Source organism: Lampetra planeri, chromosome 4 (assembly GCF_965212315.1).
Source record: "Lampetra planeri chromosome 4, kcLamPlan1.2.h2, whole genome shotgun sequence".
In the NCBI taxonomy this organism is placed as follows: domain Eukaryota; kingdom Metazoa; phylum Chordata; class Hyperoartia; order Petromyzontiformes; family Petromyzontidae; genus Lampetra; species Lampetra planeri.
The window spans coordinates 23,966,992-24,086,176 of NC_136110.1; the positions used below are offsets into that span (position 1 = coordinate 23,966,992).

Here is a 119,185-nt window from a genome sequence, read left to right on the forward strand (position 1 = left end):
GGACGGCTGCTTGCGTTGTGGCCGAAACGTCGTGAGAATTGTTTTATTATGTTTTATTTTTATTATTTTATTACTTCCCTTCTACGTGACTTTACCGAAAGAACCAAGAAGATGAATAATACATATTTAGATATGCAGAAACGTCCGTAATTCTGTGAAATAGTGGGGAAATAACAACCAAATATGTACATGAATCAGATTCAATATCTCCATACACCTCTATGCACTAGTTCCGGGATCAGCTCCGGAGCCGCATGCGGCTCTTTAAGGACTGCTTCGTGACGTTATATATGAAAGACCACCACCATCTCATATTGACATGCATTGCGGCCCTTGAAATAGTGCAGGAATTATTTTTACCAAATTCGAAACAAAATGCTCTTGTTACTTTGGCTGCCGACCCCTGCACTAGTTCAATGGGCTGGCACTAGCAGGCTCCCTGCAGCATGTTCCCTGTGGTTGGGAATTAAATAATGAATTAAGCCACTTCGTTGAGCTATCATTTGTGGCCAGGTCGCTTCTGAAAAAGAGCTACATAGCTCAGTGTGCCTTAATGGTTAACAAAAAATATGTAGAAATCAACTTCACCAAGCTGTCGTTACTCATTCAATGGAAATATGTATTTAGGTGTCTACTTATATTCATTGCAATGTATTCCCCACTATATTTAGATTGCCAAACAATTCCAATGGATTTTCTTTACAGTAAAAACGAGGACCTGTAAATGTTGGCATTATTCCAGCAGACTCTGAAAATAATTGTCCCATTGCCATCAATATAGAGCATGACGGCACCAACTCATTTTACATTTACAGTCCCGAATAGGAAATAGTTAACGCAACAATTCATATTATATTACAAATCAAAAGTGCCTACTTAAAGAAAATATGAGACCCGTGCATCATTATTACTTCCCAAACTTTTGTGATGTTTACGTTCTTAGTCTTAGATTTATTTATCAATGCCAGCTGTACTGAATCGTATCACCCCTGAATCGCAGTGCTTTTGTTTGAGAAAAGTAAGAGTACATCAACACATCCGCTGTGCTTTGTTCATTTTCCTTGGTTGCAGTCTCGATGGCTGAACTAGCGTTGCTTTGCTGTCATCCCATCAAGCTGAATTATGCCTCCCCCAGATTTTAACCGAACCAGCCCCAGGAGGGGTGTCTGTGAATCACACAAAGAATCCTAAGCAACAAACCCAACCACTGTCCCCCTCGCACCCCACTGTCTCCCCCCCCCCCCCCCGCAGAAGCTCCAAAGCAACGTGGACATTGATGCGCAGCCCTCGAGAGGAGTATGTGAGAACAATTTAATGAGCGTGCTGGAGGACGCGTGGAATACTGATGCGGCACACATCGGGACAAATTTTCGCAAGTTTTCTCCTATGTTGCCATACTATTCAGCCACGAAACGTTCACACGTTTGCAACTACAGCTGCTGCGTAAATGTGCGCACGCCGTAAAACCTACTTATACATTGGCATGCCTTGCACGCATGCTGTTACCCGTAGATGCAATTCTTGTGAATGGCATTGCACTATCGTGGCTGTGTTTCATTTATCAGTGTGTAAAGTGCCAGTCTTGAAAAAAAAATATTAATTAGGCATCATTCGAAGTGTATTGTGTACACCCACTCGTGTTAGAAAAGAGAACACGGTGTGAGAGATTTCCGTCAAGTGACCTCTTGAAAAAGAATGGCTTAGTCTCCACTCAGGACAACTCGAGTATTAGTTTCTCCCTCTGGTCTAATAAAGCGATGAGGCGCGGCGTGAACTGCCAGCTGTATTTATATCCCACGGGCCTTACATGGCCGTGTGGCTTGGGAGACATGCCTCTAGGGTTCGCACACACAAATGGCAAATTATAGGCAGTGCTGTTTTGGCAGTGAGTTGATGCTGTATGCTAACTTCTTGCGGGTCTCTCAACGCTAAAGGCAGAAAGCTCCCACTTTGCAGCTCGGCTCTCTTCCTTTCTGGGGTTTAGGCAGATCTGGTAAGCATCCATACACAGAAAGCAACAACATGTAATGTGTTTAGGAATTTGCGTATTGTCAGTAATGTGCTTTGTGCAATGTTTGGATCTGCTTAATTCTCACTTATGCGTCGTAACTTTGGTACACTTTGTCATGGTGGCATATATGTTATTATTTTTCCTGCATGGAAGGTTGCCAGGATTATTAACGTGACGTTAAAAAACTGGAATGTACACATACGGTTTAGTGAATGTAGACATACATTTTAGTGTCAAGCCTTACATATGTGATTTTATTGTATGTAATAATAATAATCGTTTACTGAATTCTTGCTTTACTGAGTGTGGCCATCACTGTGCCCGCAGTGTATAATAAAATAAATGTAACTGTAATACATCACCAAGAATCTCCATTACATTATATCCACCACGATATATAACTCAATATATTTAATGTAGATTCATGTTCTTTTCTAGAATATTTATTTATTTTATTTTTAACCTGACTGAATTTTATTTTATGAGGTGGATTTTTTTTGGTTTATCCTGTAATATGGTCCCGTGGTGTTTAATCAGTTGCGTAGTAATTCCCATTCTGAAAAGTAAAATGTATGCTCTAAATTTACGTCATTACTTTAAATGTAGGTGTCTAAAACAAAACTACAATAAGTGAGTAATGCACTGTACACTGAGGATAACTTATGATGGCTATAACATTAAAGGCGAAAAAATATGTAGAGTTTGGTAAAGGTTTGCCCACTAAAGTGTACTTTATTTATGACGGCCAACACCAGTGACGATTATCTGAACCGGTCCTGGGCCTCCCTGAGGTTGACTCAGCCTCAAATGAGTACCTGGTGCGGTGTGTAAACATCGCCACTGGGGAGACAAAGGCGGCCGGGCGTGGTGTTGGCCACCCTACCCCCTCGTGTGCCGTACCGACCTACATAGGTGCTCGCAAACAGCACTTGCCCCAACAGTCTATTCAGGCTATAGGGAGATCTGTCTTTATCTTTGTTTTTTTTTAAGTAATGGCCGGTCTCGATTATGGGCTGCATCAAAATACGACAGAGGATGACCTTCGATTTGTTTTTGTTGTTGCATGAATGCACAGAGAAGCGGACGACCAGCAAGGACAAGTCGGCTGACGCTCACATTGTAAGGCATCGGTTGTGTCCTCGTCATGGCCTCATCAACGTCTTCGGCCTCCTACTTCAAGCAGAAGCACCGGCAGTACGACCACCAGTATCGCTCCAAGCAGGTGCAGTCCGTGCTCCAAGAATATGGATCGGAGAGCGGACAGGCAGAGCGCAGTCGGTAAGCGCACGAAGCTGGGACGTACCGAGTGCTCACGTAGCCATTCAATGAGCTTGCTAATATTGCAAATGTTTTATTATTATGACTTCCTACCCCATGGTCTCTTCACACTCAGGTGTGCGTCAGTGTGGAGACATGCAAAGTGGTATATGAGCCGGCAACCTGAGATTGAGTCCAGGGCTTGACAAACATCACTGCTGAGTGGTTTTGAAAAGTCGGTCATAGGTTCCCTCCACTGCACCAAGCCACACCAACCAATGTGGTGAAGTACGGCTAAACAACCTCAATGACTTACATGGCACGGGGATGCCTACATCTCGGAGTCAATACATGGATGTCATTTTTTATATGTTGTGCGAGTATTTTTCTTCCTATAAAGTGTGCATATTATACTTGATGTATAATCACGTCAGCGTAACGCTTCAGAGTAGCATTTGAATAATACATATATTGTATAGTTGTGAGGAATATACGAAACCAAGTGTCACATTGTGCTTACATAAACATTCGTGATACCTAGGGTTGATTGCAATGGAAACAATGGAATTTTTTTACCCGCACAACGTTAAGTGACTTTCACTCGAGGCACATTCCGTGACATATATAGGCCTCCTCAAGCCGTATCAGTTATGGGCGTCATTTGAACACTGGTAAATGTGGGTTTGTGAAGTGGGGAAGGCTAGGACTGGTTTTAGATGCCACTCATCACTGATATTTACCATGGGCGGGAATTCAATTCATTCTTGATTTGAAGCTTTTTTCTACCTACGTGACTTTACCAAAAGAACCAGAGAGCATAATTCAATGCATGTGGTCAGGTTCAGAGCAGTCATACTTATTTTATGGAACTCACCTTTATTTTTCCTGTGTCATTTTTGATTTTGCAAAATCGTCCGTGCAAAATCACCTCCCCCCCCCCAACTTTCCAGGCGCATTCCAAACTCTTCACTTCCCTCTGCGGCATGCATCTGCAGATAACGTGTGCCATTGGTTGTCTCGGCCTTCTCCAAAAATAACTGAAATTACAGACGGGAGTGCTGCCTGTCCATTGGTCACACCTGCTGTTGAACATTAACAGACGTGAGCGGGGCAGGCAGGCAGCCACTTGTTCTAGTGACTCCGAGTGCTGCTTCTGTCCGCCGGTTGGGACAAAAAAAAGGTCCATTGCTCCTTGTGTTCAAGAGACTCATAGGTTTTTTCGGTAAAGTCACGTAGGTAAAAAAATAAATAAATCAAAAAATAACAATGAAAATGTTTTCTTATTATTTATTTTACCTACGTGACTTTACCGAAAAAACCTAAGAGTATGAATCCTTGCAGTTTACGAACGCTTCAAATCTAGAATATCAAGAGACTTGTCGATCTGTGCATCTCCGTTGCCTCTGGTGGGGGACGAGCGCTGTAAAGAGGGTGGGGTGATTATTGGGAGAAAATGGTGGGACGTGAAGGGGTTGGGTGGGACGAGTGACATGTGGTGTTAGTGTGGAGTAATGGAGATAATGTGAGTGTGGCGAGGCTCTGACAGTAAGCTTTAGCTACCCCAATGCCCGTCACAAATGTGGCACCTCCGATTAGCGCGGTTGGCTACGTACGTTGCGAAATAAGTTCGGGATACATACATACATGTACAAAAATATGCACACATAATCGTATTAACCTGATTCTAGATTTGAAGCTTTCGTGACTGCAATGATTCATATTCTCAGGTTTTTTCGGTAAAGTCACGTAGGTAAAACATTAAAAGTAATGAAAGTAAAATAAAACAAAACAAAAATAAAAATAAAATTCACGACGTTTCGGAGGCAACACAAGTCTCCGTCATCAGGTGGGACCGTCACAGCCAGATTAGCTGCATCACTTAGCTGCATCAAGTGATGCAGCTAATCTGGCTGTGACGGTCCCACCTGATGACGGAGACTTGTGTTGCCTCCGAAACGTCGTGAATTTTATTTTTATTTTTGTTTTGTTTTATTTTACTTTCATTACTTTTAATGTTTTACCTACGTGACTTTACCGAAAAAACCTGAGAATACGTATTAACCTGAGCACGCATTTGTGTATAATCTGACTTTCCTTCATAAGTTATAGTCATGTTTAAAATGGCGTGTTTCCATTTAGAGCACAACCTGCTTGCATGTGTAGTAGAGTTCACGACTCTTGGACGTCGGAGTTGGAGGCACACGGGTTTATTACACACAGCACGGTTGTGGCATACAACTCTAGAGGGGGTGTCGGCCCCCTCACCCGGCTAGCTGGGGATACACGCGCTAGCTACTTTCTAGCCTGCCTCCTAGTCCTCCTCTAACGGGCTAGGGGAGGCTATCTGGCCCGACACTGGTAAGTCGGGCCCGGTACCCTGAGTCCCAGACCAGCGCTGACAGGAGCACCGGCTCTGGATCTCGGGACCACGCCGCTGGCTCGGTCCTGTTCGGCCCTGATAAGGACGGCGAACCAGGGGAGTCCAGGGCTCTAGCTAAGACGTCTTCAGTCTTCACTGGTTAGCTTAACAAGAACCCCGAGCCCTCCGATACATCCCCTTTTATACCCAACCCCCCGCTGAGGGGTGGGCCCCCCCGGGTGCCTGGCGCGGACGTCGTAGAGAGCACCTCCCTGTGCACTCACGTAGCCCCGCCCACTGTGTTTGTTTGCCCTAAGCTGCCATGCATAACGGGCTCTCTCTCTAACACCCCTACACATGTGTGCTATAAAACTATAAATAAATGTACTGTCCATGTATTTTTTTACAAACCAATATTAACATTGCACGGGGGATTCAAATCGCCCATTCAATTACCAACCCATATCTAATCTCTCATCTTAAACATTAGACACATTGGTGCAGAAATAGTTGATCAACTATCTAGAGTGTTATGGCAAGTTAACAGGATATCAGTCTGGCTTAGACCTCAGCATAGCACTACCAATGCTTCACTCACAGTTGCAGATAACATTTCTAGCAGATACCTTGACAAAAGGAACATCTGCTCAGCAGTTTTCACATTTTGGCTAAGTCATTGATACTGTTGATCCCAATATCCTTCAAACTAGGTTACTTTATTCTGGCCTCAGTGAAAACGCAAAAGGTTGATTCATAATGTATGTGGCCTATAAATAAATATGCATAACACCGGGATTTTGTTTCCGATGACTTCACTCAACTCGTTAAAGGTGCCCCACATGATTCTGTGCTCAATCTGTACAGCATCAAATCTATCTCAGTATAGATTTTTACTTCATGCTGGTGACATGGTTTTATATACCCCAGGATCTGAATGCAAACACAAGATAATGTGTAAAAGTAAAACTAAACTATTTTTTATTTTACCAGCTAAATAGCTATTTTTCAGAAGCAACCTGGAAATACATAGCAGCCAAATACTCTAAATGCATGTTTCTAAATCTCGAGGGAAAATCGGAGGACCCGGAGAACAATTAATGCGATCATGGGAAGAACATGCAAATTCCAAATATACAGGCGTCAGGGTCGGGATTGAACCCACAACCTCCTGTATACCAGGCGAGGTAGTTAACATCTCACCACCGGGAATTTGACGAGCCCCAGCTGCAAATCTTACGTGGAAAATGTTAACAAAAACGTTATGAAGTTTCAATAATTCTATTCTACACGTAAACATGTGATGGATGCTACATTTATACCTATCCGAGATTGCTGCCATGTACAAATCAACATCAGGAACGACTTCGGCATCATGTACGTATGTTGAACTTCTTTCACACCATACGTAGCCAACCATGCTAATCAGAGGTATTGGGGGAGGACAACAAACTCAACACAAAAAGTAGTTCTAAAGAAATGAGTTTTCAATCTAGATTTAAAAGTGCATAGCTCCAGTGACTTCCGAATATCGGAGGAAGAACGTTCCAGACAGTCACAGAATCGCATCTAAAAGCAGCGCAATGCAGTGCCCGTCTTTGTTCGATGGTTAGCCAAAAGCTGCTGCGAGGATGACCGGAGTTCACGTGAAGGTTTATGCACCTTGATGTGAGACTAATTACTATAGTTAATTTACTAATTGGTATGGTTTATTTAACATTATGATTGGTTGGTCACAGGGAGATTTATGAAACTCCGAAGCCTGCTCGGCAATGAGCCTTTCCCAGGAACACTAGCTCTTTTTCTTGTTCATCATCATCAGCAGCAGTGACAGCAGCAACAGCAATGTGATTGTCATCATCTTCAACGCAATATTCATTACCATTCATACAATAATCATCATCACAAAATCATTACAATAATCTACATTCTAAGAAATATTATCATTGCCCTTGGTTCCTGTTCACCTTCATCGTCGCTGCCTTACTCTTCATGAGCATGTGTACCTCCATCTCGGTGTTTGCTATTAAGTTTAGAGCAAACTTTGCTCAAAACTTTTTATTTTGGAAAAATGGGCCATTGCGTCATCTCAGTGCTCCCTGCAAATGCCATACTCTCAAAGCGCAATTTACCTAGTTCTGTATGATGGCATTGCTCTGACCCTGCCTTAACCCCGCATATTATTGGCCGATCGGACTGACGTGAATGGCGGTGGAATGGGTGCATTTCGGTGTGAAATTGTCCTGTGCTGAATTGCAAAATGTGGAAAGGGGCTGGTTTTGAAACAAAAATGATCATCATTCTGCCACTTTTTTTGGTAGAATGACAGCCAAGATAGCTCCATGAATCGGGCCCTCAATCATTCAAGCTCGACATATCAAATGAAGTGCTACTAACGTTGTGCTGCTTGATTTGTTTGTTTTTACAGCAAAAAGTTTATTGTTTATATTGATGGAGGCTCTGGCTTAAGCGACCTGGATAGTTTATCGATCGCAACTTCCCGACATCCAACACATTCGAGCATTTTGTCAAAGTCTATGGTTGGAAGTGGATCGATCGGTGTTTCAGAACGGTAAGTCACGTCACAATATGCACACTTTTTACTAAAAGTCTCTCCTGGCCATTGATATCCATTGTGGGCGAGTTGGTGAAATTTGTCATTTTGCTTTTTTTTCACTTTGAGGAATGTGGGCTTGATGCATCAAGAAGGACGCAGCTCTGCGGCAAGTCACAGTCGAGTGAGCAGCAGCAGCAGCAGCATGAGCAGCAGGCAGAGCAGCAGCAGCAGCAGCAAAATGGCAAGCTCTTCCTTTCGATCGGCAGAAGAGATCCTGAGCAGCAAACGGCATGCCACACGGGACTACTCTGAAAGTGCTGCCATTAAAAAGGTTAGAAAACTCTCCACGACATTCTTGGGATGAAGGCTGCTTTAAAGCACTTGCCTACATCATTTCACCGTGAAGTCCTTACGAGGCTTCACTGCCCAGAAATGAGGTGGCTATAAAATCCAAACAAGCGTGTTACGTTTGCTAATGCAAGGTTTCCACGCTACTAGGTACCGGCTGCAATTCATTAAAATAGTTGCAGACTTAATCCCCACTGGCGCCCAGGCCTTCATAATGTGATGGACTTCAGAATACATCATATAGCAAGGATGTTAGACGTTCCAATGTAGTTAATTATATAATCATATACATAATTGTTTCAGCTTGCTTGGTTAATTAGGAAAGAGAATACGAGTCTTTGAGATGTTATGCTTTCCAGCGGCTGCCGCAAAGTTCACGTACGGTTGAAGTTTCACTGGAACAATTAATTATGAAGGATTTGTTTAATTGCTTACAGCATCAGTTGCTTGGTTCAGTCAATGTTATAATTAAAAGTTTTAAAATTCATTGCTTAATTCGTTAAGTGAATGATTTTTTTTTCACTTTCATTGATAGATACAATCTTGATTTGAAGCTTTCGTGACTGCAGAAATTCATACTCTTTGGTTCTTTCGGTAAAGTCACGTAGGTAGAATTGTCTTTATTTTATTGATAGATAAGCTTTATTGTTATCTTCCACTCCAAATTATTGTTATTTTTAAATGAACCCTGCACTATTTTTGGACCCTAAACTTACACGAATCATAATTGAGTACCATCGTCATACAAATAGCGCAAGGCGATAATTAAGGCACGATGTATCGCAGATGTGTATAGTCTGCCAGCAGGGGGTGATGTTAACGTGTTTTTTTTCCAAAATAAGTAATCTGCCAGGTTTTCAAATTTGAACATGTGATGCCGGCATAGGTGGCTGACCCTTCTTAACATAACTTCACCAGATCTTTAACGTCCGTTTGCCATGGCCAACCATGCTACTCGGAGGTGGACGGCATGTAATTGGTTTACCCGTTGAATTAACCAGGGTGGCCACTGCGATTTGACCACGAACCTCTGCAACCAGAAACTAATGGGCTAACGCTTGGTTATGTCACCGCCCATGCACACCAAAGTGCCGTACTGTAGTGTCTCACTCCAATGAGCATCCTTGATTCACACGCTGCCTTTGTTGGTCTGTTGCAGGTGCATGCTGAATCCGAGTCCTATCTCAGCCAGGTCATCGACGGGACGATGCATGGAGTCCCGCAGTTCCTGGTGAAGCCACGCTCCCATTCCGTGTGGGAGAAATCAAGCACCAGGTTCATGTGCACCGTGCAAGGCTTTCCCGAACCTTATGTCAAATGGTGAGCATTTGTATCGTCCGCATGTCATATTCGCAGTGGGATTCCGTCGTGGTATTGTGGCTTGCAGAGTGAGCCTGCAATCCAGTAGACCTGCAATTCGAATTGATCCCTCGGCCTGTCATTAGAAATAATGGCATTGTTACTTATATAACTTCGCCTCTGTCCACCCGAAGGTACAAACGGCGTACATTACACTTATTCGATCAGAAATCGTGCATGCAGTTGGGTAACGTGTGGGTACTCTCACTAAAGACATCTGAAAGAACCAAAACGTAAAGACATCTATCTGGTCAGAATGGAAGAGTAGGATAAATGCCCTCTCCAGAGGTCCATCAAGTGGAGGCCCTTCTGTGACCAGTCGTGCAAGCAACAGTTGCAGGGCTGCACCTTTATCCTTTACACTATTATCAACATGGAGCCTTTTCTCTGTTTAACATTGCACAATTGTAGGCATTGTGAACCCTTTTAATTTAATGGTTATTGAGGATTGCATACGACAATGTGCATGAGTGGTTGAAATAAACAATCCTGCATTTTGATCAGTGAAACAATGCACGACTCAGTCTCCAAGCTGCAGCACATCAACATCAATTGGGCACATGTTGTGAAGATTCAGAATGCCGGCACCAGAGGGTACATTGCACAAGAGATGATGCGTCACTGTTTGCCATCTGTCAGCCGGTTTTTGATTCCCTCCACCGCTATACGTCTTTACTTTGAAAATCCCAGATAAGGCCTATAACTGAGCTTTAATCTCCACTGTGTCAGTCAGTCACATAATCAAGGCCCACCATCTGGGAATTAACAGAACAATAGCTGTGATTGTACTAATTAAGCCAAGGCACATGGGAGATTGCCGATCAATACTCATGCACTTGCCTTGCTCTCAATGCCATAATGAGGAGCTGAGTATGCTCGTAAAATTGTACTTTGGCGGATGCTCGGGTTTTCTTTTATGGCACTCTGCTCTCTCCAGCCAGCACTCTGTTGACTTCATAAAATTATTTACAGCCAGGCTAACATGACAGATCGGTTTTGGATGAAACACTGAATAGCCTTTAAAACAAACAAAGCGAGGTGTTAAAATGATGAAGCAGAATCATTTGTGGTGCTCATAGCGAGAATGGATTACAATAACGGGAGTTATTTTCGTTATTTTGAGAAGTTGATTCCTTAACAATAGCGTCAGCACAATGCGGCCTGGAATCAATTCTCCCCATCATTGCCTCTCAGTGAGAGGACTTCTACTGCAGCTCCACCAACAGGCCGGTCTCCCATGATCCCGCACGTGTGTAAATCTCCATTAAAGTGTCCTAACCAATGTTTATTTTTCGATTCACTTAACCAGCATTTGTAGTCACGGGGTTAAACAAATATGGTAGCTGTCTTCTCCACTTTATTTTTGTGATTTTATTTCTCAAGAAATGTTATCCCTATTGTGCTATCAGCATCGCGCGATGAGGTGAACTATCAATTATGATCTCTCACAGAACAGTGCAACCCATTCATTTTAGAGAACAGCCATTCAAGTGACCTCTTGGTTAAGACAGTAGAAGGGACCCACAATTCTCTGCATATGAGAGTAATGTTCGCTGCTATATTTTTATTCACCACATTTATAGAGTTAGAGCCTTGTAGCGTAACGTAGAACCAACCCGCTATATCGTTACTATTAAATGGAAGGGGTAATATTTAAGTTCATTATGAATTATGCCCGTGTCATCCACCACTGCAAATGTTGTAAACAAAAATTCCAGAAAGGACGTTTCCTAATAGAGACAATTTATTACGAATTTAATTCGTTTTAAAATAAAAAAAAAATATTAGCATGATGAATGTTATAATGTTGTTAGATGCGCTGGTCATATTTAATTCGCGTTTGTTTTGACAACAATACAACTAATTATCAGCTTAGTTTTGGTCGAATCAAAATGTGGAGGCATTTTGATATTATGTCGGCGTCTACATTGCTTTCCCTCAAATGAATAATAATTTAAACCACGCAAATGTCAATTATGGGGATTCTTTGACCACACTTCACGCTGGCCATTGTGGGTTTTTGCTGAAGAGGGGAGGCCCTGGAACTTGTTCAGATATCACTCGACACTAATGAGAGCCAGGGCCAGAAATCAAATTCACATTGGGAGGTTCATAGAGCGCATTGTGGTTATAAACACCGCGTGCCACCGCTGGTTCCCTCCTTTATCTTTGAAGGTACAAAAACCACATCCAGATTGATCCGCGCTGCAGTGCTGGGAAATATGAAGTTTATGGCAACTATGGTGTGTACACGTTGGAAATCAACAGGTGAGTGGCAATTAACTATGAATCTGTACATTTTACCTGAACGTAATTGTTGATTCACTTTATCTATACTGGGCCGTTGTTGTATATCTTAACTATATGCTTAATTATGTACAGTATTAAATGTTACATGGAATTAATGTCTTGCCGTCACCTTACCAGGACCACCGCCCTTGGAAATGAGATGTTTAATCTCATTGGTATATCCTGAAAAGTATACACACTCACCTGAAGTATCTGACTAAAATAGGACTATAACATATTGCTAGTTTTTTTTTAAATAGTCGTCAAAACCGGGTGAGATTTTCACCTTGTATTGGTCAATGCATCTCTGTTTTGGTGAGGGAGAACAAGCCCTGCGTCTGACCTGTATGGATACACGTTGGTATGTGCAACTCGTGGGGACTGTTGCTGGCAAGAAAACAAAAGGCACTCGTAGGCATAGTGTGGAAATATTGTTAATTATAGTTTCACTCCTGTGTATGAGCATGTGTCGTTACGTCAATGTAAGCCGTGGCTTGGCTTTGTTTAAACGCCGAGGCACATTAATTGAAGGCAACTTATTTTATTGTTTTGTTTTGCATGCTTCCTTGGATGGAGCGGCGTTGGAAGGAGAAATAGGGTTTTCGTGAAATAAAATTTTTTTCAAAAAAGGAGGACTTGACCCCATCACCCCATTCATGCCTGCCATTCCCGACAGCTGCCCCCCCTCCAAAAAAAATCACCCGGTGCATGCTGTTTTGGACATCTAGGCAATGTAACATGCACACCTGAGAATATCGGTGGCTGGTAACGGTGACATTTCCATGACATCACACTCATTAACTTGCAAGCCGGACAAGTCAGAACAAATTCGTTCTCATACGCATTAGGCGGCGCACTGCTGCTCGACATGCACGGCACGTAGCCCATGCAAGTAATACTCGGAGACGAAGCATAGGGGCTCTTTGTCAAAGGCTTGTGATCAGATAGCGCAATTTCCACTCTCCGCTAGTTAATCTACGGCACTGAGTTGTAAGTTTGTTTTAAATGAGGCCAAACAGGGACAATCACGAGGCCTGCCGCATTGGTCGTCCATCACATGCTGATATATCTTGAGGAATGTAAAGACCAAGTGTTGAGTGGCCAAAACTATGTTAATGGAATACATTTTGAGTTGACTGCACTGTTTTCTTACCGGCATCCAGCCTGCTGAAGTAATGGTAATGTACTTGCTCTGGCCTTGGCAGTAATGTCAGAATAGCACTGCTAAATATATATATACCACTCAAGCAGGATTGAGATATGATGATGATCATCAGCTGTGATCTACTCACTTCTGGACGAAGGCCTCCACAATCCGTCATTATCTCTCATGGTCTTACGATGCCACGAAACCATATAGCTGATGCACACGAGCTGATTTCATCGCTCCATCTCCACCGTGGATCTCCTTTTGGGGACACTCTCTCTTTGGCATCCACCCCGTTGTTTGCCTTCACCACCGGCCATCAACCCTCTTAGTTATGTGTCCTGCTTGAGCCCACTTGACACTTCTTGATAGTCAATATTACATACAGTACTTCATGTATGTTCCTTGACGATGTGTTCTTCTTTCTGTCTCTCAACATAAAAGTGAAAATACCCCCTCCCCCCTACTCTTCTTTGACACAATTGACACAAAGACGGTCACTGTATCGCATGTTTTCAGATGCGATTCTGTGGCCGTCTGGAACGTTCTTCCTTCCAAAATTGGAAAGCCACTGGAGCTATGCACTTTGAAATCTAGTTTGAAAACTAATTTATTTAGAACTTTTTGCTTTATGTATTTATGTTTGTCCTCCCGCACTTCCGATTAGCACGGTTGACTACATACAACAACATACATACATTTCAACAGTAATTAAATTTTATTGCTCATCGTACGTGTTTCTAACAGTAAACAAACTATATATGATAATACCCCAATTACCGTCTCCCACGTTTACATCGTTTCGCAATGCGTCGTCACTTTACTATTACTATCACTTCCCGATTTGCGTTGCCTCAACCCACACTTGCGTCGCTGACGGCATCATCCGCCCTTTCTCGTATCTGTCGCCTCTCAAACCTTCGCCTCCACCACCTACCAAGTAAATTGCTCTGATTGGTTTCTCTACGATATTCCTCGTCGCGCCGTTCACGAACGCTTCCCCGGCATAAACCGGGGGTCTTACTTTACTATACTCTACAGTGATGTTTATACATCAATAAGATTGTGCATAAAACACTGACATCCACGTGCCAGTAGTTTTCTTGTGGCCCTGTGGCAAAGGGATGGGCTGTCTTGTATTTGATCGCAAGCAAAAGAAAAGGAGACACTTATTACAGCTATTGGCAGCACTACACAATGAACTACTCTTGTGAATCATGTCACAAGGTCATTAACATAATCGTGACCTTTTGACGTAAGCAGCACTGGCATGCAGAGGCTAGACTGAATATACTTTGGCAAATTGCTTCACTGGCAAGCACGCTCGCCATAATAAACTTAAATTAGTATATAAATACATATTGCGGCCATTACAAATCATTCATACAAATAAAAAAGGGCCTTTATTTATATTGGCGGATTTGAATATCAACTCAACATTTAAGCCTTCTAAAACAAATCTACTTTCGTCCAAGAATATCAAACACATCACTGTTAACGTGTTACCCGATGGGTGTTTGTAAAGCGCATCTGCCGATCTATTTGCACGTTCCTTACAGCCAGTCGCCTAGCTGTCACAGCTCTTGGGCTCTATTCCCAACATGGTGTTGACACCCTCGCAACTCCGTGTAATAAGTGCCAGAACTTAACCCAATACCTCATCTGCACTGTTCACTGCATCGTGTTCATCGTTAGCGTGAAGGGACATTTATTTTGAGTTTTCCTTACATGCAATGACTTCAAGTCTGATTCCGACATTAAGCACCGCCACTGATTTACAATTAAACCATTAATTAATGCGTACACACATTTTAGTGATTGTGCTTTTATTACGATGGTATTTTACGTTCGTATTTGTACTGTCACCTGTGTGCCGGTATCTATCATATACAAACAACGAGTTTGAAGTAAAATGGTGTTTGCGGCAAAGCACACTGCACTGGAGAAGCTGGTGTTGTTATGCTGCCATTGGAAGAAAGCCATATTACATACACGTGTTGGCCACTCAGTTCAAATGCTAAAGAGGCTGAAATTAGGGTCTTGCACAACCGTGCTATGGTAGGTAAAGGGGTTAAAAGGGTGAAACGGGCAAAGTGCCACGTCTAATGAGCTGACAGAACTGTTGAAGGCAAGGCACAGGGGAGCCAATGGAAGAGTGGCAGGCCCAAGGAGGGATCAGACATGTGAAACATCTCTACAAGAAATATATCACTCCTGAATTAATTTCTCGCACCTTGCGAAGCCCCGTAAGGGCTGCAAAAGATCCTAAGATGTGATAAATTAATAGGTTGGTATTGCGTGTCATGGGGATGTCTTATAGTCCCCATCTATGCACTTGCAGCTGAAACAATAACAGATATTTACTGCGTGGAAGTCCATTTTATTGCTAGACTTTCTGGCAATTTCTCTAGATATTTTAGACGTGAAATTTATTTTTAAACAAAATGCTAAAGTTAGTGGTGAACGGCATAATTAACATCTTGAAAAGTGCATGTTATGCTAAAATTATTTTCTCAAAATACGTATGGGTCATAATAATCATCAGCCATGGTCAATCCACTGCTGAATGAAGGCCTCTTCAAGCATCTGCCACCTCTCACGATCCTTGAAATAACAAATGTAATCGCTCTATCTGCCCAAATGACTTCTTCTCGGGCATATTTCATTCCCGATGTAAAAAAAAATTAAACGCATGCAATATCTATTTGCTTTTTTTCAAGCATAATACACGACGAACTTAGATTTTTAATACATGTAACTTTCAGTCATCATAAAACGTCATCAATGTATTTATAAAATCATAATCATGGTCATTGTTATCAGTAGATAGGAGGTAAAAAGTGTTTTCTATTTATTCAGCAAAAAAAATGTACCCACATGGTCCTTTCTGTACAATGTTAGTACGCATGGAAATTGCGCGAAAGAAACAGAGGCAGTTTACAAACAAAGGAACATTTGTCAGCAGTTGCCTTAGGTGTGAAGTTGTACGCAGCTACGGAACAAGACTAGGAGCCGTGCACAAACAATTACACTGGCCTGTCGATATCCCATCTCTGCTGAAGGCTCTGTAAAACAAAATCAATTGCCAACAAAAAGTGCTGATTATTTTGCTATGCCATCCTGATAAGTTATGAATTAGTAACTTGAAACTGGTCAGACATCTTGAAACAGGCGGGAGTGCCCACACGCTACCCCACCTCATGCAGCCTGCCGATCACAAGACTTAATTAGTGTGAATGAGTACGTATTTTTTACATCACAGTGTTTGTACTAGAGGCACAGTTGGCACATTTGTTGTTAGATACCAGGCTTAATTTAGTTTCACGAGCAATCTAAGAACTTTAGTCAGTAATTGTGATGTTATTTTTTGCTCACGAGATGTTGGCTTCAATTAAGAAAAAGTATGAGAAAGCTTGATCATAGGGGTCACTGGGAGCATAACTTGGCATATATGGAATGGATATTATTCAAGCGGACATCCCACCGATGAAATTGGAGTGTTGAAATCAACTGGTGTGCAGTGGCTTTACCATGGTCGATGATGGCGATGATAGTGTTACGGAAACAAAAAGAGACGATTTGTTTTTCCAATTTGCAATCAATACAATTTAATACATTTGTCATGATTTACTTAACATATGTATAAACATAACATTAAGCGCATAGTATACATAGGGTAGCCAAGAAGTCAGGACACATGGTTATTTATTTTATTTTAACACTGGCTTCGATTTTGTTTGTTTATTATTTAAATTAATATTTTATCTGTTATCAATAATATGTATTATTATTCTTCCTGTGCGGATCACCTCAAATTTGTCGTTTGCAAAACTTGACCAAGAACCCAGAATGCATCGAGACAAAACATAATCGATGAACGTTCAAAGATAACACCTGCAATGCTACAAAAAAGTCAAAAATTCATTTCAAAAGAGAATTCATGCGTGCATTCATGTTAATAGAAGTCAGTTTGAACATTTTTTTTTAATAAATGAAATAACCCTCTGTGCTTTGTTAAAATAAATATAACTCTATGTGGTCCTGACTTTTGGGCCATCCTGTATAATGCTGCAGCAGCACGTAATTTGACTATGTATAGTATATTTATCGTAGTAAATTAACGCGTAATTGAAATTAAATGAAGTGGCCTCGCTGTTAGGCTTCACGTTGTGCATGCTAAACTGAGAAATGAGATTTGTCATTCATCTGGACAGTTTGTGTGCATTATTCATATGGCTGCTGGCCTTCGTGGTTGAATGCATTAAACAAAGTACATTTTTGAGATGGCTGATGGAAAAAAAGGAAGTATGCATTCAAAAGCCCACATTAACACTTGCACAAAATCCACATATTTTCCGATTGTATGCAACATTTATTATCGTCAAATGCTATTTAACTGTATTAGTCAATACATTTTTCTGCGAAATTAAAGAACGGTTTATGCCATGTGATGGTTTGCAAATGTAAACTTTATACCTGGTACGTGTGTGCATGATCACCAATACCTCATGCTGTGTTGCATTTGCAGATGCGATTTGGATGACACTGCACAGTACAAAGCCTTCGCCATGAATGTTAATGGAGAAGCATCAACAATCGCTACGTTGGTCGTTAAAAGTGTGTATTTAATAGGGATCCACCACATTGATATTTTTTATCGTTATATAAATCATAGCGTGGCTGCTGCCGCATTTAAAGTTTGTACATTTGTGTTTTTCTCCAACCTCTTAGGATATCAAGGAGAAGCTGAACTTGCTCAGCCTGGATCTGTATGGCTCCCCATTCATAGTGAGAATTACACATCCTCATAATCATCGTCATCATCATTAGCAATGATCAGTCTATTTTTGGATTGAAGTCCTCTCCAGTGTGTGTGCATTATTATATGTGTGCATTATTATATGTGTGCATTATTCTCCAAACTGCCACCACCTCTCGGAATCCTGCAATGCAATAAGCCATCCAGCACCAGCAGAACAACTCATGTCAGCACTCCATCTCCTCCGTGGGCGATCTCTCAGACACATTACACTCCTTGGCTGACACTACATTATAATCCTTAACCACTGACCACCATCCCTCATAGCAACAAGTCTTGCTCATGCCTACTTACTTTTATTAATAGTTGTAATGTACCTGCGTATTTGTTCTGTAGTACGTGTTCCTCTTTCTGCCTCTCGATGTAATTCCAAGTATGCATCTCCCCACGCTTTTTAGCATACTTTTTAGTGTTTGCTCCTATATGTTTTATAAGTGACCATTTTTCTGAACCATGTCATAGCAGGTAGTACATGCCAATTTAACATATTTTTGAGGTACTGTAAAGCCACTCGAATCTAACAAGCAGGCCTTCACACAGCAGAGGTGTAATGACCACCATCATTAAATTCAAGCAAGAAAATTACCATTGTTTTGTGTGCATGGGAATGTCCCATTTACCTGCTTAAAATTTGAGTATCTTGTCCTGTTGAGCATTGAGGGAAGAGTAAAATATGATTATTTTGTGGCTCAATATGTACTGATATTTGGTCCATACATTGACACACGATGTTGTCTTCCTGTGAGCAAAGTCATCTAACATCTTTTTTCATTTAATTGGCATAAATGATCAAATTATATGATTGTTTATCATTATCATCCAATCAGCACACGGTCACGGGGGGGCCAGTGAGAATCTAAAAAGTACAGACTGCAAATACACAAATAAACAAACACATTTAGGATGTACTACACTTCATGTAACATGGGCAAATGTACGTATCTATGTTCAACTTACTTGACACTGTACATAGCCAAGCATGGTAAACAGAGCAGCGGGGGAGTTTTCAATCTAGATTATTTAAATTGCATAGCTCCAGTGGCTTCCAAATATCGGAAGGAAGAGCGTTCTAGGTGGCCACAGAAGCGCATGCGAAAGCGCCCAATTCAGTGGCCGTCTTTGTTCGATGGCCAGCCAATTACGTGTGTTTATAACTGAAAATAATGAAAAGCCACACAACTGCCAACATCCAAATGTGTGTTTTTGTATTGCACACTCGAAATAATGGACGTGGGCAGGTGCGCCAAATCGATGGCAAACGTATTTATTGTGGTAAATCTGCAAAATGCAACAGCACGTGTGTCACACACAGCAATCCTCAACCGAGTCGCCATTAACCACGTGACTGGTGTACAAGTCCGGTAAATCAATAACTCTGCCAGCCACCCACAGGCCCAACTCAGTCATCGCATGCTGGTGTACACACGTGCATTGATGTACTGCACAGCACATAAGGACTTTCCCAAAACCACACTTTACTCCCTTGCTGCACGAGGAAATCATTAAAAGAGTGGTCCAATCCTAATGTGCCACATTTGTGCATTTTTTCTTTCTTTCAGTTCCGCCCCTTCCGCCCCTTCCCTACACCAAAGTCGACATCACAATCTTCGACAAGTTTAACGTCTCTTTTGGGCAAGAGGGTGAGGGAGTCACGCTGAGTTGCAAGGTGCTTCTGCATCCAAACCTCAAGCGCTTCCAGCCCGAAATGCAATGGTGGCGTGATGGTGAGCACACCAGGAGGACATTTCTCCTTTCCTCTATCCCCTTCCCCAACTCCCCACCATGAACATAACATCGCACCATACAGGTGGTCGGCCCTGACTTTTGTTATTAGGCTTGTGTAAGGTGTGTGTAAATCTTCACGGCGATTGATGCATGGTAAAGATGTACACTTAACGGGGTTACGAAATTGTATGCCATAGCTAACAGATGGAGACATAGATGGAGAAACACACACAGCTGTGTGAATTGATGCAGCCAGATTAAAGATGAACACCACTTTATATAGTCTTTGCCCTTGTTCATTTCTGAACAACCTGTTACCCTTTAATGTCGGGTCACGAGTCTAAGACAATTGGCAAAAATTGTAGGTCTGAAAAAGCTAGGTTTCAGGTTAGTACCACATTGGTATTCATTCACGCGTCCACACAAAATGGTCACGAAAATTGAGGACAGTAAGGATGATAGAACAAAATACAGTCCTTCTTTATTGCACAAATATGGCGCATGTCATGTTTATAAAGCTCTATGTAAACTAACAGATAAAAGTGTTGTAAGAAATGAAACCTATAAAATATTTGCGTCTCAAATGTTGACTGTTTGATATCGTAGTTTTATATGACTACACATTTTATTTATGAAGCTTAATGTAAACTAATATATATATGAACGTGTTCTGAGAAATTAAACATATATATATAAGTATGTATAGTGTGTTGACTATGTGATGCAACAGTTTCATATGGGAATACATTTCATAATTTGATCCATTTAGATCATTACAAAGCAATCGATCTCAAATGATCCATACAACCTCATACAATGTATTCATTTTGATACAAAGGCAGGTGTGTTAAACTGAGGTGTATCCCCCTCCCCCCTATGAATCTGGCATCCCAACTTAATTTTTTCAGCCATGGCTAACATCACTGGCAAGTGATACTTGAAGTGGTGCTTGGCCTGCACTGACACAGTGTTCGCAGACCTTCATCCAGAAGTGAATTGAGAAATGGCTGAAAATGATTTAAACACTTTTACTTTCAATTGTATACATTTCATTTTTAAGATAATGGGTAATTTTTGATGGAGGGCTTTTCCATGTTGGCTTCTGCATAGATTCTGCATTTTATTCTCATTGGTCAGGGTGCATTGCATCCAGCGATATATTGCGTTTTGTGTCAACTAACCTCTTCATAGGTAAGGCTATACTTATGGCATAGAGGTCCTGATGGTCACGGGAATTGAGAAATGTAATGAAGTCAGTGAAAACTTGGAAATTGCTGGAGATAGAACGATTAGGTGCTTCCATTCAAAAATTATGTAGCTCGTGTGCTGAGAATACAATTCCGTACATTCACAGCCCCACCTTATTCCCTGATATTGCTATGAATGATCGGTCCCCCCCCCCCCCCCCCCCCCAAAAAAATAAAAACTTTCAGCGTAAAAGCTTACAAAACATTACCATGACAAAAGTGTAGCCTTACTCATCAGCAAATGCTAAATCACTGACGATGTGGCCACTGCAGTTTCTGCCACATGGCGGCTAATACTCGACCGCTTGAATCACGCAATCCAGCTTTGGAAGCAACTCGCTTTAGCTAGGAGTCGCGAAATTAAAAAACTACTGCAACTGATCCAATACTGTTTGGCCAAGCATATGACTGCACACGTGCATCAGTAATTGCTTGACATCAAGACACTCAACAGAGAGCTACTAGTTAAAAGAAAAATCCTATATACTCAATCTGTAATGCATCGCTGAACTAACACCCAATTCTGCCTCTCCCAAAAAAAATATCTTGTGCAAAACAGGACTCTTATCAGGCAGACTTCTGTGGACTGATTTAACATTTAATGTAATGAGGGCGAATGCTTGCCTCGGTGAGCACACCACGGGTCCGATACGGGAGTAGTGAAGAGATGCGCGATCGAAAAATGTGGGGTTGCTCAGGACATTCTCAAATCACACTTGGGTGATTAGAACGGCAGAGAGACGCACCGTGAGGGGGTAAATAACCTATAAAGGGTAACACAGTCTCAAATGTGAGTGCACATGGACTTCATGCATTTCTGGGTGAGTTGAAGAACCTTCCGTCACTTCAACTGGCGCATACATCTTTATAACAATCCTAAACGGTCCAGCACACTTAAATGCAATTGTACGTTCATTGAAATAACAACCTAATACCTTGGTATGGGGTATTTTAGCCTAGATTACGCAAAAACTATGTTGTTTTATGGAATGCGGTGCACACGCACGTTATTGAATGTATGTATATTGAACTTCGTTTGCACAATATGTAGCCAACCATGCTAATCGGCTTGCAATAGAGGAAAACCTCACAATGTACAAGACAAATTCCTCACACAGATATCACCTCCAAAAAATACGTATCTCCAAAAGTATTAGGTTAATTTAACATGTAAGTTATCACAGACAACATTCTATTTCTGATATTTATATATATATATATTTGAAACCTATAAAATGTTATTGTATTACATTTTATGTGTAGGCACCGGGTAGGTTTTGCATCGTGGGTGCCGCGTAGAATATGACTTGGTACTTCACTTTGTTTTAGAACACATACAATTATTGTGGTAGAGAACATGTGTAAAATCCCTTTTTCAAACTCATATAGCAAGGGATTTCCACGTCAATTTGTCATGCCCCCACTGCACTGCAATACGCACAATAATTGACAGTTTCTTTCGATCCCACTTAGTATCTTGACATCAATTAGGCAGCCTGCTAGGAGCTGTCCACTGAATCAGATTTCTTTGGATATGCCCTGCATTCACACCCAAGCTCCAATTAGCACGGTTGACTACGCACGGTGCGAAAAAAGTTAAACAGACATGCACGCTTGTTTTAACAGTTTCGGCAAACTACTTTACATAACGCAAACAGTTAAATAAATAGAAAAAATTCCATGGCGTAGTCAGCTAAGCTGTGCTAGCCAAACAGTATGAGAAGAGTGCACACCCTTGTCCACATTGGAGCAACAGTCAAATAATGTATTGATCTGTGAAACGAGCAGCCCTCATTCCTCAGGCAGACACTTAACTGCAGAACATGAATCAATTGGGGTAGTGTTTGCTATCTTCACAGTGGGGCATCTGTTTGTTAGCATGTTAACACAATGTAAGTCAGGGGTCTTTAACCCAGACCAACGGTGCTGTTCGCCTACCTAGGAGAAGTCTAAGTTGTTGCGTCTGTGTGCGTCCTGCAATGCAGCAGCAGCTGTTGCGTTGATTGAACACTACCCCGTCGCCAGTGCTATGCTATTATTGCGAGCTGTTCTGGATGCCGCTGTTGTGTTTTCTACTGAGCGTCTACATCCGAACGGTTGCTCACCACAACGTGAGCAGAATGAGGCCCTGTGAAAAATCCAAGGCATGCGTGGGTACGAGGTGGATTGTTCGCTTCGTACTATTATAAGAGATGACAGCCACTTGGACAGGCCTTCGCGCAGGAGTGGATTGACCATAGCTGATCTCCCTGATTCTCAATATTTATTTCAAATTTCAAACCAAACTGTCCACGTGTACTGTGTTTTACATATAGGTGGCAAAGATATGGTATACGCAGCATATATAACTCATCAAATTAGTTTTTAAAATGTGAGTTTCATGGTGGCAGATGCACATTCTGCTTCTTAACAGCGCAGACATTGCTTGTCTCAATGAGGCGACATTTGGCTTCAGTTTATTTACCCATTCTGTTAATACAACTAGGCCAAGGGCCTGTGCACTGATATTCAATATAACTGTCTGGTCACATTAACATATGTAATCATTTAAAGTTTATTTACACGTATATCCAGTATGCCTTTGCTGCAAATGCCACAATTCAGTGCATTAAAGATTAAAACAAATCTACCCTCAAAACCACCCTGCTTATTTTCGTTTTACCTTTTTCTAAACAAAGCTCTAGACATTTCACTGTGTCATGCCATTTCAAATAATTGTGATCTTCAAGGTCACTTAAATGCTAATGTCCATTAGTTTGGCTCAGAGACAAAATCCATCCATCTTTGACTACTTTTCACGAGAGCTCGATCACACTCTCCCAAGTGGGTATACAGCAATGCAGGTTCGTTCACACAAACTAAAGTTGCCTGAAAATATTGTTAGGCATTTTTATATCCGAGGGTCTTTTGGGGATTCTGGATACACCAGAGTAACCAGCACAACTTCAATCAGTTATTATATTGAGACAACGATCCTATGCGTTATTTACTCTAGTTCTTACCAAGTACGGCTTTATGAGTGGAATTTCTGTATGTGGACATGTTCCCTTGGTATCATACTAAAGCAGACTGGACTTGCCATCCAGAGGTCACTGGCTTGTTTCGATCTCCCTGGCACGGCATGGGTACACCACAGATTCATCGATCGGTCACATACAGTGGGGTAAAATGTAGGTATGCCACCTCTTCCAAGAGGTCTGGCCAGTATGGAAGAGAAGGTCTAAATGTCCTCTAGAAAGGTTTTCTAGAGCTCCCTCTCATGGAGGCTCGTCCGCCTGCAGTGACGTGAGCAATTGCTTACAGAGATGCACCATTTTCTGATATACACAGGGGCGGTTTCTTCATTAGGGCGATTGGGCGACGCACCACCAATGTCATTCAACCACAGAGTCACGCTAGCCGTCACTGTGCCGCTGGATATAGTCCAATCAGCGTCATGCTACGTTCTGTGGAGTACCGCCTCTTTTTGGGCGATTTCCCTCCAGCTGAGAATCGCCCCGAGTGGTCCCATAGACTTACATTCAAAGATGTTTTTTTTCGAACGGGGGCGCTGCAATGCATTCTCTATGGGTTCCGGGAGGGCTCGCCCTAACGTGCTTACGTCATCATACGTGCTTACGTCATCATACGTAAGCACGTTTCATCCAACAATATAATTTGTCGCCACCTAGTGGAATCTTTAATAAAATAAACCTGAGTGGTTTGTTTTAATAGTGAGTATAGAAACAAACAAGATGTATTGTAAGAGCCACTTTATTTTTCATTAATATTAAAGAAGTGAAGTTGCCTTTACATGCTTAAGCTGTTAATTTATCCATTGCATGGGTGGACCTTATCCTTATCAATCATCCAGACATTTGCCCCCCCTGAGAGATTTTGCAGGAGCCGCCACTGGATATACAGTATTCAATTCTACGTTGCTTAACGCGACTCTCAAGTTTGTTATATGCTGAACAAGTCAACGTCATGTGTTTGTGATTTTTGCCTACCAATATCACAGGCTAATATACATGTAGCCAAGCACCATTATTTGATGGATTACAAGAACAAATAGGAGTTCTCAACAAATATTGTTATCCTTCAACTCTTTGAAAATAAATATCTTTATTATAATTGAGATAACGTAACTATTTATATATAATGCAAGAGTAATTTGGATATCACTGCATGAGTAAACATATTTCACATTGCATTTATGTATGTTGAACTTCTTTCGCACCGTACGTAGCCAACCGTAATAATTGGCGGTACGGGGGAAGGACAACAAAATAAACACTAAAAGTAGTTCTAAACACAAAAACTAAGTATGTATGCTCGTTCCTATTTAACGAAAATGTGTTTTGAACAAAGATTATAAATTATTAAAAAGCGACAGACCAATGCACTTTTTTTCTTGAAAAATATACTTTGACAACAACGACATAATAGTAATGTTTGATGAGTATTAATCTAATTTTAGACAATTTTCTATTGATATTTACCTTGGTGTATTTCTGGTACAGATCTGTTTCTATGAGAATAGTATGTGTACGTTTTTCAAGTGACATACTGGTAAATTGTGCATTTCCAATGCATGAATCAATTGAAAGTTGTTTTTTTATGTGATGACTTCAATTGTGATTACTGACACATTACGTTTTGTTGAAGAGAATGCTTGGTACTGGTAATTAATTTGAGGGATCTACATTAGTTGAGCTCATGTATTATTATGCTTGAGGATGAGTCCTAATTATTGTGAGGTACTACTTTCATTTTTCCAGGGTTTGTCTCATGGTGTGATTAGGATGTGGTGCACATAATGACAATGTACCATACCCATATCTACAGGTTAGGTTTTTTTCCTTGGCATTACAGATATATGTGTAAACACACATAATGCAAAAACAAAAAAACATAAACGTCATAGCATACGGATACTTATACATACCCAGATTGCTCCGAGTTAAAAACAATCCACGTGGTCAAAAGGTTGCTTGGCACGAAGGGTGCAATTATTGACAGTGACATCCCTGGGTAGGATTCATTTTTTTAATTGCACCATAACAATTGTGATGCGCAGCAAACGCGGTGAAAATCCATTTTAATAATTGCAGAGGCTATCATTTGTGGAATGTGTAGTGACACTGAGAATGTGAAATAAAAGTTCTGGTATAGAACGATTGTATTACACACATGGCAAACTGCATGATGGATCACGCGTTATTCGCTATCTAATTGCATATTGCATACTGGAGCTTACCTGTCACCACCTCCATACTATCCGTCTCTAATTTTGTAGTGAGCTCATTTAAATAACCGTCCTAATAGTGTAATTGTAATTATGACAGTAGTCATGAGAATGATGAAGTCCTCTGCTCATGAGTCGTAACAATGATGAAACCAGTATACAATTATTATTCTTTGGGTCTTTCAGTAAAGCCACGTAGATAGAAGAAAAAGAATAATAATAAAAAATATCACGACGTTTCGATCGCAACACAAGCAAGCGGGAGAGCTACTGAGGCAGGAAAAAAATAAAAGAGCGTGAAAGCTGCTAAGGCAGGATGTTATAAAGGTTTGAGATGGGTGTAGCCAAAGGGTCATAAGCGAAGTAGGCGGGGCTAGAGATTAAATTTGCATGTAAATGTAAGATCAGAGAGCTGAGCTACCTCCACGACGACGCAGCTGTGAAGGTGGCCATTGTATTGTGATCCATTAGCATGTCAATTTAAGAAAAACGAAAACCACCGCCAAATCGAGGAAAACGAGCAACGGTGGCTGTGTTAGTGAGACATTTAGCCTGTTAATGTAAAGACATTTAACCTGGTAGATTAGCATGTCAATGTAAGAAAAACGAGAGCCATCACCACATCGAGGAAAACGAGCAACGGTGGCTGTGTTAGTGAGACATTTAGCCTGTTAATTTAAAGACATTTAACCTGGTAATGTAACTCAGAGAGTTGAAAATAACTGCTAACATCAGCAGGTAGGATGGAAACATCACAGCCAGTTATGACTTAAACTGGTTAATAACGTCCTTCCAATGATTGCACAGTTTGTACCCATCTTCTCGGTTGAAATTGTGTCTGTGTTTATATATCTGGATAGCTTCATGAACGAATCTTTGCTGATAGCCAGTGGGTTTGCAGAGTACCTTCATCTTGGAAAAATCCATTTCGTGTGTGCCCACAGCGTTAAAACAATTATCAGACACGACTGAGCTATTGGTCCTACCATATTTCAGATCTGCCTTATGTTCACGAACACGGTCCGAGACATGTCACTTAGTTTCCCCAATGTAACTACCAGAGGTGGGACAAAGTCATTGTTATGCAAGTCCAAGTCGAGTCGCAAGTCATCAAATTCATGACTCGAGTCTGACTCGAGTCCAAGTCACATGACTCGAGTCCACATCTTAGAGGTGGGACAAAGTCATTGTTATGCAAGTCCAAGTCGAGTCGCAAGTCATCAAATTCATGACTCGAGTCTGACTCGAGTCCAAGTCACATGACTCGAGTCCACACCTCTGGTAACTACTGCCGCAGACACAGCTTAGTTTGTAGACACCGGGGTATTGCATGTCAGGGATCACATCCTTCACAGATGGGATCATATCACAAATTGTATGTACTGTGTTGAATCGAGCCTGGATCTTGTGTTTGCTCGTGATTTTTGAAATCTTTTTGGTAACCCCTGCTATGTATGGCAAGGTGATGGTTTTGATTGGGTCCTCAGATGGTTCCTTCCCAATGGTTGGAGTGATAGCTTTACGAATTCTGGAGTCTGAATATCCATTCATCTTGAGGGCTTGGTGTATGTGCTCCAGTTCATTGGCTAAATGGTGATGGTCAGAAATACAATGAGCTCTATTGTGTAGAATTTTGATGAGGGGTATCTTCTGGGATGGATGGTGGTGGGAGTCAGGTTTTAGGTAGGCATCCGTATGGGTGGCTTTCCTGTAGACAGAGTGTCCCATTGAGCCATCTGGTCTCTTTTCGATTAAAACATCCAAGAATGGTAACTTGCCATCCTTTTCCACCTCTATGGTGAATTTGATGGCTGGGTGTATGGAATTGATGTGGTTGAAGAATTGGCCCAGAGCTGGTAGGCCATGTGGCCAGATGACGGACGTGTCATCTACATATCTCTTCCACAAGGAAGGACGTAGGGTGGATGCCTAGATGGCATCTGTCTCAAATTTTTCCATGAAAACATTGGCTACAACTGGAGAAAAGGGAGATCCCACTGGGGTACCTTCAACTTGTTTGTCGAATGTTCCATTCCAGGTGAAGTAAGTATTGGTGAGGCATTGTCTAACTAGGGCTGGTACATCAGCATTCAGTCCTTGTTGGACTAAATCTTCAATGATTGCAATGGTGTCAGGCACAGGAGCTTTGGTAAACAAAGATACTACATTGAAACTGACAAGCAAATCACCTGGAGATAGTGAGATGTCCTTAATTAAAGATACCAAGTGAGTTGAGTTAAGTACAGCTGAGGTGGTCTTACCAGTGAATTGTTGTAAGGTCTCAGACAGAAATCGGGCCAGTTTGTAGGTGGGTGAGTCAATGGTGGAGACAATAAGACGAAGGGGTGTACCTTCTTTATGGATTTTTGGTAAGCCATCAAATCTGGGTGGTCTAGCAGCAGAGGGTTTTAAAGAAATCCGCTTGGTTGGTTCGATTAAAGATGTTGAATCAGTGATGAAATTGTTGGTTTTCGTAACCAGGCGGTTGGTAGGATCTCTATTGATTTTGGCATAGCTGCCATCATTAAGTAGGTCCTGAATATTGTTATTGTATGTGGTTTTGTCCATGATGACAGTGGCATTGCCCTTGTCAGCTGAGAAGATGACTATGCCATCTCTCTTTTTAAGTTGAGAAAGCTCAAAGCGCTCATCCTTGCTGATATTGCTAATAGGTGTCTTAGCGTTTTGAGCTTTGCAGCGATTTCTGATCTTTCCACGTCTGCAGGAATGTCTCCCAAACCCTTAAGGGCTACGTCAACCTGGGCAATGATATAATCAACTGGGATGTGTTTAGGGATGACTGCGAAATTCAACCCTTTATCTTAAACCGATTTTAGGCTGTCAGAAATTGGGCTGTTGTCACCGTCTAACTTTTGAATGTGTGGATCTGGCTTCTTCTTGGAAAGGAGGTTGAACTTGGAAATTAGGTTATCTTTGCATTTAGCTGACATTGAGGTGGCTGAAGAGGCTGTCATTTTATCTAAATGGTCCCAATCACATGTAGACATTTTTTCTGTCAATGTTAAGTGTGATTGCAAGAGAGTCTTGTCTAAAATTTCTAGTTCAAATCGGATCAATCTTATTCTCTCTGAGATCAGGGCTAGGCTGGCCCTGAACAAGATCTGTTTAGCATTAGGAGAAGTGACAGCAGCAGATGTCAGTGGAAAGGCGATCGGTATTACCTTAGTGTCGTGGCATCTCTTCAGAAATGTGATCGACTCGATCAGATGAGCCTTCTTGTCTCGAAGTTTGTTAAAATATCTTATAGTTACGTGGAAAACGTCCCCGTAGAGGCGGATAAATCCTGACTTAAAGCCTTCGTGACTGCAGGAATTCAGATTCTTTGGGTCTTTGGTCAAGCCACTTAGATAGATAGAAACATGAAAAAAATATCACGACGTTTCGATCGCAACACAAGCAATCGTCATCAGGTGATAAAATATCGCAGGAGAGCTACTGAGGCAGGAAAAAATATAGCAGGAGAGCTGCTGAGGCAGGATGCTATAAAGGTTTGAGATGGGTGTAGCCCAAGGGTCGTAAGTGAAGTCGGCGGGGCTAGAGATGAAATTTGCATCGTGCGGTTTGCTGCTGAAGGGACATACATGTGTATATATTAACCCTCACAATTATTTATTTATAGAGTAATTTTTTTTCACGGAGTACGTGCAAATGAGAGGCATACTTACTGTGCAGATAAATAAGTGGCCTTGGGCAGAACGCATCGCAAGAAGGGATGGTCCAGGAAGAGAAAGTGGCGACAGAATGGCATCAGATAATATACCACCGTATAGATGGAGTGATAGCATCAATCCGTTCCCAGGAGTGAGATGGATTGTGGCATCGAAGGACCATAAAGGATGGCAACATTATGGGATTCAACAATGGATATGCAATGGCTGATGATGGTGATACATTTTGTTCAATGATGTATTATACAATTCGGATTAAAGTTCTGATTTGTATTATTGCATCATATCATTCAACGTGGCATCTTGATAATTGTAAATTATTGCACGTTGAATGCCAATTATAGCACTGAATGAGAAAAGTTCGCAAAATAATACATCTCTGCAGTGAACAATTAAACAAATAACGTCGGAAGAACAATAACGTGTCATGGAATGCTTTTCAAAAAATACTGTGTTTGCATGTGTGCGTACAAGCGTGTTTATGTGATATTGAGGGTATGCAGGGGATCTTTGTCTTTGTGCGCACACGTGTGTGTGAGCAGTAGTGCAGGCGTGGTTCTGGCTACCCACACCCCGTGGTATACCGTGCCGGCCTTTATAGGTGCCACTCATCAAATCGCTTGTTTTAACAGTCTGTTTACAGGTTACACGGGGGGAGGGGGGGAGGGGGATCTTTGTCCTCCGTTCTCCTGTGTCGCTTCCTGTGCTGAATGTAGAGGCCCGCGTGGTGGACTCTCAGTGGGCGCAGACGTACTGGAGCGGAGAGAAGGCCACCCTGAGTCTGCCACACCTCCACAAGGACGACGAGGGCCTCTACACCTTGCGCGTCGTCTCTCGCGGATGCTCCCAGCAGCACAGCAGCTACCTCTTTGTGCGAGGTGATGACCCCCCCCCCACCGACTGCAGCAATCGGCATTGTCAAGAGCCGGGCTTGAACTGCGGTGTGGTGACTTAAATTATTAGCTCAGTTGGGGACGAGGGACGCGGTTGCGGCAATATGTTGGGTGGGGCCCCCGATATTTGATTTGTCTTACTGCTCTCATGAAATGAAAGTAAAATGTGGAATGTAAATGAAAGCATTTCCATAAAAACTGAAACAAATTTAAACCGTCTTTTAAATACCTGTCTGTAATTTTACACTGTTGTTGAAAACATAGTGGTTGTCAAGGGAGCCCCAACTCGTAGCTTTGGCCACCAGGGGTGGCAGGGCACCTCCTGCCCCCAAGCTCGTTATTCTACTGCCCTTGAATTTTAGACACCTTGTGCACTAACCCCACAACTTCCAGGCCTTGGAGCGTGACCCAAGGGATGCCATTCAAAACCCAGGAAGCAAGGGCAACAGAATGAGTAACACTATTATTTAACGTGGTGGCAAATATTGTCGTCATTATCATCAGACACGATCAATCCACTGATAGATGAAAGCACCCCCCAGGTCACCACCACCTCTCGCAATCCTGCCACTCCAACATTGGCTAAAACTCTCTGGCTGGATAGCCTGGTTAGAGTCCTGTCTGTGATAGAGGATGGAGGTGAGGGAGAGAGATCGAGGAGAGAGGTGAGGGACAGAGGAGGGAGGAAGAGATGGACAAGTGCGGCGAGAGAGTGAAAGAGCATGAAACAGAGAGGAAAGCAAGATAGCAAAACAGAAAGAGGACAGTGATAGATGAGGGAGCGGCAAGAGCGATCGAGAGGGGAAAGTGAAACGTGAGAATAAGGAGAGTGAGGGTGAGAGTAACGGGAGAGAGATAGGAGGTGGGAAGTGGGTGAGATATAGTGGAGGTAGGAGACAGAAAGGGTCGTGGTTCGGGTGTGTCGGTCATGGCCATGAGTTGACCACACTTCACCAAGCTGATCAGTGCGAGTTTTTGAAGGGAACGAAATTCATCTCGGCTATCTCGGAGTACCTGAGGGGTATGGGGTTCCCCTATCCACCACAGTGACTCAGGCCTACAAGGCTCTCAGGCCTCCTTACCCCAACAAGGCATTGCACCGTCAAGAAGGATAAATATCGTAACTTTCTTTTTTTAATTCACTATGAGAATGTATGTGGTACTGATCCTTTGGCAGAGGGTACCGAATCCCTTCCATTTCCACCAATGCTATGAGTCTGCTTCCCATCACCTCACAAAGGTCCACATGCTAGACATGGAATTTTTGTTCTGCTGTCGCGTTTATTGATTCGCCTCATTGTTTTGTCTTGTCAGTTTTGATTTATAATGGCCTCAAGGACTGCGCCATTTGTTTGATTTCTATTAATTCCCCAAAATAAAGCGCCTCTGCATTCAGCACCATCTGTGCTGTCAGTCAAACTTTCACCACGTTTATGATCATTATCGTCATTATTAACACTATGAATTTTTTTACATTTTACAATGAATTAATAATTGACAACTGTAAATTAATCATTGACAACTCACAATCATTGACATCTCACTTAGGACTATTAAGCATGGTAAATGAAAATAAGGACAATTTTCAACTAAAGTTGGCTAGCACATTGGGTCCAGATGACTGCCTTTTCGTGATGGGCCTTGGATTACGACCAGAAACACCAGCTGGCTGATTTGCCACAGGCTGCATCCACTAACAAAGCTCCACTTAAGCAAATGGATGAGACACAACAATGGTGTTAACCCAAGTAAGTCTTGAGCATGTGGCTTTTCAGGCTTGAGTAGCCTGACATGTGCAAGTGGGAGGTGGGGAGTCGGGGGAGGGCATGCATGTCGTACCCTGAGTCAAACCCGCTTCAAATGTAAACTCCAAAAGTAGTTTGCAAACGCGTGTGTGCATCAGTACTTTCGCCCAAGCAAACAGATAGGTGTGCTAAAAAAGCACACAAGGCTACCAGGGTGTTCACCCTACTCGCCCTCTCCAAATAATGCCTCCAATGTATAGTACAATTTAAGGATGAATGATAGCCACTTCAAAGTACAATGTCTCTGACTTGTTTTACGAAAGAAATGCTTGGATTTTGTTGAGTAATCTGTCGGCTAAGAGTGTCACAGTGTGTATAAATACTCTTTGGTTCATCGGTTAAGTGACGTAGGTAGAAAAATAAAATGAAAATAACGTATCACGACGTTTCGATCGCAACACAAGCGGGAAAAAAAATCCGGCAGTGGAACTGCTGAACCTATGTATAAAGATGTATAGTTTGCATTTAAAGGAATACCTTTCAAATGTATAATCATATTCAGACCAAACGTGGAGCAAAGTTCAGACTCAAATTTGTCAAGGAAAGCAATTGAGCCGATGCTGCTGAAAGAATGAAAACGTTGCTTTAATCATCCTCCTCTGTAAACCCAGCAATTTAAATAGGTGCACTGCAATTGGTCATTCGGCAGGTTGCGTGTGTTGTGATAAAATGTGGGCACTCTGATCTCTTCTCAGGAAGAGTAGGCCAAACACCCTCGGAAGATTCTCACTGTAGCTCCCTCTTTGTTGTGATGCTCTTCTGCCAGCAGCGGTGTGAGCAAGCGATTGCAGGGTTTCACCTCACGTGAAATTAAACTTGCTGGGCACACTTCCATCCCCCCCTTTGTGCAGATGGAAAGGCTGAGTTGGCCGGTGCCCCAGCTGCCGCCCTGGATGTCGAGTGTCAAGAATCAAACCGCAACTATGTCCTTCTCTCATGGAAGCCACCCAGTGCAGAGGGTGGCAGTCATGTGATCGGTTACTACATTGAGAGGTAAGAGAAAAGGCAACGCTGTGTCCTCTGTCATGTGTTTGAGAACATTTTACGTGATAAAAATAATAAGAACAGGTTGAACAGGTAGGCTTTCGTGACCAATATTATCCACAATAAAAGTGTTTTTGGGTTAGATCACGTGAATATGAATGTATCGTTAAACCTGCTACCACCCGACACAGTCAATGTATAAGCTTGAAGCTGGTTGTAATTACCAGCGAAACGTCGTAAAGCAACACAGGTGTGGTTTACTCTCCAACACACCTCTGCGCTCAAGTAATAACCAATAGGCAGATTTAGTTTCAGTGACAAAGCTTACTAATTGGCTGTGTTGGGTGGTTGCGGGTTTAACAACACATTTACTAACCCAAAAAACCTTGACTGTGGGAAATAAGAATACACTTTACCGTTTCTCGCAATAAAATAGGTGTTAAGATGTTCAAACACCAAATTTATACCTATTACAAGGCATCAAGTCTGCAGTAGCCACACATACTTGTGGCAAAAAAATGCAAACAAACATGCCCTGATAAAAAAATAATTGTCTTTGAAACTGATTGTCCTACACCAGATGCAGACTTTTTTATGGCCTTGTCTCGCCAGTGTTTGACCAGAGAACGCCCAAAAAGGCGAACGGTGCAAAGACAATGCAAGTATCAAAGTATTCATAGCTCGGGTTGAGCAGTTATATCTATGGGTCCTTTTTGGCAATGTCAACTGGCAAAAACGGTCCCAAAGATATAACATTTGTGTGCTCTTTGATCTGAGATTTCTTCTCAGCCCACACATTTTAAGTTATGGTCCACATCGAGAATGCACCGCGACCAGTTTATATATTTACATATTACGTGTTATTTCAATAATTATTGATGACATATCCCACACAGCTACGTACGGTGCGACATGAGTTCAACACACATACACAATGAGAACTGTTGAGAAAGGTGGGCTTGGGCAAAACACGTTACTCGAAATAACTGTGGCAGATGGGCAGTATAAATGACAAGGTGGCAACCAAAGCACGGAGCACCCTTGAGAGGACGTCAACCGGGGAGATAAAGTGATGATATAAATTTGTATGTGGGTGTGTTAGGGGGATTATCAAATGACAGAATCGTGAGAGATGGCCACGCCTTAGGGAAGCCAGCAGTGGATTGACCAAGGGCTTCCGATGATGAACAATTATGTTTTTAGCAACAAAATGCAATCGCTACTCTTAATCAAAGCTTGCCCCTTTTCACGTATAAATTCCACGTGTGGAATTGTGTTAAGCCAATGTTACAAGTAACACAGGCTCAGATTCTTTCAACTCCAATTTAACTTGTTTGTGTTTTTGTACTTACAATGCAAATTATTTTTGAAACAGAATTCCACTCACAATTTATAAAATGAGTGAAATTAATTTTAACGTATGCTGTTAATCTTTACTAAACGGTAGTCATGTTTTTTTCTCTCCATTTTTTCATCATCCATCCAATGGCATGACAGTCCACAAGCGTCTGGCAGCAGTCCTGCACTTTTGGCGATCACCATCAGATAGCATCTGCGCTGATCTATGCCATTCCTCTCTCTTCTCGTTCCTCTTCAACTGGACGAGTTATATTGTTTCTCTGTCATCCTCTACCTCTGCCCCCCTCATCTGGCATTGCCATTGCATTTGCTGTGTTCCTGTTTACGTGGAATTCTTCTGACATGGCCATGCCATCTCAGTTTGCATTGCTCGATTTGTTTTTTGTACAGTATCGCTATTATTGTTAATCACAATGATTGATGTCTACTATTACACAGAAAAAAAATGTAGATAAAAGCAACTAGTTTAATGGGGGAAAACTATTTTAAACTATGAACAAAACTATTTCTATTTTACAAGATAAGGTCCACTGAGCTATATAGCTCACAAATGATAACTCAATGATGTGGCTTATCACGTGGAAATTTATAGCAGCCAAATCCTGTAAACGCATGTTAATAAATTTGGAGGGAAAAAATCAGAGGACCTGGAGAAAAATCCACGCGACCACGGGGAGAGAGCAGTACCAGATTATCCTAGTAGCAAAAGTAGCATATGCTACGTGCCCCGCACTTTTAAGGGCCCCGCGCTAAATGCTTTCAAGCTATCAATTCCGGTTCAGTGATTCTGCACTTGCTCTATTACTATAATACTCTACTGCCTTCAACTTTCATGAACGACTGGGTGTTTAGGGTTAGCGATTTGGCGTATTATCTGGCTGCATAGCAAATGAAAAAATACAATTACTTTACTATGCAAGTAAAAAAATTCGTGTTTTAATATTTATGGTTTTTAGGGCCCTTTTGTAACATATGCTACAGGCCCTGCACTAGCTTAATCCGGCCCTGGGAGAGAGAGCATGCAAACTGCAACAGGCGTCAGGGTCGGGATCGAACCCACGACCTCCATGTATACCAGACGACGTAGTTGACATCTCGCCCTTCTGTGCTGCCCACAGGTGTGAGGTGGGCACCAAGACCTGGGTGAAATGTAACGACGCGCCCGTCCGCTTCACGCGCCACCCCGTCGTGACGGGCCTCACCGAGGGGAAGTCGTACCAGTACCGTGTGCGTGCCGTCAACAAGGCGGGCATGGGCGCCCCTTCACGTCCCACCGAGCCCATCCCCGCTGTCGACCCCGCCGACCTAGGTCAGACCCAGCGTCGCCCACGTGGCGATGTCAAATCGTGCACGGCGCTCGTAGGCTCCAAAAGGGATCGATGTAAACAGGCATGATCCTCTAACTTGTTTTGTCACTGCCCCCCCCCCCTGCCACCCCACCCCCCCGCCACCCCCCCCCCCCCAAGTTAGAATTCCAATTGTGAGTGAAATGTCTATTCTAGATTACCACTTGACAGATAATTACCCGTGGAAAAGTTGTTTAAATAACGTTGTATCCACGCTCGGTGTTTTTCGACAGACAGATTTGCGGAGAAATCCTCCTGTTTCGTTCGTAAATAGAGGGATAGATGTGATGTCGTCACTTGTGAGAACATCACGTGCGAAGGCCGGGGGGTGGGGGGGGGTGTTAATGAATGCATATAAATTACAATAGGTATTCATTACCGGTTGGGTTATTGATGCTAATTGTAATTATTGGTGGAACGTCGTAGTCAGATTGTAAATATTGTGGATTTACTCTCCAACACACTGGTGTGCTGTGCTAGTAACGAATTAGCATGTTCTGTTTATGTGACAAACCTTGCTTATTGGCTGTGTCGGGTGGTGGCGAGTTTAACGGCACATTCATATTCACGTGAAAGGCTACGTGTTAAATTAACACATTATTTACTAAATAATTTACATAAATTGTAAAAGTAGAGTTCTGGTTCAAAATTTGATACATGTATGGTGAGCCTAATAATCAAGTTTAATCAATGAATTAATGTATCATTAAATACCTACCATCAACCCAACGTCTGCATTTAGAAACAGGCTCTAGTGCACTTATGTTGTGCATCTAATTGCAAAAGCACAGATATATATGACAATCATTAACGGAGTTAAGCAAGAGTAACTGTGCACCCGTTAACTAGACACGAGTGATTCTGTGTCATATTGGCTTGGTTAGGTCCATGAGGTAATGCTCCATGACAGGGCACTGTGCCCATGTGCGAGAGCTGGCGATTGAACTGAGGGAAGGGGAGAGTGAAAAATGAGCAGTCCCTCTCCGGCGCGGAGAGGATCGCTTGTGCAATGTGTTTGATGGCCTCAGCTGTCAGCCCGGTCAACGATGGCTGCAGAAAAGCGGAATTCCCTTGTGATTGTAAAGAACAAAACGGGTAAAATGAGAGCTGGTGCAATGGAATCAGCCATGAAAAAAGCCTGGGCCAAGGTCAGTTGATGATGTGTCCAGAGAAACATGGAAATTTCTTGTTCTTCATAGTTATCTGGCTGACAAATTTTCACATACCTGTGATGGATAGCACCACTTAAAATAAAGTGTCTTGGGGAAGCTTTGTTTAATTAATTACAGTCCACATACGAATTTAGGATGCCACACCTAGTATACAGGAGGTTGTTGGGTTCGATCCCGACCCTGACGCCTGTATATTTGGGGTTTGCATGTTTCTCTATCCGTGGTCAAGTGATCCTTATGGCGGTACCCCAGGGTACCAAATAACACAAAATGGCCGATGCAATTAAATATTTTATTTCTGGGACACTATTTTTTTCCAGGGGTGTACTTAACTCCGTGACTGGGGTACCAATCAATCCGAAATCAGTGCTACTCCGCGATGTTGAAACTCAGCGAGGACGATTGTGCCGAAACCCTCAATGCTCGCACGCACTGTAGTGGTGCATCGTGTACAGCTCGTCGAGATGAGTCGATTGCCGCATCGCCGACCATCAACAGGCTAAAAGTGACTGCATCACGGACATGATGCGAGAGCTGGGGTACTATGGTACCCCGGGATACCGCCATAAGGTTCAAGTGGATTTTTCTTCGGGTCCTCCGGTTTGTCCTTCCACATTGAGAATCAATATGCATTCAGACGATTTGGCTGCAATACATTTCCACGTGATAAGCCACTTTGTTGAGCCATCATTTGTGGCCAGGTTGCTTTTGAAGAAGTGCGATATGGTTCAGTGAGCAATACCTGGTAAAATAAAAAAAATAAGTTTAGTTTTTAGTTTTAGTTCCGAATTGAAAAATTGTCGCAATGAGGCTTACATCTTTAGATGTTGTGCAAGGAGACTGTGTGTAACATTGGGTGAAGGGACAGGGTGGAAGGGTAATGTGTGATAATTATCGACGTGCTTAATTGGAATAATACACGTTCAATCGCGTTGCTTTTCTTCTTCGTCTAGAATTTGTCAGCGCATCTTTAAAAAAAGTACAAGTTACGACCACATTGTGCAATTGATCTATTTGCTTCATTGAAATGTATCGCAATGTGTCCGGGTTATGAATCTGCATCAATTTAATCCGTGTAGGGATTGTTCTCACATTATCGTATGTTCTTTAAGTAAATGCACGTGTTAATTCTCAATTTTCATCCATATTGTGTGAATCCAAACACAAGAGGTGAGCTTGATTTAATAATCGAAAGATGTCTGAGGCTTTGTTTTATTTAAAACATACCAGAATGCGCTCCTTGAGTCGATCAGTCACAGCTAAAACAGGACGGATCACCATCTGGTCAAGTTTTTTACCAGAGAGGAGAATACACTTGTGTGGCTTGACCTATGCTGCTCACCGATTATCATTGCTTAACGTTAAGTCTGACCACTGTTGTCCTTGTTTCACAGGACCTTGTTGAAAAGCGTTTTAAAGCAAAACCACGTCCCACAACGAAACCCAAATGTTTCTTCACGGTCCTAAGCTGTTCCCACTGATAGTGGCGAGATGTTTTCTCCCTCGTCTGGTATGCAGGAGGTCGTGGGTTCGATCCCGACCATGATGCCTGCTGCTGTATATTTGGAGAGTTGCGTGTTCTCACCGTGGTCGTGTAGATTTTTTCTCTGGGTGCTCCAGTTTTCCTCTCCCCGTTGAGAGACATGCGTTTAGAGTATTTGGCTGCTCGAAATTTCCACATGATAAGCCACCTCGTTGAGCCATCATTTTTGGCCAGGTCGCTTCTGAACATAGATGGACCAACTGCCAAATCGCTGTCCGTGGTGCTGATGTTAAGAAAAAAACACCACTTTTTTCAAATTTTCTTGCTGTGGATTTCACACCTGATTATGATTGCTTGTGTTGCAGTCGAAACGTTGTGAGAATTTAATTGTTTTATATTTTTATTATTTTATTATTTCCCTTCTACGTGACTTTACCGAAAGAACCAAGAATATAGTTCAGTTTTAGTTTAAGCTTGTATTTCTTACCAGTAACCCACTTAGATACAGCCCATTGCTACGTATAACATACATCCTGGTTTCCCATAATATATTGTGATTTGCTATACAAAGTTGTGCAACTCTGAATTAAAATACTGATGATTAATTGAAATGTTTGGAAATATTGCACTATATGTTGGATAATGGACCATGACACTTTTCGTACAAATTGAAAGCAATGCTTATTATGTTTCTTTTCTTTTTGAAAATTATAACAAATCCACAATAATACGGGAGAAGAAATACAGCAAAATAATTCCACGAGCTTGTGAAATTAGATTGTATTTTCATATTTAGCACTTAATTAGGTTTGTTATTAACATGTTATTGACTGATGAGCAGATCAAATCATTGGTAATTATGCGCACTGGAATCTTTCTATAATTATCACATAAATGTAGGAGTTTTTTTAATAGCCCATAAACATTTAACCAGCAGTTCCCAGTTTTATTGGGTGAGCTAAGAGCTCCATTAAAAATAAATAAATAACCCGTTCAAAAAAATTTACTTTTTTCCTAACCCGACAATAGCGTTAAGAAAATCATGTCTTTAGTGTAGGCAAATTGCTTGGTATCTTCTTCAAGGTAATTGAGTGTATGAGTCATTTGAATTCCATTGCACAGTTTTAGATGTAGCAAATTTAATATTCTAAATGTTTTAAATGAGCACTGTAATACCTCACAGAAGTTATTCTGTTCTTGCATTAATTCTCGCAACTTTTTTATTTAGTGGTGTAATTTAATTATCTGTGATAAAGGTGTGGGCTATATTAAATTTCTAATTCTTTACCTCGGATTAAACATTTCCATACTGTTGTCACAAAAAGTCCAAATGCTCACAGATATCATGTTTCATTGCTGTGACAGACTATGAGGAGGTAATTTCCACTCGTGCTTTCTTTACAGCTAATGAAAAATGTATATGTAAGTTATATATGTATGTTGAACTTCTTTCACACCGTATGGAATTCATACTCAGCGGTAGAGTGAGGGCCTCTCAGTTGTAAGGTTTCCAGTTAAAACCCTGATTGGAGACTTACCTTATCCATCATCCCAAAGAGTTGCACCTTTTTGGGAATTGAATAGCAATTTTCCTCCAAAAACAAATCACCCCTGCCATAGGAACGTGTAATTTCCACCGCTGCCTCACGGCTGCAAATGAGATGTGAGCACCACCATAATGCTCATTTGAGTATAAAATCACGAACGTAATGTTCTGCATATATTAATAATACATTATTTGTAAACAACAACAAACATTTTCTCTCCTAACATATTTTTTTATTATAGCCTTTCAAAATGCAAGTTTTAGTTTCCATAGTGTTTGCGTGGAGTTGAAAGGTTATTTCATAGTTGCAAGATTTGGAAAAAAGTATGAAGATATTTTTAAAGTTTTACTTAGGTTTTACTTAACCCTTTTATGAAAAGTAAACTTGGCTTGTCCTACAAATGCAGAGGTCTGTTACGTCTCACTGGCATTTCAGTTAAAGTCATGATTGCATTTGTCTTTCAAAGGCCACCGCTTGCAAGGTTAGTACAATGATTGCTACATTTGTGTTGGCAACACACAACACCAATTTATGCAGAGTTAACCCACTCGGGGGACCTTAGCTTAAAAGCAGTATTTTTTTATTCTGTTTTCAATTCTTCCAAGAGGCTGTAAATTGAGCCTGGACTACATTGTTTGTACGAGTGCTGCCACTGGTCACTTCTACAGTTTCATGTGGGCGTTTTGATGTCCTCGTGATGAAGTTATTGTATTTTTTTTTTCGTACCAAAGCAAGTTAGGGGGTGGAGAAGTAGCTCGGTGGTCAGCACGCTGCACCCTGAATCCAGCGATCAAAGTTCAGTTCCCTTGAGTTATTCACAGCATACATCAGTGGCAAGCGATATTAGAACTGGTCTTTTCGTCTCCCCTTTTGCCAAACCTGCACTAGTCAGCATGGTAGAGCGGAGTGCCACAAACCTACATGACCAATTTGGCGTGGGGAGGCCTTCATACATTGTTTGATTGAAAATGACGAGATTGTGTGTTGTCATTATTAAGCAGGAAGAAGCTTAGGAGTAAAGCAACGTTTTAGAGAGAATAAAAATTGTCTAGATTTATGTGTTATATGGTGGAACAACTATTTTAACCATGAAAAATTGAGTAGAATCACAGAGCGTGTCAATATAACAATCTGTAATTCCATGCACATGAGTGCATCTAAACTGAAGTCCTCTGCTGATACAATTAACATCTGCCTTGAATGGTCTCTATATTGCCGGGAGAGAATGTTCTTACGACCAAATCGCCTAGAATGCACCATATTTTGTCAGATCTCGGAAGCTAAGCATGTTTCAGCCAACGACTATGAGAAACTGCCTGAGAATACTAAAGTGTTGTTTGTTCTGCAAGGTGGTCGGGAGAGCGCAGTCGGGCGTTGGATTTTTTAAACAATATGTGTGCAACATTTAGTAGTATTCCCATGTAGTGTGTGTGGGATTTAATGGGGCACTGCTGTATAACCCGTATTGTTAGTATTACTGTATGTAATTAAATATGGGATGCATGCGACCAATTTAACTGGAATGGGTCTGATCTTGGAAGCCAAGGACATCAGATCTTGGAAGCTAAGCAGGTTTGAACCTGGGTTGTGTTTGTATGAGTGGCCACCATGCACAGCAAGCTGCCAGAGCTAGCAGTGTTACGTTGTGGTCACCACAACGCAGTGTTGTGTTGTTCTGTTATGCTCCCACGTTTGTGTTTCCTATCTTTACCAACCCACGCTAACCAGTGTAGTGAAGTATGGTCCAATAACCCCCACGACCAGCTCTCAGTGCAGATGCTCTCATCTAGCAGTGGAGTGACGAAAATGGCTGTACAAGTACAATTATGGGATAATGTACCCTTGTGTCGTCATACGCAGTGCATTTTACAAAATGTCTAATTAACCGAATCTCAGTTTCAAAAGATTATAAGTAGACTTCTCAACATTTATTGTATCTTATTTCAGAGCGAAGTTCGGTGGGTATTTATAAATGTATGCATTAGTTGTTTTGTACCAGTTTAATATATTTTTAGATATATCAAATTTGGTGTAAATGTATATTTGCTGCAGCAGCAGTCATGAGTTTTGCCATTTATTCCGTTTTAATGCGCGTTTGATTTTCCCCAGGTGAGCCGGCCGCTCCAACAGCTGGAGAAATAACGGTACAGCAGGGCGAGCCAAAAGGTAATTGGTTTTTGCTGAATCATAAAGTATAGCGTGTGTGCAATACAGAAACTTTTCAACAAAAAAACATATACAGAAGTAAATAAATAAGCTGCAGTGCATAATCTGCAAATATCAGAGCAAATACTTATAATCAGCCTTTTTTTTACATTCCTTTTAAAATATTTAAAATATATTTTTAAATATGTCATGCGGTCGGCAGACCAGATAGTACATTAGTTGTGCTGCCTGCTTTGAATTCATATTTCTACTGCTGTATATTACAGTAAGTTTAAACATATGCAACTGTGGCTTTAAGAAATTCATCATTATTCGTGCCTCACGTATCGACGTGACATTGGCGAACACAGCTCAGCATTTTTATTTAACCTTGTCCGTCTCATCTTACTGCGAGTGAGATCTGTGGACGTGTGCCTCACATAGAAACGGGACTAACGAGTGGACCTCCCGTTAACAGGCGCGGCTGTTCCAGCACCACCCATGGATGTGGTTGTGGTGGAAGCCAGCAGGAACTATGCCGTCATTGCGTGGAAGCCACCCAGCCAAGGATCAGAGGGCCTGAAATATTTCGTCGAGAGGGTAGTGCTGCTGTTGCTACTACCTTTACCGACACATTACAGTCCACGTGTCTAAAATGCATCATCAGCAAATGTGATCTAATTAGTCATGTAAAGCATTAATTGATACTTCACAGTTTCAATGCATTGTTGATATTGTGGAATAAATGTAAAACGTACGTGGAGACTTTTCATCTCCAAGGTACAAACAACTGTGACGTATCATGGGAAGGTGGGAGAACTACATGTAACTGACTAAAAAAACATGACTTTAAATATTCTTGGTTCTTTCGGTAAAGTCAGGTAGAAGAGAAATAATAAAATAAAATAAATATTATTTCCCTTCTACGTGACTTTACCGAAAGAACAAAGAAGATGAATCCCTGCAGTCACGAAAGCTTTAAATGACTGTAAATGTTTAATGGTCTGGAGAGATTTACCGACTTACATGAAGGCTATCACAATCCGGCAGAAACCAGAACGGGTGACGACCCTTCTCATATAGTAGCAGGACATTTCAAACCATCACGCAGACTCCAGTCATCCTCGCAGCAGATTTTGGCTAACCATCGAACAAAGACGGTCACTGCATCGCGTGCTTTGAGATGCACTTCTGCGGCCTTCTGGAATGCTCTTCCTTCAGACATTACCCACTGGAACTATGCACTTTTAAATCTAGATTGAAAACTAATTTCTTTAGAGCTGCTTTTTGTGTTTAGTACCTCATCATGATGGTGAAGTTAGAGAACAAGTCCACGTTAATAAATTGATTACCTAATTTACAAAACTCACTGCATCATATAAAGCCAAAATCAAATGAATAAATTAAAATTACGAATTTGTTTTACCCAAGTGACACTGAATAATACATCAGTTCAGGTTTTGTGTTTAATATCACCTGTATTGATACCCCTCTTATTTGTGAACCTTTTATCCATAAACCATATGAGAAATGACCCCTCATTGATCCACAAAAATCCTATTAACCATGGGTTGCAAAAAAATTGCAAACACAAGTCACCTAGAAGTGGTCACGGCAGGCACTAAATACACCGTGCTATGCACAGTGTCCTTGTGCCTAAGAGGAGTCATGCAGAACTCATCACTGACAAGTCCTAATTCATTCTAAGATTTTTCCCTTGCTGCCTGGCATAAGTGCCCGTTCCCTTGCTTGTGCATTTACAGCATACATGTGAACTACACCACCATTTTTTTTCGGAATTATGTTATTTATTGATTACTCTATTTTTATAAAATTGGCGAAGATGCCAAACCATTTGAGGTTTTTGGAAGAGCCGGTGGTAAACTTACATTGAGTTTTGAGAAACCAAGAAATCCTAAGTTCAATATTGGATACCAGATGCAGACACATTTGAAACCGAGATAAGGATTAATGAAATGCTACGTGCTCCAGAGTTTTCCGGGAATTATTTTGGATAATGCTACCCAAGTCACATTTAGCATTGTTTTACACGCAGACACACTGGTATTGTCTTAAATTATCACAACGCGCGGTTGCGTGTCACATTCCCATTATCTGGCGTTTAGTTTATGAATAACAATTGCGAAGTGAACGAACAACGGGGCCTTTCCACTTAATAATTTTGACATGCTCCGGCTCTGCGAGCAGAGCCGCCCGCGCGCCTGTCATCACCGCCACTCTCTCTCGGCCCCCCCCCCGCCCATGGCAGTTGGTGGGAGGCACCGACAGCTGGCAGCGCCTCAACGCGGAGGTGCCCGCGCGCTCCCCGCGTTTCGCCGTCTTCGACCTCGCCGACGGCAAATCCTACAGCTTCCGCGTGCTGGCGTCCAACGCGGGCGGAGTGAGCGAGCCGTCGCGGCCCACAGGGCCCATCAATGGAGGCACGACCGTCGGTGAGGAGGCCCCCCCACTCTGTCCCTCTGCCCCGTCCCCGTCCGTGCGCACTGGCCAAAGCAGCGCCGGTCCGGACACCGTCGGTTGTGTCCACTTGGCCAGATGTGTGCTCCACAACAGGTGTTCCAAATGACAAACTAACAAGAGAAAGGGTCGCACTCAACTAATGATGTTATGCGTTTCTATTTTTACATTGTGTTTTTCACTGAAGAGATCCCCATTGTTTAAATTAAGTGCGCTCGCCATTAGCATCCGGCTACCCAGTATCATTGGTTTAACAAGCCTGATCTGCTGCGACCCAAATATGGGAATCGATCCAGAGTTTGCTCGCTTAAGCGAATGCTCCTGGACAAGATTCGTCTCAAATTCAATATTGTATTTTATATATGAAAATATTAGTTTCACCAACTTAATGAGATGATTATGAAATAGCAGTTTATAGAAGGGGTTAATAATGAAAACATTACATAAAAGTTCCAGTCTGCATGTGTTTAACTGCATTCAATCAAAACTTCAGTGTCATCACACTTACAATCATGAATTCACTTAATTCACTGGTATGTATCTGTCTGATCTTGGTTGGAATAGAAAGCGTTAGAGTAACATTTTTGGAAACGGGGTTTTAATGACACATATGTTTCTCTAAGTATACAGAATGTCATTGATAATATTACAATTTATGCCAGTGAAAAAAACTTTCACCAAAAGAATAAAAATGTGCCAATTCAATGTAACTCTGACCTGCAAATGTTAATATCAGGGTAGCGCAGTGGTAACTTTTGCCTCATAGCCAATTGTACCCAACTCAGCACACTGTGTATAGTTTGTATGTTCTCAACCTTTTCTGCATGGTTTCCTCCCATATAAATAATCAAATAATGCTGCTAATATTTGTCAAACATCCCAGTGTTGGAAAATTACCTGCAAATTACTCATTTGGGATTAAAAACAGCAACATCGCCCCCGACTGCGGGAAAACTTGGCAGGACCCTCCTGAAAAGGTATTGACGAGGCTTTCCTGGTTAAACTAGTATAATCATAATAATCGCCATTTCTGACACATTTTTGACATCCAAACAACACATCTGCGATTTCCTCTGCCAAATTGTCCATAATTGGCCTTTATAAAAGCATTTTGATTAATCCTATAAATAGTCCAACAATCTAGATTTATTTATGTTTTTTTATTGCATTGACAGAAGGCAATTTCCTTTGCCTCCGTGCTGCAGATTAAAGAATGTCAAATGGAAATAGCATTCGCTACGGTCGTAAAAGGCACATAATTTGACCGCACGTGAGCAGCTGGACTTAGTGGATCAATTGAGAATGAATATGGTCTGCACTGGCATTGCGGATTCATATCATACTATTATTATTATTATCCACCAGCGGCACGAGGTCAGATGCACACATAGACATTGACCTGAGAAGCTGCAAGTCTATATCACACAGTGAGACCCAATATCCTGGCAGGAGTTAAATAGCATTGCTCTTAACCCTCCTGAGCATAACACGTTTTTGCTAATGATGAATCCCATATGAATTCGATTGTTTTGTCCATTTCACTGGTTATCTCATTCACAGATTCATACTCCTAAACTACACTGACTGATCATTTTTATCAAATAATATTAATCTATAACTCATTTTCAGACCAATTAATTTGAAAATGTGCTACTATTTAGCAAACAATATTAATTTATAATAATCATAATCATTTGGACAATTTGTTTGACAAGTGAATCGCCGTATTAATGCACGTTGCTAATTATACGCGTAATCTTTTTTTTTTTTACAATATTTGACAACTGTATTGTCACCATACTCTGCATGTATTGCTGCCTGTGTTGCATTCTGCAATGTAGGCTTGCGTCTATCTGCAAAATTACTCTATTACTCGTCTACATCGGGTTACACTTATATAGATGGGGCAGTTAAGGATCAGCGGTATTTAAAGTGCCCCTATATGTAAGCCACGTGCATTATAAGTGGCAGAGAATACTGACCATGAGGCAGTGCTCGTTTAGTCAAAATTACACTGGTCAACACATTTTTTTTTTCTGGCCTGGACTTTTGCAGCTGTTTTAGACTAATTTCAGGGTGCTGATTCCAAATCTGATCTCAGATTTGCTCTATCACATCTCATTTTTATGCTATCGGCATACCCCATTTTCATTGATTTTACCCGAAATTAACTCTGTCATTTATGATTGCAAGTTGTTGCGAGTCAGTGACTGCTTTAGTGTTAAAATATGGTGCTGTATTTTTAGGATAGTGTGTTTATAATATAATTTTATGTAGATATCCACATTTATTTAATATTTTTATTCTGTAGGGCGTGATCTAACAATGGCTACAACATCCGAAAGAAGGCAATGCAGTAATGACCCAGATATCTTCTGCTACATTTGTGGCAGCTTCACTTTGCAGGATCAAAGGCGCAACATCAATACCTTTGTCAAGAAGGTTTATCTTGCCTACTTTAAAGTACGACTTGGAGACCAGGACAAAAATTGGGCTCCTCACAAAGTGTATAAAACCTGTGTTGAATCTTTGCGATCATGGTCTAAAGGAAAGAATGCTAAGCTGAAGTTTGGTGTGCCAATGGTTTGGAGAGAACCTACAAACCATATGGATAACTGCTACTTCTGCCTTGTCAATGTAAAAGGTTTCAATAAGAAAAACAAACAACACTTACAATACCCAGATATCCCATCTGCCAGACGACCAGTTGAGCACTGTGAGGAAATACCTGTGCCTGTATTTACTGAGCTACCAGAGATTGATGTTGAATCCCTCAGTTTACCTGCTTCTACAGATGATGATGATGCTCAGATCGAATATACGCCATCTGATGCAGATTGTGATAAAATGTCTCTGTTTAGTCAGCCTGAATTGAATGATCTTGTAAGAGATTTGTATTTGCCAAAGCAGTGTGCTGAATTGTTGGCTTCCAGGCTGCAAGAGAAAGGACTACTCAGACCTGGCACTAGTGTCTCATTTTATCGTAACAGAGAAGCAGCACTGCGAAAGTACTTCCATTCAGATGGTCAACTTGTTTATTGTAATGATGTTGAAGGGCTTTTTCTCAATATAGGACTGCCCGCATATGATTCAAGTGAATGGAGACTTTTATTGACAGTAGTAAAAGGAGTTTGAAATGTGTGTTATTTCACAACAGAAATATATATGGTTCAATCCCAATAGGACACTCTGTAAAAATGAATGAAGAGTATGCCAACATCAAGATTGTTCTGGATAGATTGGAATACCATGTTCATGGATGGCTAATTTGTGTTGATTTGAAAATGGTACATTTTCTGCTGGGTCAGCAAGGAGGTCACACCAAATACCCTTGTTTCCTGTGCTACTGGGACAGTAGGGCTACATTGGAACACTGGGTTAAAAAGAACTGGCCACCAAGAATCAGTTTGACGCCTGGTGACAAGAACATCAAGAATGAGCCTGTGGTTGTTAGGAATAAAATTGTATTTCCCCCACTGCACATAAAACTTGGGTTAATGAAGCAATTCGTCAAAGCTCTTGATCACACTGGAGACTGCTTCAGCTATATATGTTCAACCTTTTCAAGTCTCAGTGCCGAGAAGAAAAAGGCAGGAATATTTGATGGCCCTCATATAAGAACACTCATCAGGGATCCACACTTTGTTACAACAATGACTGCGGCAGAGGCTAGAGCTTGGAATGCATTCTCTGATGTGGAGCGGAATTTCCTTGGGAACAGGAAAGCGGACAACTATCGAGAGATTGTGGAGGAGCTGCTCTTGAGTTTCCAAGCACTTGGATATAGAATGAGCATCAAGGTTCACTACTTACATAGTCACTTGGCCCAGTTTCCAGAGAACATGGGTCACGTGAGTGAAGAGCAAGGTGAACGCTTTCATCAAGACATTAGTTATGGAAGAACGTTACCAAGGCCGTGGGGACTCAAACATGATGGCAGATTACTGCTGGTCCTTGATGAGAGACATTCCACAAGCTGTACATCGGAGATCGTCAAAGAAGAGGTCGTTTATGCAGATGTAACATCACTATTGTGAATGACCTTTTTGTACATATTTTTCTTATCTTCACAATTCAATTCTTACATGATAATATGCATTCACTCACATTGATATGCAGTCACTCTCACAACTTTGTGCTACGGCTCATTAAATGTTTGTTTCATTATTATTGTATGTTGTATTTTATCTTATTCTTGTATGGATGTCTGTTTAGCTATTCGTATATGAGCATAAAGTAGCTGTTTTTATTGAAAATGCAATATTTGATATCTCAAAAAACCTGATGTGATAGACAAAAACTGATGCCAGATTTGGAATCAGCACCCCAAAATTACCTTAAAACCGATGGAATACCTTATGCTAGAAAAAGTGTGTTGACCAGTGTTATTTTCATTTTAGTCTTGGTCGAGTTGCAGACAACCTGTGGAATTTTAATCACGTCCAAGTGTGGATTTCTTTAGTCATTCTCATACTCTAATCGATTAAAACTCTCAAATATTTAGTCCACTCCTACTCTATTACCAGGTCAACTTATCAGTGAATTCAGTTATTTTAAATTTTATTTATGCTAACAGTATTGGCAGCATTGCAGAGCTGCACGTATACTTTGTTTTACATAGCAACTTACCAAAGTGCATCAAAGTCTTTGTATCTTCATACAGACTAGTTAATTTCATTTCGGCAAAGCCATGCTTTGGCCGCTAATCATAGTTATCAAAATACTCGGTGATTTTCGTCCACTTATAATCATCATTCCCTGAAAATGAAGAGAAAGAAAGAAAATAAAGGAAAAACCAAGCAATCAAGCCCACTCAGTTGATCAATATGTTCATCAATGTACTTTTTTCGCGGACGCAACTAACGCTGGCGATGCCGCCGTGCCCGTGGGGGTGACCGTTCCACAGCGCCGCCTTCCTCCCCGGGCCGGATCCTCGCATCCAGGAACTCAAAGACATCAGTGGCCGTCTCGTGGGAAGCGTCCAAGCACTCGCAGGGCCTCATCGGCTACTACATCGAGTCCAGCCTCGTGGGCTCTGACCGCTGGGTGCCCTGCAACAACAAGCCTGTCAAGTACACACGGTGCGAGCCCAATGGCCTGAGCAGCAGCTGGCACAGTCTCTCGCGCCAGGGTTTCGTGGCCACACTTTGGAAGTTGATGATGTCCTGCTATGGAACCAATCCGAGTGCTTATTGTTTAGATTACAGATGCATAGGGAACAGTCTTTTGCTGATGCTATCATGAATTACTGTCGCTACATTGTGCAACAGTATTGACAAATCCCTTATTTAAGGACCCGCATTCCACACAGGGTAGACAGGTGGGCTGAAGTTGGGATAAAACTCATCACGTAGGCCCTCAGCTTGCCAATTTTCCAACAGTAAGGGGTTCCTCTTCATTGTGAGACGAACGAGGCGCTACACACGACGGGAGCATCTACGTTCAGCCCAGGGTGATTTTTATAGTCAAGGTGATCTTTTCCTGTGACTTTTGCCAGGTCACAGCTGAAAGTTTTCTTTTCTAGAAATTACCCAACATTTCTGAACTCAGCAGGTACATAACCCCCAAGTGATTACATTGTTATCAAAATCTGAGATGGCCGTGCAACGGCTCTCGTTGAGTTGGTACGGAAAGACATCGTTTTAATGAGTACTTACGCCAATTGTTATTATGAGGGTTATTATGGATAAAGGGAGTAGTCGGATTGTGGTTCGTGAAAAGGTCATGGTGTGCAAGGGCATCGCAAATGCATTTTCAGCAACTATGACAAATTGGCATGGCATTGTCTAATAGTGTGGAGTTCGGTCTGGAAAATGAAAACATGCTTTGAAAAGTGAAAAATGATCGGTTTAGCTAGCACACAACCTTGGGTTGCCATGTCAATTCTTTGATCTGATTGTAAGCTTCCATACCAGCAACCCACAGGGTAGAGTGAACAGATTTGTGCAACTATATTATTTACAATATAAAATGGTGCAGCAACTATTTCCCCATTGATTATTGACAGAAATTGCTGCTCAAAGATTGCTCTGGTGTATCATGGACTTTAGTGTGAAGATTAGTGGTATACATTTGGACTCAGGTTTAGGGGTTAAGGCAAAAGTATTAGTTCACTATTTATTTTTCAGTTTAGAGGAAAATGCCTGTTCTCTGCTTAACAATATCATGGCCTTTTAAGCGGTGTGCTTTTGACACCTACAATTTTAAATGCCATTTCTAACACTTGTAAGGGCTCAAGGGAACGACCTCAGAAGTCGTCACAATTGACACGGAACTCTATTCTTTACAGTGTGTGTCGACATTTGGCTGGTTCTCAACATCAGCAGCAAGAGACCATTGCTTAAAAGGACAGGTTGAGGTTGGGGTAAAATACTAAGTATTGCTTATTCCTGCAGTCACGAAAGCTTCAAATCAAGATTGATTATTCCATGTCTCTTGTTGCAAGTTCGCTGCTCTAGTGTTATGGTTAGCACGGGAGACGCAGTCTTTGCCGGTATCAATTTCCCAGCATGACAGTTGTACATGTATGTTGAACTTCTTTCGCACCGTACATAGCCAACCGTGCTCATCGGAGGTGCGGGGAAGGACAACAGACTAAACAATAGTGCTAGTTAACTCAGTCCTACCGAGCAATATAAATGGGTTCACCAAAGTTGATCGGCAGGGTCCTACAGTGCGGAGTAAAGTGTATGTACTCCAACCTCTTCATAGGCGCCCGTTCAGCATTAAAATAGCAGGCCAGATTCACCCCGATCGGGGCAATTCTCGAGCTAAATTACACTCTGTGGCACGAGCAAGAAATTGCAAGGGTACAACATTGATCGTAACGTGATTCATTGGCGTTGTGGGTGGTGGTGGCGGCTGCGGGGCTGGCTGTCTGCTGCTGTGCAGGTTTGTGGTGCACGGGCTGGAGACGGGGCAGAAGTACGCTTTCCGCGTGCGTGCCGTGAACACTGCGGGCTTCAGCGACTTCTCGCAAGAGTCCGACGCTGTGACGGTGCTGCCACCTATAGGTGCGTGTCCTCTGCCATGCCTTTGCCCAATGGCTAAATTAAAATGCATTCAGCAACCACACTGGTGATGACAATACAGCAGTTACCCCCCCCCTACCCTACTCCCAATTCATTTCTGTAAAATATTTTTATATGATCACTTTGTCAAAACAAATTGTTAAATACCAACATCTTCTTTATGTTCGCGATTGGATGAGGGGCATGCTAATCAGTTACGTCCATCTCTAGCCCATTCACGTGAATTGTAATTCATAACAAACAACAATAAGCTTCAATTTGGTAAATAATTGGTAATCATCTTCGAATTGTTCATGTCTTAAACACTTGATTTCGCCTCATCCATCGTATTCAACATTCTCGTTGAATGTTTATTATTTAGTAACAGTACACAGGATATGACTCATTTCCATGTTCGACATCTTGGCCTCTATTTTGCGTTGAGTGCCCCCAAGTGGCAAACTGCAGGCATTTAGGGGAAAAACTACGAATTCTGGATTTTGTGAGTGCATTATGTGTGGGAATTGGTGAAGCGGTTCGTATGCATTCAGTGATTAAACATTGACTCTTAATGTTAATGATACAAGCATCACATTGCAAGTGTCAAAAATTGTGTTTTTCAACTCGTGCCAAAAAATATATAATAATGTGCTAATGCTACATTGAGGATAATTAAGCTACCAAAACTGTTCAAACGAAACAGAAAAAAAATCGGACAATAAACAAACTCTGTAATTAAAAGGAAAAATGTGACTAATGGCATTGTGACCCAGAATCACAACAATGTATCATAACACCAAGTGGAGGTGAAGTGTTTCAACGCTAGTGGTTCGAACATTCCATTACAAACCTCGTACCTTTCTTGTGATTTATTTAAATATGCATTGCCTATTGATTCGCGGGAGAGTAATTGAGGTGGTTTCTCCTGAATTGCATTAATTACTTGCCCTGCTCTGCAGTGCGACATTGCCATTCTTAGATGTTCATCTGCCACCTGTTTGTTTGCCTGGTATATCAATTGACTGACCAGCAGAGCGTCCACATGCATCAGACCAGATGCCATCCTTGCCAGATAACAGGGACCACCTGTAACCCTAACTCTTGGGACGCTAGCAGGTTCTACCAACCTCGGTCAGACTGGACCTGGAACTCTGGATGGCAGGGGCATTTGCATATCTGTGGTGTAGTGTGCAAATTACCCTACACAGTACATTGTCTCACTGCCCCTGCATTATTATAGCGGAGAGCACCTATTCAGCTATGTTGAGAACACTGAGAGAGCCACGGTCTCTTGTCCACAACGGACCATAGTGCACACCACCATTGCACACTTACTGCATGACGCTTCCACATGGCATGTAAAACAAAACATCCAATATATTATACTGCTGCTCCACACAAATATCCCCCATTTACATCATTAGACCTTTTTGCCAGTACCAAAATATAATAATAGGGGTTTTCCCCTTTTTTTGGCAACAAAACTGAAACCTTTTTACAAGGATTCATGTCTGCATTAACCACAATACTTGCAGTCAAAATGCAAGCAAAAAACATACTATGATAATATATGCATTGTCCTTGAAACTGATTGGTACACACCAAGGGACGGCTTTCTTTTGAGCCTCGACCCAATTGGTGCTCGATCAGAGGACGCCAAAAGGCGTTAAGCTCAAAGACAATGCACTATCAAAAAAAAGCTGTCCCTTGGTGTGGACCAATCAGTTTCAAGGACAATGCATATATTATCACAGTATGTTTTTTGTTTGCATTTTGACTGCAAACATTGTGGTTAATGCAGACATGAAACCTTGTAAAAAGGTTTCAGTTTTGTTGCTAGAAAAAAGGGGAAAACCCCTATTATTATATTTTGGTACTGGCAAAGGAGGTCTAATTATATGTAGATGCTCACCCCGAGCCCTCATTACTTTGATAGTGCATTTTCTTTGAGCTGTACGCCTTTTGGCGTCCTCTGGTCGAGCACCAATTGGGCCGAGGCTCAAAAGAAAGCCGTCCCTTGGTGTGGACCAATCAGTTTCAAGGACAATGCATATATTATCATAGTATGTTTTTTCTTTGCATTTTGACTGCAAGTATTGTGGTTAATGCAGACATGAATCCTTGTAAAAAGTTTTCAGTTATGTTGCCAGAAAAAAGGGAAAAAACCCTATTATTATATCCCCCATTTAGCCTTCACAGTCTGTTGGGACAAGTGCTGTTAGCGGGCACTTATGAAGGCCAGCACGGCACATGGAGTGGGTGGGTGTCCAACACCCTGCCTGGTCGCTTTTGTCTCCCAAGTGGTGATAGTTACACATTGCACCAGTGACTCATTTATGAAGCTGAGTCGATCCAAAACCCATTTGGATAATCGTTGCTGGTGTTGGTAGCCATGAGCAGAGAATCAAACTCGAATCGCGGGGTGTGTAGCACAGTGCGCTAATGACTGCACTGCGGTTTCCCACAGTGTACCTGTGTGTGGTGTGCTGAGTGCCTTAAGCTCTGCTTCAATGGGACTCGAGTAAAGTTTGGTATAGAGTAAACAAGACCTTGGAACTAATGGACTCCTTTATCTCTATAGTGAAGTGTATGAAGGGTTATAATGTTAAGTAAGATAGTGCTTTTTTAAGAAATGAGCTGCATCAATGTATGATGAAATCTTGATTTATTTTTCTTTGTCAAGCGCTGGCCTTTATCTTTTATTGAAGAGACAAATATTTAAATACTTCAGAGCTCGGGTAAGTTTGCCTTGAAGATGATGGGTGCTGATCGATGACGATGAGTTGCAAGAATACATTTTGCAGACACTCATTTATATTTGCTCCATTTAATTCCAAAGGAGTTTTTTAATTGCAGAGCATTTGCTATCATTTTCTGGTGCTGAGTTCTAATTTACCCAAAAATTACCACTCACCTGTGCGTCTACCAAATTAAATGTTCAAAATTGCGTACCATTCCACGTAAAAATTTAGATGTACGGAATTAGTTTCAAAATGTATTCAATGCAGTTCAGTTTAGTTAAGCACATTTTACATGGTAATCCGAATTTAATTAAATACACACATCATTCATCTGCCATTTTGCAGAAAGTAAATTATATCCATTTAGTTTCATACAGTTCTTGCTTTGACTACACCGTCATGCAAAGGGTTAAAGGAATTGTTTTGGTAAACAGAGGTTAAGGGAACACTGGAAATCACGGTGGACATGGTAAGCAGTCTAAATAATCCAACACCACATCTGGGCAATATGCAGCGTGCAGTGCTATTTCATATTGCTGAGACATAAATCATTATGGATTAGCTATTCTTTTTATGGAATCCTTTGGTGGCCAGGGCTGAATTGTAGCTGCAAAAGTGGATATCATTTTGCGGTAACAGAAAACAAATCAATATACAGGGTGCTTCAAGAAAATGTTAACTTTTCTGAGAATTTGCAACAATACCACAAGAAATGTGCCTCTGGGCTCTGGAGACCACCTGGAGAAGATTCCAGGCATGTGTTGACAATGATGGCGAACAAGTGGAGACTCTTTGACTTTTTGAAGCTATTAACATACATTTGTTATCATGTTACAGTATGTTATTCATTCTTTTTCCAAAAAAACGATAGTCCCATATAAGTGTCAAAAACATTTTGAAGCACCCTGTATATGTGCAAACGCCTTGTAATCGTATGAACTGCCATAATGACCAGTGTAGTGTAAGGTGGCGCCCCACTCGAGTTATGGCTTCAATCAGTATGCCTTGGCACTTTGTCTCGGGTCCACCATGCTCAAAAAATGCATCCCTGCTGCGGGAGAACAATTGTTCATCAGAAATGTAGATCAATTTATATCTGGAAAATAATCAGGTTGGGTTTGATGATGCGACTGCCATTCTTTGTATGCATATAAATAATCGGCTTTTATATAAAAATATAAATTTTGATTTGACTGAAATCTTTTTTTTGCCGCGAAAAAAATGGCTTTGCATGGCAGCCGTGCCAAATTTGATAGAAAGTACTTTAGATACCCAAAGTGTAATCTACTCTCCTGTGCATGCACACTTAAATCAATGTGTAGTGAGCAGCTTCTGAGGCACGCCGTGTATAATGCTTATTATTTATTAAGAGCACACTGGGCGATACATTTATGTAACGCAGCTACACATCGCCGACCCTAACACACAACCCCATCATCGGCATCCAACTACGCAGCTGCCCAACTAGTTCAGTGATGGCGATGGTGAGAGCCTTGCAGGAGATTGGCCACGAGGTCAGACGACGTAAAGAGATGACGGTGAGCAGCGATGCAGCTAGGACCCAGGACGCGCAACAGCACCGAACCTCTAGTTCGGTCCCCCTTATATAAGCTCCAGCGTGGCCAAGCCCTGCCTCTGGATACGCCCCCTTCTAGAACCCTCGAGCAGATTCCCGGAGCTTCTCGACTGACTCCGCCTTTCATCTTTACCCCAGATACGCCCTCATAATTAGGCATTACGTAATATACCTATAACCGCGATTACCCCTTCAGGCCGATAGGTGGCACCCTGTCATTACAAATGTATACATTTGACTTTGGGTTTGATTCATGCAGCTATTTTGGCCATCATTCTGCCACAAAGTGGTTTAAAAAAACATATCAAAAATGCAATGTTTAATGAGTCATGCATGACCAATTATGCTACGAACACAATCCCATTTCACCACTTCTCTTGCCACATTTTCTAAATGGATAAATGTGCTGGGATTACAGTGGAGTGAATGTTGACCCAGAATAATTGCAAAAAAAAAAGTCATGCCATTGGTTGGACTCACATCAATAACACTTTGGAGGATCTGGTTTGTGCCAGGGAGAGTGTTACAGTCCAGTCTGCATATGTGGCACCTCCATCCGTTAGCACCTCCAATTTACCCTTTTATATTTGACCTGTGAACTGCAGAGTATGTTGGAAAGTGGCAGAATGGAGACTCACAGGAAAATAATGACATTGATGATGTAAAAATAAGATAATGAAGTTGATGATAATAATTATGATTTTGATACATTTATTCTGATATTGATACATGAGTGCTGCCACTGCTGCTGATGATGAAGATGTAGCAGAGGTCGAGCTGCTCAGCAAAGCCAAACTGAGTCGTAAGATCATATGGGAGGGAACTGGTATACCTTAGAGTGGATAACACTCAAATGTCCACTCAGATAGATTAAATAATCCATTGATGCACTGTCATCTCGCAGCCTTGTGGCTTTGGGAGTTTCATAAATCCCCATGTGATTCACCAACTCAAATCTCCAAAGTGATGGATCACACACTGCGCCAGGCACCCATTTGAAGTCGAATCAAATTAGAAGAGGCTCAGAATAGGTTTTAAAACAATTCACCACTGATGTGTGCCATGGATGGTGATGAGGCTTAAAAAGTAAGTGGATTACAATTGGATAGAGGATGGTGCGTGTTGATGGCGTTGTATATATTGTCTTGAAAAGTTATTTGAGAAAATTAAATTAAAAGTGTAAATGTATAAATTTATGCTAATTTATGAAATTATGAAAATTAGGCTTGGCTTCGTTGTCTAGGGTTGTATTACCAATCGTGATAATACAATGATTCTCGATTTAACTTTAACTCATTATGTTTTAGTGTAATTATGCCCAGTCTCAGAATTCAGATCTCACCGCAGGATAGAGTTATTATAATCCAGATTATTATGCATGAACTAGGAAGGAACCACTCAGACTCTTCTGTGTTGAGCAATTTTTATATCTAAAAACACTATAATATGCGAAAACGCTTATGATCGGAATTGCCACTACAGTACTCCTGTAGAGGTTCTACTCATCGATCTGTCCAATTAACCCTCAATGGTTACGTTGTTAAAACGAATAAAAGGAATAGAATAGGCTAACTTCTCAGAGTAGCACAACTATACATGGCGATAGGAAAAGTCCTTAAAAAAAAGGACAATATTCATACGGAACCGTGCTAAAGAAACATGTACCCAATGGCAAAAGTATACGTCAACGAATTAATTGGTAAGATTATGCAATTAACGCAATGTCCTGAAACAAGAGTATGCGTGTGAGTGTATATGTTTGGCGAACAGATGCTTATCAATTGGCTAATGGGACATCAATGAATTCCCGGGCAAGATTCTGTGATCAAAAGAAGAATCTCAACACGATAGTATTCCTTTTGAGTGTGTAGAATCGTAACATATATGCTTATAAAAGTTGAATGTGTCATTAATACATTAATTGGTAAGGTTATGCGATAAAATAAATGAATGGCTTATAATTATAAACGACCGTATTCATGCAACTCAAGTGGCAAAACAATGCTTTTCACGATCAGCTAATAGTTAACACACCACCTTGGGATGGCACCCCTTTTTGAAACAGATAACTTATTTCGCACTGATATGCGTGTTGTGTGTGTGTGGGGAGGGAGAGCACGAGGTTCAATGCTTATAGCAGGCAGGTATGGTATAAGTTGTCCACATACTATTTCTGTTACTCTGACGAGTTTAGCAGCTTCCGCGGTGCAGCGTTCCTTGTGTAGTGGGTTCTAATCAGGGGCACACCAAGACTTGGAGGCAACATGTTTATTTACTAACACAATGAGCACCACTCAACGTTCCAAGTTTAACTATGTACATTCCAAGCAACCATGGACATTATGGGTTAACTACGTAAGGTGGTGACCACCATCCCTAACCACCTAACCACTTGAACGGAATCTCTATGTGGTTGAACCAGAACAGCCAACACGTCGTCGGGTCGTCGTGTGCGGCGACCGAAGAGCAAGGATCGAGGATCGAAGAAGGCAACTTCTTCCCCGGGTTGAACAGCCACGCTCCCTCTCCTGAGGTGTCACGCCCCCTTCTCGATCCTTCGTGGAGGCTCTGGGTCCACATCACGTGGCCCGCTCACCCCCTTCTGGGCTCCCCGTGTCCCCTTGTCCGGTCACGTGCTCTTGTGGGTTCACCCAGACTGTCATGTCCTGACCCGACCTCCGTGACATCCGGAATCTGACCTCTAGTGAGCCCTTATGTATAGTACACACAGTATCGCCCTAGAACTGCTCATTTATGTCGTTACACAAGCAGGGAGCTGGGTCGGCGTGTATGTGTGTGTCGAACACACTTATTCTTCCTGCGTCGTCAGTCTCTCTCCACCGCTGGGTGGTTGCCGAGTCGGCACGTTGCTCGCTGTCGGCGGTGCTTGTGCTGGCAGGGTTTATGGGTTCGGCTCCATCTGCGTTGATGTGCACGATGATCCCGTCACCAGAGCGCTCGCAGCTCGTCCGCTGGCTGCAGCACTTCACCGCCCTTGGCACCAGACACTGTTGATCCTTGTAGACTGTAGAACGGCTTGGAGAGACAGCGCCTGTCGTCCCCCCCCCCTTCTTGAAGAGAGTCCTCAGGCAGTTGTCTATACGACTTCTTCTTGCTGCTCAGTGGACACGTTCAGGTCCTTGTCATTAGCTGCCTGCTTCGCGCGAACACCCTTGGTGCCTCCCCCACCCTTCCTCCAGGACAGGGGTCGGCAACCAAAACAACAAGAAGAGCCATTTCTTTCCAATTCGGTACAAAATTCAGTATTTCAAGAGCCGCAATGCATCTATGTACATACGTACATATCGTCAAGAAGCAGCCCGTAAAGAGCCGCATGCGGCTCCGGAGCCGTAGGTTGCCGACCCCTGCTCCAGGAGGGCTCCTGCTGTGAGCTGCTTCAGGGAGTTGGCACTCAATGTAGGATAACATTCAGCGATACACTGTCAGCGCCGAACTCAACGCTCGGCAAACACATCGCCCCTCTCCCCTGCAAGGCTCGACACTGTTGATCCATGTCGCCTCGACCTTTGTTGGTGTGTGCTCGGGGTTCCGAGTCAGCACATCTGCTGGGCTGCAGCGCCGTCCTTCTTCCAGGAGGGCTCCTGCTGTGAGCCTCTTGTCGCCGCGTCTTACTCACTCCCAAAACTCATCAATTGTATTAGCACGCCTCTTAGCTTCTCACAACTCTCATAGCTTAGTACAATACAACTTATCTCAGTCCTCGACTCTGCAAGCGACTCAATACGTAAGGGTAAATATCGAATAAAACATTCAGCGATACTCTGTCAGCGCTCGACACCCTTGGTTGATTTCGAGGGCCTTGCCGTTGCTAGACTGATTTGCGTGGTTTGGATTTTTAGTTATATCCGCAAAATCTCCCACCTCAGACTCCTCTTCTCACAACGGAGCGGAACTCCTCTGATTCCGCTCCTTGGCCTGTGATTGGTCGGTTCTGGTGTACACGTGTGTGTGTGTGTCTGTTTGTTCTAATTAATTTAAGTACAGTAATTTCCTAAGTCACATCAAGGCCTGGCTCCTGTCCCCTTCCTCCAGCCATCTCATGGCCTGTGGAAACAGATGCTTTCAATTGCCCCTAAGGGTAGTTATTCTAGTTTTACAACTTTCCATAGCAATTAACCTGCAGATGTCTTTTGTGTGGACGAGGCAGGGGGGGGGTCTTTTTGGCCTTGTATTGCCTCAAAGTGTGAGTGCGCAGGTAGGAGGCACTGCATTCTTGTTTGGAAGTCGCTGAATCCGTATATAAAATAAAATCGATTACATAAAAAAATAGACAATATCACTCTTAATATAAATTCTTGGAAAAGGCATATTTACAACAATGGACCAGTAGATACGCAGCAAACACTGGTATGCTTATCATCATCATTTACCATTTCCACCATCATTCTCATCTATCTTCACCTTTATGATGACCATCATCATTGCTGTCCATCATCATTATAGTCATTGATATATTTTAGTCATGTTCAAATCGCCTTCATCGTTACTGTCGTACCTCCGATTAGCACGGAGGTACGATAGTATAGTTGGGTATGTATGGTGGGAAAGAAGTTCAACATACATACCTCGTCATCGTAATTGTTTTAGATAGCGCTGTGCCATATTTGGCTTCACGCTACATTCCACATCTCAGCTATCACACACACACATTAGCGTGTGTGTGTCAGATAGATGGAGCCTCACTGGTTGGCTCAATTTGTTGGTGAGACGACATCAACACGTATGGCCCTCATTCCTGTCAGCAATCCCACAGATACCTGATTAGCTTTCAGATTTTGTCGCGTGTAATTTCAGGCATCAGAAAGAATTAAAAAAACGTAAGAATACAAACTCTGTATTATTACAGAAAATCTAACAACCACGTAACGTTGAGCACAAGCATTAGAAACATGAATATTCCCATTATCCACAATGGGGAGGTGTTAACTACCTCGCCTGGCATGCAGGATTGCGTGGGTTCCATCCCTACCCTGACGCCTATATATTTGGAGTTTGCATGTTTATCTCCTTGTGGTGGCGTGGATTTTTATCCGGGTCCTCTGGTTTTTCCCTCCACATTTACAATTATGTGTTTAGATTATTTGGCTGCAATTAATTTCAACACGATAGGCCACTTCGTTGAGCTATAATTTGTAGCCAGGTGGCTTCTGAAAAAGAGCAATATTGCTCAGTGGGCCTTACCTGGTGAAATAAAAAAAAATTGTTCATAGTTTATTTTGCATTTGTTCATGGGAGAAGGACAATGCATCTGTCTCCATCACTCCCCTCCTTCAACACCATGGTCTTCTCTTGCATTGATTAACATTCAAGTAGGAAGGCTTTAATTTCAGTTTAATCAGCACATATAAAAATATTGTAAAGGTTTCTGTTAAACGGTTCTGCAGTACAATGATTAAACATTTTAAATGTTAATATACACTTATAATGTGCTATTCCTAAAAGTATACATTGTAATTGTAGCACATTAGTGCATTATTAGGATGAGTCCAGAGCAACATTTTAATATTTTACATGAAATATATTTTACTTTATTGTAAATGGCCCTTGTATTTCAGCTTCTGCATTTAACCAGGCAAAGATTTTAAATGAACACAAATATAAAAACACATGGGGAAATCAAACACATTGCGTACTTTACGGCAAAACTGATCATGTAACATTTACTTTGACTTGACGGTGCAATTTTACTCAAATTGCAAGTTGGCCATTATGCACTCTTAGAAGGCTGTGGAGCTGATGGGATGTGTAATAAAATATATATATATTTGCAGGTATTCAAATGCATCGTGTGCCTATGTTGTTTAATTCCCCCACAACAACGTTTATTGTTTATTCGTGCAAATGAACTAAGCGGTTGTAAAGATTCCATAAAAAAACACCTCGAAAACAATGAGGGACAAGTGTGGCACATTAGGAATGGATCACTCTTTTAATTATATCCTTGTGCAGCAAGGGAGTAAAGTGTGGTTCTGTGAAGGTCCTGATGTGCTGTGCAGTGCATCAATGCATGTGTGTACAGCAGCATGTGATAACTGAGTCGGGCCTGTAGGTGGCTGGCAGGGTTAATGAAACAGGACCCTGCGGGGTGGGCTGGTAGGAACGAATAACCAAAGAACATAATGTATTATTACACTTGTTTAGCCAGGAAAGCCCCACTGAGTCTAAAGGTTTTTGTAGGGTCCTGCCAAGTGTTTGCAGTAGGGGGCGATGTTGCTACACCGAATCGGACGATACGAAGGGAGAGTGTGAGGCCTAGTTCTAGGCTTTAGGCCTAGCTGTAGGCGTTAGGCCGCTGTGAGTTAATTTTTAATTTAAATGTTTTAATTATTTATGTAAAAGCTTTAAACTTAAATGTTTCCATTTAAAAGCATCAGGGAATGTAACATTGTTAAACATTAACTCCCTTGCACATACGCGGGGGTACGATACGAAGGGAGAGTGTGAGGCCTAGTTCTAGGCTTTAGGCCTAGCTGTAGGCTTTAGGGTGCTGTGAGTTAAATTTTAATTTAAAAGTTTTAATTAAAAGCTATCTCAGGGAATTATAAGGGAATATTACACTTGTTTAGCCAGGAAAGCCTCATGAATTTAAATGTTTTAATTAAAAGCAATCTGAGGGAATTATAAGGGAATGTTACACTTGTTTAGCCAGGAAAGCGTCACTGAGTCTAAAGGTTTTTGTAGGGTCATGCCAAGTGTTTGCAGTAGGGGGCGATGTTGCTACACAGACGGACGGACGGACGATATAATCTGTTGTAGGCTGGTCCACTTCGTTCCTACCAGTATAACCGCACGTGTAAACCAGCCACATGGTTAATGGTGTCTCGGAAGAATTGCTGCGTGTAACATGCGCTGTTGCATTTTACAGGTAAAGGACCCAAAGGTTGTTTTTGATCGTTATATAAATGTTCTAGACTTGTTCTAGACTTGTTCTAGACTTTAAGCTTGGCTTTGAATTGTTCGTTTGTGATATATGCAATTAGAGGCGTTTTAGCACTGTGCATTGTAAAGGGATGACGCACTGTAATTAGTTACTGTCATTGTAATTCTCTAACTCTAATACTATTTAGTCTATAACCATGCCCATGTACCCAGAGTATGACTACTTGCAATGCTATTGAGAATAGAACACGTAAAGTAGTAAGCTGTACAATGGTGAGATACAGTACGTATACTGTACACATACAGACACAGTAATATAATGGGTGTAATATACCGATATAAGTGGATGGTATAGATAGACATACAGCTTAGGATTAAAGTAATAGTCGAATAGTGATGTGCAAATGTGATTGTCAAAGACAAGGATGGTTTATAAGTAGTAGAATTGGGTTTAAGAGAAAGGGTTAATGAATAACCGAATTGCTGCGTGTAACACGCGATGTTGCATTTTACAGAGTGACGGTGCGGTTCTTCACAAGATTAATATTAACTACAATAAATAAATGTGCTTGCCTCGATTTGGAGCACCTGCCCACGTCCTTAATTTCGAGTGTGCAACACAAGGATACGCCTGCTTGAAGCCAGCTATTATCAGCATACATTCGAATGCAAGAATGAACGTTTTTGCTCTAACACACACATAATAAATTACGAGTTTCCCCCCAAGAATGTGAACAATTTGCCTGATTCAGTGTCACCCTTCTTCGTCCTTCCTGCAGTGAGCCCATCGCCTCCCCATGGGATTACGTTGCTCAACTCCCAAAAGGATGGCATGGTGCTGGGTTGGAAGGAGCCAACGTTCCTGGGAGGTGCCAGCGTGACGCACTACTACGTGGATTACTGCGAAGTGGTGGCGGGCGAAGCTGGGGAATGGAACGAGGCCAAAACGCAGTCTATGGGAGAGCGGGTGTGCAAGGTACGTACCATGTTGAACTTCTTTCGCACGGAACGGAGCCAACCGTGCTAATCAGAGGTGCAGGGGAAGGACAACAAGCTAACACACACAAACGCAGTTCTAAAGGAATGAGTTTTCAATATAGATTTTAAAGTTCATAGCTCCAGTGGCTTCCTAATATCGGCAGGGAGAACGTTCAAGTCGGCCGCAGAAGCGCATTGACCGTCTTTGTTCGATGGTTAGCCAAAAGCCACTGCAGCGAGGATGACCGGAGTTCGCGTGATTGTTTATGTTCCTTGACAAGATCAGCAAGTTATTGTGGTTGATTTGTGGCAAACACTTTGCGTGTAATGAGTGCATCCTTATAATGTATTCATTTGGCAACCATAAGCCAATGTAGCTCAGTGAGCACCGGCCGAACATGGTCGGATCTTGCAGTACCCGTCACGACACGTGCCGAAGAATTGTGTATACGCTGCCTCTTGTTAATGTTGTTGCCAGACGTACCGTAGAGGAGTAAGTTGCAATAATCGAGCTTTGTTCATACTATGCCACCGTGTTGGCTATGTCACAATTCAACAGTGGTCGAATGTGCAAACCCTGCAGCTGCTTCCATGATAATTACATTATTCGCGAATATCATTTGCGATTAATTTCATAGCTTACACCTTACTGCTTCGACGTAAAATGTCAATGGAGTAATTTGTTAATTTTCAATATGGCTTGTGGCACTATGTATTGTTGGAGATTAAGTCCACATATTTGTCAATAACAGTGCCAAAAAAATGAAAAATAATGCAATAGGTGACGTTTAGACTTAAAACTTTCGTGACTGCAGGAATTTATATTCTTGGTTCTTTCGGTAAAGTCACGTAGAAAAGAAAACCAAAATAAAAATTAAACGCAACAAACCCACGACGTTTTTATTGCATCCTAAGCGGTCTTCTTCAGGTGGAAGATGACTGCTTGTGTTGCGATTTTTATTTTTGTTTTCTATCTACGTGACTTTACCGAAATAACCAAGAATATGAATAGGTGACGTTTAGAGCAATGGCCCTTTATCATGAATGTGAGTTTTTATCTTATTTGTACTTGCAGACTGTTGCCATCGCAGGATAGGTGTTCAGGAAATAAAATAATAAGTTGGCCTTACAGGTCGTTCCACTGCATTCAAATGCTGTGTAAAGTATTATACTGGGAACACAAATGTAAGTTCTGTGGTACAAAGTAAAAAATCAAATAAAATCTCGAATCGTATTGCCCTATCACCACCATGGGCTACAGTCAATATAAACCTTCTATGCTTTTCAGGATATAATTATGGATGGACATTGAGTCATTGCAATTCCCGTACTTGATTTATAGAGAAATCACTCAATACAGATTGGACTTGACGTTTTCCCCACGTTATATTTTGTACAAGTGTATTCTTCCTAATTTTTTTGTATTCAAGATCGAGATTACATTCAGAAAGAATAAAGGAATCCTTCATGATGATGATGACGCATGTACATTTTCCTGATTCGATTTAGTTTTGAGTCTTTAGACCATTCTTGAAGGAGCAGCAATTGCACCTTACACGGAATGGAACACTCAAATAATATTGCAACAATAGTAATAATTTATACTCTGTTGTCACTTCACCGCTGAATGAAGGCCTCCCCATGTCATGTCACTCATGGGGGTTGTTTGACCATACTTCCCTACACTGGCCAATGTGAGTTGATGAAGGCAGAGGGATAGCCGATTCAGATACCACTCAACACAATTGCTCGGTGTGTTTGGAAATCATACTAAGGCTTTCTCTTATACAGTTCAGTGCATAAATTACTGCACCACTGCTCCCCTAAAATGCTCAAAGTTAGATTGATTTTGAAATACTGTGTTAATCTTTGCGGTGTGACAGAATGGCTAATTGAAAGTTATTCTTGGTTAATCCTTAAAAATATTTTTTATTTTAGAATTAAAAAAACACTCCTTTAATTGTCTTCTCTCTCAAAATGTGTGAATTAGATGAGTATGATGAAAATGTAATTGCTGTAGCAAATCCAACAGTGCTAAACTTTATCTCTCAATCCAGTTATGTCACTGACATACCAAATCTCGTTTTTCTGTTGTTTGTCTTACATCCATCTGTTGACAGATGCTGCTTATTTACACATCATTTTATTGTATGTATTGTGTTTGCCATCAGATCAGTGGGCTGGAGGACAGCAAGGAATACCAGTTCCGCATACGAGCGGAGAACTTGGCGGGTGTGGGCGACGTCTCCAAGCCCAGCTCTGCCTTTCTATTCAAGGAGTGGAACTTCCCAGAACCAGGTATGGTCACCCAATGTAAGACACAATCCTGCACAGTAAACCCTCTCTATCCGCGAGGGTTACGTTCTTGAAAACTCTCGCGAATGCGAAATTCACGAATGCAGGAAGCTTGTGCCAATGGGAAAAAATTTACCCGTAAAAACAAAGTTTTTCACTATAAATCCTTTATATGCGTGGCGGCTAGAGTCCTCTCGTCCTCTGGCTTGAGATGGCTGCCACCTATGGGTCAGATGATTGCCTGCCACCATTAAGCAATTGGTAATTCAATAAATAAATAAATTCCTAAAATGTTGAACATTTTGGAACAAAAAATTTCACGAAAATAAATTGTCACGCACAACAAGTCTGTGTGCAAAATGTCAGCTCGATTGGATCACGGGAAGTGGGTTAAAAAACGACCAAAAGATTTACACGGTCGTAAGCGCGCAAGCAAGCAAGTGAACTTAATATAAAGGATTTAAAAATGGGGTTACGTTCCTGGTACGAGTGAACATGGGGGAGGGGGGAGAATGGTAAATGTTTAATTACATTGACTACAATAATTAAGTAAGTACTGCTTTATAAAGAACATTTTATTTTTGAATCATCTTTGATGATGATTTGACGACTATGGAGGTGGTGGTAAGGGTGACAAATTCTGGATATGCAGGTGTTTGACAACACCTGCAAATCATGGGACCTCCTTTGCCAGTATCAAGATATAACACTAGGTTTTTCCCCTTTTTTATGGCAACAAAACAGGTGTTAAGATGTTAAAACACCAAACTGAAACCTTTTGCAAGGAATCGTGTCTGCATTAACAACATATACTTGTGGTGAAAATACAAACAAAAAACATGCTCTGACAGTATATGCATTGTCTTTTAAACTGATTGGTCCACACCAGAGACAGCTTTCTTTAGAGCCTAGTCTCAAACAGTGTTAGACCAGAGGACGCCAAAAGGCGAACAGCAAAAAGACAAGCTGTCTCTGGTGTGTCAGAGCATGTTTTTTGTTTGTATTTTCACCACAACTATATGTGGTTAATGCAGACATGATTCCTTGCAAAAGGTTTCAGTTTGGTGTTTTGTATTCAGAAAAAAGGGGAAAACCCTATTCTCAAACCCCTGCACAGTTATAATTTTAGCACTCTTGCGGAGCGCTAGCCGCAGCACTTTCCCTAATTGCATTAACTTGTTTTTCATCAGCCTCACAGTCGACTCGTTTATACCGAAATGTGTTAACGAGGCGACTGTAAGTACGTATAAAGTAAAATAGCAAGTTCAGTGCGAGATTGCTGCGAGACTGAGGACTAAGCGGGCAGCCGAGGGAGCATGCCTAACCTTCGCAAAGAGTTTCAAATGTAAAAGTCTGTGCACACCTCCCGAGTGTCGGTGGTCTGGCACTATATACACTCGTGAATACTGGAATATGCAAAACTCACGAATCCAGAACTCGCGCATCGCGAGGGTTTACCGTATAGCTCCTTGATTTGATTCCGGATTTGTACCGACGCGATTAACTCTACGAATTGAGCTCAAGCGAGTTCCTGTAAAAGTTCCCATCACATCCTAACAACATGCGGTGAAACCCGAAAAACATCAGAGAACTACACAGCACAACCGCAGAAACCTACATAGCAGTAATGTTGTGTGTTGAAAACACGGAATAACGAACACAGCTTGTAACAGCACCGCTGGTTACGCGAAAGGCAATCATTTATAAGATGGTGGGGCATGTGTTATCCATAGTGGATTATTTATATGTGGGTTTGTGCTCATTAAAATAGGGATAGGAAGGGCGGCTTGTGAGTGGTGTAAAGTGTTGATATTCTGACCTCTTCCAATATGTCTGGCCAGCATGGAAGAGTAGGCCAAATACCCTCTAGAGGGGCTCTCTCCTGGAGGCACCTTTTACCACAAGTGGTATGCACCTTTGCCTTTTACATTGTTCTCAAGGCAAATCACAATTAATTCACGTAGGCTTCTGGTGGGCAGTCTTCCATCTTGGACACCCACCTGGTTTCTGTCTTGACACAAGGTGCCCTAGATAATTGAACGTCAGCAGCTGTCTGCTTAAGCCAGTGAATACCTCCAGCTGTGTTCAATTGGACCCACTAAGGTTTATCCCCTGACCCTTCCTCTCAAACTGATCTTAAATCCCCACAATTATTCGCCAAATTTTCACGTGCCAGCCAATTTGAGGCTGGTTATGCCTGTAGCACTGCTCCATATTCTGCACTACATATACTCACCGATGGTATAAACTAATTAATAGCGGTGAAAATCTATTCCCATTTGTCAACCGTGCCTCACATTGGCAACCGTGCCTCACATTTGGCAAAGTAAAATGACACCTGGCAATATTGTCCGGTGTCCTTGTGGATTGTGGCTGCACTGTGGCATTCACCAAGGATCCCATTTGAGAGGGCAGCGATGGGGCCAGGCCTAATTTTAGGGAGGGCACAACCTCTCCCTAGAATGGTAAACATTGCACCTAAAATCCTCGGTCTGGGGGCGTCACCAGTCTTGGCAATTTTTTTTTCTGGAGGCAGAAGGCTGACATCACACCCGACTACACCTCCGTCACCTATTTTTTTACTTACCAAGTAAGGCCCACTGAGCTTTTTGGCTTTTTTTTCAAAAGCGACCTTGCCACAAATTATAGCTCAGAAAGTAGCTTATCATGTGGAAATGTAGAGCAGACAAAACTCTGAATGCATGTTGATTATAAGTGTGGAGGGGAAAAAAACAGAGGTCCCGAAGAAAAATCCACGTGACCACGGGGAGAACATGCTAACTCCAAATTTACAGACATCAGGGTCAGGATCGAACTGATGACCTCCTGTATACCAAGTAAGGTAGTTAACATCTCGCCACCACAGCATCCTGCCAGTAATGCCACTATTAGTACTACTGTCCAGTTGGTGCCCGATCAAGATAATACAAAAGTATTATGGAATATTTATCATCTGCTTGTAAGTTTAATTTAAGTTCAGTTTTAACAAAGGAAAGATTATCACTTTTGTATCTGCCCATGAAGCAATTCAGTTACAAACTGATAAACGTTGGACTCAAGAGGTGATTGCACAATCTCTGAGCCTGTGCTCTGTCACTGTTAGTCTACGGTGCCATTACTGACATCTGACAGTGATTTTCATCTATGGGTCATGATTAAATAAAATTGGTCTCATCATTCGGGTTGCTGATTGACCTCCAGATACAAGCTTAAACCCAATGCCTCCAAATCACTTCCAGCCTATTACAACCTTAATAATTATATTTTACTAATCAATACACTGTACCGTGTTCTTAATACCTGCTTATAAATACATTTAGTATACGTATATAGCAGAAACAAAACACATAATTGCAGTGTGGTCATGGTGACATCTTCATCGATGTAGAATTTTAAATACCAGCCACTGTGAATAGCAATGTGACATTGTTTCTTGTCGCAATAATTACAAGTAAAGACTTTGACTTGTCAAGTATATCCTATTAATACTGTTGAAAATAATGCAGCAGATGGTGGCTTTTTTAAAAGTCTAAAACAATCCACAAGAATGATTGAATGCCTTCACTGTACTTATTTGTGGTTGTTGAAAATATTTAATTTGTACTACAATGCTCAAGCAGATGAGCTCAGATTTCTAAGCATAAGCAAACGGTGAACTATAACATTTCTCAGAATTCGACATAACTGTGAGTCTAATGTTTTGTTTGTGACAGCAGGCAGGCAGAGACGATTACTTGCCCAACATCAGTGTGTTCGCTTTGTTCCAATGCGTAGGACTATACAAAGCATATGTCCTGCATGCAAAGTCATCTTTTTTTTACATAATGTTCAACAAGGAATACACAAGGGATGACTAATCGATGCAAATTTCTAAAGTAGCCAAGTAAAAAGCAAAAAAAGACACCATTGCATATGCGAAAATGTAATTAAATAAATATGACATTTCTAACACTGCAGATGTGTATTGGATATTGGAATGCAATGTGCTAATGGTGGTGTTTGATGCCTGTAGAGGTCTCGCTAGAGATCACAATATACATGTTTTATTGACCTGCTGATGACCGTTCATAAAACGTAGTATTGTCCATCATAAATGCCCATTTAAAAACGCTGATGTACATGTATAACATAATTCTGATTCTCATGTGAATACATATGAATATTTTGTGGGCACTTTGAGACAATTCAAAATAAGCAAGCTGTTGCAGCTGCTGGAATCCACTGCTTGTAAATTGCGTGTGCAATCACTGTACAAACTATTCACTAAGGCGTTGTTAAGCTGCATACCCATAACCTTGGGATAGACCAAAAATAAATCTTTGGAATGGAATAATGTAAATAACACTTGTATGGTTGTGGTTAAATTGGCAGATGTATAATTTGAAAGCATATTTAATGTAAATTCACAACCTGAAAGGCAGTCTGGGAGTGTACATATCCTAGGTGTGATTAATCATACAAAGCAATGTAACATTTTTAAATGTTTGTGTTTCAAACATGCATGAGTGTGGACCATGATTCACTTTTATCTGCAAATAACCTCATCAAGTTCCACCTAATTAAATTACAATTTTGAGGTAAATGTAGAAAGCATTGCATTAAAGAGTAAAACTGGACATTAAAATTCCCTCAAAGGCACGAGGAGTTGATATTAATTTAGACTTGCTCCCTTTAAGGCATTAAGGCCCTTACCAGATAACTCTGCATGTTGCTGGTAGTATGGTAAATAAGTTAGTCTTGTTTATCATCTAGCAATGCACTATTTCTTTCAATTATGCAATTTTATGAAAAAGAAAAATATTTATCAAGTACAATCCTGTGAAACCAGGCCATTTAAAGTAGAATAAAACACTATTTGCATTGGAGTGTATTTTAGATTTGGAGAAAATACAAGGAGCACAGTGCACATCTTTAAGTGGCTATTTGGTGCATATTTTTTTAAAGGCATGGGATAAATTGGATGACTTCCACAACGCTTTCTCTGTCCTATTCACAGGATGGATTTAGGGCAGATTTAGCAAACCTGCCAGAGATCTGCCAAAATGTCTCCAACAATAAGGGACCATGGGATCAATAGCATTGATGTCGTGATGTCAGCTCGTCCCTGTGCCAACAACCCATCAGAGTGTGGCATTGTAATTACACTGGGTTGGTGCATGTCCCCCAAAATGGGATTTTAACACCGCAGCACCTCACTTTCAATTGAGCCTGGGAAATGTATTGCTCGTGCTGTGAGTCAAAAGGTGCCAGTCCAAAGAGACCTGGAATCAAAGGTCACAGCATATTATTACTATTGCCATTGCTATGATTACTGTCTCCATGTCAGTGCATTCTCTGCTATTATCCATCTCTCTAAGTCTGCATGCACTGCTGGCACTGTAATCTCCATGAATGAGGTGATCTCTTTTCTTTCTTTGCATCTGTGTTCTATTTTGTGTGCCTTCATCTCTGTCATATAACTAAATAGCAAGTTGCATGTCACGATTTAATTATGAATTGTAATCTGCATCTCATGATTCACCAGCCGAAAGCTGGGAGATCAATCCAGGGCTGGTGGATTTTGCAGGATGTGAAATAAAATTAACTTAAGTTTAATCAAATTGCTTTTCTACTTAATTTACTATCTTTCTTGGCTCCTTGTACCTAAACATTTCCCAGTAAAAACATAATTTTGAGAAACGAACGAACATAGTATTCATTCTTTTGTTTTCTCATATAAATGTCCAATACATCTAACTTGCCTTTTTTCGAATTAATCGTATTTTCTTTGTGTACCTGCTGTTACTCGTCTTGTGTCTTCATGACAGTTTTACCACCTTTAAAATATGAATTTGCTTTTTAGACTGTGTGTAATTGTCCAGCATTCACGTCCATATCGGCGAACAGACCATATGTAACAATGCAGTATTCGAATTATTGTTAGCATTAATAACTACTTATTTTTCAATATAGATCCCAATTTATGAAGCATATATACTGTTGGTGCTTTTCTTCTGTTTAACATGCTTCACCTGTAAAATTTTGGTATAACTGACCTGTACTCGGAAAGTGTATACTTGTGCAAAACATGCGACGCAACTGGACAATCAATGTTATTGCGTGTTAATTTATCGGATATTTTTTTTGTCACCTTGCCCAGGCCCTCCCTTTGATGTGGTGTTCACCGAAGTTCGAGCTCAGTCTATCGTGGTGCTCTGGAAGGCCCCTCTCTACACGGGCAAAAGCCCCGTCACTGGGTTCAATGTGGAAATTACAGAGGACACTCTTGAGGAACACTGGCAGTTGGTCAACACCGACTTGGTGTCTAAAAGATACTACAAGGTATGCTGCCCCTGCAAGCAATCTTGCTTGCAAATCCAATGAGTATTTTCTCAGATCCACTTAAAATTGGAGTGCCCTCCAATGATGTTTGTACTGTATGTGTGTTTGTGAGTTGAGCTACAAATATTTTTATATTATTGTTTTTATTTTTAAATAGGTAATAGCCTCAGGTATTAATTCAGTAATACTCATGTTTGTTATAATTATTCCAATGTATAATTTGTTGGAGTTGCACAGTGGTTAGTAAAGATTATGCTTTTAGTGCAGTTTCAATCAATATTTCGTATCTGATTTTAAATTTGGTTGTGAGAATCGTTCATGAATTAACAAGTGAGCTGATACAATACTTATGTGGGACATGTAATGCCCAACACATGGCACTTTTATTTGTTTGGCTATGTTGGATGGTGGAGGATTCATGACATACTGTACATATGGCCAGCTCATTATGTGGCCTTCCACAAAAATTTATGAAAAAGCACTTTCTATTTTTTTTACTGCATCGTGGTCATCAGCCGTGGTCTATCTATGGAATCTTTCACGTCCGCTGGACAGTGGACAGTGCACATTGTTACAGTTCACACATCCGAAGTTATAACCAAAGTGGCCTGCCGGATTCTTATCTCAAACCTTGACAACAATCAGCAAACACGCTACCGATGGGCCGTATCACCGCCCTTGAAAGTTGAATCCAGAGAACATTGAGCCAACACCTCTTGGATCCTTGAATCAGGTCTGTGTAGTCCCCTGTGATCATGCCATATTTTCACGCATGTTAATGGCCTCAGCCTGGTCACCAATGACTGTCCAAAACAAATAATTGTATTACATTTGTTTGTCCCACTAATTTTGTCAAAAGTCAAGATTTAAGAATTTTAATATCAGTTTTACTGCCATGCTGCAAATATTTATCTATAGCAGAGAATTTAGGAAAGTGGGTAATTTCAAGGTATCTCAGTAGTAGTTCTGTGATATGTCCTTCTTTATGTCATTCTCTAATTATATGTATGTGCTGCTCTGTGAGAATTCCAAATGAACACTGTTTTGTGACATGATGCTGAGAGCACAATTTGAAGGAAAATGATAAAAAGACAAAAAATCATAAAATTGACATGAAGATACCAGCAGGTACATGCAGCATTTCCCCATCTGAACTCTTCTTCCAAAATGCAATTTGTTTTAAGAGACAACCAATTACATAAACGGGTGGTGGATGCATGACCAGTGTAGTTTTATCATTGGTCTTAGTTGCGTTGTTTTTGATACGTGCACAGGTGAAAAACTTGGAGGAGGGCAAGGCCTATCGGTTTAGAGTCAATGCCGTGAACGCGTCCGGAGCTGGCAAGTATTCAGTCCACTCAGACCCTGTGGTGGCAGCCACGCCAGTTGGTAAGTGTTTGCTGAAGCGTGCTTGACCACATAATAATTTATAGCCACAATAATACTCACTAATGACTCCAGCAATATTGATAGTGTGGAATGGCTGTATTAATCACATATGTAATTTGAGATCAAATGGGTGGGGTGAGCGTTTAATCTGCGGCGTACATGTTGAACAGTGTTTGAACAAAGACAGATGGGTAAGCACTGTTTTGTTAAATATTCTGAGCCGCCCAAATATATAGCACATTACTATTCTTTTTATAATGTCATCATTAATGGAATACAAACCCAAGAACTACTTACGTGAGAAAAAAAAGTCACAAACTAATTTAATTGTTGCTATTCCGCTCGGGGAATATCTTGATTGTGCAAGTCAATAATTGTTTGTTAAAACGATTGTTTAATGGCACGCGAAATACTATTTGGGTAGTTCTTAATAAATTAACAATTATTCCCGTTATTATTTTTATAAATAAGAAGTCCTCATCGCTTTCCAAAGCTCATAGATCTCGCCAGCAGAATACAGACTCGGAATCGACGAGCATAATACAGGGACTAATAAACCACAGAAGGACACTCAAAGTTGCTCCAAACATCAGTGATTTAATAAAGTATAAAAAAAATATTAACTGACATTTCAGATTAACCACCCGGCACTCCACTACAACAAATTGACGCACAGTGTGAAGAGAAACCTCACCTGCCCAACCGGCCAACACAAACGCACACGACACACACAATGCACACAAACTCACACAGACTCACAAAAACACACACAACGCACACACGGTAGAGGCAAGATGTCGACGTCGGAGTTCATTCCGAGCCGACGTTGTAAGGCTCTAATATGTACCTTCAGTGAGATGGTTAGCTGATGGATGGAAGCCTGATTGATGGTGCTCAGTTTTCCGTCCTTCCCCGCACCTCTGATTAGCACGGTTGGCTATCTACGGCGCGAAAGAAGTTCCACATAAATATACATATATGGTGTTGTAGGTGTTGCATAGAACTGTCAGCGAGGCCAGATCTTCTCCCTTGCTAAGTACCTTCGGTGCCTTAGTGACCCACCAGTCTCTCTGCCTGCCGGACAAAGGACCACAAGCACCTCAGAAGGCTGCAGTTGGCCGCTTGAGCCCCGACTGGACTGATGGTTGACCGTTGTGCCTTTCTTCGGCTCAGAGCACCTTTCAGCGTTGCTCCCAGAGTCACACATGAAGATTCTGAGATTCTTCGGTTACACTTTGTTACACTTTGTGCGTCTTTCACAGTGGCATGCCAGGGTCACCCTCCACTGCAATAGCTTGACAAAGTTTTAATATATAAGTAATGTATCCTTGATGCAAAGACTAAATTGTGTGCTCTAGACATTAGTTTAAATAAGGTGTGTTGACTTCAACACACCCTGATCATTATTTATGATGCGCCTTAAGTTTGCATGCACCTCCATCAATCTCGTGTTTTGCATCGCATGGAAATGCTGTAGCCTCCACTACATTGAAAAAAAAATGTTGGCAAACGTCTTAGAGATAGATTCGCCCAACATCTTGTCAGCTCGCTGTGCAAACTTGGTCCAAACCAGTGTCACATCAACAGTGGGAGCCACAGGCCCAGTGACATGTAGGGTACATGGCCTTGTCTTGATTTTTGGTGATAATGAGGCCATACATAGGACAGACGACCGCTTCATATTCAAACTGAATATCATTCAGCCAACTGTATGAATGCCTCACATTGACTTAAAAAATGTATTGAGCGCGAGCTAACCCTTATCAATACACGTTTGTGTGCAGGCCACATTTCATTTCTCACTAAAATTGGAAAATAAGAGCTAAAAAGACAAAAAAAGACAAAATCAGTAAATTAAAATATATCCTGTTAATTCTTCTACTCAGCTTGCAAGGATTAGGAATTTCAAACATTTGAAAGCCCATTTGGATCATAACATTTCTTGAGATATTATTTGATCCTGATGACATGATAATTAAGACTGAAGAATGAGTCACTTAGGAGGCAATGTGAATTAATATTCTGCTTTAAGTAGATACCACGCTGAAACATTGTTACCCAAAATTAAATGTGCCAGCAACATTTTATATATATGTAGTCATCCATTTTTGATGATTTAAAGGATTGTCTGTTGCTCAACATCTTCGAAAAGGTAACTATTTTCACATGCCAATTTTTTTCTTTTTTTTTCTTCAGAAAACATGTTTTTAGTTATCATTAGATCCATGGTGTAGAGTGCAGTCTAAAGCTATGAGTAAGTCCACATCTTTAGTGTCTATTTTTATAGGGTGCCACGGTGGCGAGATGTTAACTACCTCTTCTGGTATGCAGGTGTTCATCGGTTCAATCCTAACCCTGATGCGTGTTTATTTATAGTATGCATGTTCTCCCTGAAGTCACCTGAATTTTTATATGGCTCCCCCAGGTTTTCCCTGCACATTTAGAAAAATGGCTGCTTTAAATTTCCACATTATAAGCCACTATGGTGAGCTATCATTTGTGGCCAGGTTATGGTAACATAAAAAATTGTTTAGTTTTTGTTAAATTTACGTGCTATAAAGATGGGCCACTGCCCAAAACATCACCTATTATATATTGTTTCCTTGAAGGCAGTGGTATTGATGAAAGTATTCAGGTTTTGTCATTTTTGCTTGTGCACCGATGCCACTGCAGTGTAACTTAATAAGTAAATATAATTGCGTTTTTCTTTGTATTGTTAAAGCTGTTTATGATACTATCACATATAATCAACTTTGTGGAATTTTCGTGCATACAGATATGTTGCAAGTTGTATATATATAGCTAACCAATAATGTCATCATGCATTAAAAAAATCTAGCCAGCAAGGATGCATTTTTCAGTTTGAAACAGCTTTGAATTGTTAATATCCACAGCACACGTGAATGGCTTTGTGTATTAAATTAAATATTGGCATTCTACGCTTATAATAAATGTATGCCTGACTTTCTTGGTTTACATGCGTGAGTATAAATGTTAATGTAATTCATTACACAGTGCTAGTGATTTTTCTTTAAACTTATTTTCTTCATGAGGAAAAAATGGGCCCTCTTGGTTAATTTGCAAAGGAATCCTTAAATTATATTCTAGTTCTGTAGCACGTGTCGAGAGTATATGCTACATTCGACGTCAATTGTAGCATTTAATGTCTATGACAATCAATATATGTGGCAGTTTGTTATGGTTCAAATTATTTTATAATAAGACATTAAAAGTGCAGGTAATCAGAAACATTGTATGTTTGAAACAATATCAGTGTTTCATTCTAAAACATTATTCTACCATTCACATGCATATTTATTATTTTCATGCAATAATTTGTCTTGCCTCATTTTCTTATTTCAACCGTCAATTGTTAAAACCAGAGAACATCACCTGGTTCTATAAGTGGTTGTATTTATGACAACATTAGAAGGTTATCTGGGAATATGTGAACAGTGCAAAAAGCAGATGGAATATCGCAGAAGGAATATCACTGCTGCCTCCCTGGGTTTGTATGTCAGTACCTTTGGCAGTGCAAATCAGATCAGGAGCTAGCTCGGTATATGTGTCAGGACCCCACAGGGCCCCAGCTCTATTTATTACATTCTATGTAGGTCAGAGCTTAAGTTACCAACACCCACTGTCAAAATTACACGATTGATTATATCGATTACATGAGTATATATGGATGTGTTTGTCAAGAACTGTGAGGGCTGTTTGAAAAGTTCGAAGCATGGACTTGATGTTATGGCAGGGGCTCAAATTGTCACCCGCCACAACCAAATTTGTCACCCAACACAAGCAAATAAATAAAGTTGTCACGTGAACAAACGTGCCAATTTTCTTCTTCTAAAATTGAAACTAAATTATTAGATGATGTGAACACAGCATTGTTTATAACTTAATTTATTTGTCTGTGTCGGTTGGAGGGGGGTAAATGACACACATTGGCATTTTGCTCGTGCGATCCGACTCGAAAAAATATATTGTGAATTTGAAGCGTGAATTTTTCAAATATGTATACTCACTCATGTGTTTCGCGTAAAATCAGCTTTCTACCTTCACCAGATGCTAGCAAGACTTGAGCTTTTATAACAGTCCTTGTAACCCTGAGTTTATTTAAGTATTTAGTCGTTTACATATTGCATATTTCACATCAACTGTAAATGTAAAACGTAATTATGGTGAGGCTACTATACATTATATGAACTATGTTAATGGTCTCATTCTTTCCGCTAAATCCACAAATGTACGATATACACATATATAATTAATAATTACAGGTTTTCCGTGTTTTTAAATCCTTTATATTAAGTTCGCGTGCTTGCTTGCTTGCTTGCATGCTTGCTTGCTTAGGACCGTGCAAATCTTTCGGTCGTTTTTTAACCCACTTCCCGTGATCCAATCGAGCTGACATTTTCCACACAGACTCGTTGTGCCAGACAATTATTGTTCGTGAAAAAAAATTCCCAAAATTTTACACTTTTTAGACAAAAAAAAATGTATTTTACATATATTCAAATATAACTTATTCATGGCTTTGGCTGAACGTCAGAGTGTAAGAGCCCAGAGCGTAACCCCTCCACAGGCCGTGGTGGAGTAGCGCAGTTGGTAGTGCCCTCGCTTCCCATGCCAAAGGTCGCGGGATCGATCCCCGCGTCCTCCACAGGCGATATATTTTTAAATCCTTTATATTAAGTTCGCATGCTTGCTTGCTTGCGTGCTTGCTTGCGTGCTTGCTTGCTTGCTTACGACCGTGCAAATCTTTCGGTCGTTTTTTAACCCACTTCCCGTGATCCAATCGAGCTGACATTTTCCACACAGACTCGTTGTGCCAGACAATTATTGTTCGTGAAAAAAAATTCCCAAAATTTTACACTTTTTAGGCAAAAAAATTGTATTTTACATATATTCAAATAGAACGCATTCATGGTTTTGGCTGAACGTCAGAGTGTAAGAGCCCAGAGCGTAACCCGTCCACAGGCCGTGGTGGAGTAGCGCAGTTGGTAGCGCCCTCGCTTCCCATTTCAAAGGTCGCGGGATTGATCCCCGCGTCCTCCACAGGCGAATATATTTTTTACATCCTTTATATTAAGTTCGCTGCCACGCATATAAAGGATTTATAGTGAAAAACTTTGTTTTTTACGGGTTATTTAAAATCCTTTATATTAAGTTCGCGTGCTTGCTTGCTTGCTTGCATGCTTGCTTGCTTGCTTAGGACCGTGCAAATCTTTCGGTCGTTTTTTAACCCACTTCCCGTGATCCAATCGAGCTGACATTTTCCACACAGACTCGTTGTGCCAGACAATTATTGTTCGTGAAAAAAAATTCCCAAAATTTTACACTTTTTAGACAAAAAAAAATGTATTTTACATATTTTCAAATAGAACTTATTCATGGCTTTGGCTGAACGTCAGAGTGTAAGAGCCCAGAGCGTAACCCCTCCACAGGCCGTGGCGGAGTAGCGCAGTTGGTAGTGCCCTCGCTTCCCATGCCAAAGGTCGCGGGATCGATCCCCGCGTCCTCCACAGGCGATATATTTTTAAATCCTTTATATTAAGTTCGCATGCTTGCTTGCGTGCTTGCTTGCGTGCTTGCTTGCTTGCTTACGACCGTGCAAATCTTTCGGTCGTTTTTTAACCCACTTCCCGTGATCCAATCGAGCTGACATTTTCCACACAGACTCGTTGTGCCAGACAATTATTGTTCGTGAAAAAAAATTCCCAAAATTTTACACTTTTTAGGCAAAAAAAATGTATTTTACATATATTCAAATAGAACGCATTCATGGCTTTGGCTGAACGTCAGAGTGTAAGAGCCCAGAGCGTAACCCGTCCACAGGCCGTGGTGGAGTAGCGCAGTTGGTAGCGCCCTCGCTTCCCATGCCAAAGGTCGCGGGATTGATCCCTGTGTCCTCCACAGGCGAATATATTTTTACATCCTTTATATTAAGTTCGCTGCCACGCATATAAAGGATTTATAGTGAAAAACTTTGTTTTTACGGGTTATTTAAAATCCTTTATATTAAGTTCGCTTGCTTGCGTGCTTGCTTGCTTGCGTGCTTGCTTGCTTGCTTAGGACCGTGCAAATCTTTCGGTCGTTTTTTAACCCACTTCCCGTGATCCAATCGAGCTGACATTTTCCACACAGACTCGTTGTGCCAGACAATTATTGTTCGTGAAAAAAAAATCCCAAAATTGTACACTTTTTAGGCAAAAAAAAAATATTTTACATATATTCAAATAGAACTTATTCATGGCTTTGGCTGAACGTCAGAGTGTAAGAGCCCAGAGCGTAACCCCTCCACAGGCCGTGGCGGAGTAGCGCAGTTGGTAGCGCCCTCGCTTCCCATGCCAAAGGTCGCGGGATCGATCCCCGCGTCCTCCACAGGCGAATATATTTTTAAATCCTTTATATTAAGTTCGCTTGCTTAGGACCGTGCAAATCTTTCGCTCGTGTTTTAACCCACTTCCCGTGATCCAATCGAGCTGACATTTTCCACACAGACTCGTTGAGTGTGACGATTAATTTTCGTGAAGAAAAAAAATCCAAAATTTTACACTGTTTAGGGAAAACAAATTAAATATTTAATTACCAATTGCTTAATGGTGGCAGACAATCATCTGACCCATAGGTGGCAGCTATCTCAAGCCAGAGGACGAGAGGACTCTAGCCGCCACGCATATAAAGGATTTATAGTGAAAAACTTTGTTTTTACGGGTTTACTTGTTTATTTCCTTCCAGAGCATCACTCAATCGAATATTTGTAATTTAGTTATATCCATGTATACCCGTACATTACATGGGACATTACTTTTACAATTGGAAACTTACGATTCCATTGTGAACCTGCTAAATCTCACGTTTAATTGTGGGACAATAATGTTTGCCACCAGAAGGAAACCTTTATAAAAGCGTTGAAAAAATTCTTGCACAATTTTGTTTCACATTTTATTTAAAATTAATTCGTGTCTCCTAAAGGCCAGTAGTAAAATGTATTTTAAATAGTTAATAACAATCATAATCACTGAATTTTCATTGTTTAAAAAAAACATTTCTGCTGCGGTATGGTATTTTTCATAAGAATATGTTATTTTGTGATAATATGTTTCTTACATTGTACTATTATAGTACATTATGCCATGATTCACTCTGAGGCAGAAGGTTCAGTTGGCGAAGAGTATTACTGTAATGTGGGTGTTGTAGAGTTTTGTGTTACCAGCGCAGTAGCATTCAACAATCATCACTGAGGGGTAGCTTCCACTGACCCTAATCCCTCACCCATGTGCATTACTCCATCACACTCCCAGGGAGACATTACCACAAAGGTCAGGCCTTATAAACCACTTAGGACGAGCACAATGATGCATTGAGTGCCGACTCTCCTACAAGAATTATTCTCTACCAGACTATCCATGCCAATCTGAAACTCAGATGGATAAGCCCCAGAGTGACTGTATGCTTCCCAATGAGAAGGAATGACCAGGGCTTTGCCCAACATTTGGCAGAGCACAGCAGTTATAACATAATACCTTTCAAAACTTTGACTTAACAACAATATGTGTGATGACTTGATTTTTACTGCAAATGTTGGTGAAGGAATACATGTGCAAAAGAGTTATTCAAATCCATACATTAATATATTTCCATAACTTTGGAAGCATGGTAGTGCAGGTGTTATTGCACTGTGCTCTGAATCCGATTACCTGAATTCATTTCTCGGCCACAAATAACACCAACCCGCAGTGACCAGGACGGTGAAGTGTGGTTAAACAACCCCCTGCCTAACATAAACGATTAAAACAAATTATATGGCATGGGGTAGGCCTTCATCCAGCAGTGGATTTACACAGGGTAGTAAACTACTATGTATAATGTTAGCAATAATATTTAATTTAGTTGTTTTCATGTATTTTATTTTATTAATTGTTTTACCTACGTGACTTTACCGAAAAAACCCAAAGAGTATGAATCCTTGCAGTCACGAAAGCTTCAAATTTAGAATTATTGCAGAAGTGTTGCATAACATGAACCTGATTGTTTCACCAATACAGGGAGTCCCCGACCTATGAACGGGTTCCGTTCCTGATACCCATTCGTAAGTCGAACGGTTTGTAAGTCAGAAAGAAATAATGTTCTGTATGTAAATGCACATACGGTCACTTATAAAATATGTCATGGTTCACCATAAAAGGGAAGCATTGTTAAACTCGTAAATAATAATACATATTTTACATTTGCATGTAACATTGTTAATAGTTATTGGATTCGGTTCACAAGTGAGAGTTCACGTTCTCAAGTCACGTAGTAAAAAAAACAGATATCTTATGGAAGCTCATTCATAAGTGTGGACGTGTGGAAGTCGGGCAATCGTAGGTCTGAACCTGCCTGAACTGTACTTGGATAATTTATAAAGTAATTGTGAAAGGGAATGATTTTCACAAAGAGGCCATACAGAACATATTACATTTTAATAGAAAGTAAGAGTCATGTTCTTTGGCATGTAAATGGCATGGAGTATGTCGTAATGATGTTTCCATGTGGACATAGTCCATTCTGTGGTCAACTGTAAATAATTGTTATTCGTGTGTACTCATGACCCAGCTACAACGTTATGTATAAATACGTGCAACTAGAAATATCACCGACTTCCACATTGACACTGTAAAATTGAACTAAAATAAATACTTTGAAAACTTCCGAGATAATAAGCCCCATTTGTGTACCAGATTCATGAATAAAATTATGCTTGTTGGCTCTTTCATCTCAAATGCATGTCAAATTTAAAGCAAATGCAAGCCTTCATTGGAGTACCCTCTTTTCTATCCTGCATGTACTCATTAGTACCTTGGGTTGTTTCCGGAGGGAATTTTTTTTTTTAATGTTGTGAACAAACACCAGCTGCAAATTATAACATTCCATTTCCAAAGGCAGGACGTAGATTTCGCTGTCATTTACATACAAAATACAATTATATTTAGCCAGTGTTTTCTGATTCCCATTTCAGCTGTAACAAATTCAACCTTTTGACTGGATGATGCTCATTGTTTGATACCGATTGACACAGATACACAGACGATGCCAGCGCTGTGTTGGGCGGTGGGTGGGTGGGTGGGGGGTTGAAGCAGTATCGTCAGCATTTGAAAATGAGTCACAGCTTTCATGTACACTCACAGCATGAGGTGTGCATTGTGCAAACCACATGCTCAAGCAGAACAGCTGGTGCTGGGATTTTACAAACTCGTGTTTGCTGCTCTGGCCCTCCTCGCGTTGCTCCCTGTCTGTGGCTTCATTTTTATTACAAACAAATAAAGGTGATGCTGTATGAAATGACGTTATAGAAAATGGTTCACGAAATTTACTGTGAACCCGGCAATCCATGTTTGATTCCCAGCCACCAACTTACGCTGACCAGCATGGTGAAGTATGATCAAACAGCCCTGATGACCAATCCAATAATTTGGTGATGCCTTCATCCAGCAGTGGATTGACAAAAGCCTATAAAATATTATTTTATTCCATGATTATTATTTCTAAAATACTGGCTGGTTTCAATAAAAAAAAATATTACTTGAATGCACGTATATTTAATTTTAGTTGTGTATTTGTTGTTGTTGCAGGATCTAGGGATGCACAGCTACAGATCGATGATGATGGCAACATCTACCTGGAGTATACCTGTGAGGCTGCCACTGAAGCATCCAGTTTCTCTTGGTCCAAGAATTACCACGAGCTTCCAGAAAACAAAGTGACCCCAGAAACTCTCGGACAAACGTGAGCCTTCGTCTTGGAAATGCTTCACAAATCCTATCCTCGGCATTCAGTGTGGTATAAGCGCAGCACATGGTAAATGTTATCACAGCATTGCAGAAAATGCCCTTTCATCAGCTGTTGATTCTATAAGATGGAACATTCAAAAGAGTGAAAAAAAGTGAAATATGTACAGAGAGACGTTTCTCGAAGCATAGAAATTTACACAAGACAATTAAGTTTAGAAAAAATGAAAATGTCACACTTGAATGATCTTACTCGAGCAAACACGTTATCATCATTTTCATACGTTATTTTTGGTATATTTTAGAACAAAGTTGTTCTTCAACAACCCTACAATGGATGACCTAGGGAACTACTCCTGCGTGGTCACTGCGACAGACGGCTACGCAACAAGCTACAATCTCACGGAGGACGGTAAGGGAAAGGTTAGGAGTGTGTACGGAGTCTTTGCATATGTACGTGTTACAGCCCAGTTTGACCAAACTTCACTACACTGGTCAGTGTGTGGTGGTGATGAAGGGTGGATACAGAGCTGCCTTCTACCCACGACGCCTACTGAACCTGCTTAATGTGCGGTGGTCACCCATTCAAGCTCGTGAAGTCTGACAGGATCTGACACAATACAGATGTCAAATTCACTTAATTCAAATTAATAAAATATTCCTGGGCTGTTACTGCGTACCTACTACCTCCAAACAATGTATGCATTCCAAGTCTCTACAGAGCTACATCACAGGACTCCATTCTGCATGTTTGTGGAAACTTTCCATAATTTTCGACTGCTCCCCAAACCCTGCCCACTTTTGGGCATTTCATAATTGTGCCATGAATAGTACCAGCATGATTCCAGTTTTGTTTGGAATTCATCACACGTTGATATCAAATTGAAGAGTGTTTCTAAATGTATGCAGAACCTGCCATTATTTTAGTAATAAAATTAGTGTAATGCCGCTATAAATAGCTACATGAATCGGCCCATCATTTCTACATCAACATATATTTATTTTTCCAAATTAACAAGTTATGGTATGGGAAATGCATGCAATATATTACTTATTTGTGCTAAAATGCGTAAGAAGAGTAAAGAATTACTTACAATTGAATGCCGAAATGGTTATTTATTTGCAGATACAGATAACATTCAATTATATTACCTAGATTAAATATATACAATTAGAATGATTGTGATAATTATGGTTGTAAAATGAATGTCAAATGAATATAATTACAATTTCTGCATTAAGAAATAATAATTTGTAAATTGTGCAATGTATTGGGAATAATTGGCTAATCATGCTAAAGGACAGCCATGGATAGTTGAGTGATGTATAACATTGTTCTATTTTTTTTGCAGAACTAAAGCGTGCTCTGGAGACAAGCCAAAAGCTAAAATATCCCAGTAAGTTTGTTTCATAAATGAAATAGATCTATACCAATCCATAAAATACACTAAAATACATAGGCACATGTAGTATATGGTGAACACACTTCAATCTTTCTATCCACATTAAAATAAAACTGAATATTGGCAAAGGAAGTGGAACTTAATCAGTGACTTGCAAAATTGTCCAAATACTGTTACGTAATCCTTCATTTAATGTGGTAGATGCTTTCTTGAAAAGTACCACAAACCAAGGAATTACTGTGCGTGTATACATTACAGGGCATAATTATATAAAAACAATAGAAATGTGAATCACATTTGCACTATACAATTAGCTTCCAAAGATCCCATGACGGGGCAACGAACTGAGATTAGGGTACGCTGCCTACTGTATCATTCCCCGCATATACCCAGAATTTCCATCCCGCTCAGCCGGGCAGCTCAAGAAGGTCGTTCAGTGTCGACCTCTCAGAAGCTGCGCTTCATAATGGTGCGCGTTCCGCGTTGTGTGAACAGTGTTCCCTTATCAAAGAACTATGTTATAGCGAAAAACGCGTTGTGTGAAAACGCATTAAGCGAGGACTTGCTGTACTGGAGTGTGCAGTGATAATGTTTCACAGTTCTATTAAACTCTGCGTTGTTTAAATTGCTGAACCCCAGCCAATCATCCTGCTCAGTGACACAGAAACACATAGCAAAGCTCTTTTTGAATAGGCTGTGAAACAAATGTTATTGCCATTTACTCTTTTTTTCCCAAGCAGGTAGCTACTGAAAAATAACTACAGTCCATATATCAGTGGGGCTTACCTCGTTAAAGAAAAACATAGTTTACGTGGTTAATGCAGACATGATTCCTTGCAAAACGTTTCAGTTTGGTGTTTTAACATTTTAACACCTGTTTTGTTGCCATGAAGGGTAAAATCTATTCTAATATTCTGAAAGTTTAATTGTTAAGTTTAGTTTTTTATGTTGTCTTGCTTCGCATATTAATGTGATGGGACGACTTTATCTGTTATTGAATGTTCATTTGTAAGCAGTATTTTCAGTTTTACAGCATATATATAATTATCAATTGCAAAGGTAATATAACTTTGAGCATAACATGCACATGTTGTAACGTTAGACATTTGTTATTGTCATTTTTAAATGACAACCTTCGTAATTAATTTTTGGGTCAGATTAGGACAAATTTGGCATCCGCGAGGTATCTAAGAAATCAATTAGCAATCTAAATATTTTGGTTTCAAAAGCATATGTATTCAATCGTTGACAACCTCGTTCTGTTGTTTTCGAATAAGTTTTGATATTGCCATCTACATCCATGTGTGGGTGTGCTTTTGACGTCATTCTGTAAATAATTCTGAGACATTTTCACACTACAAAAGTTTCCTGTGGGCTGAGGATCATTAGTAGTCTAGATTTGTTCGTTAGACAAGCATGGCTTATGAATACAACACACCTTTGGCTGGTCAGGTCATATCGGGTCAGGACTTGCAGGAAAGAAGCCTTGCTATCATGTCACAAACGGACACAGCTGCACCTCTTCGCTGTTTATCTGAACAAAACATTAGCATGCTGGTGTATGTTGTGGTAATCCATCTTAAGAATTCAGTTTGTCCTTTTTTAGTTCAAACCTCAACTTTGCAACAAGGCTAAAATGCTTAGAGTTTTTATTTTATTTTGCATTGCCATATAGTACTAATTTCCTGAAAAAGAAACATAATGACAATCTGATTTAAGAGCATTTTGGTTGGAAATACTGTACGTGTAACACATATGTTTATGTATGATTGATTTAAGCTTTTTTTCTCACACATATATAGCCACTGTGTTGTATTTGGTTAGTTTATCATTAGGATACTCAGTTAGGCAGTGTCTTGGATAATTTAATGATGATAATGTTCAGCATAAATGCAGATGTACTGCAATATATTCAAATCTAGGTCAGGGCAGTTTAGGGTGGCAAATATTTGTTATTATGTTATTTGGAAACAATTGAGAGATGTTGCTTATTTAATTACACTACGTAAAAATTACAATATTGTATTTAATTACTACAGGCACAAAACAAAGTTTGAAGTGTGAAAAAAGAACATAATCTTACCTTCCATAATGAAATGTGATCTTTAATTCGGGGTTTGTGGGAAGTATGATAAATGTAGGGTGCCACGGTGGTGATCTGTTAACGATCTGGCCTGGTATGCAGAAGGTAGCGGGTTTGATCCCGATTCCAACCCTGACGCCTGTATATTTGGATTTTGCGTGTCTCTCTCCCTGTGGTCACATGCATTGTTCTCCAGCTCCTCCGGTTTGTCCCTCCACATTTATAAACATGTTTTTAGAGTATGTGTCTGGTATACATTTCTACATGATAAGCCACTTCATTCAGCTATTATTTGTGGCCAGGTCGCTTCTGAAAAATAGCTATGTAGCTCAGTGGGCCTTACCTGGTCAAATAAAAAAAATGTCTAAATCGTAGTTAATGCTATTGGTCACCTTTGAAAATGTAGCCAAATGTGTACAGTGTGGTAAGAGTGTGCCCTATTCAACCAGCCATACCCCTGAGGTCCGAGTTGGCTGTGGAGCTACTGGAGAAAGGGCAAGTGCGGTTGTGGATGCAGGCACGGCATCTGTCACCGACGTGTGAGCTGAAATTCATCGTCAATCAAAGGGACGTTTCCAAAAACGAGGTAATGCAAAACCAAGCATTGACAATAACATCCCATCCAGCACGATATGAGTCGATGGACGTTCATTCTCATCTCCATATATTTTCTGACAATAAAGAGTGCACTTTAACAGGTGCAAAGATAATATATTGTATTCCTCTAATATATTTTGTTGTTGTTGTCTTTCTCAGTCTTTATATATCTGTCCCTGTATCCCTTGTGTCTTTTAATGCTGTCCAATAACATGTATACTTTAATGACAAAAAAACATTCGCCAATGACACTGTGTGGAGCTTTAAGAGGAGAAATATATTATCGGTGACCTTCCAGCAATGGCCCTTCTTCATCGCACATGGTGACGGCAACATGAATGTCCCTGTTAAAATTATTAACGTGGGCAGAAAGTGGAATAATTAAGATGCTAAAAGGAGGTTTTAAATGTAATAATCAAATAATGAATAATTTTCCATAATATTATTACAAATGCGTGAGGGTTACCGACACATCCGGCTTTTTGTTAACAGTTCTTGAAAGGGATATTTACAACCCTCGTGATTAATACATTACTTATGAACGTTCAAACAGTCTGGTTATCAATTCTCTAATAAATAGCAATCTGTGGCATATTTGAATATGCTATTGGGCAATGAAAAATGTATGCATAGTTATACTGCTATTATGCTGGATATGCGGTGTTGCAATGTGGAATGGATCAAGGGATATGACGTCTCTAATGAAATTGTCAATCTCGCTTATTTCAAAGATACACGATGTACGTTGCTCAAACCTGGAGCAAAAGTAACCCACTGCCATTGATACTTACGAAGTACAAATGTTATCTCACCAAAATATCAATAAAAATCAAACAATACTTGCAACTTTCTAGATTAAACATTAAAGGAGTATTTGTGGATGGTGGGTATATCTAAGACCAACACAACTGAACTATTTATCCACAAATGTTCATCCATGAACTTCCAAAGAAAACATCTTGGCATACAGGATTACAGGATTAAGACAAAAGATGCAAAATAAGCAATTACATTTTCGCGAGGAATTTGATAGGGTGCCACGGTGGCGAGATGTTAACTACCTGGCCTGGTATGCAGGAAGCGTGGGTTCAATCCCGACCCTGACGCCTGTATATTTGGAGTTTGCATGTCTTTCTCCCCGTGGTCCCATAGATTTTTCTCCAGGTCCTCAATTTGTCCCCTCCACATTTAGAAACATGACTTTATAATATTTGGCTGCTATCAATTTCCACATGATAAACCACTTCGTTGAACTATTATTTGTGGCCAGGTCACTTCTGAAAAAGAGTTATGTAGCTCAGTGAGCCTTACTGAGTAAAATAAAAAAAATAGTTTGATGTAACTTGGTAAACTAAAATGTTGCAAAGGTAACAAAGTTGTGACTTTAAAAAAGTGATTTTCTAGTGATTGCACGCTTGAGATGTACAGCTAATTTAATTTGTAAATGTATTCAAGTAAACATGGAGATTATTTGCATTTGAAAGAAGATTTTCATACTTTTTCACATCTTAACATCTTATTAGCCACTCATTATACTTAAAAAGCCTCCCAAATATTAAAGATCCTGTGCCTCTGCGGGCCTGCTCGTAAATATGATTAACTTCTTTGGCGCTGTACGTAGCCGACCGTGCTAATCGAAGGTGCTTAACATGTGGTTTGTGTAGAAGTACAAGATTCATGTGGACCGCAGCACGGGCATGATCGAGATGATTATAGACCATCTTTCAGCTGTGGATGAGGGCACTTACACTGTCCAGCTCAAGGATGGGAAGGCGGCAAAACAATCCAGCCTCGTTCTCATCGGAGACGGTGAGAGAGAGTCCCTTGGCACAACCTTTGGACACATACATACACATGAAACGTGTATGAAAGTAGCCATCTGACTTGCTTTACGTTTACACTTTTGGATAAAATTAGTCGGTGTGTGTCAGTTTAAATTAAATATTTTCCTTCGACAATAATTTGACATCACTGTTATTTTGCAACTACTATTATTACGTTCACATTATTGCACAGTTGTTAGTTGCAATCATTTCAGCACTTCAAGCAAAAAAGGGAAAACAGGCCAGTTAGCAACCAAGGACTGGAGAATGTTTCACAGTGAGGCCTCCTCCATACAGTCCTAAGTACACTCAGATGGATGTAGAGCTTCGATGTGTCATCCTCGCAGCGGCCTTTGGCTAACCATCATACAAAGACGGTCACTGCATCACGCGCTTTCAAATGCACTTCTGCGGCTGTCTGGAATCCTCTTCCTTCCAATATTAGGAAATCACTGGAGCTATTGAACTTTAAAATCTGGATTGAAAACATTTCTTCAGAACTGCTTTTCATGTTTAGTTTGTTGTCCTTCACCCGTACCTCTGTAGGGTGCAAAAGAAGTTCAGCTTACATGCATGATGTCCCACGTTCTTGCTCCATGTGCTGGGAGCATCTTCGGGAACTAAACTGAATTATTATGAAGCTCTCAGCACGTGGAGCGAAACCTCGGACATCGTGTTGAACAGATTGTAGCGGTAAATCTAAACATACGTTAGAGAGCACCACAACCGCGAGAAACATACGCGGTATTATTACCCAGGCAGACAGTTTGGGCCGCGTCACCCATGAATATTAGTCTATAGCACAATACAATCATCGACTTACGAACAAATTCTGTTCCTGAGACCCGTTCGTAAGTCAAGTACTACATGCAGCAGCACCGAACTGTGATATCGACATTCGAATCCTCAGCTCTGAAGAACATTCACGAATTAATTGGTAAAATTACTTGCCAGCCTAATGGATAGAATAGGCGTTTGACAGGTGTATACGTGGAAGGATATGTGTCTCAAGGCTGAGAGAATTAATAACTTGCAGGAGTTTGTCGGAAAAAAACATCTTTCATCTCATTACCCAGCTCAGGAATGTGCAAGCGCTGATCACAAAGTCGAAGAAGAAAATATCACAAGTTTACATGTATCCTTTAAACCTAACATTAAATATGTGCATTTTGATATTTCACCTTCAGAATGTTTTAAATGTTCCCACGTGTACTGGTTGGCAGGTCTGCATTCTGTAGGGATAACTTTTTGACTTGCATGGCTTGTCATTTATATTCATATCATGGTAGTAAATTTCTGTGTCTAGAGTCAATAATTATTATGCATGTTTAACATTGTCATTATTAACCGAGCTAATTACAGACTGGATAAACTTTAAAAATACAAATATGAGCCTCATGGCACAATGCCCTTTCAACCACATTGCTCAAAAGATATTGACTACATTGGTCTTAATTGTAAATGCACAATTGCAAACACAATGTGCAATTAATATTTTGCCAAAGTCATTACAACTTGAATTGATCATATGTATTTCACCTAAAGAGCTGTGGAATTTTCACCAGTGCATCAATCGGTATTATCACTTCTCTAATGCATTGAGAACCATTGAAAATATAAACACTGCAACGGCAAGTAAATGATGGTTACATTGAAAAATCACCCCGAGGAAACTTCTCACAAGCATTTGTATAACAACATGTGCAACACTGTGCACTTTGCTGCTTAGCATGCTGAGGAAATTGTACAAAAAATATAGATCGTAAGCTCTGTTATTATTATTCCACAAACACGGATGACTACAAAAGGTGAAATGATTAAACTCCCTGGTGATTTGATGACTTGTCATGATTCAAGAACATGATTCGATTGAAGAATATTTTTGTTAATCCTTGTGGAGAATGTATAGCGGCCACTAGTGGCTGCAGGGGGTCACATAAACCCATTACATACAAGTCATAACATGAAAGAAAAAAATAACGCTTGCTAATTTCATGGCTGCATCATATAATCAATATTTATTGACGAATGTGTACACATACCAGGCATACAATAGCAGAATAAACACATTTGGTATCTTTCAGTATCAAGTTTAAGCACCTTTACCATTTTGTAATTATCTAAAAACATGTATTTTTAAATAAACTCTCGTTCATAATGTTGCTTTGAACTTGGTAATTGAAATGTTAAAACACTCTAAAAATGCGTGTACCTTTAATCATCACAGTTTTCAAGAAATTGCTGGAAGCGGCTGAATCGCAGAGGAAGGAGTGGCTGAGAAAGCAAGGTGAGGTCGCGATATGTTGACAATTTGTTAATTACATTTGGAGACCACCCAGAACACTTTAAGTAAAACTAAAGTTGTACAATTGTGAAATGAATATGTACATGTGTAAATATCCTCCCATCACTACAGGTCCTCACTTTATTGAATATCTGAGCTGGAACGTGGGCAAAGATTGCCAAGTACATTTAAATTTCCAAGTAAGTGACCTGGAATAAAGTAATACCTATGTGATATGTCATATTAAAAGGAACTGCTTTTTAATATTACATTGGAATTAGCGTTACGCTGGAGAAAGTGATTACACAAATGGTCGTCAACTCACACTACTACATAAGGCTATATGATACATCAGCCATTATCTTTGAACTTTGTGTGCAATCAGTGAAACTTCATCTTTTTAATTGATGTGAAATTTCTTAAATTAATCTGATTTATACTAAAGGATGTAAATAAAGCAAATACTGCTTTTCAGCCATTACCACTCCTCTGCTGGGTAAAGGTCTGCACATTCCATGACAAAAATGTCTTTTGGTTTTTTGTTAGTTGGGGGAGTTAGATCCCAAGGATGGTTTAGATATCACCACTGATATTATACATCACTGGCAATGACTTCGCACAGTGTGCTAACTACTGCGCCACCACAAAATAAATATTCACTAATGCCTTTACAATTAGGATGCAGCCACGGAGTAACGGTTAGCACACTGGATTTGCAATCTAGAGCTTGCCGCTTATATTTGATTAACATACAGGCAACTTTCTTAATCCCCCTACCCCTCCGCCTCTGCCCATCCCGTAGTATAAAAGGGTAGTAATAATAATAATTTCCTTGTATATCGAGTCGTTCATGCTAATTGCATCCGATAACGCTGTACATGTATATGTGAAGGACCAAATCCTACATACAGCGAGACCACAGTCGATTGACAGGTGGGTGTGTACGTCACTGTACTCCCCCATCTGACAAGACATCTGACCAGAATGGAAGAGTAGGCCCAATACCCGTGGGGAAGGCTCTTCGACCCGCAGTGGCTTGAGGGAAAATATTGCAGGGCAGCACGACGACCTTACCAATTAATAACATGCTGCTGGGAAGGGAGTGTTGTCAGTGTATATTCTCGTGTATTCATCGTGCCTGCGTGCATCTGTATAGATAGCCAACTTCAAGAAGGAGACGACTGTTTTGTGGTTCAAGGATGGCAGTATTCTAGCCGGTGCCCACACCGAATTCAAAGACGGACACGGCTCGCTGCTCATCCAAGAGGTTAGTGTTGATCCGCTGCTCACTGGACATTATGTAAGTTTTAAATTATAACTTGTGAGTGCAGATGAAGGTAGGCATCGCTTTCAAGTAAAATACACTATCGGTGAGCGTATTTACACTTTTTATTTTACAATATTTGAAGTTATTTTCATAGGTCACTAATACTGTATAATAGCTTAATGTAGCTTAAGACTACCATCTGGTGGTCGATATGCGTATAAAAAACTATGCTTGTTCAAAATGCACTTGCTCCATACATTAATTTCGAAATGTCCAAGCACCAATTGTGACTAGCACAACAAATATATTAAATATAGACTTCAATTCACAAAGACTGTGTACCATTCACAGAAGCTTCAATTTCATTTTGGATTGCTAGATTATTTATTTTATTTTTATGTCATTATTTCTAGGGCAATATTTTGCAAAGTTACTATTTTCTTGATGTAAAATAGTATACTTTTTGGAAATTTCATTATCATCTGCACTAAGTTTGTGTATTCTAACAATTCTCCATTCTGTCCTCTTCATAAAGTGTACCAAAGAGAACAAGGGATTGTATAAGGTGGAGGTGAAAGATGAGAGAGGGACTGATGTAAGTGTTTTGGATATTGCTGGTAAAGGTAAGAATCATTTACCATACTTTCACACTCGCATGCTCTGAATTTACACTCACACTTGCCATGCAGTTGGTTGATATGCACACTACACTGATGCATGCCCCATTAAAACGCCATCTGTAAATCACACACAGTGAAAACATTTGCGTTTGCTAGCAACATTCCTTTGTCTACTATAACAATTGCACTGCATTTATGCTCCACTCCCCACTCGCTAAACATTTAGAACTTGAAGACCTGATGTGCCAGGTGTGCAAGATGAGTGGTAAGTACGCAGAACTTTACACCCATGGTGTTTTCAGTCATATAATATCATTTGTAATATTGATTTAATTTGTTTTATTAATAAGGTATCTCGGTAAAAAAAAAAGTACGTGGAATACACACACATGAGCTATATGCATTGGATGTCAAAATCTCAGTCTTAACACAGTTAACCTTTGTGATTTGCATAAATCTGGTGTGACAACCACACAAGGACACTTGGGTAGCTCTGGGGACCAATACTTGTGTAGGAATACTGAGCCAACACAATGAGCTCATGGGTTCGAATTCCGGTCAACCACTCAACACTAAATCATTTTGTCAAACGTGGGGAATTTATGGTTTTTCCCTGTCACTAATGACTGTACAAACAGACATGTACATTTGGTTGTCACATAATGCATTTTCATATAGTGGTGAAGGCTATAATTAAGGTATATTCATCAGATTATTGATAATAAGTGATTCATGCTTTGAAAGGTGTGAAGGCGTGCTGTTTAGTCTGAGGAAACAAATACTTCTTTATAAAATTAAAGCCGCAGTACTCAAAATCGTACATACTGTGGTGTCTCTTAAGATCCGTTCTGTGATTCTACATGGTGCTGCGCTTATACAATTGTGAAGAGAAAAAACAATAGTTTATTCGATTTGAAAAATAATGTATTTAGTCCTTCCTCTATCTGTATGCATTGCAATATGACTTGGTGAGAGCTTAGTAGTTTTATTGACTGTCAACGAGGACTGTGAGGAGTTGGTTTTAATCATTGCGACTCTGCGTGGTGTGCGACTCTGCGTGGCGTGCGTGTCTGGCCAGCGCTCTCGGCCACACCGCTGCAGTTTGAAGCCACGGCCCAGGGCGTGAAGATTCATTCATCCGTGGTGTATTACTGCGAGGACCTCAAAGTCACCTGGTACCAAAAGTAAAAAACGCAACCACAAATAAGAAAGTTATCATTTAATGTATTGATAAATGATCATCAGCACACTTGCCGTAAAGAGATAATTTATTTCTATCACTGTCAACGACCCACAGGGCACCACGTCTATCCTCAGCCGTGGTGGTTCCCAACCTTTCTGGACCTGCGAGACCACTATTAACCATCGACATTTTTTCGCAGACCATCGTGTGCCAAGAGCTTAATTTAAACAAATCTCATCTCAATGGTAGCATCTGCAACAGTTCCTCAGACCATTTCTCTCCACCTTGCAGGCCACCACTGCTCTCCGATATGCATTCCCCCCTCCTCCTCACCCCTCTTCCTGGCAATTGATGACAACCTATCGAAATTTACGGAGCAAAATATACACAACCTCTTCTTGTAGCTGCTGCCAGTGGTGGCTGGTGGTTTGGGACGACGCTAGATGCCATGGCCTTGCAGATCAATATAATGACAATGCATTACATTTTTAAAACATCTTCCTTTGCTAAAAAAAAAAAAATCCCAAATGCAGGATTTATTTTTTGTTACATTTTAATTTATCATATGTTTGCTGTGACATCACTAAGCTGTATTAATGTTGTTGTGAATGGTTATTAATGGTATGATTGGAAGACCACACATATGCTATCGTTTCATTCAATGTAGATAAGAGTGTTGTTAGTCATTCTGAAGGCTACCTGACCTTACCAGAACCTAGCCATTAAGGCGAAATTATTGATTTGTAAACGCTGTTAATGTAACAATTTGACACTGAAGTTTATACTCTTTGGTTCTTTCGGTAAAGTCACGTAGGTATAAAATAAAATAAATCACGACGTTTCGGGCGCAACACAAGCATCCATCATCAGGTGGGAAAGCTTTCCCACCTGATGATGGATGCTTGTGAAACGTCGTGATTTATTTTATTTTATACCTTCGTGACTTTACCGAAAGAACCAAAGAGTATGGATTCCTGCAGTGACGAAAGCTTCAAATCAAAACTGAAGTTTGTCATACGAATTTGCGTAAAAATTTGCGAATACCGTAAGGTAAAATGAAACAGAAAAGGACACTTGGCCTCTTAATGTACTGCAATGCATTGTAATCATCGTCAATGTCTCAGAGCCCCCTGCACATGCTATGACTTGCAGGGAAACGAAGCTGTCTTCAACAGAGAAGACTATCATTGGCGTGAGTGGAGAAATGTTGTGGATGCATTTGATTGCACCGACGGAGAAGGACAAAGGAAAGTACGTGTTGGAGCTACACGATGGAAAGGAGGCCCACAAGTTTGCTGTGGACTTCTCTGGAGAAGGTACTACTTATTTGTTGCTTTCACGAAAGGTGACCCCTGCATGTGTAGCACGAACATACTCGTTGGTTGCTCGTGCCTGTGCCAGTTTTGAGTAGGTGATCATCTTTCCTTCACTTTTAAGGTTTTATAACTAAAATTTAGAGCATTGATGCTTCAGGTCTGTGTGTTTTTATGGTAACTGTTGTGAAGATGCTTCAATATAAATTAAGTTTTGAAGTTGTGTACCCCCTTAGGGGCTTACTCTGCAAAAAAGCAGACAAGCTGATCAAAGGGTTGCCAAAAACATAGCGATAAAAAAACCAAGTGCTGAATGGATAAGGGTCACCTTCCCATGACATCATTACGATTGAGATTATTTTGCAGTGTCACGCGTCATACACCATGTGACGTCATCTTTCGATTTAAAGTTTTCGTGACTGCAGGGATTCATATTCTTGGTTCTTTCGGTAAAGCCACGTAGAAAGGACATAATACAATAATAAAAATAAAACATAATACAATTCTCACGACGTTTCGGCCACAACGCAAGCAGCCGTCCTCAGGTGAAGAACAGAGCTGTAGGAAAGTCAGCATCTTAATGAACACTGCTAAGCTTGGCAACGTATTTTAAGCTGGGTGGGAGGAGGAGAGCGCCTTGACAAAGGAGTTTACATATCAACAGGGGAATTTAGCATGTTGATGACGAATGCAGATCTGGGGTGAGTCACCCCTTGTGGAATGTGTAGGCAGTGGGGGGTCTCAAAGTCATATTATGCTAGTGTATTATGCAGGATTAGCAGTAATAAAGGGAGGGAAATTTTATTAAAGGTACTAAGAGGGAGCAAAGAAATATGTCAATGGGAAAGTGGTAGTAGGAAACTTGTAGTGGAGCAAAAGAAAAACTCCGATCCGTGAGGAGAATACAAAAGCTTTATATTCAATGCCAGCGAATGGAATGCGGTCTGAAAGTCACCGTAAACGTGAACAAAATCAATCAAGACCCGGAATGGTTTATCACGTCCTTCCAATGATTGCTGAGCCAGAATCCATCTTCTCGGTTGAAATTGTCTTTGTGTTTGTATATGTGGATGGCCTCATGAACGAATCTCTCATGGTAGCCGGATGGCTTGCAGAGAACCTCTGTCTTGGAGAAGTCAATGTCATGTGAGCCCACTGAATTATAACAGTGATCTGCCACGGCTGAGGTGTTGGTCCTACCGTGTTTTAGGTCTGCTTTATGTTCACGGATGCAGTCCGAGATATGTCGTTTGGTTTCTCCAATGTAACTGCTACCACAGAGGCAACTTAGTTTGTAGACGCCAGGGCAAAACAAAGGTCATGTACAAGAAGTTTTCTGAGCAAAAGGAAATAATTTACGGAAGAAAACACAGTTCGTAAACATGAGAGTATACCCAGGGTAATTATTTAATCCATCAACAAAGAGGTGAGGGAGAGCATTTGGGAAATTTTATTTTCTAAGATTCACATTAACGTTTGCCTTGTTTAATTCTCTTTCAGTATTTGATGAAGTCATGCGTTTATATCAAGCACTCAAGTATGTATATCAGATGCCCGAAATGGGCACTGCGTGTTTGTTTATGCATGCATTGAATGCTATATTAAAATAGACTCATTACGATATTAAGTAAAAAGTCGCCATAAAAACTAGAAGCATAATTTTCCAACTAACATACTCACCCCATGTTGGCATTTGAATCCTATCTGTTTCTTTCCTGTGTGCAATACACGCTTGACATATGTTTAAATGTATACACAAATAAACGTCTCATGTGTTCATCTTTCCAGGGAGGCTGCCTTCGCAGAGACACGTAAGATTAACATATTACAACTACTGCCCATTCCCACACACGTTTGCCTGTCTGTGTGTGCAAGTCCAAATTAATGCAGGGGCATTACGCACTGCAGCCTCAGATGTTGAGGTCCCCCCCAAAATGTATATTTATACACAGCTTTACAATGGTTGAAAGGAAATACTGCAGCACTATGACGAATCCAATATGTAATATGGTATTTAATTCCATAGCATCATGTTTATTTCTAACAGTTATATACCAATATTAAACTAGTTTTGACTTCGATTCATATTCTTTGGGTCTTTCATCAGGATGACGACCGCTTGTCTTGTGATCGAAACGTCGTAGTTTTTGTTATTTTCTTTGACCCTGTCCACGTGACTTTACCCAAGGAATATGAATTCCTGCAGTCTCGAAAGCTTGAAGTCAAAACTTCGATTTAGTTTTACAAATCGTATATATCACATTTAAAACTTAAAACTAAAATAATAGAGGTAAATAATAACGGAGTTTACGGCTTTGGGTATGGGTGGGGGTAAAACGGTAGAGGGAAGAAATTGAATAGACAAAGTGGGGCCCTATAACTATAACATCTCTGGGCCTCCATGACACTTAATCAGACCCAGTGTATGTATATACTGTTATATATGTTTTAGCGGTTTTATATATCTGCATAATGATTAGCATGCTGCACTACACCCTCAATAACTCGAGTTCAATTCCTGGCTATGCACAACACAAGTGGTAATAATTGGTACATAAATCTGGCCTGGGCATCTCATATATGTCTACTCAGCCCTAAATATGTAGCTAGTGTAGTGTGTACCTCAACGTTCCATGTAGGGGACGGGAAAAACGTCTGGGCTGTACTGGCCTTAATAGGCACTTACATTATTACAGGGACTCCGCTACTTACGAACGAGTTAGGTTCCAGAGGTCTGTTAATACGTCGATTTGTTCGTAAGTCCAAATCTACTCCTGTCGATTTCAAACACATTGTAAAACGGTGAATGGCTTTAAACGTTGTATAATGTCCTGTAGATGTAGATGCCACTGGTTCTTCATGTTCTGCAAATGTAGATGCCACCACCGCCATCTATTGCGCGGTGGTTGAACTTACGGATCTTGGTCCGAAGAGACAATTGGACATACAGACAAATTTGTCCGTATCTCTGAAAGTTCGTAAGTCCAATGTTCGTAAGTAGAGGAGTACTGCTGCTATGATTTATTTAATAATTGCACTTTGTCGTAATTGTTACCTTTTTTGTATTTGCAGATCGTGCCAGGGTGGTTGGAGGTTTGCCAGATGTCGTTACAATCATGGAAGGAAAGGTTTGTAATTTTCACTTTTGAGTTCACATTGTGTGCTCATTTTAAACACACTTATAGCATTCATGCAGACAAAGCACAGTGGTATTCCATTTGAGTTGGAACATTACAATCTTGCATTTCAGCTGTTATTCAGTTGCACATGTTAGAGAATCGCATTTTATTTCAGTTAGGGCCAAAAAATACTTCCAGTTATTGTGCTCATTATTGACAGCTGTGATGTTTTCTTGAACTCTTCCCGTACGCCGAACCGGCACTGAATTTACTTGTTTAAGGCTACACGCCTTCCTAAACAAATCAAATGCATCTTCTGTAAAGTAGTTTGGAAAAGTCCTTTGGGTGAGATAATGAGATTGGTCCTTTGGTGTCTCATTTCTATTGCCTGCCAGATTTTGTCAATGCGAGATTTTGATAATGGAATAAGGCTATACTGTCAGACACCTATAGCATGATTGAAAAATAAATGAATATAGAACCTGCTGCCGCATTGAACGCTGATTGTGTGCTGCTGTTGCATAGACGCTGAACCTAACGTGCAACGTTGCTGGAGACCCAACGCCTGAGGTGTCGTGGCTAAAGAACGACCGGGAGCTGCCAATTGACGACCATCTGTCCGTCACGCTGGAGAGCGGTCAATACGCCTCCATAATCGTGCGGAACATCGCCATGATTGACTCGGGGAAATACACCATCTACGTGAAGAACAAGTACGGCTCCGAGAGCTGCCACTTCACCGTCAGCGTTTACAATCACGACCAGCCTCCACCCAGCGTCAAAGTGCCACCCGGTAGCGTCCAGGCGCCACCGAGCAGCGTCAAGTCACCGCCAAGCAGCGTCAAGGCGCCGCCGAGCAGCGTCAAGTCACCGCCAAGCAACGTCAAGGCGCCACTCAGCAGCGTCAAGGCGCCACTCAGCAGCGTCAAGGCACCCGCGCACAAGAAGTGAGAGGCTGGCCAGCGGGTGGCATTGTCCCCTGCGCGCACAGCCGGCGCACGCACATCGCACGTAGAGAGGAACCCTGTTTCTTTTTTTTTCTTTCAAATATGCACACATTTCACAAAGAATCAATGAAAGCGCACAGCTTGGCAGCTGCAAGCAAGACCGTCATTTTAATCAGGCAGGAGAACAACTGCAAATTAGGATAGGAATATAAACCAAGCACAGATTCTCAGACACATTATGGTAAACATTGCGAGCGTACAGCAACGCAGCAAGAGACAGTTGATGGCATTTTCTACTTCTGAAGGTCCCAAAAGAATGTTATCAGTCTATGTTGCATTTTGAAAGAGTTGCATTGTTTGCTTGGCTAATTGTATAGGCACACCACACCTGTGTAAGGTGGGCAATACATATTTTGGTCTAGGACTAAGTTAAACAACATTCAAAAACCATAATGAAATGTGTACTTTACCAGTTGGTGAATGTTAATAAACATATATTGGACAGTAACAATATGGACACAAACACCTATGTATCCTGTTCAAATAACGAATCTTTGCGGGGTGCTATAAAGACATTGCAGCGTGATACCATTTGTGAGTCAATTTGTGATGTGTATTGGAACAGGGCTCTTGCTGGCATTTGTATTGTGCAAGTATGTGACAGGACTGTTGTTTAATAGTGTTAGTTGAAGTTAATACAGTGTGGACTTATTTTTGTTTCCTCAGTAGATGTAATTGTAGTCTTTAACTTAGTGGCTATAAGCAGTGAAAGCTAAATACCTTGAGATGTCAAATCAGAGTGTGTTCTAAACTTGAACTGCCTGGTGTTCTATGGGAATAAAGGTCGATATCACTTCCCTCAATTAACAAAAACCCTGCTCCTAGACCTTGGTGTGTTGTTCGGTAATGATTAGGGAGGCAGGCAAGCAGGGTGATATACACCCAGAAAACATATCCATTTATATCCCTTTTGTACCGAGGGTTATGACAGCCAGGTATTTATTTCAATCGTTTTAGCATTTAATTATTTTTCTCTTCCATCATCCTAGATCTTTGCAGGTGTTACCATTCTAAACCATTCACTTGCAACTTGGTCAAGTAGTTCATGCTAATTTCAAAAGTTTTGAACTGTCTTACTGACATGACGTGAAATTCCCCATCGCCAAAATCAGTGCTGTCATTTCTCAAGTGCAGCCCTTGTACATGCCTCTTTGACATCTACCATTCCTCTTCATGTGTATGATAATGAGATAACATTGATTTTTCGAGCACATCTGTTAATTAGCAGATAATGAAAACAGGATGAAGGGGAGTCATCGAGGGCTAGAATTTAATAAATATAAAATTGGTATACTAGTCTTTTACAAACCTGACGCTTACAAATTGAGAATATGAGTTTATTTGAAGATGAAGGGTTAGATTGATTTACGAGAAAAAACATTGGCCTGATCCGTGTAGAAATTGATTTACGCACATTTGCAGAATTCATGTTGTGCGTAAATTCCTGCAAACTTCGTTCTGCCTAATTCACGTATCGGTTTTGGCACAGTTTGCCATGTGGAATAGGCAGAGCCCCATTCTGCAAACGTCTCACAGTTCATCAGCAGCCAGGGGAGTGCTCAGGAGAATGTAAAGCCATCTGTGGCTCCACCCACCACTCCAATCACTCACCGAAATAACAGATTCGTGTTATTTAGAGTCATGTGAGGACAAAGATGATGATGATGTTGAAGATGGTGATAGAAATAAAAGTGATGATGAGGATGATGTCGATGATAATAGTTTTAACGATAAAAGAAGGAATTATAAGATGATGGAAATGGAAAAGATGATGGCGATGATAACAAAGAAGTAAAATATTGTCAGATGATGATGATGATGATCTCACAGTGGTTCTAATGGTGGTAAATATAGATGATGGTAATGATGATAACACTGTGTAACAATTTTGTTTTTGTTTTTTGTTCTTGGGTAGTAAGTGTTATTTTCTAATTGCTTATGCCTCAAAAGTACAGAAATCGGCTATTATTCCCCACAAACGTTGCTTTGGTGACCAGGACAGTGATATTTTTAAATGTACCTATTTTCAATGAGAAAACGGGTGAATTTGCATCTTTTCGTTCACATAAAGTCCTAAAAAAACAAGATATGAATCCAAATTAACATGTATTTATTCTAAAGTAATACAAAATTTACTACAAAAGATTTAGACACCAAGGCACACTACCACAGGCCGGACTGGCCACAGCGTCAAGTGGGAGCTACTGGTGGACCTCCGGAAGGTGCTAATGCCACCACTGCACATCAAATTGGGCCTTATTAAACAATTTCTCAGAGCTTCAGGTACCTTCAAGACTTCTTACCTAAGCTGTCTGAGGCAAAGGTCAAAGTCGGTGTCTTTGTCGGACCACAGATAAAGAAGATCCTGGAGTGCAATGAATTCCCCAAGAAGCTCACTAGTAAGGAGAAAGCGGCTTGGGACAGCTTTGTCGCAGTGGTACGTGGCTTCCTGGGCAATCACAGGGTCGAAAACTATGTTGGGCTGGTTGAGACTCTGGTGAAGAACTACGGCACAATGGGCTGTAGGATGTCCCTCAAAGTCCATATTCTTTATGCTCATCTTGATAAATTCAAGGAGAACATGGGAGCGTACTCGGAGGAGCAAGGCAAGCGCTTCCACCAGGATATACTGGACTGTGAACGCTGCTACCAAGAACAGTATAAAGAGAACATGATGGGAGACTACATTTGGGGGCTTATTCGTGAAAGTGATTTACAATATAATCGTAAATCTCGAAAAACGACTCACTTCTAAATCTTTTGTAGTCGTTTTAGTATTACTTTAGTATAAATACATGTTAATTTTGATTCATATGTTGTTTTTTTATGACTGTATGTGAACGAAAATATACAAATTCACCCGTTTTCTCATTGAAAATAAGAAAATTTCTAAATATCATTGTCCTGGTCACAAAATACAACTTTGTGGGGAATAATAGCCATTTTCTATACTTTTTAGGCATAAGCAATTACGAATTAACACTTACTACCCAGGAACAAAAAGTGTTACATAGTGTAATAAATGGGTGTTGATGGTTATAAATGGATGCTGCTGCATATTATAATGATGTCGCTGACATTACATGTATTTATGTTGCTATTTTACTTTTCCAAATGATGACAACGAAAATTACAATGCCGATATATCTGCTCTACTTCTGCTGTTCTAGCCAAAGTGTTGCTGGGAATAGCATTTTTTGGGGATATGGGATGAAACAGTTGGGTGCACCTTTGGTTAGAGTGGACGAAGCAATTGTCCAGAAAGATTGATTCATTTACTCAATAATGTACTGTCTTTTCACGGCCATATCGTCCGTGGCCCAGTGAAGTTGAGTTTCATAGATTTCACAACGGTAACAGTGACATTCGTTGTCACCGTTATCACTATTACTTGCAGCGGTGTCCATTTATCAATGCATCAACATAATTATCATCACTGCAAAGGAAGTGGCAGAATGACGCCCATATTGGCTACACTCTTCAGACCTAATGATGGCAACACATGGGCCTTAGTAGTTGTCAAGGTTGCTCTTACCGCAATGGACAAATATTAATATTCTTTGATTTATTTTATCAGTCGCATAAAGGTGATAAATAAAATATCTGTGGCTCATTATGATGGATGTGGGAACAAAGGAGGCAGCTAAACACCCCTGTTTTCTGACAGGGGGGCCAAGCTTATAAGTGGCCATTTACTTCTCGATATATGGTCTCCAATGCCTCCACTAAAAATAGCTCCCACCATGCTCACAGTGAGGTGTTCACACAGAAACACTCCAATAAAATTAAAACTTATTTGGCAGTGGTGCACAAGCACAAATAAAATAAAGTCAACGAATTCGTCAATAGCACTGCCTTAAAAAGAAAGCATGTATAATAGGTGAGGTTTGGGATATGACCCTTTTGTCACAGGACATAAGCCAGAGATGTAGAGTTGATAAAAGTTGGATACAGCACTTTATGTCATAGAAAATGCTACTGATAAAATATTATTTACGTCTCTAGCCTATGTTATGTGAAAAGGAATTTCCCAAAAACATTGCCTATTATATATACGATTTATTTTCAAGGCAGTATTATTGATGTGTCGAGTTTTCTTTTAAACATACGTTCAAAATGTCATGCTTTATAGAACATGTTAAATTTACGCTCAAAAGATCATCCTCCAGTCGTACGGGCAGGGCCGTCTATAAGGAGATGCGGGACATGGGGCAGATCACACCATGTGGGCCCCCCGATGCCTTCAAACTAAACCGGACGTATTACATCTGACACCGTCACGTTGAAGCGCAGAGCCCCCCAAATCGTGGGGCCCAGGGCAGTCGTTCCAATTCTCCCGACCTTAGGGACGGCTCTGCGTACAGTCAAAGTCAAGCCTTTTTTTCGTGATGGAATTTTCATTTCGAAAATCTACTTCTCTCAAAATTTCACGATGCGTTATGTTGAAAAAAAATTCATATTGGGAAATTGACTGAAAATGATGAATCTTTATCAAGCTTATTTAAATTAAATTCAGTCTTATTAGGAGTGTAGTTTGACGATTTTCTGTAAGTGAAACGTGTGAATAAAGCCTTGCTCGTTACATTTTTCTGGTGAAATGTCATATTTTCAACTTTCCATAGGTTGCATTTACAAAGTGTGTTTGTAAATTGTTTGTATTCAAATATATATCTTGAGCTTGAGCTTTATCAAGTTCTAAAGTGCCCTGAGATTCATCTTGCACGTAGGACTCGAGATAACGGTCAAGTTGAGCCTCAATGATCTCTTAAGATGTCAACGGCAAACCGAGCTGCAACTTCACACGCGGTGCTGAGCTAGACACGAGAACGACCGAGTTCCAAGGTCGCGCGAAAAAAAAAAAACACAATACGATGACCATTATAAAAAAACAAGATCCTTGCTTGCCTATAACATGTCCGTTGAACTTATTTCCCATCGTACGTAGCCAACCGTGTTAATCGTGCGGACATCTGGCAGTTCACCAGCGCTGATCCAAGTACGCCTGACTGCCAGTGCCGGATTATCCTAGTAGCAAAGGTAGCATATGCTACGGGCCCCGCACTAGTTTAATCCGGCACTACTGACTGCTAATAATACGGTTCGATACCGTCTTCAATCAATGCTGCCGATATTATACTTAAGCCAGAAATCGTTTAAGCAGTTGAGATATATAAGAAATGCGTAAATTATGCGGTCAATGAATACATTAGTGAGACATATATCTGCCTACATATTAGATGCAAAAAAAAGTTTTGCTGGCTGGCTCGGGCACGGTCGAATGCCCCGAGCGTGGCGTCAAATCACATATCTGTGTGATGACGTCACCCGCATCCGACATTGTCGAGCCGTGCTCGTACGCGTTGACGTCACGACGCATCCCCACCCTCCACCCGGCCTGTATTGCCACGCAAATGGGAGCGGTGGTGAGAGATTGAAGTGAGGAAGGGAAGATGATAGAGAGCACAGAGGAAGATACGGGGAAACGAAAACTTTTGACTTTTTAAACAACTTTTATTGCCGCCAGCAGCAACAGAGGCGATTCCGATATGAAATACAGTAACCAGCAAACAAACGAATAAACGCTATAAATCCACGCGCTGTGGCGCTCAATGCAGCGCGCACAACACAAAAGAAAGTCACGTGGTGGTGGTCATCGCGCACGCCACGGTGACGAGCGAGCGCCTCAGAAGGTGAACATGAGGGTGCCATCCACGCTGGTACATAAGGCTTTTCCGGCTCCCCAGCGTTCGAAGAAGACGTGCACATCACCGACATGTGTGTGGTATGCGTGCTCCAGCCGGAGCCGCGCCTTAGGCAGGCCCCTGAACACTGGAAGCACAGAGCAGCCGTCAGTGTCACGTTTCAGCATCTTTTTCCTCGTTCTGTACACCGCCAGAGGATAAATAGAGAGAGAGAGTTGAAAGAAAATAACAAAAAACTACGACGTTTCGATCGTCATTACGATCATCACGACCGCTTGTGTTGTGATCAAAACGTCGTTTTTTGTTATTTTCTTTGAACCGATCTACGTGGCTTTACCCAAAGACCCAAAGAGTATGAATTCCTGCAGTCACGAAAGCTTTAAGTCAAGATAAAGAGAGAGATGAACGTAGAAGAGGGGAACGAGGGAAGTCAGGGGAGGGGGGAGAGCTTGAGAACGGAAATGGCCATGTGAGAATAAAACAAACTTTAAATTTTACCAAGTCCCCACTCAGCTATGTAGCTGTTTTTGTTTTTCAGAAGCGACCTGGCTATCACAAGTGATACAGTGAGGGAAAAAGTATTTGATCCCCTGCTGATTTTGTATGTTTGCCCACTGACAAAGAAATGATCAGTCTATCATTTTAATGGTAGGGTTATTTGAACAGTGAGAGACAGAATAACAACAAAATCCAGATAAACGCATGTCAAAAATGTTATAAATTGATTTGCATTTTATTGAGGGAAATAAATATTTGACCCCCTCTCAATCAGAAAGATTTCTGGCTCCCAGGTGTCTTTTATACAGGTAACGAGCTGAGATTAGGAGCACACTTAAAGGGAGTGCTCCTAATCTCAACTTGTTACCAATATAAAAGGCACCTGTTCACAGAAGCAATCAATCAGATTCCAAACTCTCCACCATGGCCAAGACCAAAGAGTTCTCCAAGGATGTCAGGGGCAAGATTGTAGACCTACACAAGGTTGGAATGGGCTACAAGACCATCGCCAAGCAGCTTGGTGAGAAGGTGACAACAGTTGGTGCGATTATTCGCAAATGGAAAAAAACACAAAAGAACTGTCAATCTCCCTCGGCCTGGGGCTCCATGCAATATCTCACCTCGTGGAGTTGCAATGATCATGAGAACGGTGAGGAATCAGCCAAGAACTACACGGGAGGATCTTGTCAATGATCTCAAGGCAGCTGGGACCATAGTCACCAAGAAAACAGTTGGTAACACACTACGCCATGAAGGACTGAAATCCTGCAGCGCCCGCAAGGTCCCCCTGCTCAAGAAAGCACATATACATGCCCGTCTGAAGTTTGCGAATGAACATCTGAATGATTCAGAGGACAACTGGGTGAAAGTGTTGTGGTCAGATGAGACCAAAATGGAGCTTTTTGGCATCAACTCAACTCGCCGTGTTTGGAGGAGGAATGCTGCCTATGACCCCAAGAACACCATCCCCATCGTCAAACATGGAGGTGGAAACATTATGCTTTGGGGGTGTTTTTCTGCTAAGGGGACAGGACAACTTCACCGCATCAAAGGGACGATGGACGGGGCCATGTACCGTCAAATCTTGGGTGAGAACCTCCTTCCCTCAGCCAGGGCATTGAAAATGGGTCATGGATGGGTATTCCAGCATGACAATGACCCAAAACACACGGCCAAGGCAACAAAGGAGTGGCTCAAGAAGAAGCACATTAAGGTCCTGGAGTGGCCTAGCCAGTCTCCAGACCTTAATCCCATAGAAAATCTGTGGAGGGAGCCGAAGGTTCGAGTTGCCAAACGTCAGCCTCGAAACCTTAATGACTTGGAGAAGATCTGCAAAGAGGAGTGGGACAAAATCCCTCCTGAGATGTGTGCAAACCTGGTGGCTAACTACAAGAAACGTCTGACCTCTGTGATTGCCAACAAGGGGTTTGCCACCAAGTACTAAGTCATGTTTTGCAGAGGGGTCAAATACTTATTTCCCTCATTAAAATGCAAATCAATTTATAAAATTTTTACATGCATTTTTCTGGATTTTGTTGTTGTTATTCTGTCTCTCACTGTTCAAATAAACCTACCATTAAAATTATAGACTGATCATTTCTTTGTCAGTGGGCAAACGTACAAAATCAGCAGGGGATCAAATACTTTTTTCCCTCACTAGCTCAACGAAGTGGCTTATCATCGTGTGGACATTTACAACAGCCACATACTCGAAACGCAATGCTGATGACCAAATGTGGAGGGAAAAACCGCAGGACCCGGAGATAAATCCAGAGTGAGGGATAGCGCGAGGGTGAAATGTGAGACACGAGGAGAGAAATTGCGGTGAGATACAGTTGAGGGAGGAGAGCAATATAGAGGGAATGGGAGAGGTAGAATAGGGGACAGAGAGGGATAGAGAAACATATATACAGAGTGAGAAGTCGAGACATTGCGATGTACAGCAGCACAAGGGAGACAAGTGAGAGGTGGAGAGAGGGCAGACGGATGGCCACGTCCAAAGGGCGTGCGGGTTGCTCTTTGCCAATTTGTAGATCGTGGCGAGATGTTAACAACATCGCGTGGTATACAGGAGGGTTTTATCCCGACCCTGACTCCTGTATACTTGAGAGTTTGCGTCTCTCTCTCTCTCCCCGTGGTCGTGTGGAGAGAAATGTGACGTCACATCAAAATGCGCAACTTTAAATAAATATAGACAACACGTTCTACTTAATTAAATATACTTTTCATAAATGTTTTTTTCCTACAACATCAAAGTGCAGCGGCACATTAAATACGCACTACAATGACAATAGTTTAAAGTGATTTGAAGCATGTTTAAAACATTTGGGGGGGGGGCAGAGCTTTGTGACGTCATATTTGAGGGGGGGTCTGACTTTTTGTGACGACGTGTGACGAAAGAGGGGGGTCAAAATCGTCCAAAATCGCGTGACGTCATTTATGGACGGCCCCAAACCACTACGTTGACACATTCAGTGGGCTTTACCTGGTAAAATAAAAAATATGTTTATAGCAAGAGAGCCGTGTGGTGCGAAAGCACGTGTCCGCGCTCAGTGGACACGTGCAACCAAAATAACAAGAAGAGATGCAATGCAATGTGAATGCGAGACGGTGCTCCTTCATAAGTAGCGTCTACGAAGCAGTCCTTAAAGAGCCGCATGCAGCTCTTGAGGCCGCGCAGGTTTGCTGATCCCTGGGCTCATTGGGACACCCACCACGCTCACGGCACCGCCGTGGCTCTTCAAACGATACCCTTCTCCCCCTTAATTCCTTCGTTCAACGGCGCTGTCGCGAATTGAACCTGATGGCGGTACCCCGGGGGTTACCATAGTCCACCGGTTCTCGCATAATGTACGTGGTGCAGTCGTTTCTAGTCTGTTGATGGTCGGCGATGCAGCAATCGCCTCATCTCGACGAGCTGTACACGATGCAACTATTCAAAGTTGCATTTTTCGATAACGGATTTTTTTATGCTGTTTGGCGTTTCGACATAGCGGAGTAGCACCACCGATTTCCGATTGATTGGTACCTCAGTCAGGGAGTGAAGGGGCCATCCATAAATGACATCACGCGATTTTTGACGATTTTTGACCCCCCCTCCCCTTCGTCACACGGCGTCTCAAAAAGTCAGACCCTCCCTCAATTATGACGTCACAAAGCTCTACCCCCCCCCCCCCCCAAAAAAAACATGATTCAAATCGCTTTAAACTATTGTAATTGTAGTGCGTATTTAATGTGGCGCTGCACTCTGATGTTGTAGGAGAAAACATTTATGAAAACGTATAGTTAATTAAGTAGAACGTTTAAAGTTGCGCATTTTGATGTGACGTCACATTTCTCACCCCCCCCCCCACCCCTTGTCACACATCGTCACAAATGTCTGACCCGCCCCCTCCCCTTAGGTGCGTGACGTCATTTATGGACGGCCTCTAAGTAACACCTCTGTAAAAAATAGTGTCCCAGAAATATAATATTTAATTGCCTCGGCCATTTTGTATTATTTGGTGACCCCTGACCCCGGGGTGATCGCCGTAAGGATCACGTGTGAGCAAGGTGGCCAATAGCTGCAAGTGGCGCCACGTGGCCACGAGAGGGCGCGCCAGTCTCTTACTTGCAAGGAGCCCACCAATTAATGAAAGAACCAATAATAGGTCTACATTATAGACTGCCAGTACGCTCACTCAGGTTAATAACCATTGCTACAGTCTACATTATAGACTGCAAATATGCACACCAGCTTAAAAAAACAGGCTACAGTATACATTATAGACTGCCAGTACACTCAACCAGGTTAATAACCATTGCTATAGTCTACAGTATAGACTGCCAGTACACTCACTCCGATTAAGAACCAGGCTAGAGTCTACATTAGTCTTTTTTGTTTATTATTTTATTTAAAATGTATTGTTTTTATTTGTATTAACTTTATTTTGTATTTTTATCTACGTTACTTTACTGAAAGAGCCAAATAATATATGAAGCCCACCGAGACTCTAATCGGGTGGATACTTTATTTCGACTGGGGAAATCCGATGAGCTATGAGGCTCTTGTTCACAAATGTCCAGTAGGGGTGGCTCCATTTAAGATAATAAAAGTGGGGGGTTCTTGTGAACCCCAGGGGGGGGTCTGAATGGGGGTCTCCTGACCCCCATTTCACAAGACATCTGGACCACCCTTGGACACAGCGGCTCGTTAACAATCACGCATTTAAAGATGCAAAACAATATTTACATTTGATACATTTCCCCCATTCATAACTCTGCTGTTATATAACTGAATACATACGCAATCAATGTTGTTTCGCCGAGTAATTTCCCCGGCCGCGTTCCTTTTTACTTGGTTTGTACCACTGGACGTATTTTTTTGTGAGTGCGTGAACACGCTGCTCTCTTGTGTGACACTTGATATCACCCCCCCTCACCACTCCATCGGCCCCATCCTGGAGGGCACCAGCACACCCAGACGCGGGAGGACACTTGAACACAGTGAACAAGCTGCAGCATAAATTGGCACGTGTCCGTGACCGGCTACTGCAAGATCCAGACCCTGTCGGGAGCTTGCGTTGGCTTGCGGTTGCCGAACGAATACATTACAAGGGTCGCACTCATTACGCACACAGCGCCTGCCGCAAATCAACCACAACACCTCATGGAGCAGAAACCATCGCGCGAACTCCGATCATCCTGGCAGTTGGCTAACCATCGAACGAAAAGAGTCACTGCGTCATGGTGCTTTCAGATGCGATTCTGGAATGCCCGTCCGATGTTAGGAAGCCACTGGAGCTATGCACTCTCTAAATTGAAAATTTATTTCTGTACAACTGCTTTTCTGTTTAGTTTGTTGTCCTTCCTCCGTACCTCCGATGACCACGGTTGGCTACGTACGGTGTGAAAGAAGTTCAACAACGAGAAGCAACCGCTTATTTCGACCATAAACACACATGTACATCTTATAGCTTCGGTAGAGCAACTGAGATTCACATTGCGATTTACAAACTAAGTGATATAAGCCATGCATTTGCCTTGTCTGAGAATCGGTTAACAGTGCGCCAGCACTCACTAAGAACCTAATTGCGGTGCTAACCGGCAGAACATTTGTTTAGCAGCGCGCCCAGGTTCGAGTTGTAATCCTTTCTGCTGCGGGTCTTTGCTCTGGAGCCCAAGGCCACAGGACGACGGCGCTTCGAAATACTGTACACAAGCTGATGCCATCCCGTGGCCAAATCCGGTACTGACAAGCACTCCACCCGGCTCCGATGTTTGACGTCTTTTCAACATGCTCCAATACTGTGATATTGACTGTGTTGAGTACAGTATCATCATCAATCATGGTCAATCCACTGCCTTCACATCCGCCGCCATCTGTCACGACCCTGTACGTGAGATGATTTAATCGCTCCATCCCTTCGGTGGATCTACCTCTCGGACGTGTTCCATTCTCTGGCTGACACCGTTATTACTCTTGATCATCGGTCATCATCTCTTCTTGCGACTTGTGCTGTCCAACCTCATATACAATCGTTTTCGCTTCTCTTTGAGCTTTGGAGTCATTGCATACCAAGTCAACCAGAGCCGTTGCTGGACCGTCTAATATTTTGCGAGAGAAAAATTCAGTAGGGGTGCGGGCGGTTGGATATATATTGATGCACTCTACAAGAATCAGGCAAATTCTTTTTGTATCTGCAGAGTTTGTATTTTCGGCAGACTTTTAAACTTTCCTTTGGCATGCATTCGAGCATTGCTTATACCCATTTTGATGAAGTTAAAGTGCCACGTAGTCGTAACCGAACTGGATATCTGTGAAAAAGAGCTTCATAGTTCATCGAATTTCTCCAGGATAAATGAAGATTTTTATTCTCATTTTGTTCTACATAATCTGGGGTTGAATCTATGAAAAAATTGGCAGGATGTGTATGCTTCCAGTGGCACTAGCGTGGAGCATGAACTGGTGTGGAGCTTATATTTCTTTGTTCAGATGACACATTTGAAACTCCCAAAACCTCACTTATTTCTACGTGGACAAACGCACGCAGTACCGAACAGCATCGCGTCAATTAGGTGCAGAGTAGAACAGCATCTGATCATTTTGGTCAACTTCAACATCAACCCATGATACCAAATGGTGTCATAGGTAGCTTACAGAGCAAGGATTGCTGTGCCAGTTTTTGTAGACGCTGGAAACTATTTTCAATAAATAATAATACAACCGTACACGTATAATTAACTACATTTACGAATGAAATATGCAGCACCATAGAGGTGCATATCAAATTCCAGGTATAATCAAAGACATTTCCTTCCATGATCATCAGTGTCGTAATTTTCAACTTCTGCCATTTTGCAAATACACTCAGCATTTCAAAAAGCTTTTGAAGTGGAGCAATTTTCAACCTACCAGCAATTACATCACTCAAGACAGCTGGAAGCCTATTGAAAAGGCCTAGAGATCCCCTTGAAACTAACAACCAAATGGCTTTGAAAAGCTCTGGTAATTTGCTGATTCATTGGACAGATTGGCCTGATGAAGCAACATGTGGCCAATTTTGCCAGTGTAGTTGATTCCTGCTGATAATATTTATCACTGGGGAGCATGAGACTGCATCATAGTCAGTGCAATATAAGATAGCATTAATCGTTGCCTTAAGCACACTTTGCATTAATACCTCATATTGTGCTATTCATTTTACCCTTTAAAAATGACAAGAGGTGCTGCAAACATTTGATGTTTCTTTTTTTCAATCGTTGACCAAAATAGAAATTACAATTCATATGCAGGCTGCAGAGCTGACATTTTCTATATACACATTGTTATTCACGTAGTCTGCATGGCTGAAAACAGATATATCCACATTGCACAACACTCCTATTAGGGGCATTTAACAATGTGCAATGAAGTCACAGTGGCATGTGCATTAAGCAACATTACCCCTTTGTGTAGATATCACTGTTTAAGCAGTCTCAGTTCGCAACAGCTGATGCTGTAACATGGTTTTTATGATTCGTCACTGGGGAGTGCTTGCTTGAGACTGCTCATGAAGAAGAACCAGCAAAATCAAAATAGGCATGTATCTTGGAATTATTTTGCACTGTTCGTCGCCAACCGTGCTAGTCGGCGGTCCGGGGAAAGGACAAAAACTATGTCAAATGAGCAGTTCTAAAGAAATTAGTTTTCAATCTATATTTAAAAGTTCATAGCTCCAGTGACTTCCCAATATATGAAGGAAGATCGTTCCAGACTGCCGCAGAAGTGCCATGCTGTGACCATCTTTGTTCAATGATTACTCAAAAGCCTCCACGAGGATGACCGATGTTTGTTTGATGGTTTATGCTCCTCGACGAAGTCAGCAAGGTATTGTGGTTCATTTTTGGCAAGCACTTTTTGTGTAATTAGTGCGACCGTATAATGTATTTGTTCGGCAAACAAAACCCTGTGCAGCTCAGTAAAAGCAATGAAACGAACATGGTCAGATCTTGCAGGACCGTTCACATGTGCCAAAAATGTTGCACACGCTGCAGCCTGCTAATGTTTTTGCCAGACGTTTCGTAGAGTAGTAAGGAAGGTTTATTTTCGCACAGTATGGGCATACACGATATTGTTCATGAATGCAAGCAGACTGTACCACAATAATACAGTCTAAGTAACAAAATAAATCATCAGACAATTTTCCTTCACATATCTGTCCCCCTACGTAAAAATGTAAGTATTTTTTTACACATGGGAGTGCACCATTTCACTGAGAACTAAGCACTCTGTGATGTCACAGACCACAGTTAAAGTGACATGATATCACAGAGAACACAGCACACCGACGTGACAGAACCTACCGCAGTGTGTCATCACAGAGAACCGAGTGTGCTGCAATAGACCACGCTATGTCACAGAACATGCTGTGATATCACAGAGCATGCTGTGATTTCAGAGATTTACAGAGCATGCCATGATATAATTTCAAACACACATTAACCTGATTGGACTCAGAATTGTAGGGGGGAAATACTTGAAGTAAACAACTATTTTTTTTATTTTAATAGGGAACGCTCAATAAGCTATATAGCTCTTCTTCAGAAGCGACCTGCCCACAAATTATTAAAGTGGCTTATGTGGAAATGTATAGCGGCCAAATACTCTAAAAGCAAGTTTCTCAATGTGGAAGGAAAACCCAGAGGAGCCGGAGACAAATCCATGCGACCACGGGGAGAGAGACACCGCAAACTCCAAATATACAGGCGTCAGGGTCGGGATCGATTGTGCCTCAGGAGGCTGAGCCAGGTAAAGTAGCTGGACCTGGTACAGCAGTGTGGAGCTGCTCAGGAGTGGTTCTGGAACTAGGGCAGGGCCTTGCTGGAGCCAAGCTGGAGCTGAGCTACCAGGGTCTCAACCGGAGCCAGTAAACAGTAAAGCTGAGGTACTGCCAACCCTAATTCATAAGCACACTCTTGAATTACTAAAATGTACTCCGTTGAGAAGAGGTTGTTGCCAGTTTACAGCGTGAACCCTCAGCACATTCCCTTCATGCCTCTCCAATGATCCACCACTTTTAATACTGCACAAGGGCATGCCAGGGTAAAGCTAATGTGAGGCATGACCCAAAACGCCCTTAATACTTCAACAATATTAATGTCATGATTGCAGCCAGGTAATGGATATTTTTTATCATCTTAAGTGGTACGGAAATATATTGTAGCCATTGTAATATTGCCAATGAGTAAATACTTACATTATAATTCCTACACGTCATTCTTCAGTGGTATATTAAGTTGGTGTATACTGTAGTATTAAACGTTTTGTACTTATTGTCACGACAACCAAAGTGCTTTAAGCACCAGGTAAACTGGTGAGCTGTAAATATATTCTGGCAATTTTCACTCTCACTCTCGGTGCCAACAGGGCATCTTGCCAGGTCAGATATTGTCAGACTATTTTGTTACATTGTCAACTTGCCAACAGTATATCTCGATAATTGGATTAAGTTTGTCATACTGCAGACCGCAGAAATATTTCCTTTCTACAAATTTCTAACAATTATTTGTTTTTGGGATACGACTTTCAGTGTCGTCCGAATTATATCATTGTGACACTATAAATGGGCACGTTCCAAGTTTTTTTTTGTTTTGGAGCAATATAATAACGTGGGTTTGTTTATAGGGTCTCGATTATTATTCGAAAAAGTACAAGTGCACAGATAGTCAAATTATATTCTCGCCAGTAAATGGCAAGGGTAATTTTTAGTAATCTTGTGGAGGGTTGTTGCCAAAACGCTTCCCAAACTAAATGTCATAATTCATCCCAGTACACGAGCATACAAGTTAGTGGGTTACTGCCTGAATCACCAGTCTCTCCTTGACGAATGGATAATGAGTACACACATTGATAACAATAATCGGGGATACATCATCGGGGATACCAGTCTGGCCATCGCCAATATTGAACAAGCCTGGGCGTATGCACGGCACGAGGGATGTGCGGATAAGTCAATGGGACCACCAACCGCTTATCTGAGTAGGGGGAGCATAAGGGTGGAATAAACAGTCAGAAACGAATACAAGGAATCGCGCGACACGGGGATATAGTTTCGAGAAAACTCTGTGTGTTGGTCTCTTCAATAAACACCCAAAATAACGCATCTGTAACGTCTCGACACGGGTATGCACAGCAGCCACATGGCTAATAAGGGCCTGATGCATCCCTGCCCAGTGTGAAATATATACTGTTGCGTTATTTATTTACAACGGCACAATGGTTGATAACCTACTAGAGAATACACGGGATGTAGTGTGTTGGAACAGCGAATTACATTGTTAATTCAGTATGGATGAGACGATACAGTCTGGTAGACCAACACTTTAACATGAGTAGAGGGTTCAAATGTGGGAGGACTTCAGCTTGGTCTGAGGCAGCTCTCATAAAAAAAACACCGAAGTCTTTTTTCATGCTGTTAAAACTAAACAATCTTAATGATAAAAGAACCCAGTTGGTTTTGAACCCAGATTCTCTGGCTCACAAAATCACACTCTCTCACAGACCCCACTCCAACCACAACAAGCTTGGTTTTGGTGTGCAGTTTTATCAGTATATGACTGAGACCTATGGGATAAGTCTTAACCAGGACCCAAACCGGAGTCTCAGTTTCAAATGCATAAATAACACTGCACCCACAATTCCCCATCAATCCTCTGGTGGCTAAGTGGGGAGTATTGTGGGCTTTTGTGACCTAGTGGTTCCTCGGTTCAACTCCAGTTGGTATTTTTTTTGCTTTCATAAAATTATATTAAAATGCTATCAGCATACATATTTACATTTTTTAGAAACGAATTAGATGCCACAGTATTTTTTAAATTATTTTTACCGTACGTGATGACATCTTGAAACTGTGATACATTAATGCATAGCGTAAGGACTTAATAGACATAACCACAAAACGTCTCTTTATGATTCAGTGGCGCAGCGGACATGCGCTTGGGTCTGACCTTGAAGGCACTGGGTTCGAATCCAGCATATGGTGACATGACATAAACTGCAACGCACTCAACAGGTGAGTAGCTACAGGTAAGTGAATGCGTTAAAAAACGTGTGTGTTGTGTCTCGAAATGTGCAGGAAACGCAGGTGGTGGCAGCCAACATGAGCTGAAGAAGACCTGGAAGGGAGACCTGGGGAAGAGGTTAGGAGGCGAAGTTATAGATGTATTTTTTGAGAATTATTTTAGTCATTAAATAAAATATAATTATCACCGCTAGGGCGAAACATCTTGCCACTAGGGGGCGATGTTGCTATGGGAAAATGCATTCAAAACCACCTTATAATGAAAACATTGTTTTAAACCTTTTACCATAAAATCGAAATTTTCGTGTTAAACAGGTGACACACTATTGTAAATAAACAAAGACGGTATAATAGAAGCATTGCAAACACCGAATCACAAGGAAATTAAGTTTTGGAGTCAAACTGTCATGCAAAAGTTTGATTTAAAACACTGATGTGGCATTTTAAATGCATTTTACCATCGAAATTCAATGTATTTTTTTATTTACTAAAATAATGCAAATCCAAGCAACAGTTTAAACGCTCAACAATGAGAATCATGTTGTCGTGCAACACCAAATAAGTAGCTCTTGTCATTCAAAAATACACGTTCAACTAAAGTCAGTTTGAAACATTGTTTTTGCAGGTAAAACATGGCTGAAACATAGCTCGCTAAAGAAAAGCGTGCTGGTGCTAAAATGATTTTAAAGAAGAAATCAGAAAGCATACATTTGAAATGTTTGCAATCAACACAGTTTCATGTATCAACCATTTTTACATTCAAACGCCCGCGTGAGAGCAGTATTTTCATTCAATACGTGTTTGTATTTGGATCATGTTACCCAGGTCTCCAGTGGAGTCCCAATGGAATCTCTCCCAGCTTGAAATAAAGGTCCTGTCATATCTTAAAATGAGACTGAGTGAGCTCTCTTTGATGTTGCAAAAAGCAGAACCCGATACTATACAAGGTCCATAAAAACACCTTCACCCATCATCTCCCAGCACAAGCTCTTCACGCCCATCAAATACAGTAATACAGAAAGCACCACCAGTATCACGAGTAAAAAAAATAATCCTGATTAGCGCCGCCTAGTGGTTGCTAGTGGCACCAACTGTTTAATCTCATGCACTGGCATTCCTTGACATTGACAGCCCAGCCAACTCAGCAAGAACTCTGCCACACACCTATGAATGGAATTCAAACGCATTTGAGAACGTAAATCTCCGGAATTATAAAATCGTTATGTCTTTAAGTGATCAAACATATTTATATTTCCCAAGTCTTAGTGCATCAACAAGTCTTAAGATGCTGACCTGTGTGCATGTACAAGAACATTGGCTACTTGTATAAATATAAACAAAGGAAACTTACAAGAGAGACACACGAACACGGATAGCCATCTCTGCCATCTTCCACGTGGGTTGCTCCCACCGTTATGCTTTCCGATGGGACACCACCAGGGTCCCCTGGCGAAACAGCACCAAATTGGATCACGTGACCTGCCCCACACAGGAGTCATTCAGTTCTTGTTGTCTG

At 41.1% G+C, this 119,185-nt stretch overlaps 1 protein-coding gene across 1 annotated transcript; it reads left to right on the forward strand.

Moving 5' to 3' along the window:
* The first annotated feature begins 1,864 nt into the window (after positions 1-1,864).
* LOC144717852 (myomesin-2-like) lies at positions 1,865-101,818 on the forward strand. The gene is made up of 37 exons (XM_078593566.1): positions 1,865-1,993; positions 3,087-3,289; positions 8,053-8,196; positions 8,308-8,512; positions 9,689-9,849; positions 12,064-12,156; positions 17,853-17,941; positions 18,056-18,112; positions 19,703-19,867; positions 30,748-30,909; positions 33,581-33,722; positions 36,191-36,381; positions 42,730-42,786; positions 43,244-43,365; positions 45,035-45,218; positions 50,150-50,324; positions 52,135-52,256; positions 64,250-64,446; positions 66,620-66,746; positions 72,883-73,064; positions 74,339-74,453; positions 84,074-84,227; positions 84,535-84,641; positions 85,582-85,626; positions 88,165-88,301; positions 89,977-90,121; positions 92,363-92,422; positions 92,552-92,619; positions 93,576-93,686; positions 94,222-94,309; positions 94,533-94,571; positions 95,385-95,490; positions 96,642-96,805; positions 98,303-98,339; positions 98,591-98,613; positions 99,875-99,930; positions 100,447-101,818. Exons 2-37 carry the CDS (start codon positions 3,156-3,158, stop codon positions 100,870-100,872), a joined length of 4,590 nt encoding a protein of 1,529 aa, XP_078449692.1. The 5' UTR covers positions 1,865-1,993; positions 3,087-3,155; the 3' UTR covers positions 100,873-101,818.
* The last annotated feature ends 17,367 nt before the right edge of the window (positions 101,819-119,185 follow it).

Excerpts from the sequence above, each read along its gene's own strand:
- LOC144717852 (XM_078593566.1), top strand. The coding sequence starts at position 3,156 with ATGGCCTCATCAACGTCTTCGGCCTCCTACTTCAAGCAGAAGCACCGG. Across the intron at positions 66,747-72,882 it reads GTGGAACTTCCCAGAACCAG|GCCCTCCCTTTGATGTGGTG; the intron begins GTATGGTCACCC and ends CACCTTGCCCAG. Across the intron at positions 98,340-98,590 it reads CGTTTATATCAAGCACTCAA|GGAGGCTGCCTTCGCAGAGA; the intron begins GTATGTATATCA and ends TCATCTTTCCAG.